Raw genomic sequence first — 128,773 nt, forward strand, 5'->3', positions numbered from 1 at the left:
TAGGGAATTTAATACCCATTTTCATATAGATATATTTCAGTACTTACAAAATTACTTGAAAAATTTATAGCTTGATCATAATGGAGGGGGTGGACAGGTGGAGGGGGGGGGGGGAAGGGGGGGAGGTGGGAGAGAAAAAAAGATTCTAAAAGTGGGAGGTGGGAGATAGGGGGGCTGGAGGTGGGAGAAGGGTACCCCCTGTCCACCCCCTCATAATCAAACGTTGAAAAAGTACTAGTTCCAGGTGAGCCTCACTAATTATCTCCCTATACATCCCAACCCCATGTTACCTAAGTGTTTTCAGAAACAGTTTGTAGTATACTACTTCAATTCCCACTCGCACATCCATAAGCATACATGACATATCTACGTTCAAAACTTTCAGGAAAATGACGGAGAAATGAGTAAATAAATATAAAAATCACACAAAATGTGTCAATGAAGGAGATATGTTGATCCCATTATGTAAAGAAATCCCCTCATTTAATTCATACTGAATTCTCATTTTATATTCGCTATTTACAGAAGTTAAAATACATGTATGTTCTTTCAATGTAATCACATCTCCGGAGAATAACGGCTTTCCCTTAGGTGTCTGACCACCAATTCAAAATCCCTATCTGTTCAACCAAATTTTGCAATTTTCACAGCTTTCTTAACATTTTACCTTAAGTTTAACTTCATAGAAACGAGGTATATCCTGAATTGTACATGTATCACCTTTCTACATGCCAATTTTCAACATACCTTTAAAGTCTTATAAGAAAGAACTGACCTTCGGAACAGAAGTACTATTAAAAATAACCCCTGGTTTTCTGGAAATCTTAAATTAGTATACTATGGAGCGCATTAATCCTCAATTTTTAATGCAAACTCATAGACAAGTAAATTTTGGCTCAAAATGATCTAAATGTATTTCTCTTTCACCAAAAGTTTCATTTCTGCAAATGTGATGGTTAGTTTAAGTAAACAATGACATCAAAAGCACTATTTTGTGTCAGAGTAAGGCTGCTTTTACATACGTTCTAAATTGGAGGGAGTGAATTGGTTGTCTGACACATTACTAGCAAAGATCTTATACTTTATATATGATGTCAGCAAGATGTTATAAAGAAAAATAAAAACAAAATAGTTTTCCTTCATAAGATTTAGTCTGAAAACGGAAATGGTTGAATAAGATTATATTCTATAAAATAACATAAAGATGTCCACAAGAAACAGCAGCAGACTTATCCATAAATATATTAAAGATTAAAAATGTAAAAACAACTGTCCGTATCCTTCTTTGCAGACAACTGTATACTGTCATAGTGTCTCTTGGAAGCCAGCTCAACTCAAGTGCAAAAGGTTGTGGGTTCAATACTTGATTGAAACAAGTCTTTAAAATCAGTATTTACTGCTTTAAGTCAAGCACACAGCATTTTAAAGAAAAAACAAATACAGCTTGGTAAGAAGTCAGAATAATGTCTCTGAATAGAGTTACAAGATCTCATAGACTTGCGACCTTGCGAGGTAGCAGGTTAAAAGTCTATTTCAGCGTGTGAGTTTCGTACAAGCAGGCTATACTAATATCTCAATAACATGTTATCATCCTGATTGTGCCTGTAATATCTGCCACTGAAAGTTAAGAAATTCTCAATTACATGTTATCATCCTGACTGTGCATGTTATATTTACCACTGGAAGATAAGAAAATCTCAATAACCTGTTATCATACTGAATGTAATGTAATATTTGCCACTGAAAGTTAAGAAAATCTCAATAACATGTTATCTTCCTGAATGTACATGTAATATTTGCCACTGAAAGTTAAAAAAAACTCTCTATAACAAGTTATTATCATGACTGTGTATGTTATATTACCACTGGAAGTAAAGAAACTTTCAATAACATGTTATCATCCTGATTGTGCCTGTAATATCTGCCACTGAAAGTTAGGAAAATCTCAATAACCTGTTATCAAGCTGAATGTAATGTAATATTTGCCACTGAAAGTTAAGAAAATCTCTATAACATGTTATCATCCTGACTGTGCATGTTATATTTACCACTGGGAGTTAAGAAACTTATAATTACATGTTGTCATGTTGAATGTTATGTAATATTTGCCACTGAAAGTTAAAAAACTCTCTATAACATGTTATCATCCTAACTGTGCATGTAATAATTGCCACTGAAAGTTAAGAAAATGTCAAAAACATGTAATCTTCCTTAATGTACATGTAATATTTGCCACTGAAAGTTAAACTCTCTATAATATGTTATCCTGACTGTGCATGTAATAGCTGCCACTGGAAGTTAAACTCTCTATAACATGTTATCATCCTGACTGTGCATGTAATAGCTGCCACTGGAAGTTAAACTCTATAATATGTTATCATCCTGACTGTGCATGTAATAGCTGCCACTGGAAGTTAAACTCTCTATAATATGTTATCATCCTGACTGTGCATGTAATAGCTGCCACTGGAAGTTAAACTCTCTATAACATGTTATCATCCTGACTGTGCATGTAATAGCTGCCACTGGAAGATAAACTCTCTATAATATGTTATCATCCTGACTGTGCATGTAATAGCTGCCACTGGAAGTTAAACTCTCTATAATATGTGATCATCCTGACTGTGCATGTAATAGCTGCCACTGAAAGTTAAACTCTCTATAACATGTTATAGTCCTGACTCTGCATGTAATAGCTGCCACTGAAAGTTAAGAAACTCTCAATCACATGTAATCACCTTCCCACTGGAAGTTGAGAAACTTTCAATCACATGTAATCACCTTCCCACTGGAAGTTAAGAAACTTTCAATCACATGTAATCACCTTCCCACTGGAAGTTGAGAAACTCTCAATCACATGTAATCACCTTCCCACTGGAAGTTGAGAAACTTTCAATCACATGTAATCACCTTCCCACTGGAAGTTAAGAAACTTTCAATCACATGTAATCACCTTCCCACTGGAAGTTGAGAAACTCTCAATCACATGTAATCACCTTCCCACTGGAAGTTAAGAAACTCTCAATCACATGTAATCACCTTCCCACTGGAAGTTGAGAAACTCTCAATCACATGTAATCACCTTCCCACTGGAAGTTGAGAAACTCTCAATCACATGTAATCACCTTCCCACTGGAAGTTAAGAAACTCTCAATCACATGTAATCACCTTCCCACTGGAAGTTAAGAAACTTTCAATCACATGTAATCACCTTCCCACTGGAAGTTAAGAAACTGTCAATCACATGTAATCACCTTCCCACTGGAAGTTGAGAAACTTTCAATCACATGTAATCACCTTCCCACTGGAAGTTGAGAAACTCTAAATAACCTGATTTATTACATTGGTAGCAATGAATTACATTGATTTCCCAGTCAAATAAAAACCGATAATTTCACATGTGAAATAAACGTGGTTATTTCACTCTCTGACGTCATACAACAATAGGCGTTGTCAAGACGTCGATAACGTCGGATCAAAACAAATTGTGAATGCGTAGAAAAAAAATATAGTTCCTTACATTTTCTACATTAATTTCATTAAAAAAAGCCATTAGCCAATGTAATAAAAAGAATAACTAATCAAAGAATTCAAATATCGAAAAATATTCAACTCGTGACCGAACAACACTGATAATTAACTCATGCGCTACGCGCATTCGTGAATTAATGTGTTGTTCGGTTACTCGTTGAATATTTTTCTCTATTTGAATTCTTCTATTAGTTATTCTATAAATCTTCCAGATTGTGGATGTAATATTTGCCAGTGGAAGTTAAGAAACTATCAATAAATCGTTCAGTACAGATGATTTTAATATTTTATAAGAGAGGTTCAGAATCAAATCTTGCTACAGTCAATTCAAAAATTAGAAATGGCTGTAGATCAACCAATATATGATTAAGTTTGACATTAAGTTGTCACAATTTTTTTCAACTTGTTTACTCATAAAAATAAACTTGACTGCCACAAAATTGTGGAATGTTGCACTGAATTAAACAAACAAACAAACAAACAAACAAATGTAAATTTATTTCATATATTAATCAAACAATTTCCTCTGCATACCTGTAGCATTAATTTAAAACAATAAAGTGTACATACATATGTAGTAATCAAGGTTAAATTTTGAAGTTAACTTGCTTTAAACATATCTATGGTACAAAAATTTCTAAAGAATTTGGTACAAAATTTATAAGATTTCAAACCACATGACAAAATATATATTTATCAAAATAATAAGCTTTATCTCATATTCATATTACAGTTTAGATGAATGTATTACGAGTGGGATACCCTTATACCATAGTACATCAATTATGAAACAGCATATGGTAATTTGTGTTTTCAGACATTTTTTTTTTGGGGGGGGGGGGGGGTAGTGCTAACTGGAAACCTTTTAAAGCGCATTTCAGATTAATTCTATAAAAAGACCCCTTACCATGGATATGTTGTATAGAGGAGAAATTTCCAGAGGTAGTTCTCATAACAGTAAGAAAATCAATAAAAAAAAATCAATATACTAATGAATCCATGAAATTTGGAACAGTTGCATTTGCCCATTCATGCTGTTTATGGAGGCTGCCATGTTGTAAAGCATACAACTTCCTGCTAATTTGTATTTATCTGATTACAAAAAGTATCACAAAAATAATAAGGAACTTCATCCAGCACAGGTAGCACTTGCCTCATATTATAAAAATAAAATCTAAAATATCAATTTGGATATTATTTGATTATATTATAATATTATCCAAAATAAACAAAACCTTTTTTTTAATTGAAAACAGAATAATATTTAAATAATAATGCAACAAAAATATAGACATTTTAATTATTGACAAAATGTGCATATACATTCACATCGTACAAATGTATTTATTCCCCATTGTATAAAACTTGTGCATAGGTTACCTTATTCTAGTGACCATTCATGTGTATATTAGTTTTTTTATCGTTGGTCGGAAATGGACCTGTAACTAATGTTAAATTAACAAAATTCAAAAGTGGGAATACTAGTTTCTTTGTTTATCAAACTACACTTCATAATCATTGCTCAGTTGTCAGTGCAGCTAACCCAATCTCCCACCCATAAATATTTGTATGGTGAATATATATTTTTGTTTTCATTTATTTGTATACTGACTGTTTCTGTTTTGTATTTGTAGATTTTTCAACATGGCAGCGGCCAGTGCAGATGTCATGTGACAGACTTTTCTTGTTTAATAAATCTAATAAAGTTTGCTGCACACCTGGCGAGCTGATCCCATAATGGTATGGTGTTTTTGTTTTTTACTACTAGCTTAAGTGTTGTGGTTTAAGGATTTAATACTTTATGTTCTGTTGAGGAATGAATGAGAACATAAAAAATATTAATTTCTCTTCTCACAATCACACATGATTCCACTTCTCATCAAAACAATAATAAAATAAAAAACATATTATGGCTTATTAATTAAATTATTGATAAAAAACACAATTAACAGTATAAAAATATAGTCATTAAACACTTTCATCAATTCAATTATGTTAGAGTTGATGATGCAACCTCTTTAAAAAGGAGGTAGGAAGTTGTTCAATGACATTAATATTTGATTTGAATGGTAATTATCTTCTAAATGCCTTCATCTTTATACCAGTCTGTGACCTCATAACCAATGTTTCATATTTCTCCACCTTGTGAGTAGGGTCTAATTTCAATGAGTATCTGCAAGTATAAAACATACATTTCTTCTGAAAATACTAAAAATGAAATAATCAAGATATTCATCATATAAATGGCAATGTGATTGTTTAAAAAAGACTAGGATTTCTGTAAACTTCAGATTTTCTTGGCAATTTTTTAAAATTTGTGAGGGGGAACCCTGTGTCTCACCTGAGATTTCTGCTGTCTGAGTGTAAAAGTGTAATGTGGACATAAAATGTGAGTCAATTTATCAGTAAGATACAGAATTCAAACTTTTTCTTTCGATGCTATTTCTTGGTCTTGAAGATTAGCTTCTGTCCAAGTTTACATAACAATCCATGAAGGTTTACAAATTTATCATGTAAAAATTTAATCCCAGATTGTGTGTAAATTTTAATTGTAAAAAACAAAGTCCATCTATCAGAAAAATACTAAAAATAACAAAAATATATTTTCAAAGGTTTGCTTCAGACATTATCTCTAAATCATTAAAAAGCTTCTGCCAAAGTTTCATACTAAACTCTATGAAGGTTTGACAAAGTAATTGATGTGTAACAAATTTTAACCCCAAACTGTATCTACTTGTTAACTGTAAAAACAGTAAGTCCATTTATCAGTAAATAGCGGAAAAATGAAAATTAATATTTTTTAAAAATTGATCTGGCTACTGTATTTTGGTCATAAACAAGCTTCTGTCCCAATTTCATAAAATTCCATGAAGGTTTGACAAAGTCATTGATGACTGAAAAACTTTAACCTCAGACTAAATCTGAATGTTAACTGTACAAACACTCAGTCCATTTATCACTAAAATACGGAAAAATGAAAATAAATAATTTCAAAATTTTGCACTGGATACTGTATTATGGTCATAAACAGCTTCTGTCCAAATTTCATAAAATTCCATGAAGGTTTGACAAAGTTATTGATTACTGAAAAACTTTAACCTCAGACTAAATCTAAATGTTAACTGTAAAAAAACTATTAAAGTCCCTTTATCACTAAAATATGGAAAAAATGAAAATAAATTTTCTAAATTTTGCTCTGGATACTCTATTGTGGTCATAAACAAGCTTCTGTCCAGATTTCATAAAATTCCATGTAGGGTTGACAAAGTTATTGATGTCTAAAAAAAACTTTAACACCAGACTGAACCTAAGTGTTGATGATGTCGACGACGGAATCTAGGATCGCTTTGGCTCAGCCTATATCTCGCTTTCGTGAAATAAATTTCCCAGGCTCCACAAAAATAGATTCAAATGGCTAGGTTTCACAGAATGTTTCTTAAACAATGGAGAATGATCTATACTGAACATTTAAATATTTGAAAAATGACTAAGTTCCCAAAATTCCTCAAACAATCCCATATAGCAGGTGCACAACTTTGACATATGTGCAATCTTCCTGTGAAGTTTCAGAGATCTAGGTGAAAACTGTAGGAGTTGATTATACAAACCTTGTACCCTATTTTATGATTTTTTTCTGAAAAATTACTAAGTTCCCAAGTCTGCAAAATGAGAAAAAAGTCCTAAAATAATCTGGTAATAGCAGGTGTACAACTTCCTGTGAAGTTTCAGGGATCTGGGCTGGAAACTGTCGTAGGAGTTGAGTACACAAACTACGTACCCACTTTTCCCTGAACGCCCTGCCATCTGCCCAATATCATCATACTATAAACTTCGCCCAACCTGGACCAAAATCATATAGTACATTTTGGTAGGAGATCTTTTTTCAGACTTATCAGGTACTGGTTATAGTCTTATAATGGTCCAATTCAGAATCTGTGTCACATTTTGGGACATTTTAATTTGTCTAGGCATCATATGTATGCTGAGACCACAATGAAATTTATAATTGACAAGGACAAAAGTAGAATTTCTGAATACCGTTACGGTATGTCCATTGGTTTACATATTGAACTTTTCAACTAAACATAATTAGAACGGTGAAAATATTTCTACTAGTAAACAATTTTTTTATCTTGGTAGACCACGATAAATGACTGGAATTGGGAGAGCCAATGTTTAAACCTGATGAGTACATTAAAATGGATTTTTTTAATTAACCAGTATATTACAATAAAAACCGATTTTCTTAAAAAAGGTTGGTTATATTAACAATTGTTCAGAGATTTCTAACAGCAATTTTAACTGTTGAAAAAACTCTCTCTTCTATGTAAAATATGTTAATTGCACAAGTCAGAAAAATTATTCCTGTAAATAACATAAAAATTCTCCAATAAATTTCAATCTATTCTTATTCATAAGCAATTATAGAGAATATTTGGTATTTTTCATGATAAAACAATGTTAACAATGATTCCTGCAAAAAAACATAAAAATTCTTCAAATAAAATTCAATTTATTTTTATTCATAAGCAATTATGGTGTATATTTAGTATTTTTCATGATAAATCACTGAGATACTACAATGGTATAAGGTGGTCCAGTACAGTGTTAAGATGTCATCTTGTAACGAGTGTTATGGTATGGTAAAGCCATGAAGGCACATTAATATGAACATTACAATAAGTGGACACTTCTTGCAGGCCAGCAGATGAGAATAAATCTAAGTTGTTGGTACTTGTAATGTGAAAAGGGGAGATAATCAAACATTTATCACGTTCATTTCAAGATAACGTTGTTGTATGTCATTCTTTACGATATATTTATTCAAATTATCTATCATCAGTAGTTAAATATTTCTAAAATTAATAATCGGTTGAGTAATAGTGGTACTCTTTTTTAATTTGAAGCACATCGTTCTAGTTTTATCACTAACAAATCGTTGCTATCTCCAAAACAACTTAGTATTTTCCAATTAAAGGGGCAGGATTTTTCAAGTTTGAACATCTGTATATCATATATTTCTACTTTATGACCTTATAAATTATAAAAATGTGCATGATTTATGCTCAGATATCGTCAGATTTAACCATAAGAATTCAACGTAATGTTCTCAAAATTTGTAAACAATTTTTTTAACACGTTTTTTTCTCTCAGTTATTTGGCTAGGTTTATTAGTGCATTTAGTTGAACACCTGAAATGTTTCAATAAGAATTATTTTCCTCCTGTACATTTATGATAATTTTAACAAGATTGCATGTGTCTCTATCTATATCCTCATAGTTTTTTTATAAATTATTTTTTTTAAAAAGCATCTTAAATGTTAAGACCAAAACATATTGAGGACTAACCTTCTAAATATTTTGGCAAGCACTGTTTTCATCTCATGTAGAGCAAACTGTTGTCCAATACAGTTTCTGAAAAATATCAAGAAAAAAATCAAGCAATAATCATCTGTTAAAAAATGAAAACTTTTATGAACTCAGTGTTCCTCAATTTGTACAACAAGATTGAACGCATTGTCGTGTAAGCATTCCCACACTCCTAATTCATAGTATTTAAAAACAGGCAGTATGTGTCTGACAGATCTGAAAACACACACATGCTACTTTTAATTTTTATTGTATTGGCAAACAGGAAGTAGGTAACTGACAGATCCCAAAAGGGTTCACATGTTGCAATTTCTTCACTGTCAGGTTGCTGACTAATTATGAAGTTTCTAAGAAAAGTGTGACAAAAATATTTGTTGGACAGATGGACAGACAGACAGACAGATGATTGCAATAAAGCCCCAACTCCTAGAGAGGGGTATAATTTACTTTAAAGTGGTTTATTTTCTTGACCTCAAAGGTCAAATCTGTAAAAGAGGTTTCATTTTGTCATTATCCTGTCCCTGACTCTTAGCTTTCTTAACGATACAGTTTATGAAAGGGAATAGTAATCCCAAAATTAGCAAAATAAAGCCTCACAAAAATTTCACACTTTGTAGTAGCTCTCTCTCTGATATCTACATCTTATCTCTATAAGTTTTGTATTCTCTATAAGTTTTGTATTCTCTGTAAGTTTTGTATAAATAGCAGTCATTTATAAACACATATCAAGATCACTTTTAAATTTACAATGGGATGAAATGCTCTACAGTTTAGACCTCATAGCACAGATGATAAACCAACCATTTGATGATTTATTGATTGACTGATTATTGGTGTTTAATGCCACTTCCAAAACTCACAACCTCAGTGTTGACAGGCTAGTGATACTGTTACAGTGTAGATGAACCATTTAGACCACTGGGGCACCTAGGCCCAACCATTTGAAGAAAATAAAACAAGAGTGCACACGCTGAAATGTCTCGCTGCTTTACTGACCATTGATTTTCTGTTGATAGTCCTAAATATAAAATTTTACTACAAGTATCACATAAACTTAACATGATCCAAGAAAATGAGGTCAAAGTCAGATAAACCAAGTCAGATATACATGTACACCTTACAATCATTCCATGCACTGAATATAGTTGAACCATTGCTTATAGTATACAAGAAACAGACCAAACCATGAAAACTTTATATTGACCAATGAACCATGAAAATGAGGTTGAGGTCAGATGAACCCTGCCAGACAGACATATACACCTTACAATCATTCCATACACCAAATGCAGTTGACCTATTGCTTATAGTTTAAGAAAAACAGACCAAAACACAAAAACTTAACACTGAGCAATGAACCATGAAATTGAGGTGAAGGTCAAATAAAACCTGCAAGACTGACATGTACATCGTAAAATATATCCATACGCCAAATATAGTTGACCTATTGCATAAAGTATAAGAAAAACAGACCAAAACACAAAAACTTGTCAAGGTCAAGAACTGTCTGACAGGCATGAGGACCTTGCAATGTACACACATACCAAATATAGTTATCCTATTACTCATAATAAGAGAGAAATTAACATTACAAAAAATCTGCACTTTTTTCAAGTAGTCACTGAACCATGAAAATTAGGTCAAAGACAATGGACATATGACAGACAGAAACTTCATAACATAAGGTACCTATATACATAGTATGAAGCATCCAGGTCTTCTACCTTCTGAAATATTAAGCTTTTAAGTTGTCAGTTAATGCCACTGCCGCCGGATCACTATCCCTATGTCTCGCTTTCTGCAACTTCTGCTGGACAATAAAAGCACGAATCCACAAAACATGGATGCCAAAAACCACCAAGGCCTCTGTCAGGGCAAATAGGTAAATCTCAGAAAGTGCTTGACTATTTTCTATCAAGGGTTGCAACTTAATAACTTCAAGATTTAGCCATATAATTTTCAAGTGGTCAGAAGGATCATTTGAAGTGAATATTACTATCTAAGATGTATGCTTATATGATTTGCACAGCACAGATCATTGTAATGCAAAAATTCTGTGCTTTGAAAAAGTTTTCATTTTAGTTTTTGAAAGTGTTTCACAGCGCATTCTATTGAAAAAATTCTTTGCACCACAAAAAAAATCGTCTCTGATAGTCTTCAGATATAAATCCAAAACTCGGGCTTATTTTTTTGGTAACATAATTGTCCCATGTGGGACTTAAGATTTAAGAAGCAAAAGCTGTACAAGGAATACAATTTAAATCATTTGTAGTTCTATGGTTGGTTTCTAAAAATGAAAGATGTGCAGTTCAAATAAGTTCAAGCATTTGTAGGTTTTGAGTTTGTTTCACTAAATACAGACCTTTAACCTGAGACAAGTAGTCTTAAAACTATACAAAGACCGTATATTCTCTGACTTTTCATTTACACTGAAGGACTTACAATTTTTACAATATTCATACACCACCCAGAGTAAAATGTACATTTCCTGATAAACTTAAATATTTAAAGACCATTTTCATTTGAAGTCAATCTTAAAATGTTCTCCAAATGATGTTATTAATTACTTCAGCTGTAGGAGAGGGTAACCCAAAAATCCTTGAAGCCACCATAAAATGATTTATGGATTAATACATAATAAATTTGTGGGTTAATAAGTTGTAACTGGTGTTAAAAAGTTATATAAAACACATTTATATGCCATACTTCAAACTCATTTTTAACTTTTGATGAGCATAGGTGTAAAAAATAACAAATATTTCTTGTAGAAAACACACTTTGTTCAAGAATAGTAGAAAATAAAAGAATTAAATCCAAGCATGCCATATGTTTTAAAGTATTAAAATTGTTAAGATATGTTAGTTATAAAATTTAAGTAGTTTAAACAACTGGTAACTAATTTGTCTAATTTTATTACCTAAAAGCAATTCCAACTTAATTATCTGGTAAAAAGTTATAATCTGTCAGGTGTATGGTCTATTAAAAGGTTAAAAAAGTATAGATTTTGCTTAAGCTGAAAACAAATACAACATACTGTAAATTCAGAAATTATTGAGAGTTTTTTTTTATTGCAATTAATGCGACTGGGTCAGAACTCACATTTTAATATCTGATACATATATCTGAATACAGATTTTCCTGAAATTGCAATAATTATTGGCCAATTTTCGTCCATTCTTCTAAACTCGCACTAATAAATGCCCACAATTATTTCTGAATTTACAGTATTGTATAATAATATTGCTGCTTACAAATACACACATACATGTATATAATGAAAGTCATGTCAAATTTTCTGTTCAATATCTATTATCTGAGGGGGACCTCAATGGCCATACTTTGTCGTTCAATATCTATTATCTGAGGGGGACCTCAATGGCCATACTTTGTCGTTCAATATCTATTATCTGAGGGGGACCTCGATGGCCGTACTTTGTCATTCAATATCTATTATCTGAGGGGGACCTCGATGGCCGTACTTTGTCATTCAATATCTATTATCTGTGGGGACCTCAATGGCCATACTTTGTCGTTCAATATCTATTATCTGAGGGGACCTCAATGGCCGTACTTTGTCCTTCAATATCTATTATCTGTGGGGACCTCAATGGCCGTACTTTGTCGTTCAATATCTATTATCTGAGGGGGACCTCAATGGCTGTACTTTGTCATCAATATCTATTATCTGAGGGGGACCTGGATGGCCTTACTTTGTCGTTCAATATCTATTATCTGAGGGGGACCTGGATGGCTGTACTTTGTCATTCAATATCTATTATCTGAGGGGGACCTCGATGGCCATACTTTGTCATTCAATATCTATTATCTGAGGGGGACCTCGATGGCCGTACTTTGTCGTTCAATATCTATTATCTGAGGGGGACCTCAATGGCTGTACTTTTTCATCACAATCTATTATCTGAGGGGGACCTGGATGGCCGTACTTTGTCATTCAATATCTATTATCTGAGTGGGACCTCAATAGCCTACTTTGTCGTTCAATATCTATTATCTGAGGGGACCTCAATGGCCGTACTTTGTCATTCAATATCTATTATCTGAAGGGGACCTCGATGGCCGTACTTTGCCATTCAATATCTATTATCTGAGGGGACCTCAATGGTCGTTCTTTGTTGTTCAATATCTATTATCTGAGGGGGACCTCAATGGCCCAGTGGTATAAGAAGTTCATCTAAAGTGATCACTACCCTGTCAACTCTAAAGTTGTTAGTTCAAACCCGTTTGCAGCCAAGTGTATCCTACTAGAATTTTAATTGACAAGGATTGACAGTTTTTCTTTCAAAGTTTGGAGGAACGATGGCTTCTTCCACCAATAAAAACAGGCCACCATGATAAAACCAAGGTAACTGAAACTGGTATTAAACACTAACAAACAATCTATTACTGAAATCCAACTTATATTTGGTGATACTTTATTTCACATTTAGCCCTTTCTAGCCCACTATTTAATTACACCATTTTAAAATTTACTTGATATAGTTAAATAAGGAAAGATCTAAGTTTAACATAATCATGACAATTCATATTGGCATTATTTTTCTACTTGCAGAAATAAATAGCTCACGAAAATTATTTTTTTATAGTATCTGTACCTGTCTGTACCAGTAGATAAGTTCAATGAAACTCTTAAAAGAATCTTTGGTATGTACCTAACAGAAAAGTAAATCTCTTATCTTTAATTGCATTGCTAACCTCTCCTTTATATATTAATATCATTTTTATTACGATGTTGTTGACAAAAATGCTAAACATCATAGATATGTGGGAGTATATAAATTACAGCATCCTACATGTATACCTCAAACAAGTAACTTTACAAAACCTTTTATAGATATGAAGGAAAAGCTGATATAGAGTATGCATATAACAATGAGACAACAATATAATGACGATAAAAGATAAAAGAACATCGTTTGAATGTCCCTGGACTTTTACATATTTTATCTGTCCAAGGGCAATAACTAGAAAAAATTGTTTGGTTCTTTTAAACTTTTATTAAATATCTTACAAGATATGTAGACATGAGATCGCTAGCAAAGTTATTTTCCATATCATTTTTATATCCAAGGGACTTAACTATTGTAAAAATAGTTGGTTGACACTCTTCAAAGACCTTGCTGATATTAGCCTTTGATATAAATTTCATCAAAATTCAACAAGTAATGTACGCGAAAGAGTGCTTACAATGCAATGTTCAACAGAAGTAACATTAATGAGACCATAGACTCCAACTTATTTGGTAATCATTATTCAATTTTACAGTCACAAAACAATAACCATACAGCACCCACTCGTTAACCTTGCAATGGTAAATAACTTCTTTTAAACATGAAATAAAAAGGTATGATAATAGCCAATATCTGGTCCCTGAAATTGCAAATATATTAAAATTCTTCAAGCCTTTCAAACTTATTTAATTTCATTGATAAATGAGTAGCATTTCAGTGCAGAATGTCACTTGTGACATCATTATAATGTTGCGTGTGGAAATAAACACAGGAGCCTGCAAATCAGTGGCTGTTGTTGATTGCTGTCTGCCATATTTGTTTTTGAATTATTGTGTCTAGCAAAAACCAAGCCATTGGTTTTCCCTCTTTTAAATTGTTTCCCAATTTTACATACTGGCCCTTTTATTGCATGCTATATGAGGGGCGTAAAGAGGGGGTATCTGCACGGAAGAACGCGAAATAAAATTGTCATTTCACGATGAACGAACAATTAAAAATGTCTTGCACGTTGATCTTCTTACCGATTTCACGAAACACGGAGAATAACGAACCTTTTTCACGACTGCACGTGAAATAAAAATGGCAAGACACGTTGCACGAAAATAACCCTTTACGACCCTCCTATTAATATGGTTCTTGCTCATAGTTGTTTACATCCTCGTCCTTCGGCCTCTGGTGGATATATGTCTCATAGCCTATAATACCACATCTCCTTATTTTTATATATTTAACTCATAGTTTTAGACAATATTCAGTATGATCCAAGACCCTACCTAGATTTATAATAAGCATTTGGTTTTCAAATTAAAGGGGCCACAAATTTGGCCTTATCATCACCTTCTCATTTGTAAAAAAAAAATCTCAGTACACCAATGTCAATGTTTTAGCATGGCCATGACCTATTAACACTTGTACATGCAAGTGCAAACATCTGGTTGCATATATCTAATGCTGTTAAAAACAATAATAAAATAACTAAATTATTTTAATGTATCCTAAATACATGTACACTGGAAGGTGTTTGAATCTTAGATTTATTTCCATTTAAGATTAAATCACTGTAAATTCAGAAATATTTGCAAATATTTTAAAAATTACACCATGATAGGTCTCACGAAATTATAAACTCTCATTTTTTTCTTTTTGATAGTTTCATTTGAAAGGGGTCTTAATTTGGAAAGGGGTCTTACTTTGATAATTATATCTGTGGAGTTTTATAAATTTCTCAATTTCTTTGGCCAAACCTGTATGTGGGGTTATATTTTGGTGCCTGAGTGATTCAGGTCTTTTATATCTGAATTTCCTTAATTATAAAGATCATTTAAAGCTAGAGGATATGTTTTGTGATTTTCTATTAATCTCATAAATAAGCAAAAACAAACCCATCGTGAAAACTTCCAACATTACAGAAGATTGCACACCACTTCATTACTATCCATACCCCTTATAAATCCTTCTCCTATTTTATACCTTTAACACTGCATGCTTATGGATCAGCTTGACATATAGAATTAACAGAATATTGATCACTGTAGATGAATTACTGTGATTTCATTATTATTATTCGTGGGATACACATGTTCTTGGATTTTATTGGTTTGGTGAAGCATGAATTTAAAAGTTCAATGAAGAACAGATTTTTAATAAGCTTTATGCAGACTATGACAAACCACGAAATCAAATATCCCTCAATATACATTTTTTGTCAATCCTCAAAAATAAATGCATCTACATTACTTCTACCACTTGACCAACAAGGCCCCCTTTTTTGTAAATTTTGAAAATAAATTTACAAATTTTACCTTGGACCTGCTGAGAATGGTACAAAAGCATATGCATCTCTCTTCTCTACATTTTCTGGAGAAAATCTTTCTGGTATATAGTCCTGAAAAAAATTGTACAAATTTTTTGGTGAAATGGACAACCTTTAAATGGTGACAGATAAAAAAAATCATTTTACTTAGTATCATGTAAATATCTTGACAGTTTACATTAGATTTCCATTTTATCACCATCCAACTCAGTACAAAAGTGATTAACTACAAGAGCAAATGTGACTAAGAAAATATCATCTTTATTTTTACAAATAAAATATCTTTTTATTTTTACAAATAAAATATCTTTTTATTTTTACAAATAAAATATCTTTTTTACAAAGAAAATATCTTTTTATTTTTACAAAGAAAATATCTTTTTATTAATACATGTATTGGTTAACCATTTGGACTGTTTTCAATTTGAATTTGACTCACAACTGTTACAAATGAAGAGAACATATATCAGACTGCAACTCGGTCCAATGTAAAAACAGTGTGATAGCATGATCAATAAATGTAGGAACACAGATGTTCTAAGGGAGGTAACTTATTATTAATTTATTCTATTAATATTTAAATTCTAAATCCAATCTATGTTTTATGCATATTAAATTTTTCAAATAAATGAACAGAACCAATAAATATATATTACTATGTCAATTTAAAAAATTGAATATTCATATAATATTTTTAAACAACAAATATTAAAATATTGGCTCAGTTTTTTTTTTACCATTTTCCCTTCCTTATACATGTGTTATAACAATTATAATCTATATCTTGCTAGAAAAAAAACCAAAGCATTGTATGACAACTTGTTCAATTATAAACTATCAATGAAGATTATTTTTCCTACTTGTACAGAACATATTTAAAAAAGCCAAGATGAATATATTTTAGATGAATTACCAGCCAGTTAATACTATATGTTAAAAGCAAATTAAAATGTACAATTCATAAAAAAAAATAAAAAATATAGAACACCTTTTTAATGGTTGTCACAGTCTCTCTAAGTTTTTTGTCATTGTACAATTTGGTTTACAGTTGCCTCTGAAGCATTCACAGCTGGTCTAAACTGGCTGTGAGTTTGCCATGTGGTGTGTCAATCATTGAAGAGTGAAAGCCCTATGAATGTTTAATTCCATGAAAACATGTGTTATTAGATTGTTGTCTCATTAATGTTTATACCACATAATCTTTGTTTCATATACAATATGCTAATCAAACCTTAATTGATGACTATAAACTGAGACTACTGGTAATACATCATGTATTGGTCCTAGCAATAAATAAGGAGATGTGGTATGATTTCCAATGAGATAACTATCCACCACAGACCAAATGATGAAGATGTAAACAACTTTGGGCACTATACTGCCTTTAACAATGAGTATTGCCAATACCATAAAGTGAGATATAATAGGACATCACATGACAAAATCCTACTAATGTATGACTTATCTTCTGTATATGTACAAGTGCCAACCAAAACCTACCATTGAATTTGTCCAGACAAGTGGATTATGATGACACTTATATAACATGATACTGATTTTTGTCCCAGCACTAACCTTCCTAACCAAAACCTACCATTGAATTTGTCCAGACAAGTGGATTATGATGACAGTAATATAACATGATACTGATTTGTGTCCCAGCAGGAACCTTCCTAACCAAAACCTACCATTGAATTTGTCCAGACAAGTGGATTATGATGACAGTAATATAACATGATACTGATTTGTGTCCCAGCAGGAACCTTCCTAACCAAAACCTACCATTGAATTTGTCCAGACAAGTGGATTATGATAACAGTTATATAACATGATACTGATTTGTGTCCAAGCAGGAACCTTCCTAACCAGAACCTACCACAGAATTTGTCCAGATGAGTGGATTATGATGACAGTTATATAACATTCAACTAATTTGTGTCCCAGCAGGAACCTTCCTAACCAGAACCTACCATAGAATTTGGACACACGAGTGGATTATGATGATGATGGATGGCTGCTTAAAATCCAGCGGCAAATTAATATGCATATTCAGGATGACAACATGTTAATGTAATATGAATATTTACCCTGCTTTGTACTAGACCGACAAGCTGAGCCTGATTTTTAGTGTGCTAGTTCACAGGGTAACAGTCCACAGAAAGACATGTCACCTTACCTGGACACATTATTCTCACGTTGAGCCGACCAGTCTTTGCTCTTACTCCTTAATGCCTTGTGCTTAGCAGAGAAGCAGCAAATACCAATTTTAAAGACTTAGGTTTGACCTGGCTGGGGTTCGAAGCCATGACCTCCAACACTTGAGGTGAACACGCTACCACGAGACCATGAGGCAGTTGAGTGGATTATTATGACAGTTATATAACATAATACTGATTTTTGTTCCAGCAGGAACCTTCCTAACCAGAATTTACCATAGAATTTGGCCAGACGAGTGGATTATGATGACAGTTATATAACATTAAACTAATTTGTGTCCAAGCAGGAACCTTCCTAACCAGAACCTACCATAGAATTTGGCCAGACGAGTGGATTATGATGACAGTTATATAACATAATACTGATTTGTGTCCCTGCAGGAACCTTCTTAACCAGAACCTACCATAGAATTTGGCCAGACGAGTGGATTATGATGACAGTTATATAACATAATACTGATTTGTGTCCCTGCAGGTGCTTCATGTCCATCTAACTCCATTGGCTCTGTTAGTTCTCTCTGGATAAAGGGTACAGGGGTGTGCAACCTCATTGCCTCCTTTAAACACATAGTAGTGTACTGCAGCTTTGGTAAGTCATCCCTGAAATTAAATTGTGGTGAATTTGCTAACACTTGTCATTTTTGCCATTTATGAAACAATTTTCAAAATGACTAAAATTGTTCTTATAAATTTCTTCACTTATATTTTGAAATAGCAAAAAAAAAAAAAAAAAAAAAAATCTACAACTTACCTGGCAATATGTTTATGACAAGTTTTAGAACGTAAGCTTATTTATGTGCACAATGACGGGCATAAGTTGCCATTAACAAAATTCATAATTCATTCCAGCATTGGAGTTTTTGATACTTTTTATTCTTATAATCAAACTAATAATCCAGATGAAAATATCACAAATTAATTAATGTTATATATTGATTTTCAGTGATTAGCAGGAAATACACATTTTAACTAACCAGAGAATTTCATCTGTATCCCTTCCCTGTAGAACCTCATCTACTTCAGCCTGTAATTTCTTCTGAATCTCTGGATGTTCAGCCAGGGAATACAAGGCCCAGGACAGGGCACTAGCTGTTGTATCATGTCCTATTTCAAAGAATGATACATGATCATACATACTGTTTAGAGATATAAATAGATTCATATGGGTTAAGGTAATTTTCAAATAAAAAAAATGAGGCTTGCTGAGTGATCCTTAATATTTGATATTTGAAATTAAACTGTCTACTCAGCAGAAAATAGTATGTTGCAGACTTTGTGTTGGAACAATCTATTTCTCATGGCAATCAGTCTTTGACCTTCTCATTGTTGCACTTCTCTGTGGAGAAGCAGCAAATACAAATTTTACTGTCTTTGGTATGACAAAGCCAGGATTAAAAACATTTCCTCCAACATAGCATGTTTCCATGAGTTCAAAGAGATGGTTAATAGCAAAATATCTCTTCCTATTGAGCATACAAAGTAAATATCATTAAAAATATACTGTGGATAAGCTATTATTCGTTATGATTCATAATTTTCATGACTTAGTGGGTACAGGTGAACTACTAATTTGAATTTTCAAAAAATGACAAACTTTCTATAATTTTATATGCAGACTCTGCCAAAACCACAAAATCAAATATCCACGAAAATGCAAGTTTTCCTCAATCCAACAAAATTGGTATCTAAGAAAATAAATGAAACCACAGTAAGTGGTGAAAAAAATTATTATCAGTTTTGTCCATTGAAATGCTGGTTGAATAAAAAATATTACAAAAAGTCCTGATTATTCATGAAATATTTGCCACTGGAAGTATAGCACACATCAATCAAATCTATAAAGCAAAAGTTTTACTGATTACATTAAATAAAAGATGACATGAACAATACAGTTACTAGATACTTCTATGTTTTATGTTATATTTGAAATAATACCTTCAAACAGAAATGTATCAGCTTCATTTCTGATTTCTAAATCTGTTAATCCTTGATTATTTTCATCTCTAGCTGATAAAAGTATGTCCAAAAAATCTAAGCTCTTCTTCTGAGAATAACCTTTAGCTTCTTTTTTCTGTTAAAAAAAGATACTAATTTCATTACTATGTATTTTTGTTTGTTGGGTGTTTACTGCCACTTTCATAAATCTTGGCTATTTCATATCAGCCAGTTTTTATCGCCAAGGAAGTTCAGAGATACCAGACAAAACCACTGATGACCTTCAGCGGGAAAATGACTTTCCTTGTTAATTAAGATCGAAAAACAAATGGCAAAGAGCAGGGTTCAAGCTTACATCCTCATAGTTGACAGACTTATGATTATTGTAGATGAAATACTTAGATCACTGGACCATTGAGTCCGACAATCTCTAGAAATTGCTATTCATGAACAAGTATCAACAACAAGCAAATGGCAAATAAATTTTATTGCATTGTGAATATTTATCCACTTTGTTAACATATAACAATCTGTAATCCTTAGCAAACACAATTGTCACACCGGGTATCCGGATCGAAATCCACGGAGGAATCCGAATACCAAGGAGCAATTACACGAGACCACCACAAAACAGTGGGTAAGTAAAATCTGAATCTGATTCCCATGGAGCATAAATCCTTTGTTGGAATATGATTTAGATTTAACTTACAAATTGCACTATTAAAACATAGTGTAATTGTTCCTCAGTATTTGGATCTCTCAAGGGATTTTGGATCAGGATACCAGTAGTAATTGTAATTACTCAAAGTGTAGTTAGTTATTTTTCTGGCAAAAATGAGGTCAGTACCAGAGCGAACAAAATTTTTAGATTTGTTAAGTATTGTCTATGAATCTTTATTTAGTTCCAGATATTTAATATAATGAATAATTTCTAATCTTGAATGAAAATAGCAAAATAATATTTCTTTTTTAGTTAAAAAATTTCTTTCCACAGTAGATAATTAAGTCATACATAAGTCTTTCTTCGGCAGTACTCACAACAGATCAGAAGATCAGAAACAGTAAACTAACTTTCAAAAACAAAATTGTTTTTTAGTAAATTTTATTGTAGTTATAAACCATGTTTTTAAGACATACTTGCTGTTTATAGGAATAAAATACATACTATAGCTTTTCTCCTTTTTGATATTATATCCTCTGCCACTTTATGTACAAAGTCACAATGTTTCTTAAACTTTCTACCATCTGGGGTCAACAGATATATAAGGTCATTGTGAAGCCATGGTTTCCTGCAAAAAGGTTTATAGAATATAAATTATTCATCACCTATACCTAGCTTGTCATCCAGACTAGGCTGCCTATAAGGAAAAGGTTCACGTTAGATCAAATATGGCCTTGAATTCAAAATTTATTATAAAATATCAAAATGACTATAAATTCAGGTTACAAAATTTATTGAATTTATTTCAAAGTCTTACTACTAGATTAGACAAATCTCTTCATAAGAGTACATTCTAGATGTCAAAGTCAGCACATTTTGGATATATTGTCAAAATATGATGATTTTGAGCATTTTTCTGACCTAAAAGATTGAAGAAAACCTTCGCTGCAACCTAGGAGCCAAAATGTTCTGTAATCAAAAGATGTCAATGAAAATATTGAGACCCTAAAAACACAAAATATCTGGATCACACCTGACAGCCAGAGTAAATTATGCTGAAAACTGGTTAGAATTATTGAAAAATTGACCAAAACAGATGTTGCAAGACAAAAAAAATGCATACTTTAGGGGTCATTACTTCGTCATTTATAATGTGATGTGTAAAAGCATTATATTGTATTAATAGTAATATCACAACTATTTCTATTCTATGTGAAATTTGTAGAATTTTGGGATTATTAAGAAAACATCAAAATCTTAAGGCAAATTTGAACCATTCTTGAACTTACTCCTTTATCAGTTTGACTTCAACAAAAATCATAATGAGTTATTCATCAACAATCAATCTCCAATATTTTAAATTGTCATGGAAAACCTGAAAATTTTGGGAATATGAATATATAGTTCTAGCAATACTCCAGTAGTTCAGTATGGGTTCGCGTTCCTGTTGGTTGTTCACTGGATACAAAATAGAAATAAATCCACAAAGGATGATTGAGGTAAAGTATGGTCCATATTTAGATGTGAGAAACAAGAAATATTATAAAAGTACTCACAGAAATCTTTCTGTGACCAGTTCTACAAGTTCATGTACAGCTACAACGTAAGGATCGTGTTCCCTAAAATGTACCAAGTGTAAAAATAACAACATTGTAATTGATAATAAAAGTAAAAATAACAACAGTAAAATGATGGTGGATAAAATTTGTGAACTAATTCAACAGAAACAATCAAAGATCTGCCATTTAAAACCAATTCTCCAAATAACGAAAAAACAAATATGACATACGACAACTACTGATGAGGTTTCTAACTTGAGACAAAATGTGGCTGGATAAAAATATTTTTTGGAGATCTCAAAACTCGGATGACTTCTCTTCTATTTAATATCAATCAGTAGATTAATAAAACATACATAAAAGAACATCCAAAAAAGACAGTACAGGAATAACTCTTAACTAAGTTTGTTTTATATTTTAACACTGAAACATATTTCCAAATTTCATTGCTCATTAATACCTTGTTTGAATTTAGCTCAAGTCATGTTTTCAATATAAAAATCTCAAATAAACTGATTGCTGGCATAAATCATTTCTTAAAGAAAATTCAATATTCATTATTCATATACTCAGTAATCCTTAGATATGCAGCCAACACCGACCACAAATCTTGTTGGCATATTCTGTTGACTTCATAAATCTGATCGATAAAGGAACCTCTTAGGGGGCAACAGCTCTGAGACTTTTTATCTAACTAAGAGGTACATACAATAGCCTATGATAACTTACCCTGTGGTTTGACAATCAATTTCATAAGCAAAAGCTGACTGAAGCATGGTATCTAATGTAAACATACTAATGTTAGAAAACACCTCAAATATCTCACCAGTTTCGGCATACTTCTCAAGTTTAGTCTGAAATATAAAAATAATTAAAGAACCTTTAGTAAACATCCTCACATACCCCACACCCCCATATAAATGGGAAGAGCTCACAGGGACATGATTACATAACTTTATCTGATTGCTTTAAGTGTGATTCTTTCTATGTTGTGATTTTAGAAAGTAATATTGTCTAACCCAAATCCTTTTTTAAGACCAAATGACATCAAAATCAACAGGGATTTTCTTCTTATTATGTGTTACCATATATCCAAGTAAGGTTGCAATTTCATATGTATGTGATTTAGCATCCTGAAACAATTCTGCACAATTTCAGTCTATTTTTAGTAACTTTGACCTTGACCATTGAATTATGACCTCAACGTTAATAGTGATCAGTCGTTTATTGCTGTTTTTTAAATTTGTTTTTCGTTTAATGATTTTAAATAGCACCCTGAAACAATTCTGCACAATGTTCAGTCTAATTTTAGTAACTTTGACCTTGACCATTGAATGATCACCTCAACATTAATAGTAGTCTGTAGTTCATTGCTGTTTTTCAAATTTGTTTTTCGTTTATTGTTTTTGTAATTTGTTCTTGTGTTGTGCCGTTACATGAATATCCCAGGTTTGGGGAGGGTTGGAGCCTTCAAATATGTTTAACCCCGCCACATTCTATATGTGCCTGCCCCAAGTTAGGATCCTGTAGTTCAGTGGTTGTCGTTTGTTCATGTCTGTCATTTTTGTTTTTGGTAAATTGTTTTGTTATAAATTATGCAATCAGTTTTCTCAATTGAATTGTTTCATATTTTTCATTGTAAGGCCTTTTATAGCCGACTATCAGTATGGGTTTTTCTCAATGTTGAAGGCCGTATGATTACATACAGTTGTTTACATCATTTTCACTTGAACTTTGGTGGATAGTTGTCTCAATAGCAATCATACCACATTTCCCTTCTTTTTATATTTATTTATTGAATTTATGTTGACAACAAACTTTTCAATAATCCCGACCAAACCTAATAAAAATGCATGGCAAAATGTATGAATATAACAAATTCGCTTACAGCAAAGTTTCTGACATTATGAATCATTTCTCAATTCATATGCACTTTTTATAATGACAGAAAGTTATTGCAAAGTGTAATAGGCCACAGGTAAGATATTTTATTAACAATCTGACAAGTTCTAATCGACATAAAATCTAATTAGAGGAGGTCAGATGTTTTTATAGCAATTAAGTAATATAAACTTGTCCTTTTATTAACTATTTTATCTAAAATATTTGAAACGGCAATCAGGGCAGACTAGATCAAATCGGGGTCACAATGGAGGATTCAATTAAAGTTTACAGTGAAGTTATTGCGACTGCATCCAAGTCAGCTGATGCACTCGTTGAAAATATTTTAAACAAGGATTCTGACACCGATGATTCGGAAATAGACGAAAAAAACCAACCGAGGAAAAAAATGATGGACTATTCGGGTTAGAGTACTTGAAACACATGACGACATTGGTGAAAACCTATTTTCGGCACTCACTGAAATAGAAAAAATATTTTCAAGAAAGCAAAAGCAATCTGACATCATCACCTTTTTTCTGAGGTCGTAAATATAATATTATTTGTTTGTCTATCATGTCTATGTACAAATAAATTTATTGATTCATTGGCCAAACTGCCTTGTCTAATTCCCAATGTTCTCTTACAATGAAAATCAATATAAGGAATTACATTTATAGCAAAGTTATATTACTGGTCCCCAGAAATTCGTTATAACCAAGTTTTACTGTAGTAGGCATATTCTAAATGGACTTATGAGTTTTAAACTACTGTCGCCTTTTAGTAAAGTAGCAATTTCCGTTTGGTAACTTTTACCAATTACTTATGTATGGCATAGATCTCAAAGCAGAGCTGAGATAATTAAAGCATTTCATTTTTGCTATGTTGGTACAGGGACTGACATTAACTTTTATACCAACTTGTCCCATCGGACAAGTGACTATGAATTTTACTTGTCCCAATGGAAATATCACTTGTCAAAATTTTGGCAACTCATAACTGACAGTTTTTAGTACCTATTGATTTGCAGTGTCTTTTATGGTCACACAACATTGCAATAAAGTATACTTATTGTGTTGCTATTGTTGGAGCTCCATCTGTTAAATTCGCCTATTTTTTTAGTTTTGTACAGACTCAGTATATAAAGGGTACAATTTGTGAACTGAAAATTGAAGGTCAGAGAGGTGAAAATTTAAATAACACTGTACAGTAGCGTATCAAACTAAATAATATAGATGAGTTTTTCAGATAGAGCTCAGACAGAGTGAATCTGATATAATAACAAGTTCTATATTACTATATTGTTATCTTAACAGTCTGCTAATGTCTGTGAGTGAGTGTATTACCTTATGTTCAGTTAGTTGGGACATCGTCAGCGTCTGTGCCAAACTCAAAAATGATGCGGCGTTCGATAAAAATCATATTCATGTACTATCATACACTAAAATTGGTACATTGGTATGGTACTAGTAAATTTCTCTTTCAAATCAATCTTTTAACATATTTTTATCTTAATTTTTATAGAGTTTAATTTTGGACAAGTTTTTCATTCAATAAAATTGAATTTAATTGTTTGCCCCTTTAATTTCTATTAAGAACCACTTCCAAGAAACAGCGAGAATAGAGACTTCTGATTGGTCCGATAAAAATACTGCGCTCTTTGATTGGTTGATATTTAAAACTCTTAATTTAGATGATGGAAAATACACGAAATGCCGAATTTGCACCAGATGTATAAAGGTTGAATAAACGACATCAACAATTGTCCCTGTGGTATATTTCAAAATTTACCAGACTTGCAGTTATTAAATATAATTACTATCTAATTTGACATATAATTCCGTTAGAGCTAGATCATAATTAGAGATTTTTGGTTGATATTGTATTAGCATTTTATCTGCACATATTTTCACATATCTGATAAAAATATTCAAATCTAATATTACAAATACCAGCAAAATATCTGATGTCTTGTTCATTATTAATTGGTAAGATTTGAGAACATCAAAGTGGAAAGCTGGAGTTAGCAGACGACGATTCCTCTTCCATTTACCTCCATTAGCTACCAATAATCCTGTCCCAATCCATGGCTCTATCAGGCGGTAAGCATTACGGGACTTTGGCTCTGTAAACAGAAATGTAACCTATACTAAGTATTTTTCTTCTTAATAAGTCGGTAATTTGAAAGATCGAAAATATTAAAGTTGATTATTGTTATCCAGTGGCAAATATTACATGCATGTTCAAGCTGAGAACAAATAAACACAATAAATAAGTATTGCGATCCAACACTTTCTGGTGGATGTTGTTGTCTTCTTATAGTTTGTAATAAACACAATAGATAGGTTCTAAAAGGTGTGGGTAGACAGGAATAAAAGGCTAGAAAATTGGATAGCCACTGGGAATTTATTCACAATAAGGATTCAAACATACCTGATGATTTCAAGACAATTTTGGTTGTTTCTGGATGGTAAACAAAGAGCATTGGCAAAAAGGGTCCTAACCAACCACGAGACACTTTTGGAAATAATCCAGTCTGTTCTCTCTGGAACTTGAGTCCTTCATCATTTATACCTGGGAACTATAAATAAACAGTAAATTTAGTCATATTTACCTGAGGACTTTAAAACTAATTTTGTTGTATCAGGATGATATACACAAATGAGTGGAATAAAAGGTCCAAGCCAAAATCTAGATGCCCATGGAAATTCTGCCACCCATTCTCGAGCCCATTGCAAACCTGCCTCGTTTGGACCTGGATACTAAAATATTGAAATTATGCTCAATAGAATATATATATACTAAATATTTGTAAGGCATAGTTGCAATCAAATAATCATTCATGCATATATTCAGTTGAATATGGGACAATTAACTTTAAACTAAAAATTTGGACTAACATTGGAATAGAAAAAAAAAATAACTTGAGAATGATTTTAACATGTTCATCAGATTTTAGCAATTGTAATCATTTATATTGTAAGTTTGTTTTTCATTGACAAATGATTGATGGGTTTAAAGTCCAGTGAAAAATATTTCATGCTTATTTGGATGAGAACATGTTGATAAGATATGAGCCCTGCTTTGTGCTAGGCCGACGCGATGAGCTTGATTATTATCATGCTAGTTTACAAGGTAACAGATGGCAGGAAGACATGTCACCCTACCCGGTCATAATACTGAATCAGGTCTGACCGTGCCATGGATCGAACCATAATCTCACATAGGAACACAAATATAATGCATTTTGAAGGTTGGCGCCTGTTAATTATAGAATAACTAATCGAAGAATTCAAATAGAGAAAAATATTCAACGAGTGACCGAACAACACATTAATTCACGAATGCGCATAGCGCATGAGTTAATTGTCAGTGTTGTTCGGTCACGAGTTGAATATTTTTCGATATTTGAATTCTTTGATTAGTTATTCTTTTTATTACATTGGCAAAGGGCTTTTTTTAAAGAAATTAATGTAGAAAATGTAAGGAACTATATCTTTTTTCTACGCATTCACAATTTGTTTTGATCCGACGTTATCGACGTCTTGACAACGCCTATTGTTGTATGACGTCAGAGAGTGAAATAACCACGTTTATTTCACATGTGAAATTATCGGTTTTTATTTGACTGGGAAATCAATGTAATTCATTGCTACCAATGTAATAAAACGTTTTATTTTTATACACCTGTCCTAAATCAGGAGCCTGTTGTTCAGTGGTTGTCGTTTGTTGGTGTGGTTCATAAGTGTTTCTCTCTTCTCGTTTTTTTATATAGATTAGACCATTGGTTTTCCTGTTTGAATTGTTTTACACTAGTCATTTTGGGGCCCTTTATAGCTTGCTGTTCGGTGTGAGCCAAGGCTCTGTGTTGAAGGCCTTACTTTGACCTATAATTGTTTACTTTTTACACATTGTGACTTGGATGGATAGTTGTCTCATTGGCACTCATACCACATCTTCTTATTTATATCCTATAGGGTATACCAATATTTGGATTGAAGTATTTTCAGGGTATACATTTTAGTACATGTACCGTTAGCGTTGGTCTGTTCAACGATCAAATTTACCTGTAAATTGAAAAATGAAGATGTTGGAAAGTGGGTTTACATTTATGTAAATTGCTGTTTTAGAAAATCATCTGTCAGTTTAAGACAGATATTTGATTATCTCCTAACCTTTTGTCAATCTATTCTTATGAATAAGTCGGAAGCTAATAAAAACTTCATTTTGTAGGCAATCTACACTATAACTTCAGTTTCAATCCTCTCCTTTAGAATAAAGCTTTTTATTCAAAAAATTATTTTTATGGAAAACATGCTTTTGTTTACATGTTTCATTTTTATTACCTATTAAAGCAATAATTTCGTAAACTTGGAAGAGTGCTTTTGTTGTCATGTTTGTTGTTAATTCTTATTGATTGTTTCAGATCAATTTTCAAACATTGTTCTTTGTCCTCGTAAACATAGGGGGGCTGATATAAACTCAATGAAACGTCACTTTTGTTTCTTCACCAAATATTGTTTTAGCATGGGAGGTACATGTTTTAATTTTATCTCCATTCATATGTTTTTATGTGTTATGAATGAGAATGTATTATGTATTGACTATTGTTGTCATTATATCCCATCAGGGGCCCTTCATTGGAAAATAAAGAACTTTGAACTTTTGAATATTTTCATCATTTCTGAACACAGGAATACTTGTAGATTGCATAAAATATTAGTCAATTGGGCGGGTCAAATTACATAAGCAAATAGATGATATGCATGATACAACAAAATGTATAGCTAGGTTCCAAATTATCCTTCCTATTGTAAAAATGCTTGGGATTAGTACGATGCAGTCCGGTAAATCCGCCCACATAAGGCTTTGACCGTATGTATTTCTCCTTAATTATATACAAGTTGTATCAAATTTAACATAAATCGATTCACGGACAAATCAATTTTGAGTAGTTTATCTCATTTCCCAAAAAATATCTGAAATAAATTTTCAAATCAACAAAACAAGTGGGTCATCTGTTTTTATCGGAAATGTGTTTGTCTGGTAAATCCGCCCATGGGCAGTAAATATGTATGGAGGGCCAGTTGATCACATATTTATGAAAGGAAAAGATGATCTATTAATAGACCACTTATAAAGGGATTCCAGACAATCGAAAAAAAATAAATTTCAAGGCAGAAACGAGTTTTGTAAGCAATAATAGATTATCATTAGCTTTAGGAACTGAATTACGATGCAGTCCGGTAAATCCGCCCTCATAAGGCTTTGGTTGTATTTATTTCTCCTTAATTATATACAAATTGTATCAATTTTATTATAAATCGATTCACTGACAAATCAACTTTGAGAAGTTCATCTCATTTCCCAAAAAATATCTGAAATAAATTTTAAAATCAACAAAACAAGTGGGTCATCCATGTTTTTATCGGAAATGTGTTTGTCCGGTAAATCCACCCATGTGCAGTAAATATGTATGGAGGGCCAGTTTATCACATATTTATGAAAAGAAAAAATGATCTATTTATTAATAGACCACTTATAAAGAGATTCCAGATAATCAAAAAAAAAAAAAAAATTTCAAGTCAGGCCATGGAAAAATGAGTTGGTTTCCCCTATCAAATGAATATTATCAAGGACCGGCAGGCAGGAAAAACTTTTTAATTTATGTTATTTTTTTGTGAAAAAGCAGTTTTACAAAGCAGAGAATGTTGTTGCTAACCCGACAGTAAATTCTTGTTTTACATTCTATCTTGTGGTATAAGCTATATAAACAAAGGAATGATAATTGAGCATAATGTTGACACACTTTTAAATGATTATCAGACAATTTTAAATAAAAGTATCATTGAAAATTGTCAAAAGAAACCAGAGCAACACTTTTGTTTCCTCTGCCCCCAAAAAAAAAAAAAAATAAAAAAAAAAAAAAAAAAGGATTGACCCGGAGTGTAAAAACTGACCCGGCAGGGTTAGGGGAAACCAACAATCATTTTTGCATGGCCTCAAAAATAAGTTTTGTAAGCAATAATATGATTATTGTTAGCTTTAGGAACTGTATTATATATATATCACTAGATATTTTCATACTCAAGGATTTTTCTTTAACATTTGACATGCAGAAATGATAAGTACAGTTCCTATGAATAATATAGCAGACGAAATCTTCACGGAAGTGACAATTACGGAAGTAAATGGGAATGGGCAGATTTACCGGACGGACAGAATTACCGGACACTACTGTATAAATCAATGTAGATATAGGTAACTGATAAGAAAAATCATTGCTCATAATGGCAACTTTTATATGATATGTCAAGTTTTTCGCTCCATCATAAGGTACAAACTTCTTTGAGATTTCCCCAAATCAAATGAGCCGGTCTTCCTGGAAAACTTTCTATCATTTTGTTTCTTTTTGATGTCCACAAAAACCATTCTGAAAACTTAGTAGCCAAGAAGTATATAGAAAACAAAATGACAGATGACACTATCAACGTCAAAACTATAGCCATTTTGACTGTCAATGAGTTTTGGTCATCAATCCATTTCTAATCTGCTATCAACAGAGATCAAAAAGTAAACAAACAGCACATGAGTGCTCTCGGAAGAGCTCAGAAACGAGGGGTTCCGATCACCACTTCCGGTCATTTTGTAAACACATGAAAGAATGAAAATTAAGGCCTCGAAAATCAGAAAATGCTGTTAGAATGTAGATGAATTGATAAAAAAAGAGAAGAAAAAAATTGCATTTATGGTATAAGATCAGTAAATGAGAACAGAGGGTGCCATTGGTCTTTGTTCAAAAAAATTTCACACAGGAAAAAGAGCCCACACATAAATTCATAATTCATAAACATGTATAACCACCTGACCACAGGGGCTTGGGAATGTTTTTTCCCAAGTGTGAGCATATAACATTCCAAAATAAGATTCCTGAGCCCCTATGATTTGGTTTTGCTTTTCCTAGCGTTTTCATTTGCCATTATCATTTGGTATAGATTCATATAACGTTCTAAAAAAAGATTCTGAGCCCCTAGCTGTGGTATAAATTGTTATCCATACACTGTGTATATATTTATTTGATAGTACGAGGCTGCTTTTTTTTGTTTAAGAGGAAGATACCTTTTGGTAATTAGATACAAATTAGCAGTAAAAAGGTCTTCTTTACGAAATTTCAGACTCCGTCAACAACGTGAATGTGCAAGTGCCAGTGGCGTATCCAGAAATTTTCATAAGAAGGGGCCCACTGACTGCATGAGAGGGGCCCTGCTCCAGTCATGCTTCAGTGATTCCCTATATAATCAACCAAATTTTTCCCACAAAAGGGGGGGGGGGTCCGTTCGCGCCCAATACACGTTCGCACCCCACACGTTCGCACCCTACACGTTCGCACCCTTTTTTTTTCAAAAACCTGATAAATTTTTAGATGTTTTGTAGATGTTTATATCAAAATATTTTTGTTTTCATAAATAAAAATTTGGGAATTTTTAAATGAAATATTGTTTTAAATTGATTTAATGATTAATTATTAAATGTTAATTATGTATGAAAACTGCTAATTGGTATTTATACACAGCCTAATATGGTGTTATTGTTGAGTGTTTAAAAATCATGATTGTTGTCATGGTTGTTTTAACTTGCTTTAAATGTAAATACTGCATGTATTTAGCTTGGTATGAGTAAAACTTTGAAGATTTTAAATAAAAAACACGAAAGATAATTGTTTTTAACAGCTTGGCTCCTTTGATCTCATGTGTGTCAGAATCTCACTTTATTCATAAACAATGAAAAAAATATTTATAGCAATACACTATCCAAAACATGATTACGAATTATTCAACATATAAAAAAAAATGTTGTCAGAATCCCATTTCCTTTTGAAACAATAAAAAAGAAATATTTATAGCAATACACTAACCAAAACATGATTAAGATTTTATCAACACCTAAAAAAACGTTGTCAGAATCTCACTTTATTTAGAAACAATGAAATTCTTTTTTTTATATATATATATAGATATATATATAGAGCAATACACTTACCTAAACATGATTAAAAATTATTCAACACAAAGGATAATTTTATGGGTGTCAATGGTTTATCTAGAATTTGTCACGGATAGTCCATATTTTCATAATATTTATTTGAGTATTAATAAAATTTAAAGAGAAATATACATGGGTTTTAGGGAAAATGTTTTTTGCATTGCTTATATTAATTACAAAATTATCTCAAAATCTTTCTGAAACGAACAAAATGCAACCACCTACTGTGGGCACTACTTTTTGACTAATGATATATATCATATATTATCATTGATACCTGTGTCTTTCTTTCCAGAAAAATGTAGCCTTGAACAATTGAAGAAAATTAGCCAATGGCGGTGGCTAAACCACCTGGTTTAGAATTTGACCATACTTGTTGGCCAGAAAATACAGAAGGTCTAACATTAGATTTTGGACCATTTGAAACTGTACATAGATGGACACGTATGCCAGAATGTGATGAATTTGTTGGAGCCAGGTATACTGCATGAATCTGCTTGATAATAAAAACCTACATATCAGATGAAAGTTCATAAGATAACCTCCAATAATACTTATCTTTATTGAAAAATTACACCCATAAGGGTCAAGCAAAAACAAATAAATACATACATGTACAAGAATACAACAAATGAACAGTTTCCAATATGGCAAATTTAGGGGTGGGGCAAAGAATGTGTTCTTATTTATCAAATGAATTAAGATCTTGTAATAGTGACACATTGTCTCATAGATAATTAGTAACTGTTTTAAGCTTTTCCATTAAAAATTCTAATTTTAGATGAGGAATTAAATTTGAAAAATTTCTCATATTTACATATAATACATTTTATTTATTGTTTAAAGGGTATATCGGTTTGATGTTCAGGATTTATTTTTTTATATCTTTAGAAATTTTATCAACAAATTAGAATATAGTTGCAATATCAAAGCAAAAGAAAAGATCAGTTTTAGGAAAAAATTGCTTTCAAGCCATGTAATTACCTATAGTGTTGGCCAAATGTTTTTTCCTCTCCCCAAGACTCTCACAGGAACCATGGGAATTCAGAAAAATAAACGGTAAAAAATTATTTTCCCAAATTTCAAGAGTGTTGAATAAGTCAAAATTGCAGAGTTTATTATAATTTTCAGGAGAAGTAAACATACAGTAGTGGCTTATAAAGATGCCATCTATGTATTTGGGGGAGACAATGGGTAAGTTTGGTTTACAAAGATGCCATATATGTATTTGGGGGAGACAATGGGTAAGTCTGGTTTATAAAGATGCCATATATGTATTTGGGGGAGACAATGGGTAAGTCAAGTTTATAAAGGAATAATCCTAAACAAGGCGCAAGAGACAAAGGGGACATTCAAAATCTCAAGTTAAAATCTATTAATGCCATGACAAAAAAGGAAAAAACAATGAAAAGATGAAGAAATCCACAAAACATAGAAAAATAAATATTGAGCAATACTAACCCTGCCAAGGGTTGAACTCAGATGCTCCATAAGGGTAAGCAGTTCCATATGTGGCACCTGTTGTGTATCTGTGAATATGAATAAAAGGGGATATAGAAGTAAATTTCATTCCCAAAACATAAGTGAATCACCTTCTAAACTTTAATAATTATTTGTGATGTTTAGATGTTCTTGGACTTTTCATATGTAATTTCTTGTTTTGACATTTTACTTGACACCTTATTCATTTGTTGTTTCATGGATGTTTAACATAATAATGAATTTTTTGAATCTGGAAAAATTTTGAATTCTGGAAAATTGATAAGATATGTATGATGAGAACTATCCCATTTAGGAGGGTAAGTCATGCATGCATGTCTGTGGGGGCTTAGTAAGTTTAGCATGGCTAACTCTCTTTAGTTTGGTAAGTTTTCTTCATACATTTCTTATAAATTTTTCCAGAATTTAAAATTATTCCAGATTCAAATAATTCATGGCTAACTCTCTTTAGTTTGGTAAGTTTTCTTCATACATTTCTTATCAATTTTTCCAGAATTTAAAATTATTCCAGATTCAAATAATTCCTTGTTTAACATGTTTAATGATTTTACCTATTTCAGCTCACAAGTAAAACAAATATTTGATTTTCTTTACATTTTTTATTTCATGATTTGCCTGTCTTAGTCTTTACTACCACAATAGTTTTATTGGTTAAACCATAGTACCAGTGTATGAAAATATCAGGTTTAATACACTAACTGTACAATTTAATTTTATAATTACTACAGATTGAATACATTAACTGTACAATGTAATTTTATAATTACTACAGATTGAATACATTAACTGTACAATGTAATTTTATAATTACTACAGATTGAATACATTAACTGTACAATGTAATTTTATAATTACTACAGATTGAATACATTAACTGTACAATGTAATTTTATAATTACTACAGATTGAATACATTAACTGTACAATGTAATTTTATAATTACTACAGATTGAATACATTAACTGTACAATGTAATTTTATAATTACTACAGATTGAATACATTAACTGTACAATGTAATTTTATAATTACTACAGATTGAATACATTAACTGTACAATGTAATTTTATAATTACTACAGATTGAATACATTAACTGTACAATGTAATTTTATAATTACTACAGATTGAATACATTAACTTTACAATGTAATTTTATAATTACATCAGATTACATTAACTGTACAATGTAATTTTATAATTACATCAGATTTAATACATTAACTATATACCTATTTTTATAATTACATCAGATTACATTAACTGTATACTGTAATTTTATAATTACAGGCACACAATGCTCAATGATCTTCTGATCTTCAACATCAAAGACAAATCATGGGGAAGGTAAGACATTCCGTCATAGCATTAATAGTATTATTTTTTTGTCTCTCCTGGGACAGAGTCATGGAATTGAGACTAAGGCATGCTTCTTCCAGACTCAGTGACAATGTCAGCAGCATCAACAATTTGTTAAAGATCATGATTAGTTCAGCTTAAGAAAAACCATGAATGGTAATGCAATGATATTTGGTATGCAATCCTATTAGCTTAAACACATTTCATTTCCATGGAAATGATTTGACTCAGCCCCCTCAGTCATGGTCCATGTACTTTGAAACTTTTGCAGTGTACATGTTTAAGTTTTTGATTAGGTCAAATTAAGGGGACTCCATTTGGAAAGTAAATGATTTGGTATGCAGCTTTATTTCAATTTGCCTATCTCATTTCCATGGTAATTATACCCCCCCCCCCTCAGTCATGGTTCATTCATAGGTTAGAATTCAATCTTTTTTTACAAACAGGCAAGACATATCTGTGTGTCAACAATTTATTTTTATGACCCAGGCGTCACCGGAGGGGGCATTAAGTGTTAGTCTTGTCTGTCCGTCAGTACATGCTTACGTCCCAAGATTGGTTTCCGTTCTCTAACCTTAGTTTGCTTCTACCAAATGTTATGAAACTTATACACAATGCTTAAAACCACATAACTCAGATCAAGTTCGAATTTGGGTGGTGTCACTTGTACAGTTCTCGAGTTTTGTCTCTTTATAATGTTACATGCAAAAGGGGGGGGGGGGGGGGGGGGATCATCTGTATCCCATGGACACATTCATCTCTTTATAAATGTATGGATTTAGATGATGGGAAAAAAACAGAGACAGACCTCTCATAATAATGATATGAATTAGGGGCTCAGCTACCAGGTGAAGTTATTTACAATGTAATATTTCAATAAGGCAATTGAAATCAACCGCCTTTGCAGATTTAGGAACATTGGAATTGTTACATTTCAAAGTTTTGAATGGAACTGATCAATTCATACATTTAACTGGTAAAGTGGTGTAGATTGAGTAAGGTTGTTTGGAAGAGACTCTCTTTCTCACCACTGCAGAAGTTCTTATCAAATAAAGTTTATTTTCTGATAGAGATTACTTCTGTTGTGCTTTCTGACCTTTGACTTACATTTTATATGATGACCTCTTGTTTTTTATGTGCCTGCCATGGCGAAGGGGGCATTTAGTTTTACCCTTGTCCGTCAGTCCATACCTATGTCCCAAAATTGGTTTCCAAAACTTATACACAATGCTTATTACCACAAAACACAGATCAAGTTTGAATTTTGGTGGCGTCACTTTTACCGTTCTAGAGTTATGCCCCTTTACGAATGGAAAAATCGCTGAATTTTTTGTTTCCGTTCTCTTACTTTAGTTTGCCTCAACCATATGTTATAAAACTTATGCACAATGCTTAATACCACAAAACACAGATCAAGTTTGAATTTTGGTGGCGTCACTTTTACCATTTTTGAGTTATGCCCCTTTACAAATGGAAAAATTGCTGAATTTTTCATTTCTGTTCTCCAACTTAAATTTGTCTCAACCAAATATTATGAAACTTATACACAATGCTTATTACCACAAAACTCAGATCAAGTACAAATTTGGGTAACAACGCCTTTACCGTTCTTCAGTTATGTTCCTTTATGATGTTTTATGCAAGTGCAGGCATCATCTGTGTCTCATGGACACATTCCCCATTTATTTACTAGACAGGTTCTCTAGGGTAAAGTAGAGACCTGTTGACTTAGAAGGCATTTATGCCAGTAAAATATGAAAACCTTTGGATTTATAAGACAGGTACTCCAGAAGAAGTTCGAAACATCTGTGCTTACAAAATCTTGTACATATATAGATTTAAAACATATATTGAGGAAAGTTGGAGATCACATGAATGTAATTTAACCCATTGATTATTTTGCTTGTAGGGCTTTTACAACAGGATCCCCACCAGCACAAAGATATCACCATTCTGCTGTAGTTCATGAAGGGAGCATGTTTGTATTTGGTTAGTACATATGTAACAGTTTTATCTTAATAAAGAGATTTTATATACCGTAGATTCATTTATTTTCCTGAGTACCAATTTTCGTGGATTTAGGAAAACTACCGGTATTTGTTAATATTTTATTTCCTTGTTTTGCAAAAGTCTGTATACAAGCTTATAGAAAATTTGAACTTAATTGAATATTTAAATTAATGGTTCTTCTATACCCATGAAATAGACGAAAATTGGTATCCCACGAATAATAATAAATCTACAGTACACACAATTTACTGTTTCAGAATCTAATGCATTATGGGTAATATTTTCGAAAGTGTTCACCAAAGTGTTGTGATTGGTTAAAAACGTCCTTAACAATTGAAATTCAACCAATGACTTATTTTCATTTTGAGGTATGAGCAATAAAATTACCCATAGTCCTTTAGATTCTGAACACCTTTAGACACTGGCCTATTCTTCAAAACTTTCATTGAAACACTTAAATTATTTGAAAACATGATTAAAGGGAATTCAGCGTGGACAGCGTAGCGGTGGGGGCATTAAGTTTTACCCTTGTCCGTCCGTACGTCCGTCCATACGTTCCAAAATTGGTTTCTGTTCTCTTAGTTGAGTTTGCCTCAACCAAATGTTATGAAACTTATACACAATGCTTATTACCACAAAACACAGATCAAGTTTGAATTTTGGTGGCGTCACTTTTACCGTTCTAGAGTTATGCCCCTTTATAAATGGAAAAATTGCAAAATTTTTAGTTTCCGTTCTCTCACTTAAGTTTGCCTCAACCAAATGTTATGAAACTTATACACAATGCTTATTACCACAAAACACAGATCAAGTTTGAATATTGGTGGCAACACTTTAACCGTTCTAGAGTTATGCCCCTTTATAAATGGAAAAATTGCAAATTTTTATTTTCTTCTAAATATCAAGTAAATTTAAAATTTGGAGTTTTCTTCCTTTGTCCATGATTATAGTTGAATCAACTACAATCAATGCTTTATACAATGCAATGTTTAATTTTGACTTCCACTGATAAAACACAGATCAAGTTGAATTTGGGTAGTGTCACTTTAACCATTATTTAGTTATGCCCCTTTATAAATCGAATGATTGCAAAATTTTTAGTTTCCATTCTGTAACTTAAGTTTGCCCCAACCAAACATTATGAAACCTATACACAATATTCATTACCACAAAACTAAGATCAAGTACAAATTTTTTGTTTCCATTTTCTAACTTTAGTTTGCCTCAACCAAATGTTATGAAACTTATACACAATGCTTATTACTACATAATACAGATTAAGTACAAAATTTGGTGGCGACACTTTTACCATTCTTGTTAAACTTTATTTGCCCTGTGCGGTTAAAATGGGTTTCCAGGTATTTGTGTTGACCAATATCTTCTCAACTATGATAGTGTACAATTATTCATTATTATAGTTCAAAGGAGATGTGGGGTATACATCAATAAGACAGCAACCCAAAGACAAAAATAGCCAAACGACATGTAGAGGGTTACATACAGTCTAGAACAAAAGACAGGTGTCCATACAGTTTGTCAGACTCATATCATCCAAGATCCATAAAACTTGTGAATAAATTTAACAGACACTTTCAACAATCTGCCATCAACAACAAAATCTCTGAATAACCAAAAAGTATGAAGATAAGACATAAGACAACCACTGACCAGATTCCTGACTTGGGACAGGCATATTAATTCTTTATATGAGTGTCTAATATTCATAAAAAATTGTAAATCCATCATGAGCAATGAATCAGTATATTACACAGAAAATTCATATATATATATTTTTTTTTGTCAATATGAATAAAATGAGATGTTGGGTATACATGAAAGGGACAACAATCCAATTACACAGCAAATAAAATACATCTTTAGTTTTTTTTACTGTATATTAAAAACAGATTTTATGTATGGGAAGGTGTCTAATTTTTCAATATGTTTTTCACCTAATTACATCATGTATAGAAGAATTTTTCTCTTTAGGTGGTTACACAGGAGATATACATTCAAATTCTAACCTGACCAATAAAAATGATCTGTTTGAATACAATTTTGATAAATGTCAGTGGTCAGAATGGAGGTTTGAAGGAAGGTATGTTGATTTATTTCATATGTTTATACTATGATCCTTGTTTAAAAAAAATGTTAAAGATATTTATGTGGGAATCAAAACTCATAATTCAAAGGATATACTACACCATGGCCAAAAGAAAAAAACCCTAAACACGACACAAAATACTAAAGTCTGAGCAACAATAGTCTCATAAAAAAGCAAGGATGAACTTGAGTGTTCTGGAAGAGTAAGAAGATCCTGTTTAACTAGTTGTAAGTGTTCTGTTAAAAGTAAAAGTCTTTTGATATGTGGTATTTGGTAAAGAGTCATGGAAAAAGACCTGAGAACAGGATTGTGGCTCGACTAATGAAGTATATCTGTGGTCTCCAAGTACAAAACATTAAAGAGAATATTAAAAACATCAATAAAACCCGCATATTGAAATGCATGAATATTAGAGCTTAGAAGATATTGAAACAGATTTAGTTTCATTGCATATAAAAGGTAAATGCTTTTTGGAGGACCTGTCATAATTGTCTTCAAATTCAAAATGTTAACAAAAGCTTTTTAAAAAATTTTGTATTCATGAATTTTCATTTAACTAACAAATCCAAATGTGGAACCAGAAATCTAAGGGTGGGAAGAACATATTCATTGATAGAGATAAGAGATAAGAATTAAAATGTGTATAACCTCCTTTCATGAATAGCCTGAGATGGTACTAGCTACAAAACTGTAACTCTAATAGTGTTTAGTCCTTGTTATATTTTCTGATTTGTGCAGACTGTCTGCAAATTGACCAAACATTTCAGAAGGACCTAAGAGCTACAGTTCTGCAGTTAAGATGACCCATGACCAAAAAGAAACTAAAAAATCAATAGGATCATTATGGATAATAGTCACATTGAAAATCAGTATATAGAAATGGGAAATACTAAAAGTAAATCTGCATCAATACAAATCCAACTTGAAAATTCTGGTGTAAAACTAGAACCAGTTTGTTCAAATTGTCACCAGAAATAATGTTTAAACTTTGAAAGACATAATCTTTTAACAGGAAACCAGTAGCTAGAGCTGCCCATGGAGCTGCAGTATATGGATGTAAGCTATGGATATTTGCAGGGTATGATGGGAATGCTAGATTGAATGATATGTGGACTGTATCCCTGTCTGAAACTCCTTTTTGGGAAAAAGTAAGCAGATAACTGATATAATATATTTTTTATTTTACAAAGTATCTGTTACTTTAAATTTTATCACATTAATCATAGTTCATATAGAGAGGTATAAGGTACCAGTAATTAAAATAGGATAAAACCAACTAAACAGAACTTCGGTGTGAGCCAAGGCTCCGTGTTGAAGACCGTACTGTGACCTATAATGGTTTACTTTTATAAATTTTGACTTGGATGGAGAGTTGTCTCATTGGCACTCATACCACATCTTCTTATATCTACTTATAACCAAGTTAGCTAGACCATTTTGTAAAATTATCTTGGGTACATCTGATAGTTTTTAACTCTTCTTTTATCAATAAAAACATCACATAAATAGATTGGGGGAGAGTGGATATTAGGTTTACACACCTTCAGACATTGATCACATGGAATAATAAATATATATATCAAAGTGTTTGATGCTGATCACCTAGACCATTGCTAGGAGGTCTACAGGAATGTTCAGCTGGTCTTTAGTAATGAGTAATGGTTACACTTTACGTCATGATTAAGATTGCCTATAGCATTGACAAAAGATTTACTCTCTGATATGTCATCAGTTAGAGCTACATTTAAAGAAACATATGCTTTTTTGGCAATGATATCATTTGACAGACTTTGGACAGGACAGTTCCAAAAAAGAAAAAAATTAATTCTCATTCCCCAAAGTATGTGTCTGATTTATATAACTTATTCCTTTAATTTTGAACCACTTTCTTGATAACTGGGCTCCTGTCCATGTGCAAGGCGGTAGAGTCAGGTAGATGACAATACAATATAAAAACAATATAAGCTGTGAATTATACAAATACTTTCAGTTTTTGAAACACTCTGGAAATGTATATGAAATATCATTGAATTCATTTGTAAACCAATTTCTGCATCCTTTATGTTGTATAAAGCTTGCCTCAAATCCAAGTAAGAAATTCTCATTTAGTATTACTTACTGTATTTTGTAGGTAAACCAGAAAGGACATATACCACCAACCTGTTGTAATTTTGTTTGACTGTATTTTGTAGGTAAACCAGAAAGGACATATACCACCAACCTGTTGTAATTTTGTTTGACTGTATTTTGTAGGTAAACCAGAAAGGACATATACCACCAACCTGTTGTAATTTTATTTGACTGTATTTTGTAGGTAAACCAGAAAGGACATATACCACCAACCTGTTGTAATTTTGTTTGACTGTATTTTGTAGGTAAACCAGAAAGGACATATACCACCAACCTGTTGTAATTTTGTTTGACTGTATTTTGTAGGTAAACCAGAAAGGACACATACCACCAATGTGTTGTAACTTTTTTTGACTGTATTTTGTAGGTAAACCAGAAAGGACACATACCACCAATGTGTTGTAATTTTGTTTGACTGTATTTTGTAGGTAAACCAGAAAGGACATATACCACCAACCTGTTGTAATTTTGCTTTAGCTGTAGCTAGGGATTCCATGTTTGTGTTTTCTGGACAGAGTGGTGCTAAAATTACTAATAATCTATTCCAGTTCAGATTTAATCAAAATGAGTGAGTGATATATATTGGTAAAGTATATAGGATGTCATTTGAAGACTACAAATGAATAACAGTGTTCTCCCCAGGCATTTATAGGACGTGACATATTTGAGATTTATAGAGTTTGGATGATACATGTATGGATTTTTCAGGACTTTTACCTATATTCTCTTTTTCTATATTGACTTAATAGTTCATATTCATAAGTAATTGCTCTATTTTGATAGATACTTTTAAATGTGTATAAAATATGAAGGGTAGCTCCTTTGTAGCCTTCTTAAAAGACATAAATAAGTGCATTGCAAATAGAAAAAAAATATATTCAAGGAAGGCCGAGGCTATTCATTAACTTATTTAGGATTTATGATAAAGATGACTAACACTGATGAGATGTTTAGTGTTTAAAAAATGTTCTATTTCTTTTAATTATACAAAGTTTAGTTGCATAATTATTTTGTTTTGTAGATGGACAAGAATCTCAACAGAGCACATATTACATGGTGCCCCACCCCCACCAGAGAAGAGATATGGCCACACAGTGGTGGCCTTTGACAGAAATCTGTATGTTTTTGGTGGTGCTACAGGACAGACACTTCCTAATGATTTACATTGGTATGTACAAACTGTTTCAAATAAAAAAAAATAAACTTGGAATGAAAGTATACAGGGTCAGTGCTTCACATTAGAAAATGATATGTCAGTTTGGTATAGTTGTAGTATTTAAATTTTTAAAGGTGTTTGTATTTGTTGTATGTATTATCATTTTTCTAATTATAGGCCAATTATACTTTCCCCAGCCGGTTGATTATTTTTTATAATCAATGTGAGGTTTCGTTTAATCTCAGTTCTTCATTGGTCTAAATCTATTTATGACGTAAAATTTTCTCTCTTCTCTTAACTTGCTATTGTTACATTACAAAAAAGGCAACTATGCCTGATGCCTTCACACTGAATGAACACATACTTTAAAATTTCCGTGAAAAAAAAGATAAAGCTTGCTCATATATTGACTAAAAATTTTTAAAAAAACGATTCCAACACCGAATATCATGCAGTACGATATTTCTCCACTGATGACAGTTAAATTTTAAATATAAATTTGTTTTACTTAAAATCAACATGCATATAATGTAGTTAAGTTTTTCTTGATTCAATGGTCATAGTTTTATATATATGCATGGCAGACAATCAAGGAGCACATCAAGAACATGAAAATATGGTTAGTAAAACACCAGAACTCTGACAACAAAGGAAAAAACAAATACTGAAAATTCAGAAGTCTAGCGATGTTTTTATTATTGCAAAAGTTGCAACAAGAATGATTGCAAAAAAATAAAAACTTGCATTTAAATTTTGACAGCATTATTTCAATGCAGCGTTCCTAAAATAGCAAAACTTAATCTCTCATTTGTTTCCAACAATGAGTGCACACAAAAATTTCTGAATTTACAGTATTAACAAAGATAGTTATAGGCCAGAAATATATTTCCTCTGATTTTATACAATTATTGATTGTACATTAATCTAAATATTTTTAATAATTTCAGTTTTGATTTAGATTCTCAGACCTGGTCAGTTATTTACCCGTCCTCTAATAGTCAGGTATGGTATATTATATATCAAGAATTTTTTTTTACTGTTTATTCATTGGATGTCTACCAGCTAATACCATCATAAATATATTTTGATATTCTTTTTTTTTATTAAAATATACAGCTGTAAATTCTTTAGCAAAATAAAAAAAAATGTCAAAGCAATTCTAGACATCTTGAAAAGAAATGGTATGATCTGAATATCTAGGAAACTAGTGTATTGAACTGGATAATATGAACAATAAATGGGTAGACTGAACTTCTTCAAATCAAGACATATAAAGCAAAGTAAGGTATATTCATAAACCTTTATGCATAAATAGAAACTGTGTATTCATTACTCTTCATTGGGTACCAATTTTCATAATTGATTGGTGGTTGGTTGCTTAATTATGGTTATAGGTGTACAGCATATTTAAGTGTTCAATGAAATATAGTTTTATAAAGGCTTGTGTGCTGAACTTGTTAAAACCTTGAAATTAAGACTCTATGAAAATTCAACTTTGCCGCAATCCATGAAAATTGGTACCCTTGAAGATAACTGAATCCACAGTATGCTAATTGCTTTATATTTTATTTTTCTAGGTTCCAACTGGTCGACTCTTCCATGCTGCTTCAGTAGTGGGTGATGCCATGTATATATTTGGTGGTACAGTAGACAACATTGTCAGAAGTGGAGAGATGTATAGATTCCAAGTAAGATATTGTATTCATTGTTGTTTAAATTACAGATATAGAGAATATTTCTGTGAAAAAAAAACAAGTGGGAACACTGTTGAGAGTAATAAGAGATAAAAATGCATGTCACCATCTTATGGTGTTTATATATCTCAACTTGTACAATTCCCTCGTGTATGTAACAATGTATTAGATTTTAGCGAGAGAAATTTATATATTACTGAAAAATTATTACACCAGGGTTTTCGATATCATAAACTAGTCAAAACATTTACTAAATTTTATCATCGGTTTAAGGACATCATTCGTAAATATAACTCAACATGCAGACATCTTATACGTTCGGGTATTTCACATCCAATCTTTTATGGTTATATTCTTTACACAGCACAAAAATGTCAGTATTCACCTCCAAAGCTAACAAAACCTTTAAACAGACTTATTAAGAAGGGATATAGTTACGATACTGTTGTCAGGTCATTAAAGATTGCATATTTTGGCTTTAATATTGATTCACTTATAGGGTCTTTGCATCGGAATTAAACATATTTATTCTAAAACCAGTTGTTGGCATGACACGGGTTATGTTCTTCTCATATATTTTATGAAGGTATAATACTAAACCCCTAACAGGAGGGATTGTGCCTGATATTCATATGATGAAGACATAATCTTTCAATCAGTTTAATTGAGGTCTGGAGCTGGCATGTCAGTAACTGCTAGTAGTCTGTTGTTATTTATGTATTATTGTCATTTTGTTTATTTTCTTTTGTTTCCTATTCTGACATCGGACTCGGAGTTCTCTTAAACTGAGTTTTACTGTGCGTACTGTTGTACGTTTGTTTTTTTCTACATTTGCTAGAGGTATAGGGGAGGGTTGAGATCTCAAAAAACATTTTTAACCCCGCCGCATTTTTGCGCCTCTCCCAAGTCAGGAGCCTCTTGCCGTTGTTAGTCTTGTATCATTTTTAATTTTAGTTTCTTGTGAATAATTTGGAGTTTAGTATGACGTCCATTATCACTGAACTAGTATACATATTTGTTTAGGCCAGCTGAAGGACGCCTCCGGGTGCGGGAGTTTCTCGCTGCATTGAAGACCCATTGGTGGCCTTCGGCTGTTGTCTGCTCTATGGTCGGGTTGTTGTCTCTTTGACACATTCCCCATTTCCATTCTCAATTTTATGAGCAAAATTTACTTCACTTGACATTTTAAACATTTCTTTGTTATTTAATATTCCACACACACTGTTTTTTCACTATTGCTTTATACATAGTTTTATTGTTTGATAACAAGAAATGATAAATATACATTTTCCATTACTTAAATTCACAAAAGGGAGCCAACTCATGCAAAATTACAGAAATGGAAACTTATACAATTTTTGGTATTCACAATAAGAGGGAATTTCCTCAAAAATGGTTTTCCATGTGATTCTCATTTTCATGTAATCTTTTGCAGAGGTTTTTTATATGAAATTTTGCAATTATTAGTCACTAACTTCTGTAACACTTTTCAGCAAATCATTTCAAGAATCTTGAATTGGCTAACAAAGTATATTTGATCAAAAGTTATTCCCCTTATTAGAGACAAATACTTATATGCTGCAATGCTGAGCTACAGTGACAAATAACTTATTTATGATTCATTACTGTTATAAGCAATCCCTTTAAGTTTAATATATCTTATTAGATTACAAATTTGTTTGAGTGAAATAACCATATTTACACAAACATTAGTATTACTACGCACAAATTGACAAGGAATAAGACAAAGGTTTTATTAAATTCTGCTAATGAGCTTGATATTGCAGTAAACAAGTGCTACATTCCAGTAAGGAATGTTGTATCCAACTATAGCTATAGATTCAGACATTCGTAAAAAAAGAGACAGAAGATAAAATAAAAGATAAAAAAACTTTACATGGCAAAAACGAAAAATACGAAGAAATCCACAAAACACTACATTGAAAACTAAAGACTGAGTAACACTAACCCCACCAAAACGGGGGAGGGGGAAGTCAGGTGATCAGGGAGGGTAAGCAGTTTCTGCTCCACAAGTGGCACCAGCAAGTACAAATCTGGCAATAAGATGTCACAATTGAGGAAAAGAGGTCAAGATAGTGGTTACGACAATTTGAACATATCAATAGTAATCTGAGTCACAGAGATGATTGTAACACAGAGAGACACACAACAGATCTTCATTTTGTATATTAAATGATTACACTATACTTAGGACTAATATTAAAGAAATTATTAGTCCCCTACCGACAAAGTCGAAGGGGACTTTAGGTTTGCACTCCGTCAGTCTGTCTGTCTGTCTGTCAGTCCAGCAAATCAGTTTTCCAGACTTTTTTCTTCGTGCTTGAAGATATTGATTTGATATTTGGTTTATTGTTTTATCATGACAAGCTACAGGTCAAGTTCAATTTTCATGATTTTAGATTTTCTCTTTGTTCAGTTAGAGCCCTTTCCCTAGAATTTATTCTACTTGAGATTTCCATATAAATGTTTGGAGATGACAACTTAGTCCACAAATTGCCATATTGACCTCAGTGCCATGGATTATTTCTTGAATAGTTCTCAGTTACATAAACTTTTACCAAGAAAACTTTTTAGACAAACTGTGAGGTAATTCCACTTCACACAAAGTAAGTTTTGTAATTTAAATTGTATGCTAAATTGATATTAACCAATATTCCTTTTTATGTTTCTTTTATTCAGTTCTCCAGATATCCTAAATGCACATTGCACGAAGATTATGGAAAGTTGTTGAAGAATCAACAGTTTTGTGACCTAAATTTTATGGTCGGCAAGGTAATCATTTTCATTTGAATATTTACTGTAAAATTAAGTGTTACATTTCAGAAGGTAGCATGAAAGATTGTATTTTTAATGGTTTGTGGAAACATTATTAATTTATAGTTTGAAACTTTGAACAAACAAATCAATGAAAGATTTGTGTTTTGTTCTGTATTTAAATTCATTTTGTATTACCACAAAATCTATGATAATTGTTTCTCATTTTAGAAAGTACTGTTTATCCTATTTGTTTTTCATTTATTGTTATGCCCCTGATGCGGGGCATTAAGTGTTACCCTTGTCCGTCCGTCCTGATTGTCCCGAAATTGGTTTCCGTTCTCTAACTTTAGTTTTCCTCTACCAAATGTTATAAAACTTATACACAATGCTTATTACCACAAAACACAGATCAAGTTTGAAATTAGGTGGCGTCACTTTTACCGTTTTTGAGTTATGCCCCTTTATAAATGGAAAAATTGCTAAATCTGTTGTTTCCGTTCTCTAACTTTAGTTTGCCTCAACCAAATGTTATGAAACTTATTCACAATGCTTATAATCACAAAAAATGGTCTTAAATTAATAACGTGAATCCTGCATCTGTATGTGGAAGTTAACTCATGCATATTTACAAGCGAGGCATCTGTGGCCCATAGTCACATTCTCCATTTATTTTGTACTTAAATCCAGCTGTTAAGTTTTTCTCTTTTAAAATGATTTACATTTGTCATGTTAGTGCCTTTTATAGCTCACTATGCTGTAAAGGTTTTGCTCATTGTTGTAGGCTGTACAGTGACCTATAGTTGTTAACTTCTATGTCATTTAGTCTCCAGTGGATAGTTGACTCATGGGCAATCATACCACATCTCCTTATTTTTATACTTATACAATTTACGGTTCCTTTTATTATCCTTTACACATTATATACTGAGACTCAAATAGTTTCAGAGGTAAATATTTTTCATAGATTGGGAATGTTTTTCACAGAAACTTAATATCTTTGTTTTGATAAATTCTGCATATAAGCCTATCTGAAATTTGTGTATTGTTGAACACAAGAATTTTGGTACATCTGTACCCATGAAATCCATGATTATTGATACCTGACTTAATATATTGAATCCACTGTACATAAAAAGTCACTGCATCTTATAGGATAGTAGTGGAGAAATTAAATCCCATGTTTTTGGTGTTGAATATTTTAGGAAAATATGAAAAATCAAAGCATGAATGGCTTCGTTAGCATAATTCAGAATAGTTTATATATTCAAAGCTTACATATTTTCTGGTTGAATATTTCTGGTTGATAACAGTGTAACTTAAAACATTAAAGTTTTACATTTTATTAACTGATTATTTCTGGATTATATAAAATTAAATCTGAAGTTGCCTTGGTTCTATATTTTTAGGACAATGTGGAGATAAAAGCCCACATTTCTGTGGTTGCAGCCAGGTCATCATGGCTTGAAGAAAAAATCAGGAATGCCAAAGAACAGGTAATTAATGAAAGTTACAAAATTGTACTGATTAGTTAAAATATTTATATTACTAACAGATGGTCAATATTTTATTGTCATGTACGTAGTTGAAATGACATTCAAATTTCTTTCTTTTGTAAAATTAAGAAATTTAGTTACACAGTAAGTTCCTCGTTAAAATTAAACTGCACACATATAGTTATCTTTCAAATTTAGGTGTTATATGCACTCTGCAGTTTTATCCCTTACATTTGTACATATTTTTTCTCATTTTCTGGAGAAAAAAACATTTTTGTTTAAAATAAAGATATTATTCGTCCTGCATTTAAAACAGCTTGTTTGTGTTAATGTCCTGTGACATTTTTCTGCTATAGATACATTGATTGATGTTTAACACCACTTTCAGCACTATTGGCTTTTTCCTGGCAGTGAGTTTTTATTGGTGGAAGAAGCCTGAGTGCCTGAAGAGAACCACCTACTTTTGACTGGAAAACTGACAATCCTAGTCAATTAAGATTGGTTTCGAATATGCTGGGTTCGAACTCACGACCTCAGTGTTCACTATAGATACATGTAGTTTATTATTCAATGAAGAGTAATCTTTTGTTATCACGATCATGTTTTCAGCTTTGTGTTCCCTTATAATAGATGAACTTTTGCATTTCACAAGTACAGTAAACCAAGAAATTTTTAAGCCCCGTTAATTAAATTTTTAGCTATTTTTTATATCGATCATTATGTATACAGTTTAAATTTTAGTGTTTTTCAATACTGTAAATTCAGATATTATTTTTGAGATTTTTATTTATAGGAATAATGGGACTGGATGAGGTTTGCAATGCATTCTGAATTTGAAACATATATTTATACAAGGATTTCCGTTAAATCACAATAATCTTGCATTTTAGTCCATTCTTCAAAAATCGCAATAATAAATGCACGCAATAATTTCTGAATTTACAGTATTTTTTTTTAATAATGTGTTATACATGGTAGAAACATTTTTGCCTCATTGAATACTACTACTTTATAAGGAAACATTTTGAAATAATATGAAAAGCAACATACATTTTATACATATTTTTCAAGAATTCCTTTTTTTCTTTTTTTTTTAACTGATTTGTCAATGAAATTTACAGTTTACCAAGTCTTTTTATGAATTATGAACCTACATCCTGGTCCTTTTAGTGGTCACATGGTTAGGTATGCTGTAGATTCCTTAATTCCACAGTAAGATCAAACAGCTGCAAGTACATGTATTACATTTTTGTACCAAATTTATAGAATGACTTTGGCATTGTAATTTCAATTTTAATATTTCAGAGAAGTCAAGAAGATATTCAGTCTACCGAGCCAATTACAATCTACCTCCCTGATGCTGATCACATAGCTTTACAGATGGTCCTGTCTTATATATATACTGATCGAATACTCCCTACTCAAGATGGTGAATATTAAATCTGTGATATAATTAAGAAATAATTCATAGGGGCTTGAATTTATTGTGATTTTATCACGGGTTGGCCCTTTATGCTAGATATTTTACCACGAGTGACAACGAGGGGTAAAATATCAGCATAAAGGGCCAACCTGTGGTAAAATCTATATAAATTCAAGCCTATATGAATTAGTTCTATTCTAATTGACAAAGACAGCAATTCTTTTGATCGAAGCGCTTTATGTGAAGGGAAAATATTGATGTAAACGACGAAGAAAATTGAATAAGTGACATTCTAAAACGATACACAATAACATACTAAGACAGATTTGGATGAATTTAATTGACTATCTTACTTTCATTTAAGAAGATATGGACATTATACAAATTCTTACCATCGTTTGTTTATGTTTTCATGTTTTGACGACTTTCAGATTCCCATTCGTTCATTTTCCCGTAAAATCCTTACATTCTTACATCATCGTTCAATGATGTCATTTACACCATCTGACATGAGGTAAGTCATTCATAAAAAGCATATGATGTGGGAGTAGGATTGGAACAGCCCAAACAAATCAAGACATTGCCTATCAGCTGACATATGAATATATTCAAATTTTACCATGGGTGTGTACTCAAAGCATTTGAAGAACGTCATATTAGAATACACAATTACTTGATGAAGTAAATAAGTGACATTTGAAAAGTTGATAATCCCTGAGGTCAATGGCCGAAGTTAATGTTAGTTTTTTTTTAAGTCAATTAAATTTTATTCTAAATTCTTAGAAAAAAATCTATTTAAGACAACTATATACCAAAACCAACTGTACATCTAACATTTTACCCCAATTATTCATGTAAAAGCATATGGTGTTTAGCGTGTTGAATATCAATGTTTAACCTTTTCTACAGGTTGCATGTGACATTTAGGGGGTGAATTACTATAGAAACTATACAAATTAAATTGTATTTTTATGGATCAAAAAAGTGCCCCAGAATATAAGATACAACATTAGGGGAAAAAATGACACCTTACATTCTGGAAAATATGGTATAATATTGAACACTGTGTGGATTTCACTTTGATATATTCATGCACTATACACATGATGGAATCCTGGGGTTCCAAGAAAGTTCAAATGAAAAAATAAAGAAAAGTAAATGTTTGGGTTGAGAATTATAAGGATTAAACATATTTTTCTAGCTGTTATCAATGTGTAAACTTGGCCTTTGACTCACAAACTTTGACCTTTTTTAGTTTGTGTGTTAATTGTATTACCAATAGTTTGAATTATGATTGAGGGTATGCTTAGCACAACAAGGCATGCATTCTTGTTAAAATCTACCATTATATGTCATTACTGAAAAAGCATATTGTATATGCTTCTCTTATCAATCTCATTCCTGCTGTAGTTGAACAATTGTCTACTGGATTTTTGACTAAAACCCAAAATAGTGTAAAGAACCAATATTTTTTTTTATTACAGGCCAAGAACATAATAGTAATGAAGTGATATTAATGATGATGGATGTGTATAGATTATCTATTAAGGTAAGTGGCATTAAATGTCAGAGCTCTAGAGAACTTTACAGATATTGGATGAAAAGCAGAATTATTGGTCTAGATATCACTGTGGATTCATTAATTTTTATGGGTACTAATTTTTGTGGTTACTAAAAAAATGCATTTTAGTGGATATTAGATTTTGTGGTTTTGAAAAGACTGCATAAAACCTTATAGAAAATTTGTAATTTGTTGAACATGTATATGTGGTTCACCAGTACCCATAAATTCCACAAAACTTTGTATCCAACAAATAATTTGAATCTGCAGTATGTCACAATTAACACTACCAAAATGACTCTTTTTTTCTGTTTAAATCTAGGATACATTGATGTTTGCTTTGATTAATAATTTTCCGCAAAAATCTTGTACTTTGATTAATACCTGTATTGAGAATCAGCAGGAGAAAAATTGTCAATCTTACACAGTTCACAGAAGTCAAGTGTATCTGTCATACGTGAAATTTAATATTCTATTGACGTTGAAGAATTTCATGAAAGGAAATCAGTTTCTCTGTTAATTATAAAGGATGAAATACTTCCCATGGATTTTTGTGTTAAACTTTAATACAGTATTTGGCAATATGTTTACTAGTTATTCTTGGAAACAATTCCTTGAACATCTAAAATTTTAGAAATTATAAAAATATTGCTCACTAATTATTAAATATTTGCATGAATTTTGCCCTCAATGTCTGTAACATTCTAAATATTTTCATAAACATGATATCTATGTCACAATGCTTTGATATGATGTCATAGTTAGAATTGATTGTTCAATGACATTATTAATACCAATTGATCTCAGGTCAACCGGTGTAACTCATTCATAAAAAAACAACTGAAGATTGGTCTATTGCAAGCATGTTAAAGAATGTTGTAATACATCTTATCACAATCTTAGGCTCTTGCAATATAACATGCTGCTCAAAGTTTATTCCTTATATTAAAACAATAATAAGATAACATGTAAGTACATATGTTCTTTTTTTTAAAGGAGTGTATTTTCTGAAACATGTTTGTGTGTCAAAACTTTAAAATAAAATTTATGTGTCATTTCTTTTCAGTTCCAAATGGGCAGACTAGAACAACTTTGTATACAGTATTTAGAATCTTGTATTAACCATAAAAATGTCTTGGTTGCTCTTCATAATGCTGCTAAACTAAGTCTTGATTCAATAAAGGTTTGTACATTTAAAATCCTTGCTACCAAGTTTTATTTGAGATCTACAAGTGTATTGCAGAGTAATTCAAATCTTTTGTGATCTTTACTTTGCCTAAGAGCTATAACATCCTTTTAACAACATATCGGCCGTTTTTCACATTTTATATTCAGAGAATGTGTTTCAATATACCATGTAGTTTAAAGAGATAACAAAGAAATTGAAAAAGGCCAGATGGTTGTTATGAACAAGTTTATTACTTTTTATTTGAAATTTAATAAACAGTATTAAAAAAACATTCAGTATAATAAATTAAATAGACTATGTTTTCTTGGGATAACAATCTGTTCTATCACCCTCTCAGCTATGTGTTATTTATATAATATTTTACTTACCAGGACATATAATAAGATATATTGTCTCCTGAACATTTGTTTTCTCTTTGTTGACCTACTGTGGATTCATTATTAGTCATTGGATACCAATTTTCGTGGATTTCATGGGTAAAGGTGAACCACAACTTTATATGTTTAATGAAGTAACAAACTTTCTATAGATTTGTATGCAGACTTTGGCAAAACACCAAATCAAATATCCACGAAAATGCAGGTTTTCCTCAATCCACGAAAATTGGTACCCACGAAAATAAATGAATCCACAGTATGACATGTATTTGGAGAATAGGATTGTACTAATTTAAATTGTTTTGTGGAAGATTTTTTAAAACAAATTTATTGACTTTAACAAAATATTGATTACTTTATTCAACATATGTTCCCCTTTTGCCGAAATTTCAAGATCCAGTAATGTGAATGTGTGATGTCATATTTTGTGGAATATTCAACACCCATTCAGTGAGTAGGTGGTATACAGCTATTACCTGTGCAGTCTGCCTGTCCATCCTTTTTCAACTTTTGCTTTATATTACTCAACCAGTCAACTTCTGTATTAAGGAAAATTTTGGGTTTTTAGTTTTTTATGTTGATTTGAACTGTAAGCAATGGTGAAACCTGACAGGCAGTCAATTCTAGTTAAAAAATATTTGAAATTTTCATTATAACTGTTAAGGGCAAAGTTTTTTGTAAGTATGTAATTACTAGTGGGAGATACATCACAGAACAACACATGCATCTTCTTGTTTTATTTTATAGGAATACTGTTTGAAGTTTATAGTAAAGGAGAGTAACTGCAACCAGATTGTAAATAGTATGGAGTTTGAATCTCTAGATAAACCACTGATGGTAGAAATTATCAGGAGAAAGTTATCTCCCCCTCATTCTGTCAGAATATTACCAGAACCACTACAGGATCAGGTGATGGGTAAGTTTCATAGAATTATCAGGAGAAAGTTATCGCCCCCTCATTCTGTCAGAATATTACCAGAACCACTACAGGATCAGGTGATGGGTAAGTTTTATAGAATTATCAGGAGAGAGTTATCTCCCCCTCATTCTGTCAGAATATTACCAGAACCACTACAGGATCAAGTGATGGGTAAGTTTTATAGAATCATCAGGAGAGAGTTATCTCCCCCTCATTCTGTCAGAATATTACCAGAACCACTACAGGATCAAGTGATGGGTAAGTTTTATAGAATTATCAGGAGAGAGTTATCTCCCCCTCATTCTGTCAGAATATTACCAGAACCACTACAGGATCAAGTGATGGGTAAGTTTTATAGAATTATCAGGAGAGAGTTATCTCCCCCTCATTCTGTCAGAATATTACCAGAACCACTACAGGACCAAGTGATGGGTAAGTTTCATAGAATTATCAGGAGAGAGTTATTTCCCCCTCATTCTGTCAGAATATTACCAGAACCACTACAGGATCAAGTGATGGGTAAGTTTTATAGAATCATCAGGAGAGAGTTATCTCCCCCTCATTCTGTCAGAATATTACCAGAACCACTACAGGATCAAGTGATGGGTAAGTTTTATAGAATTATCAGGAGAGAGTTATCTCCCCCTCATTCTGTCAGAATATTACCAGAACCACTACAGGATCAAGTGATGGGTAAGTTTTATAGAATTATGGGGAGAGAGTTATCTCCCCCTCATTCTGTCAGAATATTACCAGAACCACTACAGGATCAAGTGATGGGTAAGTTTTATAGAATCATCAGGAGAGAGTTATCTCCCCCTCATTCTGTCAGAATATTACCAGAACCACTACAGGATCAAGTGATGGGTAAGTTTTATAGAATTATCAGGAGAGAGTTATCTCCCCCTCATTCTGTCAGAATATTACCAGAACCACTACAGGATCAAGTGATGGGTAAGTTTTATAGAATTATCAGGAGAGAGTTATCTCCCCCTCATTCTGTCAGAATATTACCAGAACCACTACAGGACCAAGTGATGGGTAAGTTTCATAGAATTATCAGGAGAGAGTTATTTCCCCCTCATTCTGTCAGAATATTACCAGAACCACTACAGGATCAAGTGATGGGTAAGTTTTATAGAATCATCAGGAGAGAGTTATCTCCCCCTCATTCTGTCAGAATATTACCAGAACCACTACAGGATCAAGTGATGGGTAAGTTTTATAGAATTATCAGGAGAGAGTTGTCTCCCCCTCATTCTGTCAGAATATTACCAGAACCACTACAGGATCAAGTGATGGGTCAGTTTTATAGAATTATGGGGAGAGAGTTATCTCCCCCTCATTCTGTCAGAATATTACCAGAACCACTACAGGACCAAGTGATGGGTAAGTTTTATAGAATTATCAGGAGAGAGTTATCTCCCCCTCATTCTGTCAGAATATTACCAGAACCACTACAGGATCAAGTGATGGGTAAGTTTTATAGAATTATCGGGAGAGAGTTATCTCCCCCTCATTCTGTCAGAATATTACCTACAGGACCAAGTGATGGGTAAGTTTTATAGAATTATCAGGAGAGAGTTATTTCCCCCTCATTCTGTCAGAATAATACCAGAACCACTACAGGACCAAGTGATGGGTAAGTTTTATAGAATTATTAGGAGAGAGTTATTTCCTCCTCATTCTGTCAGAATAATACCAGAACCACTACAGGACCAAGTGATGGGTAAGTTTTATAGAATTATCAGGAGAGAGTTATTTCCCCCTCATTCTGTCAGAATATTACCAGAACCACTACAGGATCAAGTGATGGGTAAGTTTTATAGAATTATCAGGAGAGAGTTATTTCCCCCTCATTCTGTCAGAATAATACCAGAACCACTACAGGATCAGGTCATGGGTAAGTGTACTTTCTGTTTTAAACTCTGATGGCAGAAACATCAATTAAGATTATCTTCCCTATCCTTGGTTAAAGTATTATCAAAGCACTACAGGTCACTCGGTCATGGATAAGTGTTATAGCAGTTTATACTTCTTATGGTAGAATTATCAATCTAGGTTATCTCCCTTTCCTTCAGACAATGTGTAACCAGAACCACTACAGGAACAGGTCATTGGTTTATATATTTAGTGTTGATTGTTTGACTTGTGTAATCTTAGCTGTGATTTATCTTCAAACTCAATGCTGGATAAAACATTTTGCCCATAATTTTATCATTTTATGACAACCAAAAAGAATAACAACTATTCAATCATGATTTTACTCTGTTTGTTCCCAGAGTAAGTAACATGGCTCATATTTCATAAAAACCACATTCCACTAAAAATCATGATTCTGCCAAAATGAATTTTTTTTTAGAAAAATACATTGATTTTGGTTAATTTTTTTAATAGTCAAATCATTTGTAATTATCATTTGCTTGATGTTTTTGTATTCAAAATGTGTTTCAAAAGTTAGAAATTTTACCATTTTATATAGAAATGTTTGACTTGTCTCTTTTCCAGCCTTTAAAACCTCTATAAAATATTTCAAATGAAATTCATATAATCTTGTAAAACTTAAATTTACATAATAAATAAGGTGCATAATGTATCCTCCTTGGAAACTTATATCCATTCTCTGAGGAAGCTATCCATGACAGTTGGTATTTTTTTATTTTTATTTCATTTCAGCAAGATCACTTGAGAAAGACCTGGAGACATTTCTACACTCTGCAGGAAAAGATTTGTGTGATGTAACATTAGTATTAGATGGTGTAGAGATACCAGCACACAAAGCTATTCTATCTGCCAGATGTAGTTACTTTGAAGCATTGTTTAGATGGTCCATGCCAGAAAATAATAAAGTGACTGTAAGTTTATCTTTCATTTTATTTATGTACCAATTATGTTGACCTGAATAACTCAGTCCCTTCCTGTGATTGACTCTTCCACTCGCTAGGGCCTGAACACTTTTCTTTGCTCACATTACCTCTAGTTTAGATTGAGTATAGGGTGATGACCATTCATTTATTCTCAATTGCATATAGCTATTTGGAAACATAATGAGTTGAGTAGTAAACATTGTGCTGTTTCAAAGTATGAAAACTTTTGAAAGTTTTTTTCTGATCATAATTTGAAATGAATAGTGACATCCTATCACATTATACTGACAATTCTAAATATCTTTTAATATTCAGTATTGTGTGCAAAGGAGTCTTCTTTATATAAAATGTATTAATATCACAACATTGATTTACAGATTGCTATTGGAGAGATGATTCCCTCCAGACAGGCGTTTGACAGTTTGTTACGGTACATTTATTACAGTGATACAACAATGCCACCAGAAGATTCCCTGTATCTGTTCCCTGCACCTCATTTCTATGGGTTCACCAATAACAGACTACAGGTAAAGTTTACATCAAAATCAAGACAATTTGTCAGAATACAATAAAACATTTGAAGAAGATATCCTGGCTCTCTAATATTAATTTTCTCACAATTAAAGCTTAGTTTGGTCAGATACTATAATTACACTTACAGTAAGACAAGTATCGATTCAGGTTTTCTTGTCTGTAAAAAACCCTTTATTAATCAATTTCAACAATTTGCCATTACTCCTACTTCTGTAAGAGATAAATCAGTCTTAGTAAAAATGTGTCGGGGTGGACACAAATTGCTAGTATAAAAAGTCCATGGTTACAGAATTTACTAGTATTTTTAGTCCCATGTCAGTAATTAATGTGTACAGATAAATTTTCCAAGGTATTAATGTCCATTTCATTAATATTTCTAGGTAAAAATGTCAATGTCCTTTATGCTACTAAGAAAATTCCTTGAACTAAAAATGTAACCGATGAAATATTAAATTGTTTAGTTTTTTCTAACAGTTAATTTGTACATCAATCTTTCAGCATTATAGTAAAATATGACATTGGGTGCTTTTCAAAACAATTACACAGAACTTTTTTTCCTAGGAAAATTGATATCACAGACTTTTATGATTTGTATTGCTTAAAAATCTTTGTTTCTTTATTTTACTATTGAAGGAATAATTATGCAAATTTGAATTAAAATTTAGGAATGTCTTAAGAATTGAAATTTTAAAGGTCCCTTTTTTCCTAGAAAAAAATTATAACAAGGACTTTTATAACTAAAAAATTAAATTTTTATTTATGCCCCTGCCGTCCCCGGAATGGGCATTAAGTGTTACCCTTGTCTGTCTGTAAGTACGTCCCAAAATTGGTTTCCATTCTCTAACTTTAGTTTGCCTCAACCAAATGTTATGAAACTTATACACAATGCTTTATATTACCACAAAACACAGATCAAGTTCTAATTTGGGTGGTGTCACTTTTACAGTTCTCTAGTTATGCCCCTTTATAATGGTATATGCAAGTTGGGGCATCATCTGTATCCCATGGACACATTCTTCATTTATTTCATTATTCAAATAGCTTATATTTTTATGATTGTATCATTTTCAGAAGAGTTCGATACAAATTTGAAAATTTACCTAAATATGCATGAAAAATTCTCCATGACCATAATTTACCAGAAAAGTAAGTCCCTGGAAAATATTTACTAGAAAAATAAGTGCCAGACATATTTTACTAGCTATGGACTTACTTTCCTAGGAAAATTTATCCTGGGACTTATTTTGCTAGTAAAATTATGGTCATGGACTTGATTACCTAGGAAACAAAGTCCTGGGGATAAATGTTACTACCGAACTGGATTTACTGTTACACTTTCTGTTTTTTATACTTTGAATAAAAATTGGGAGTTTTACTGAGCTTAGCATTTTTATTTCAACTACATTTGTCCAATGTAAATTGTAAATAATATTTTTGTTGTAGGCTTACTGTAAACATAATTTGGAAAAGAATGTATCTGTACAGAATGTTGTTCAGGTATGTAGAACCTTAATTTACTATGTTGATTTTTTAATCTTCACCCTGGCAAAATCCCATTGATGGCAAGCTGGTAAATGACTGTATAAAATGAAATCTGTATCTGAAGTAAAGCAACAGCAAAACAAATGTATTCTTTTAACAATGGTTACAAGTTATTTTGGAAAAATATATAACATTGTCATGAAAATAATTAAGAAGTTATTTTTATTGTTATTGCATTTCTTGATCTTTATTTGCAATTAGATAGTTTGCACATTTCGAAAATGGGGAACATGATACAAATGGAACAAGCAAACCCAGAAGTCAAATCAAACCAGACAACACCATGGCTAATAGACAATAAAACAGACAACACCATGGGTATAAGACAATTAAACAGCCAACACCATGGGTAAAAAACAATAAAACAAACAACACCATGGTAAAGGACAAATAAACAGACAACACCATGGGTAAACAGCAATAAAAAGACAACACCATGGGTAAAACACAATAAAGCAGACAACACCATGGGTAAAAGACAATAAAACAGACAACACCATGGGTAAAAGACAATAAAACAGACAACATCATGGCTAAAACACAATAAATCAGACAACACTATGGCTAAAACACAATAAAACAGACACCACCATGGGTAAAAGAAAATAAAGCAGACAACAACATGGGTAAACGACAATTAAACAGACAGCGCCATGGATAAAAGACAATAAAACAGACAACATCATGGATAAAACACAATAAAACAGACAACACTATGGCTAAAACACAATAAAACAGACACCACCATGGGTAAAAGACAATCAAACCAGACAACACCATGGTTTAAAACAAACAGACAAAACCTGGGTAAATGAAAATTAAATAGACAACACCATGGGTAAACAACAATTAAACAGACAACACCATGGGTAAAAGACAATATAACAGACAACATCATGGCTAAAACACGATAAACAGACAACACCATGGCTTAAACACAATAAAACATACAACACCATTGCTAAAACACAATTTAACAGACAACACCATGGCTAAAAAAAACCAGACAACACAATGGCTAAAAGACAAAATAAACAACAAGACTTCACCATGGCCAAAGACAATAAAACATACAACACCATGGCTAAAAGACAATAAAACTAGACAACACCATGGCTAAAAGACAATAATTCTAGACAGCACCATGGCTAAAAGACAATATAACTGGACTAAAAGACAATATAACCAGACAACACCATGACTAAAAGAAAAAAAAACAAACAGGCAACTCCATGGGTAAAAGACAATTAAACTCGACAACACCATGGACAATAAAACCAGACAACGCCATGGCTAAAAGACAAAAAAAAACAGACAACACCATGGCTAGAACACCAAAAAACAGAGAACACCATGGCCAAAAACAATAAAATACACTACATCATGGCGAAAAGACAATAAAACTAGACAACACCACGGCTAAAAGACAATAGAATCAGACAACGCCATGGCTAAAAGACAATATAACTAGACAACATCATGGCTAAAAGAAAAAAAACCCCAGACAACGCCTTGGCTAAAAGACAATAAAACCAGACAACACCACAGCTAAAAGACAATAGAATCAGACAACGCCATGGCTAAAAGACAATATAACTAGACAGCATCATGGCTAAAAGAAAAAAAACCCCAGACAACGCCTTGGCTAAAAGACAATAAAACCAGACAACACCATGGCTAAAAGACAATAGAATCAGACAACGCCATGGCTAAAAGACAATCTAACTAGACAACACCATGCCTAAAAGACCAAAACACAGACAACACCATGGCCAAAAGACAATAAAACTACACAACACCATGGCTAAAACACAATTAAACAGACAACACCATGGTTAAAAGACAAAATAACTGGACAACACCATGGCTAATAGACATAAAAACCAGACAACACCATGGCTCAAAGACAAAATAACAGACAACACCATGGCTAATAGACATAAAAACCAGACAACACCATGGCTCAAAGACAAAAAAACACACAACACCATGGCTAAAAGACAATTAAACCAGACAATACCATAGCTAAAAAAAACAGATAATGCCCTGGCCCAAAGACAATAAAACAGACAACACCATGGCTAAAAGACAATAAAATCAGACAACACCATGGCTAAAATACCAAAACACAGACAACATCATGGCCAAAAGACAATAATACCGCACAACACCATGGCTAAAAGACAAAATAACAGACAACACCATGGCTAATAGACACAAAAACCAGACAACACCATGGCTCAAAGACAATAAAAAACACAACACCATGGCTAAAAAAAATAAAACCAGATAACGCCATAGACCAAAGACAATAAAAACAGACAACAACACCATGACTAAAAGACAATAAAACCAGACAACACCATGGCTAAAAGACAATAAAACCAGACAACACCATGGATAAAAACCAATATAAACAGACAACGCCATGGCTAAAAGACAATAAAACCAGGCGGCACCTTGGCTAAAAGACAAAAAAACAATCAATGCCATGGCTAAAAGATAAAAAAAAAAACAGACCACACCATGACTAAAATACAATAAAACCAGATAACACCATGGCAAAAAGACAATAAAACCAGACAACACCATGGCTAAAAGATAAAATAAACAGACAATGCTGTGGCTAAAAGACAATAAAAAACAGACAACACCATGTCTAAAAAAAACCACACAACACGATGGCTAAAAGACAAAAATCAATCAATGCCATGACTTAAAGAAAAAATCAGACAACACCATGGCTAAAATACAAAACAAAACAGACAACACCATGGTCCACAAAACACTATACAGAAAACTTAAGACTGAGCAACATAAATCCCATCATATCAAGAACTGTGGCTTTATTCTGTTTCTGATTTTAGTTTATAAATGTTTTATATTAGCAACCTATTGTAAGGGATATGATTATAAATTAAAATAATACATTTTTGTATTTGCTTTTATCTTCTGTGTGACAGTCATTATAGTATTTGTTCCATGTTCATATTCTCTTTTTAACTATTAAGGGAAATGTAAAAATATATTCATTACCATGCATTACCCACCATCATAGGAGCCTCAGAGAGAATTAGGCCAATATAAATAAAACTTGGCCTGAATCAAAACACAGGTAATTTTTGAAAACTGAATGGACTGATGCTTATTTTACATTTCTGGTATATTTAAAACAGTAATTTTATAGACACGAGATGAGGAACACAGACTTCTCGGTGCCAATAGTATAATAAATTATTTTTGAAAATACATGTATAACTTTGCTTGTTTATTCAGATTTTAGAAGCAGCTGATAAGATCCAGGCTTTAGATATGAAGAAGCATGCACTAAGATTGATGGTTCATAATTTCCAGAATGTGAGTATGATATTCTGATTTGATTTATAATTTTTTTTTTTTTGTGATAGCAAAGCTTAATACATACAACCAGTGTTCCAACTTATGCAGAATTTTTAATTATTCATTATAAAGAGATAGATTATCCAGTCAAAGTTGATATTACCACACTCAAGATGGTAGAATTTTCCAATTTAAGGCTAAGTTTAGGTGTAATACCACCATTGATTTTCCCCTATTAGTCTTTGTTAAATTTGCACTTTTCAAAAAATTGTGCAGAATTTATCTTTGTTTCAAATAAAGAAATACTTGGCATGAGTAAAGTTTTATCCTGTCCAGTACTATAGAAAAAATTTCACATAACATTTCATTGCATATAAGAAAATAACCATCACTGGAAGTTAACCAATCAAATTTTCCCCCTTTTTTAACCTGTGTACAAGCTTTAGTAACCATGTAACCTCAAGTTTCCAAAATATTCTATAGAACCCCAAATAAAGAAATAATGGTGCTTTGAAATACCCAAGATATATGTTTATGACTCAGAAATGTTTTACTGCAATGAAATGTAGGATCAATTACCTACAACTGTCAAATTCAAGGGAATATTTTTTTTCGACCTATTTTCGTATGCAACCGGATGTGACGTACTATGATTTGGTGGTATTACACCTAAAGAAGACTTTTTTGTTGAATAAACTGAATGTGACTTTTTTCCTTTGTAATACTGGTTATTTCAAGCATTCCTGTCAAGTTTTGTCATAATCAGTTCAATAGTTTGAGAAAAATCTAGTATAATGTAAGACGACATCTACAGCGATTCGAGCAAAATTTCTTCGAAAAATTCAAACCAAGCCGCATCATGATAGAATATAGTGTGGACCAATAAATGATCAAATATTTATCTCATCTGCCTACAAACAGTTGAATATGATACAAAAGATGACTTTAGGATGATAAATACTACTAATGGACCTCTTATTCTTCCTTATAAAGTCTCTTTTGGTCCATTTATACCTCTCATTTCCTCAAAATTTCTACTTTTTAGGCCAATAAATAAAAATTTTGGGGTAACTCTCACTCATTTATGATAGAAATGTTATTATAAATGATTAATTGAAGTATTCAAGCTGCTTGAACTATCCGTATAAAATTTTACTGTCTCCAAGGAGGTTTCAATAAGTCCTTGCGTAAAACTTAAATTTACGCCGCGTTCCAGAGAGGGACATAAAAAACTTCTCTTTTGGTGAATAATTTGTTGTTACTGCTTTATAAATAATTTCATTTACTTAAAACTATATATTTATTAAAGTATTTCTTAGGAAAAATTTTCTAGTATAGCAGAATATAAGAAATAAGGAGAAAAAGCTCCCCAAGACTCTAAGTATGGCTTGTTCTGTCAACTAATATTCATGGTAAAGTCCTATTTCAAGGAAATTTTCTCATAAAATGTATTTTGGAGACTCAATCCACTCAGAATATTTCATTATTTGTAATATTTCACTTAAATAGCAAGAAATTTTAACACATGAGAGTACTCACAAGATCAAAGGTGCATGTACAGCTTCCCATATTAGGTGTAATACCACCATTGATTTTCCCCTATTAGTCTTTGTTAAATTTGCACTTTTCAAAAAATTGTGCAGAATTTATCTTTGTTTCAAATAAAGAAATACTTGGCATGAGTAAAGTTTTATCCTGTCCAGTACTATAGAAAAAATTTCACATAACATTTCATTGCATATAAGAAAATAACCATCACTGGAAGTTAACCAATCAAATTTTCCCCCTTTTTTAACCTGTGTACAAGCTTTAGTAACCATGTAACCTCAAGTTTCCAAAATATTCTATAGAACCCCAAATAAAGAAATAATGGTGCTTTGAAATACCCAAGATATATGTTTATGACTCAGAAATGTTTTACTGCAATGAAATGTAGGATCAATTACCTACAACTGTCAAATTCAAGGGAATATTTTTTTTCGACCTATTTTCGTATGCAACCGGATGTGACGTACTATGATTTGGTGGTATTACACCTAAAGAAGACTTTTTTGTTGAATAAACTGAATGTGACTTTTTTCCTTTGTAATACTGGTTATTTCAAGCATTCCTGTCAAGTTTTGTCATAATCAGTTCAATAGTTTGAGAAAAATCTAGTATAATGTAAGACGACATCTACAGCGATTCGAGCAAAATTTCTTCGAAAAATTCAAACCAAGCCGCATCATGATAGAATATAGTGTGGACCAATAAATGATCAAATATTTATCTCATCTGCCTACAAACAGTTGAATATGATACAAAAGATGACTTTAGGATGATAAATACTACTAATGGACCTCTTATTCTTCCTTATAAAGTCTCTTTTGGTCCATTTATACCTCTCATTTCCTCAAAATTTCTACTTTTTAGGCCAATAAATAAAAATTTTGGGGTAACTCTCACTCATTTATGATAGAAATGTTATTATAAATGATTAATTGAAGTATTCAAGCTGCTTGAACTATCCGTATAAAATTTTACTGTCTCCAAGGAGGTTTCAATAAGTCCTTGCGTAAAACTTAAATTTACGCCGCGTTCCAGAGAGGGACATAAAAAACTTCTCTTTTGGTGAATAATTTGTTGTTACTGCTTTATAAATAATTTCATTTACTTAAAACTATATATTTATTAAAGTATTTCTTAGGAAAAATTTTCTAGTATAGCAGAATATAAGAAATAAGGAGAAAAAGCTCCCCAAGACTCTAAGTATGGCTTGTTCTGTCAACTAATATTCATGGTAAAGTCCTATTTCAAGGAAATTTTCTCATAAAATGTATTTTGGAGACTCAATCCACTCAGAATATTTCATTATTTGTAATATTTCACTTAAATAGCAAGAAATTTTAACACATGAGAGTACTCACAAGATCAAAGGTGCATGTACAGCTTCCCATATTAGGTGTAATACCACCATTGATTTTCCCCTATTAGTCTTTGTTAAATTTGCACTTTTCAAAAAATTGTGCAGAATTTATCTTTGTTTCAAATAAAGAAATACTTGGCATGAGTAAAGTTTTATCCTGTCCAGTACTATAGAAAAAATTTCACATAACATTTCATTGCATATAAGAAAATAACCATCACTGGAAGTTAACCAATCAAATTTTCCCCCTTTTTTAACCTGTGTACAAGCTTTAGTAACCATGTAACCTCAAGTTTCCAAAATATTCTATAGAACCCCAAATAAAGAAATAATGGTGCTTTGAAATACCCAAGATATATGTTTATGACTCAGAAATGTTTTACTGCAATGAAATGTAGGATCAATTACCTACAACTGTCAAATTCAAGGGAATATTTTTTTTCGACCTATTTTCGTATGCAACCGGATGTGACGTACTATGATTTGGTGGTATTACACCTTTACAGAGCATTTTAAAAATCAAAACATTTTACTATCAAGAGTGGATAGATATTTTTGTCAGTAGGTTAAAGTGGTAAATATTGATTTGAAATATGCTGACTGCAATGCTCAGTGTGTTTTATCAAAATTAAAACTGGTCAGAAATGGTACAGAATTAGAGAAAACAAGTTATCCTTAAGCTTATCATCCTTTTTGAATTGCCTGCTTAAGAATATAACGTTAAGGAGATGTGGTATGATTGCCAATGAGATGTGCAGTTAATTCATATCTCGGTTTAAATATCTTTTAAAATGTTTTTCAGTTGAAATATCAAATTTTCTTCAAACTATTGAAAACCCCCAAAAGGAGTATAAACAAATAATAGTCTTAATGATTTTACCTATATTTATTCAATAGGTTGCACATTTACCAGAGTTAACCAGACTGAACAAAGATCTTTTACTGGAAATAATAAAGGCAAAGGCAGATGATGAAGGGGAGACAAATCTTTCAAAAGATTGGTCACTATCAAATATTAGTGATATTTGAAATTTTCTCTGTGAAAAAGTAACTTTTTGTTATTACAGAATCTTAAAATAGATCATGTAGAAAAGTATTTTCATTGTGTGTATAACAAATATCAATGCCTTTATATCATTGGCTTATATTTCATTGTTTAAGCATAATGAACCATTCACAATGTGCGATGTACGCTTTTGACAGTGAAGTCTTTCAAATTTGAAGTACATGTATAATAGTTTCATTGATTTATCAAGTTTCAATTTGTTAATACCTCAAAGTTAAAATTTGGTGGACATTTTTTTACAGAGTTAAGTTTACTTGTCCCATTTAAGTTTTGTCGAGCAAGTGCTTTAAAGGCATCTTTGTGAGCCATAAAAATTAAAATGAGAAGTCTGATTATAACATTATTCTTTATCCTTTATATCTTAGCACTCCATTTATTCTCTATTTTAAATATTTTTGGCCTGTTTTTTCTTTATTCTGTGAACTCCATCCAGACCCTCATTTATATTAATATAAAGACAAATATAAATTTTTATGCATAGAGTGAAGCTTTTTAGAAATCATACAGTAATTATAGTGCTATAAGACATTTTCCTTCCATAAATTATGTGTGAGCTAATTTTAATATGTTCATGTTTTTGTAAAGTTAGTAAATAGTTATTATAAGGAATCTTCATAATGCAATAAGAAATAAGTACTCATGTATTGTAATTAAAAAGATCCAGAAAGTGCATGTTGAGGTGTATTTACAATTTGTAGTCTTTTGAATTATGAAATTTAAGAATATGAAACTCTAATCATTAATACTTATAATTTAGATTACAATTTAAGATGAATACAGGATGTCCTTTCCTTAGCTAAATGCTTTTCTCAGGTTCTACTGAACAGAATGACTTTGTATTTGGTCAGCAGCTTCAACGTGATGAGTTGTATATTTCATTATGTGAAATGAGCTTAAAATGTTTGGTCACACTTTTTTTCAGTACTCCCTAGTCCCTACAGAATTACTTCATATTTGGTCAGCAGCTAGATAGCAATGAGTTGAAAGTTGAGTGGGCTCTTTAAGTTTTATCAAAACAATTACTTCCTTTTGCGGATATCAGATACATGTATAAAAGTTAGGGTAGGCTTAACACGATAAAGCATGCATTCTTGTTGACCAGAATCAGTGTAATAGAGTAAATACCCATTAGTCCAAATACAGAATATCTAGCTTGCGATGAAACATTAGCAAAAACTCATCATGTATTTTTATTGATTTACATGTTATTTTGTCCCTGATTGTGCATTCTTTCCATCTTCATAATCTGCAAATTCATATGTAGTTATTCTATAATCATTTTACAATTTTAAAATAAATGTTTTATATTGTCATGTGACAGAAAAGTCATGTTATTGCCAAAAACATTGTAGAAATATTGTTATACAGCTTTGTTAATGTTAGCATTAAATATTTACATGTAAAAAAAGTGTAGAATTTCATTGTTATTTCGACATGCAATAAAAAGTAAAATTTCGTGTTATAATTATTGTTAATCTTGAGTATTAACTTAACTGTTTTGTTGACAAGTGTGTTGTTTTCAACATGAATACACACAGTACTGCTGTCAGCTTTCATGAGTTTGCTTGGGACAATTATTGAAGGCTTCAAATTGGCTCGGTGAATTTTATTGAAATTTGCTTTCAGCAGTTGAGAAGGTTGACTAGAAAAATTTATTTCAAACCATTTTGTGACCAGAGTTAATTTTCTGCATTAAACTCAGATATTCTGGAAGCCAAAATATCTGCAAAACAATTGGTGTATGTATGTGGTTCTTTGGAGTTTGTATCAATGAACAGGCTGCTGGATACACAATGACTTTAATCATCATTAGACACTCTGCAGAGATGTATTACTTTTCAAGTTTTCATGAACTAGTGTTGGTACAGTAATTGTACAGTACAACAATGACCAGTTACATTTTTGTCACTATGACCTACATTTCATGCTTATATGACTGATTAGGTTATATGCACATTTGGGTCACTTAATGACTTTCATTTCAAACTTGAGGTTTTTTTACAGAAAATGATTGCAATTCATAAACACCTGTATTTTTCACATTAGAATAACATATCCTGATGTGTAATTTTGCTTGAGACTGCATACAAGAAGTAGCAAATACAGATATATTTTAAGGTGTCGTTTTATTTTTGCTCATTTTTGAAGGCCATAAGGTTTCATCCTCATTCTTTATTCTCTGGTGGATAGTTGTCTCATTTACAACCATACCACATCTCTTTTTACTTTACATTGTACCAATTGATGGAAACAACTAAAACTAGTATCATAAAATCTCAACAGATAAAGATAACAGGCTTATAAATGTAGGACACCAGACACACTTTAGTGGTTTCATCTACATAAGTCTCAACAGTGGTGCTTGAATCGAAATAGTTGGAAGGAAAAATCAAACAAATAGGAAGAGGAATGAAAACCAAAATTTCCAAAAAGTTGTGTCAAATCTGGCTAAGGCAATCTGTGCATGGGGTAGAAGAACCTTAGTGATTTCATGAACAGTATATACACCAAGCTCAAGTTGTATTGTATGAATGAGCTAAACAGATTGACCTCGTAAATGACATCATTGAACAATGGGTTCTTACTGTGACATAACATAATCACTGTGACATAGGAAATATACAGGAAAGTGCACGAACTCCAAAGTCGTATATTTACACAAAATGACCATATCAATATAACTGTCAACACTGGAATGATGACCGCTTGGCTGGTGATACCCTTGGGAACAAAAGGTCCAAAAGCAGTGGCATTAACCCAATGATTGTAAAACTCATCAATAATACCTGTCTTATAAATTGGTACACCAGATGATGTATTTCATCTACATAATAATTATCATTATGCCCTTAGGTTGTCAGAGGTTTTTGGTTGAAAGATAAAATTGTTTTATTTTATTAGCAGTTATGGCACATTTTTTTTTTTTTCAGATAATTAGTTTTATGTATACTATTTCACTGTTCTCCTTTGGTTTGTATACCTATTGGTATTGCTGTGCAGACCATCAGAATTATTTGCTTTATTTATGCTGCTATTCAACAAATGTTTGAATGTATCCCATGGTTGTTCACATATTTGTATTGTTTCTGAACTTGACAACAGATTGTCAGGAAAATTATAGCAGTATTTGTTAGATATCTTTGCATGTTGAAGTCTATAATTTGTTGATATTACCCTGCATATGTCTTCTCCAATGCACAGATGTAGCTTTAATGACATCTTGCCAAGGAATATTAGCTCTTCCTAGGCAAAGGGGTGGTCTTGAACTTGAAGTGAGGTGCAAGGTATTGATCTGTGTTTAAGGGCTCACTGATATTTTGAGATGAAAACAGCAATAAAAGTTATGTTCCTTTGCCTTGGGTTTGTCACAGGAGTGATGTGAATTTATGTCATAAATAAATGCACCTTATCCCTTCTTTTACCTTATATTAATGTACATTTGTAATGGACATTTTTCATTTTTATGCCCCCCCCCCCCCCCCTCTGCAGCGGAAGGGGCATTAAGTGTTACCCTTATCTGTCTGTATGTATGTCCCGAAATTGGTTTCTGTTCTCTAACTTTAGTTTGCTTCAACCAAATGTTATGAAACTTATACACAATGCTTATTACCATAAAACACAGATCAAGTTTGAATTTTGGTGGCATCACTTTTACGGTTCTAGATTATGCCCTTTACAAATTGAAAAATTGCTGAATTTTTCATTTCCATTCTCTAACTTAAGTTTGCCTCAACCAAATGTTATGAAACTTATACACAATGCTTATTACCACAAAATTCAAAACGAGTTCAAATTTGGGTGGTGTCACTTTTACAATTCTTGAGTTATGTTATGCGGGGGCATCATCTGTGTCTCATGGACACATTCTCCATTTATTTTTACTTCTTCCCCATGTATCATGTTACCTAAGTTGTATCAAGAATTAAGAACATGGAGAATAAGGTTTAAATTTTTTATTCAAAAGTAGCACGTTAAAATGGTTTGTTCAATCTCTAACAACTGATGATAATATCGACTGTGGATTCACTTTATAGTCGTTGGGATCAATTTTCCTAGCTTGAGAAAGAATTGTTATTTTCATGGTACCTAGTTCATGGTTTCCTCTTGCTCCTATTGATATTACTACAAACTTGTATTTCACTAAGGAATTAAATTCACTATTCCTCTTTCCAACAAAATCCAGAAAATTGGTATCCAACAAATAATAATGAAACCACAGTATAATACAACATGTTTACAAATGAAACAGACAGACATACTCATAATAACAATTCAGGCAAACTTTAACTTTCACATAATGATAAAAATAAATAAGTTTAATGAAAAGCTATATACATGTAAATGTGAAAATGGGACAAGCTCAACAGATTAAAAGGGTTATACAATTTTGAGACATTTAACTTTTAAAACTCCCTCTTATTACTGCAAATGTGGTTTAAAAAAAATAAATTTGTTGAATTTAAGCAAAGAAGAAATTAATTAATTAATTCCAAAAATTCCTGTATTTTTGGTGGCAAGGTCCACTGCATGCATTTAATGCAAAATTAAAGAACCAAAAAGAAAAAAATTGTACAAAATTTCATGACATATTTTCTATCAATAAATAATTAATTAAAAAATCTGAGCACACCTGTTTATCAAATAATATTTTTTTGCATGTACAGTCATTGGCATGAGCAGACAGCTTTGAGCATTTCAAGTTTTGAGCCGAAAGAGCAAGAAGTTTTTCTATCATGTAAATCTATTTGAATATCTTGAACAATTAAACACTAACAAAAAACAAACAATAACATGATCAGAAATTGCATGAAGAAACATTTTAATAGTTTAACTATTGCCCTATTTATATTGCTATGAAAATTTATTAACCAAATAATACAGTTTGGAAAAAGGGAGATGCATTCAAAATTGTTTCCAAACGATTCTTTTACAGCAGTCCTGAATAATGCATACATATGGAGGTTACATCCTTGTTATAAATTCAATTATGAAAAACATTTTATAAACAGAAAAATGACAAAAATTTAAAGTCAGAACAGGCCTATAGCAGATATCAGACTTCTAATTTCTCTTCCTTTTAGGTTAACTAGTATTTTAAAGTAGTATAACAAAGATGATACAAAAAAATCAACCAATCATTTTAAATTATGAACTCCTTTCTTCTGGAGTCTATTTTCCAGACCAGCCAACTTCCCCAATTGATATGGGGTTTTCTCCATGATGAATGGTGTTGACCTGACTCTGGATATCTTTTCATTTTACACTCTGAATACCTCAAAACAGGTATTCAAAAGAGTTAACATGGTATTTAAGCAGAAGTTGGCAGGCATGATTTTAACCCTTAACTTTATATCTATTATCAATTTATTTTTACCCAACTGTTTTCATGCAAAATTCTTCAATTAGCCAACTAAACAGAACAAAACCCAGATTTTACAAGAAATGCAGTTTTTTTCACCATATTCAGGACTACATTTAATGATATACTTTTCAACCAGTTAACAGCACTGTTAAAACATTGAGAGAAAAAAAAATTAACCAAATAAAAGTTAAAACAAAATCACAATCAAGAAACAAGAAAAATCTTTATATGATTTCACTTTTGGTCACACAGACAAAAATCAAATAATTGCATTGAACACTAGTTTAGCACTGTATCTGTTTCCTGGATAAAATTTTTCATTGCCAGTTTATAAGTTTTCAACCAGAATAAACTTTAGATAGCATTTAGTTCACTGTTTCCTTAAGTCCAAATACAAATTTCACTTAAATGTTTAGACTGTGCATACAGAAAACTGTATCTGTTAAACCGATTACTTGATAATTCTTGCACTGTCTGCTGAGGATTTAAAATATACCTGGCAATCTGTTGAGATTTGAGTATAAAATGTTGATATACCTAAAAACAGGTACTTATAATCATAAATCAATCATTATTAGTTGAGTCTTTGTATTTAGGCTCACATTTTTCCAATCGTCTCTAGGCGAATGCTCGAATAATGCTGCACGATTTTGATTGTCTCCTCTCTTTACCCAATGTCCGTACATTTTAAATGCACATGCATCAATATGTTTTCGGATCATTTTGACACTATAAGGATTAGATTTAATAACTTCTCTCGAAATCGGAGGTGGATTGTTGAAATAAAATCTTAGTCTATAGAAAAAGTTCACACATATAACAGCAGCCTGAAATGATAAAAGAACAGTTATTCAAGAATGATTGGTATATAATATATACAACTTCAAGATTCAATCAACTTTAGACAAGTAGTTTATTTTGCCTATACATTTTAGATAGAGAACATCAAACGGCTTTTTTCAATATCACACATTATATGAACCCAGAGGTACCAATAAAATCCCAAAAGCTCTGCACAAAGGATTATAAAGTGTGATATTGAAAAAGGAAACACAATATTTGCTTTGTTATATACCTAAAATAGATGTTTCTCATGTGAAATGACATTATTCAGGGATTTGATAAAGCTTTTGCACCCATCACTGCCATTGACTATATTACCATACAATTTACTTGTATTTAGAATAAATGTAATTGACTTCTTTTGTGTCTTGAGAAAAATCACCTTCTGTCATTATGGATTGTTTTATGAAATCTTGTGTTTTAAGAGAGTTATTAAGTATTACTGAAAGTATATAGATACAATGCAGTGTCTGTTGTTGAAACTGGAATTAAATGTATTCCAATTAAGCAATCTTACATTATATAGAAAAAATAACAATCTTTTCTGCCCTGCAAATATTCATCAGGAAACTTTAAAATAAATTTGATGATGGCAAATGCAGTACTATTATACCTCAATTAGTGGTCATCTGTACTATTATACCTCAATTAGTGGTCATCTGGATTATTATACCCCTATTTGCGGTCATCTTGCCTTTTGAATAGCTCAATGTAAACATCATTTACACATATTTTTTTATAATGTGTGAATATGATGTGTGACAGATGTCGTTCCAACAAGTTGTTCTCTTAACTTGATTTTTTTTTGTATTGTTTCACAATAACTACTAAAAATAAATCTCACCTTGAACACTTTCCTGGGGTAAAATTTCTTCTCTGGTTTCAACTGAAAATACAAATATTTAAATTAAAAGAGTGACAAAAATTTCATAACCTGTTAATTACCATACTTAAAAAAATCGTAATGCAAATTAACATGGTTTTATATTCATGTATATTTCTATTCTTATAATTTTTCCTCTTAACTAAAAAAAATTGTACCTCCTTGACCTCTCCCATTTCATCTTCACAAGCCTTTTTATGGCTAAATTCCTCTATAGAACCTGTCATATCTGTTTACTACCTGGACACACACAACTACTGGTCATTTATTGCCTTTTATTATCTAATTATACTTTTTGATCACTTTCTCAGGTGTAATAAATACTCAAGTGAGATGTTATGTCATATAATTATTACTTTATTACAAACTCTTACTCAATTAACAAGATAAACATGTTAAAAATAGAGATATGAGGAAAGCTGATACTATAACAAAGAAATCAAATTTAATTTTTTTATAATCAAGATTTAAATATCCCAAACATTATCATAGTTAAATAGAGCCAATGAGCAATGATTAGTTATGTCATTAATTTTTTAAGGTCTAGTCAAAATTCAAACCACTTCAAATATGTTTATATAAAAATAAATGTACTGTGTGGAGGTAAAGGTTTTCCCTGAACAAATTGACTTTTCTATGAAAAGTTCCTTTTTTCTCAACAAAGAAATTAGTCTACATTCATAAACACAAGCATACTTAAAATATTAAATATCTTAGAAAAGGTTTTTTCATTTAATAATGAAATTCTGTTAAATATTCATCTACATCTGTATTTTAAAAAAATTAACTTTTCAATTGTTAAAGACCCTGTAGAAATTTTATTTTTTTATATCACATTTGAAATCAACTATTTTAAGTATGCAATAAAAAACTAAATTGAATTCTTTAAATTTAACACCCTCACATCAAATTACATATGCATAACATAAATTTAAAATCCTGTTCCATATACTTTATTTAGATAAGTTTTCAGAATTTGAAATTTAAAGATGCTTTTATCTTGAAATATTTTTTTTCATCAAAATCAAATTAATCATTCTTTAATTATAATTGCACATGATGTACACAAACATTGTGCATTTTGATTATTGTTGTGTGTATTATGTGTATTGTGTGCATTCTTTATTAGTATTAGTATTACATCTGTTGTGTGCCGGAAATTTATATGAATTATTTTTTAAATAGTATTCTATTAGCATATCACTTTTTTCACTCATCACCCTTTTATAAGTCTCAAAAATCATATACTCATAAAAACTCAGGTCTAGTTATCTTTATTTCAGTTTGTTTATCAATACAAATATTGTAGTGTTTTGACTTTGGTGTAGTATAACAGAGACAATACACAATTTATCAATCAACCACAAACTCCTCTACATTATGCTCTAAATGTTTCTCTGCTAAAAAATCAGAGTTCTAGGACTGCTAGTATGAACTTCTGATCAGAACTGAAACAATTAAAATATCATAGTCTAGATAGTATGATGGTACTAACCTCCCGTTTAAAGAATGGATGTTGAAGAGCTTGGGTGGCAGTTAATCTATCTTTGGCATCTTTGACTAGTAATTTAGATATCTGAAAAACAACACATGTTACATTGTAGTACAGTCAAAATACTTCCATTGACCATGGTTAAAACAGAAATCGTTTATTTATTGTAAAGCTAATATTGATCCAGGATAGATTTGTTAAATTTTTCATTCAGTTTTTAGACTAACATTTGCTTTTTTTCCACATTCAGATATTTTCCTAAAATGAAACACTTAAGGTATGAAACCCTTTAAAACACAAATAATCCATGAAATTACTGGAATTTGTTATTTTTATCAGCTTTGTGTCAATTATTTTTTCCTTAAATCATAACCTGAATAATTCTGGCCCTCCCTGTGATCGACTGTTAGAGCTAATTCTAAATGATTATTTGAAGATCTTTTATTGACTATGACTTCAGGCAGTAACGTAGCAATCATAGAGCAGCAGAATAACGACTGAATTATTTGTGTTAATAAAAGTATATATAATTTGCATACCAGATCTTTTGGAGGCTGTGATATATCATCCCATTCAGGAGTACCAAAGGAATAAGTAGCCTGCATAATCATCCTTAACATTTGCATCTGTTTACGATGCCAGAAAGGTGGTGCTCCACATAGGAGTGTGTACATTATCACACCTATAGCCCACATGTCTACTTCAAGCCTGTACCCTGCTACGTTCTCATACATAGACACAGCTAAGACTTCTGGGGCTAGGTAACCTGGTGTACCACATAATTCTGAAAGTATAAATTTCATTTTTGTACACCATCACCAATTTTTCTAATGACTTCATTTTTAGATAAATTTTTTTACCACTGCAGATTAGATGTTGAAGTTAAACATTTAATATCACCATAAACACCTTATTTTCACATATAGTATATATTGTATTTTGATTGTTTTTATTTTTTATTAAGAGTTGTCTTCCTTATTTAACCAAAACTACATGAAACAAAGAAGTCAGCAGTTTTATCCTTGTGGCAAAAAAGTACAATTCAAAATTTAATGAAAAGAATTTGCATTGTTGTAAATTTACGATAGACTTCAACGACTACCTCATGTCCTATCCCCATCGCTCACTCAGTCTACAGATATGTTCAATATCTCAGTAGACATTTATTTTAGCTACTATAGATTTACCATGGAAACTACCAAGAAATCTGTTTAACCATGAATTCTGAGTATTACCTGAGAACCAACAACAGATATTCTTTGTTTAAACTGACCACCTGTCTAATTGCAACAAAAACTTCTATAAGGTTTCTATGTACTCATTTACCTGTTAATTCTTCCTCTGGGCCTAATACTGTAGCAAATCCAAAGTCTGATAGCTTTATATTTAAATTGTCGTCTAATAAAATGTTTTCTGGCTGAAATCAGAAACAAAAATTTGGTACATCATTGTGAACTTAACTAGGAAAATGTAATTAATAAGCTTTCCACAAAGGTTTACACGTACTCTTTTCATATTCTTTTTTTTTTTTTTTTTTTTTTAATTGATGATGTAACATAAAAATACAAACTTGTGCAGATATCCTGGAAAAAATATTTAACATCATCTGAAACCTACCACTGATGCCAAGGGATAAAGCATGTTTACATATGTTTTGATCTAAATATTCTTGTTTTCAAATTTGTAAAAATGCTTGTTATGCTTCCTGTTTCAAAATTGCAAATGAATATTAAAACAAGAGTGCACATGCTAAAATGTCTCGCCTGCTTTACTTATCGTGATTGAATTTATATTGAAAGTCTTTGAGAAAAAGGATATACAACAATTATCCACAGCTGCAGGATTGTAATCCCTATGTCCCGCAGGCGAGACAAAACTGTATCAAATGAGGAGACACTGATAGAAAATATAGTTTCAAACATTATGTGCAAATTTGAATTAGTTATCTTATTATAATTCAGAAAATTGGTGTGTTTAAGAGTTATCAAAATCACACACCAAATGTTGTATATCTGATTCTTTTTATGGTTAATAATGTTAAGTATTGTAGTTTTCAGTTCATATTTTTTTCATTTGAATATATGTTAGGAATTTTTTATCTCTTTGCCTTTTTTTCATTTTCTTTTCTTTTGATTTATAAGTTTGAATTAAAATTCTTACCTTTAAATCTCGATGTACAATATTTTTCTTGTGTATAAACTCTACTGCTTCTAATAACTGTTTCATTATTATTCTGTAAAAGAAAATTAATGTATTTCATGTAATATAGAGGACATACTATAAACATGTGCACACCTGAAAAGACCAATAATGATTCTACAACTATATCAAGTAAGCCTGGATACTTTTTAATGTGAGACAGTTAAATTTCAAATTTTAAAACACAAGGATTACGGCCAGAGGGTTTTAAATTTATATGATTGATTGATTGATTGATGTTTATTTAAGTGCCAATCTCCAACCAGTGTAAGAATCAAGCAATTTATAAGAATTTCAAAACATGACCCCAAAAAAAATCCTGCTGACCTAACCATCCTATTTTGGAGTTACCCTCGTCCTGAGTTAGAAATGGTAGGTCTATTGTTTCTGCGTGTCTGGTAATTTGAGAAATCTCTAAATAACTTTCAGTTAGAATGATAGCAAATTACTGAGGTAGCTCCCCTTATTTGGTAATTTCAACAAATTATATCTTGAAATACCAGAACAGGAAAAGGAAACAACTGTTATATTTGAGCATCATTATACATTTTGAACATAAATTAATGTCAACTTGAGCGGGTTTTTGTTTGTCATGTATTCACCACTGCCTGATTCTTAGGCAGATTGGCACTTAATACCCAGTGGCAAATATTTCATGCAATTTAGGGACAATAAATTTATCTGAAATATAACTTTTGGAGGATGGTGAAGTATCATTTAGAATGAGAAGAATTGGTTGAATCTGAATTTGCTTCTGCTAATATGGAAGGAAATGAGCTCTTTCTGCATGAAGTCAGAAAGTCTGTTATGTTATAACAGAGTAAAGTAGACAGCAATATTTGTATTGAGAAACAATCTGAAATAAAGATCACTAGTTCAGAGTTTTTTTTATGGATATTTAAATTTAAAAGTTATGAATATGTAAATTTTATGAATATGTAAATGTTAAGTTTGATCTTGCCATTTGATAAGGGACTTTCGATTTTGAATTTTCCTTGGAGTTCTGTATTTTTGTTATTTTACTTTTTTCCGAAGGCAGGGTCTACTTATAGAAAAATAGAAGTAAGATCAAGCAGTTATCTAAATAGCCCTAGATACTCAGAATTAGTATTGAAAACTGAAAGTTAAAGATAATCTATTTATGTAAGTGATGTAACACAATAAATATTTATCCAGTACTGATGCAATTTTTCCCATAAATAAGTAATAAGAATTACAAGCCTCGTCTATTTTTGTTGTGATGTAACTTTATTACAATTTGTTGAGTACTGTTGCTTTTTTTCCCAGGAAAAGTTTGAAGTACAAACATTTATTTTTGTTGTGATGTAACTCAATAAATATTGTTGAGTTCTGTATCATGTGTATAGCAACAAACTTGACAAATTGTATTCCCATTGTATATACGGTAAACTAAGGTGACTCAAGGCAAACACTACATACCATGTTTATTGTATAATTGCACATTTAAAGTTTAACCACAAATAGAAACATAAAAGGAAATGTATTTTGACCTTTGAAGGATTTCCTGAAGGGCGTAATGTGATGTTATGTGGTTACCTTTATTACATATCAGATGTCATTAAATTTAAATGGAAAAAACCTGTGAATTTAATTTGTAGATATCAATAGTAATAAATGGGATTACGTGTAAAATTGCAGGCATTGAACTTTATGTCAAAATGAATATTAGCTAATATATCATTTGATGTTACAACATAAATGTATAGTTTAAATGAAGCCATACAAATTGGATATCCTTTTTTATAATAAGTATCTCCTGAATTTGTTTTATTTCAATTTGATATCTATCATCTAAAATCAACTTGTGGCAGCAAAATTCTAAATTAAAAAAGGAATGAAGCTTTTTCTATTTTTTTTTAATTGTCATGAGAAAATTTTAGAGAACGAAAGTTTTTCTTAACTCTTTAGATGTATAGCAGAAAATGAAAACAACATTGGAAGCTGCTAAGCAGTATTTATAGTATAAAATGAAAACAATCAACAGAGATGTTGTGGGGGCAACAGAAGTCAAGTCTAAAAAGTAGTCAGGTGTGATCTAAAATGAAAGTAGAATATTGTATAAAGGTAGTGAGAAATCTTTTCCACTGTTAAATTAAATATTACCTAGTTCTTTTTTCTGACAATGTTACAACCTGTGTCAGGTAATCAAACAATTCACCCTGCTTACATCTGTAACGAAAAATAAAACATTTTTATAAGTAACTGGTTTCTCACAAGAGAAATGTTCTATTCCATTCATTTCTGTTGAACATGTGTAACACAGCTGCCACCACTGAGTAACAGATACCATTTAAATTTTATAGCTTAATTAAGTCATGTAGACTTGATCGTAAAAAACCAAAACAATATTGTAAGACTTATAAAGGGTTCCGTGACTTAACATCATTTAAGCTTGCATTGCAATCTCACCGTAACACTGGCAGTAAACTTTTGACCTCAATCATGGAAATATTGATTCTGCACCAACACTGACAAAAAAAAATCAAATCTTGCTCTTAATTTTTCCATGTTTATTGACAAATTATTGTAAACAAAACAGATATGACCATATAACCTTGACTGACTAACATTGTTTACATTAACTGACCACAGTCATCTGGTCAGTACAATTATAATCATTATCACATGATAGTGTTGTTTACATTTACAGAGCAAAACATGTTTACACCTTTGTGCTGACCTTAGGTCACCACCTGTTGTGAAGGAGGTTATTAAATCCAGAAATCCATATTTTTGTTGGTTAATTTTATTAAAACTGGTTTACAAATACCGTAAACTAAAAGAGGAATACAGGAATAAAGAAAAACACAGATGTCTTAAAATTTTTTTCTTTCAATTAACAGAAAAGTTCCTCATGTGATCCGAGTTGGAATAAGTAGTGATTGAAGACTTGGTACAGGTATCAAAACTTTGGCAAAATACAGATTATCAAATATTTTACTCTAAGATATAATAAATAATTTCAAATCTGCAATAATCAAGAAAATTACTGATACAACTGCAATTGTATCTTTTATCAGTCTAACAAATATGAAGACAATAATTGCATACACTTTGGGAACTTGATACAGAATACTACAAACTTAAATACACCCATAAGGGGTAGACCCAATTTGGTGTATCTAACTTACAATACCTTATTCAATGGTAAAGTACGATAAAAGCAAGATATCCAATAATATTTAATGAGGTGTAAATGTTAAAATCAGTAAATCACAGAAAAATCTCGAGACTCTGGACATTTGTCTTGTGAAAGATTAATAAAACTAGCTTAGAAAAAACCCCAATGGAAAACAATATGAACAGAAATAAAAACAAAGATGACTGGACATGTTGTTGAATTCACATGTCTACTTGAAAACAAAGGTGTATACTTATTAACTGTATACTTATTCACGTGTCTACTTCTTCACATGACTACGTAACAAAAGTTATTATTCAGAATCGCCTGATGCCTTTGGTTCATGGCCAAACTCTTATACACCCAGGTTCAATGCCAAATTGTTTTCACTTCAAAATAACTGTGTCTGTCAGAGTAACTGATAAGCAGAAGTGTTATTTTACTTCTGATTCTACTGTAAAAAGTGGTCACATGTAAACAGGAATGATTAACTGTTTTGGCAACAGACAAGACCCCCCTCCCCACTAAAAAATAAAGTTGAAAAGCACAAATTCCACCAACATCTAAATAAGTTCCTTAAAGCTGTGGTTGATTGAATGACTGTTAGCTTAACATCCAGTGGCAAATATTTCATGTATATTAAGGATGAGAACAAATTAAATGATGTAGTTGATTATGAAATCTAAGGATGAAGGTTTCACCATTTTTAATAAACCTTAAGATAGAAGACATATGTTATTATGATGAATTTTTTACAGATGAAGCTGTAAAACCAATCTTGTACTGTTTATTCTAAATTTTCAATTTTTTCAGCAAGTTGTATTTTTACAAATTCTTATCATCTGCATTCAAAATAGAAATAAGAAGATGTGGTATGAGTGCCAATGAGACTACTCTCCATCCAAGTCACAATTTGTACAAGTAAACCATTATAGGTCAAAGTACGGCCTTCAACATAGAGCCTTGGCTCACACCGAACAGCAAGCTATAAACGGCCCCAAAAAGAATACAACCATTATTGCCTGATTGTCTGCTTAATGTAAAGGGGAAAATATTTCATATATATTCATGATGAAAGTGAATTTAAACAATCTATCAAATAACTAGGTTCTTTACAGTGAGTCGCCTGGGGTTAAGGGCAAAGATTAGATTGCTCTTAGAAATAGTATAAGTATATGGGAAACAGAAAAAAAAATGTTGCTTGAAAACAGAGTATTGTTGAAGGGTACAGTGACCTATAGTTGTTTAATTCTATGTCATTTGGTCTCTGGTGAAGAGCTGTCTCATTGGCAATTATACCATATCTTCTTATTTTTATATCTACTGTAACAGATAAAAATGGTGACAACAACAATACCCAACTTTACACAACTGCAGAATTTTGTTATATAAAAAAATCATGTATTGTCAATAACCTATCATTGTTTACAAGATAATTTACAAGATAAACAACGAACCAATGCTGAAACTGGGAGAATACTGTAAAATATTCACATAAAAGGGGGTGTTAACAACCAATCCACCCTCACTGAGCTGCTCAAACCAAAATATAGCAAGTTGGCATCTATGTATTCCCCTACACTTCAATTAATATTTTTTGCAGAAAATTTAAATAGCAATAGAACAGTATTAGCTTCATTTATTCAATCCACAAGACCCACTTTTCCCAAACAAAAAAATCGTAAGATGCGATATCTGAAAATTATTTTTTGTACTATAAGCTGGTAAAATAAACTGTCTGTTTTTAAAGTTACATTAATCTTTAGGAACATGTCCTTTCCGAAAGGATTGATGAAGGAAACTCATCATAAATCCAATAGAACAAATACTGACTAACTTAACCTAATCCCAATCAGTCCACAAGAACTAACATTCATCACTTGACATACTCGGGACTATTCCAAAATGTAAGTTGGTTATGAATTCTACAATGGATTTTACTAATCAGGAAATCTAGGTGACCTGTTTTACTTCTTATCCAATGGGATGTATGGTGTAGCGTGACGTAATCTTTGTCAATAATACGGCATTGGCATTAAGAAGCTCAGGTCAATGAACTTTTGTACTAGACTACGTACTTTCTCATGTTTTGCATAATCTCAAATATTGTCATTCAAAACAAGTTTTTTGTTATTTAGAGAATTTGAGTGTTGATGGTAGAATGTTGATCATCTCTGTCTGATTTATCCATAACTTTATTCGACTCAGGACTATTTAGAGGTAGACATATTGTAAAGCCACCTGTCTATTGGTGAAGAATGTACCTAAATATCTGGTTGTCTTTTAGTTTTTTGTGTTGTGTGGTTGCTGTCTCATTGACATATACCCAATATCTCTTTTTAATCAAAACATGTACATGTATCATGTCATAACCCATTACAAACATTAGCTTTCACTGAACCTTGTTTAGCATAATTTACACCAAGATGTCATTAAATGTTATTGGATATCCTCAGCAGCATTTATCATGCTTTACAATAAAACAAGCTCAAATTGCCGAAAGAATCCAACCTAAATTATTCAAATTGATCCTTTGTGTAAATAAGATACACCCAATGGGGCTAACACTCATATCTAATACATAGCTAAGATACATTCAAAGCCAATTTCATATTTTGACAGAATCTTTTGTATTTTTTCTGATTTATGATTAATGAACACTGGTAGTATGTAAAAAACCTTAAACAATTTCCAAATCTATACAAATATAAAATACTTACAGTTCAAATACTAGGAAAATGAATGTAGGAGTTTGGAATGAGTCATGGAGATTGACTGAAAATAGAAATTATACAATGTGAAAGTTTGGAATGACCCAAGAAGCTGATATATAATATTGATCAAATAAATATTTTATAACATACAGAAAAGTTTTGGAAACAGGATATTTAGGCCAAAGGAGGACTTTTGAGAAAACTAATTTGTAATTTACTGTTTCAAAATGTAATGCATTCTTGGTAATATTTTCAAAAACTTTCAAAAATACAATAAACAATGGATTTCTTTACCAATGACCTATCGTTTATTTCATTTTATGTACAAACAATAAATTATCTATAATCCGCTTTACATTCGGAAATAAACAATGAAATTATCCATAATTCTATAGATTCGGAAACAGTGAAATTATCTTATGATGTTGGACGAACTGATACATATTTAGGAGCATTATTGTATGCATAATTTAATATTTCCTGATTATAGAAGTTCAAGAGCAGGTCAATACATGTCCTGTGGACAAAATAAGCCGATGGCTATTGGATACCTTGAATAGATCACCTTCACTTAATGTAGTCCACATTACATAATTCACAATGACAAGTTCCCAAATAAGGAATACATACATCAGACCTGTCTACAATTGTGGAAGTCATTGAGAAATAATTTTCCTATAAGACATGTTTTATGGTGTTGTAAACAATCTCTTCAAAGGAGTAGAAATAAGTGGTCTACCACTCAGACCAGTGACAACCACATTTTTTATAAGGACAAGCTTACCTGAACTGCGAGCTAAATCAGCACTTCATTTATTAAAACATTTTAATGGCAAGTGAATTTTATCTACCCATGCCACCACCTTCCCCTTAAAAACATATATTTTTTCCTTGTTTTTTTTTTTTTATTGCCAAAGGATAAATGTAGGTAGGTATATTAAGTCAGCCATTTTTCGTGCATCGCTTCCTCTTTCAGGAAAACCTATAAAGAGCTAGATCATAAGGTTTAAAAATCATATTTACTGATATTCGGATGGCCATCACACATCTTGAGGATATTAATTTCCCTGATGGTTTCTCGTTTGGTCTGATCAGCTTGGAAGTCTTCCGCCTTTTCACCGCTGATGTCGATGATCTTGACGGCATATTCCTGCCCTGTATCTTTACTAACACATCTTCTTACAATACTACTGATACCTCTGAAAATACATTAGTCTGGAATTATATCAACTGTTTCATATATAATAACTTGCAGACATTTTAATAAGTAAAAGAATCTTGTTTTTTTGAGGTACTGTAAAACAATTAACTATTTCCGTTCTATGTTACTAATATAACGAATGGCATAGATATTTTTGTGAAAATCATACCAAAACATTTACAAAGATGGGTAAAGAATATCTCTCTTGCCAGTTGTAAGAAGGTTTTATGCATGCCAGGCTCAAGAAAATAACATGACTGCATGACCAGTTATTCCTATATAGGCTATGTGGCTATTATATGAAGGGTAAATTTTTATCCAACAAAAAAAATATACTGAGGGTTTGGAATGCCTCTTTTGGATATCCACATCAGAGTAAACGATGTCTTAACTAAAACAAATAGGATGTATGTACAAAAAACGACATTATGAATTGGTTAACTTCATCTAAATTTGGCAAAACTAGGGAACCATATCTTATATTGCATAATTTATCATCTTAGGCTGACATCCAAAATTCAGGATACCCATGATAATAGTTAAAATATCTTAAAATAAACTCTCAAATGAAATCTCATCAGGTAAATTTAGTGTCACAATCACTAATGGGCAAATTAAAACATTTTCGATAAGTTAAATGTTCAGATTATAGAAGCAAATAAATATTATGTAATTTAAAGTCACATCATACTATACATGTATAGATTGCATAGATTGCATAGCAAGATGACAAGTAAATCCTTTAAATTGCAGATAAATTTATTAATAAAATGAAATTGTAATTTACGTAACTTCTTGAAAACCTGGGCAAACAAATTGCAGTAGATTTAAGAATATATGAATACTGCATGAATAACAACCCATATGAGTGGGCTTATGTTTTGAATGTATAGTGAATTTCATATATATTATATATAGGTATAAGATCACAAAAGTGACAAATGTACCTCCCTGGTTGGAGGCGCTGACATCAAAGTCAAAATGTCAATAAAATTTAAATCTTTGTATTTATTTTCACATTAAAAGTACTTTGGAATGTAATGGAAATGTCACATAACCTTGAAAAAATATCTAAAGAATATATCAAGGTTACAACATAAAGACTAAAGTCCCTTTCTCTTCTTTCTCCTATCAAGCCAGAGAGGAATGTAATCTTCAGATTTTTTGGTGAAGGTGTGCCACTTAATGGTAAAAAATTTGATCAAATTTAAAGGTATACTTAAAACACCCTAGTCAGAGGTGGTTTAGACGAACCCTTACCCCCTGAAAACAAAAAATTCTATCAAAGGCTATACTTAAGTCGAGTTTCTGATTGTCTGAAGTTTGACAATTGAAGTTTGAGCGTCATGAACTCCAATACCCCCTTCAAAGACACCCTGGCAATGGCCTATTAAAACTATTTTACTAAAATTAATAACTACAAATATGTCACTATTTTTCAATCTATTCAGAAGTTTCCTGTAGTAAGCAACAATTTGAGGAGCAAGTAAAAAATACAATCACAGGATGTGTACTTGGAATGAAGATATAGATTTACATATCCTGTACAGTTTTAAATTCTTTGTCAAGTAAAATCTGAAGTGTTAACAATTATATTTTCACATTGATACAATTAAAAGACATACACATTAAATAGACATATAAGAAAATAATGTTGCATATGGTAAAATTTCTTAAAGAATGAAGGCCCGGGAGATGTGGGGTTAATGTTAACAATAAGTCAACAACCATCACCTAGGGAAGTGCCTTATTTTATGGTATTGCAAAGTCTAATGTCTCTGAGTCTTACAGCTAGATAAAAATATGACTATATATATATGACACCAACTACAAATTTTCGATCGATCAAACTCAGAGAAAAAATCTAAACTTTGGACAGATACATAAACATCTTATTGAAGGGTACACAATAACAATTTGACAAAACTTTACATGTGCATCTTGTGATATATTTATACAGATGAATCGCATTCACATTAATCATGTTAATTACTGGAATTTTACTGAATTTTTATCCTTGCTTAGCCCTGTCCGATTTCTAAAAGAGTTATATTTAGTATTGTTTAAAGTAATTAAAAGTGTCTCTCTGCTTCCACTACAGAACACTAACTTAAGATATAAATCAGTTTTCCTAAGGCAATCCTATCATCACCATAATAACAGGTAAATGACCTTCATTGGTCATTCATGTTTTTTTTAGCAGGAAAGTGATCATTGTTTTAACAACCATTGCTATTTTATACCCTGACTATAATATTTTTTTTCAGTTTTCAAACTTTTATAATGAATAGAATTTACACTCATTGTATTTCAGTCACTTAAATTTAAATCTTCTGCAAACAAAATATGGGGAGGATTGCCAATGAGACAACTCTTTACCAGAAACCAAATGACGTAGAAGGATATCAACTATACGTCACAACAATAAGCAAAACCCATACCACGTAGCAAGGTATAAACAGCACTTATTGACAAATGTTAAACAATTCAAACGAGAAAATCACGGCTTGATTTATGTACAAAACATAATTTATAAGGAGAAAACTAATGGCCTGATTTATTTTGCTATCAATCATCATTACAAAATTAACAGATTGACCTTCCAATTTCCTTTGTTTATTTACAACACAGATGTGTGTTTCCCCATGTTTATTTTGAATAGATGTACTGGTTTAAAAATTATTTATTTAGTGTACAATATCATACAAAGAATTATTAGGTAATCAATAAGCCTCAACAGTGTAAATAATAACAACAACAGTGGCAACTAATCCTACAGAATCTGGAGGTGTGGTGAAATTGACCAATCAGAATGAAGGAAAATGCCACATGTTGGTATGTAAACAAGAATGACTTGATTGACCCATAACTAACCTTTATGAACTAAACAAAGTTGTGTTGTTTTATTTATTTCATATCCACTGATTGTTTTTTATGAAATTGTTTATTTGAACGAAAAATATGTTTATTATGGACTTCAGTAACAATTCTGGAGTATTGGCCAACAACATATTTTATTTGATCAGTATAAAACTAAAATACGATGTAAACCAAAACTTTTCAGCTGAAATTCTGGTCACAAGTTAAACTTCAGGAATAGTTTACTTTCTTCTATGGTCCATATTGAGAAATTGAGATAATCTCCATCTGAGAAACTAATATACAATGTACCGGTATCTAATTCTGGCCTCAAAAGTCTGTCACTGTGTCACATGTACCAATGGTGAATAGAAATATTGTGAACCCACTACTGTTTGTGGGGTAACTTAAAATTTTTATAGATTTTGTGGGACAATGTTATCCACAATTTTAAGTATTCAACAAAATAAATATTATCTGAAGGATCGAATGTGTAAAATAGATTCAAACCACAATATTAAGTACCCGCGAAAATATATTTTTCACTCAATCCCCGGAAATGTTCACCAAAATAAATAAATCCACAGTATATGAGACCCATTATTTCCTAATGTAATGTGGGCCACTGGACAAAAGAAGAATAAATGGACATTTACACCAAAGGCACACTGCATCCACATTAAAACATGACCTTTTCAGACCATGGTAACTAAAAATCTCATACATATTCTCCTCAAAATATTTTCAAAGTGACACTTTTTCACAAATCTAATTAAAAGAGAATTTCATGAAAAAGTAAATTGATCAAAAAAACTTTACTTACACGCCACATATTTCTTCAAGCCTAAACCGACTGGTCCCTTCAGAAGTTGTAAATTCCTTTGAATATTGGTCATATACTTTATCCTTGGTCTCCAATAATTGTCTTAATTCCTTTGGCACACTAATGTGGCCATTAGAGAGTTTGTGTGTTTGTATAGTATCCGTTGCTTTCACACTCTGTTTACCCATTGAATGTAAGATAATAACTGCCCAGAACAGATAAAGATTGATCCTACCTGTACTACCACATGGCTTAGTCAATAATCACTCATTACTATGTTTACATGATATGGTCTGTTGGGTTTGATACACTTCAAGGAATGTCTTCAATGACAAAGGTCAAATCAGCATCTAAATTCAAAGTCAGAAAAGATGACCACTACAAATTGGTGCTTTACAAAGTGACCAATTGCAGAGATGAATTTAATTAAAAAGTAATCAATGAATTATCACTTTCCTTTGAAATTACATTCTGTTTACAGATGTAGTCAAATATATTTCAAAATTAATTAATTTAATTTTCACTTTCCTTTATAACTTATTTTGTTATTTCACAGAGTCAATTATATCCATATGACTAAGATCCTTTAGGTATAAACAAAACTAAACTGAAAGTAGACGTGAAAATCTTACTTATAAGTAGACACTATGTATCATCATCGATTAAGTATTATATAATGAATCAGTACATGTACTAAGTATTAATAAGTCCAATAATTATGTAAGACTGCACAACTTTAAAAGCTTTCAACCTGTAAAAAACCACATGGTTACACTGCTGTTTGTGTAAACTAGGTCAAACTGGGTCACTATGTCAAAATCCTCACATGTACTCTCATGTGCTTCATATATTACAGGATGAAATACCTTGATTAATGTTATCAAAATTTTGTAGCTAGTACAGTGTAGATACAAGATATAAATATCATATTATCTAATTTTCATATCTGACTGTTTACTTTGTTGTTGTTTTTTTCTGACTTCACTAACAAAAAGTTTCCAAGTAAATACATATGCACTGTTGTCAATCTATATTTAGAACACCATGTCAATGTTCTGAAACACCCACACTAACAACTGCATGATTAGGTCATAGTGCAATTGTATGTCCAAAATTGAGGTGCCTCTTAAAAGGAGTTGACAATCTCTCTGTATTGACAATTTTTTTCACACTTTTAATATACAACAATTGCTTAGGGACTTCTACACTGACATTAATAGCCAAAGTGTAATATCTTGACTGAACCGGACAGGACTAGACTGGACTAGACTGTGGACAGGACTAGACTGCACTGGATGGACTCTTAAGACTTGACTAGAAAGCTTTAATTTATTCAAATATATCTTTGTTATTCTTTTAACTGTATCAATATTACATGAGTATTTAGGTTGGGCACATGTTAAATATATTAGTCCTAGACAGTGCACTTAAGTCAAGAGTATAGATGTATAAATACATCTATGATATAAATAGTAAACAATTAATTGGTTATTTGTTTCTTCTTTTTTCTCTTGATATAACAGCATTATCATTTTCTCATATAATAAGTATAGAATAGTCAATTTAAAATATCGTCAATCATAACTGTAACCAACTGACCTATATATATGTAGTTAATTTTGTCCTAAATTAAAGACAGGTCAAGTACATATGGTTAATAAAATTGACCAATTTCTATGCACACAACAACACTTGACCTCAAACATGTTTGTTATTAGCCAGTACAGAAAGGTGAAATTCCAAAAAAAAAAAAAAAAACAGGTTTACATACATTGGAATTGTTTGAAGAAAGAAATATACATACATAATGAATACTGAGGGGCCACTACTGTATCACTAGCCAGTCAACACTGAGGGTTGTGAGTTCGAATCCCGCACATGGCAGGTGCACTCGACTCCAATCTTAATTGACTTAAGATTGTCAGTTTTCCGAAGGATGGTGGTTCTCTGCGTGCACTCCGGCGTCCTCCACCAATAAAAACTGACAGCCACAAATAGCACATTTTAAGTTCTGATTTTGGACTCCTTAAGGGCATGTGATATAGATTTTTTTTTTTTTGAGAAAGTAAGTTTTAATATGCACTATCCAAATATTTAAAAAAAAATATACCCTCATGTCTTACTTTTCGAGATATATCAGTTTGAAATTTTCATTTTTCATGTAAAAATACAAAATTTCATTTTTCAATACCCTTCCTAAAAATGAACACAACTTTCAAACAGAAGAGATATTTTCACTTGTTTTTTTGCAAACTTAAATTAGAGGCCTTCAAGGAAGACTGAATTATATACAAATGTAATTGTTTGTGAAATCATATTATTATTGGTAGTCAAAAGACAACTTTCTTGCCAATACAAATGCATATAAAAAATATCTACCATTGATTTTTTAATTGCAATTTCAATAACATTCTTGAAGGCCGACTACTTTGACCTATAATGGTTTACTTTTACAAATTGTGACTTGGAAGGAGAGTTGTCTCATTTGCACTCATACCACATCTTCTTATATCTATTTAAGAAGTACATAGTAGATTGTAAAAGAAATAAATTGGGTCCAATTTTTAGCTAGAAATAGAAAACCTAGTTTTTTAAATGCTGGAGATCCCATTCCCCTTGGTGCTAAATTACGTCGTAGTGTTTTCTTTATGCAACATCGTCTTGCAACTATTTGCACCATACATCAAACAAATTACTGTCATATACCAATTTATTGACACAGTCTTTATTAATTAGCATAACATTTTATGCCTTTACAGTAGATTTTGGGTGCTTAAATATCCAACATACATGTATTTATTTTCCTTTGCAGAAAAGCTTAACCTATTTAAATAGTGTAACATACTTGATGATGTTTGCGATTTTTCTGCTAATTTTGGATGCAATTAAATCAATAGCAAAGTTGTGAAAACACATGCATTAAATTTGGATGCATTATTAGCTGCCCTTGCTACTGTATCTTATGCCCTTAAATGAAATAAAACTTTTAAAAAATCCTGCATTTCCACATTACATAGATCAATTTTTCAAATGAATTACCGTAAAGTAAAAAACACAATGAATTTCAGTAGAAGACTGAATACTCAATATCTTATTATAAATATGCTTCTACATAAAACCAGGTCTAGTGTCCAATCTTCATGTCACATAATCAAATTAATCTGTTTTCTTCAGATTCATTTCTTTGAAATTCTGAGGCAAGCAAGCAAATTTTTTTCATTTGATTTACAAATAACTGATGAGCTTCCAAGACATATTATGGAACTTGTATGATGTATACACTATATTTCCATGTTTGTTGTTTTTTTATTTTTGGAGGTATTAACTAGTTACCTCAGATTTGATAGAAATTGAGTAAGAAAAAAAAATTAAAGAAAAGCATCCAAGGTCCCATGGTGACAGTTGTTTTCCATTCGTTTAATGTGTTTGAGCTTTTGATTTTGCCATTTGAATAAGGACTTTATGTTTTGAATTTTCCTTGTGGAGTTTGGTATTTTTGGTATTTTACTTTTTATGTACATATTTTAGTGTTGAAAGTTGTGTTTAACACCAACAATCAATAATTCATATCAACACTGTCTTACGTTAATTTCTGTTAATAAAATTGAGAATGGAAATGGGGAATGTGTCAAAGAGACAACAACCCTGCCAAAGAGCAGAAAACAGATGAAGGCCACCAATGGGTCTTCAATACAGCTAGAAAATCCCGCACCCTAAGGCGGGCTTCAGCTGGCCCCTAAACAAAAATGTGTACTAGTTCACACTAAAACTCCAAAATATATAAATGAACTAAAATTAAAAAACATACAAATCAAATCAAATCAAATATTTTATTACCGGTATTCCAATCAGGGTCCCACAGGGGGCATTTACAAGACTAACAAAGGCCAGAGGCTCCTGACTATTCTATGATTACTCAACTGATGTATTGACTATTATGTTTTTCTATAATGGGTTGTTTGTTTCAAATATTTTTTGTTGATATCAAACTGAAGTCAATGACCGCTATTTGAAGTAATTTGCATACCTAATTGTAGAGAAGTTTAACCTTGTGGACGAATTAAACATTCTTCAGAATGAGATTACTATGTCAAATTTAAATGGGTGCTATCTTGGGTCACCAATATTCCATATAATAGTGGGTAATTCTGTTGCTGAATCTAAATTACAAAATATTTCATGAATTGTTTGTTGTTGATAATAATATCTGATGAAATAATAGTTTTAATTTGACAGAAATAATAAGAACAGATACAAAAGACTAATATTTTATTTTCAATATGATTATAAGGTTTTGAACTTTTAATGTCTTTCTGAAATGCTATATTTGTCCTTAATAAAAATGAACAAAAAGTAACATGCAAAGTCCTGCAAAGTATATCCCCATATTGATAAAAAAATATATATATATATATACTCAGTGGGTATAATGAAAAATTAAAATATCATCCACCAGGCCTTGCGGTCATAAAACTTTGGAGCATGATTATCGTACTCAGACTCAGAAACCAACCAATCAAAACACTGGATTGAGTGTTTCGAGCACAAGTTTTGTACCCGAATATTGAGTCAAGTTTTATGACCGAGAGCCCCGGAAGTGACTGCTCATTTATAAAACAAAAAGTTGTAATGATACCCTGCTGTAAGTATTTGGTGAACAGAAAGTTCAGTGATGAGTGATGAATGTGAAAAACTTCACACTGTATTACAGTATGCTCACATGCAGCTTGATACCAAATTTCAGGAAGCTCTGATTTGTGGTTCCTGAGAAAAAATATTTCATGGGGCAGACAGATGGACATATTGACCAAATTTCAGGAAGCTCTGATTTGTAGTTCCTGAGAAAAAAAAGTATTTCATGGGGCAGACAGATGGACACATTGACCAAATTTCAGGAAGCTGAGACTGATTTGTAGTTCCTGAGAAAAACAGTATTTCATGGGGCAGACAGATGATCACATTGACCAAATTTCAGGAAGCTCTGATTTGTAGTTCCTGAGAAAAAAAGTATTTCATGGGGCAGACAGATGGACACATTGACCAAATTTCAGGAAGCTCTGATTTGTAGTTCCTGAGAAAAAAGTATTTCATGGGGCAGACAGATGGACACATTGACCAAATTTCAGGAAGCTCTGATTTGTAGTTCCTGAGAAAAAAAGTATTTCATGGGGCAGACAGATGGACACATTGACCAAATTTCAGGAAGCTCTGATTTGTAGTTCCTGAGAAAAAAAGTATTTCATGGGGCAGACAGATGGACACATTGACCAAATTTCAGGATGCTCTGATTTGTAGTTCCTGAGAAAAAAAGTATTTCATGGGGCAGACAGATGGACACATTGACCAAATATCAATTTATTCCTTAATACAGAAACTCAGTAATGCATAACAAAGCTATGGGCAGACAAACAGACAGAAGGACAGAGAGAGTGATATTGCAGTAAATATTTCTGTGAGTAGGTCAGCATTCTAAAAACAGACCTATACCATATTATTTGGGTTAAGTTTGAAAATTCATGATTGCATCTCACTATGGAATATCTCATCTTAAACAACCATCTCTGCAGAGTTGAAAGGACATTGAAAGGACAAAATATTTTTCTGGATGAGGGATTTTTTTTGGAATGAGTAAATAGGGATGAAATTGTCTGTGGATTCAGGCAAGAACATTTTATTTCACATTTTAGTATTTCCACAGATTTCAATACCAGAATCCCCCATACTACTCCTAAGCTCTGGAATAGAGATTTCATGATCGAGCAACAAGGTGTACCTATAAAAACATAATACTTCATTCATACAACTGCCAAACAACTATACTTTATAATGTCAGTGCAACCTCATATAAATATGTTTTATTGTTCAACCTGTTCTTTATTTGGAATTCAATAAATACAAACTTCTCAGGTTAACAACCTCTCTTTAAACCATGCTGGAATGTTATCAACTATTAACACCACAGTTTAAAATCTGGAACAATGTAATATTAAGATCTTGCTGATTGCTTTCAACTGCTTGAGTGTATAACCTTTATATATTTTTAAACTCCACCAAGAAAAAAAATCCAAGTTTATGGTATCATGTAGCCAGTAAATAGGACATGTCTACACATTTTTGGTCAGTGTAGGGACCCATGCAGCCTTTTTTTTCTTGATCTAATTCTTATTTGATTATTTCTGTAATATTATAATGCATCTAAAATGTTGGGGGTTTTTTCTTTGAAAGTAGATGCATACCAGGAAGTGCAATTACCAGGTATAAATTTAAACATTTAATTGATTAAAAGTGTTTCCTCTCATTAACATAAATTCAGAAATAATTTATGACTTAAAATTCATGGCCTCATTGCTCAGTTCTTCTACACATGACCCTAGGCTGAGATCAAAATGAAGTGTAAGAAAGGTACACTTAGGTATTATTGTGTTGACAGTTTTACACTAATATGTGATTATGAAAATCTTGACATACCATCAAGAAAAATTTATGTAAAGACAAGAAATATTTTATATGGAAGGGTGGGCATGGAATTTTTTGCTGAAAAACAACTTTATTTCTTTAAGGTTTTCAAAGGAGTAGGGGCAATAAGGCCCTTATTTGGCCCAAATATTACTGCAAATTTAAAAGTTATCATACATATTCTTGAATTTGTCATAAAAAGACTAATGTACCAGGTATTCAGAAAATAAAAACAAATTTCAGGTTTAACGAGTTACCATGGCAACAAACCATGACGAAATTTGTATATTTTGTAAAATGTCTTGATTTTCCTTGTTTTTCATCAAATTTTAAGTATATTTTAGATTGGCAAAGTAATTATGTGCGCACACATGAAACAACTTTATATTTTGCGAGATTATGTCAATAGTTATAATAAAGCTTCTCTTAAATTATTTTGTTGTTTCTGAGATGTGCACGATGTTTCCATAATGGAAATAACGTTGAAAACTGCATATATTCTGTATTTTTCATCGTTTTCATGAAAACGGTACATATTATGATGTAGTTGTGTGACGTCATCAGATAAAAAATCTTATGTTTTTCATTTATATTTCCTGACTCTATGCATTTCAAAACAATATGTGCAAATTTGAAATAGTTGTCAAATATTTTATTTTCTTGGGCCAAAACAATGCCTTAATGCCCCTACTCTTTTCATCACTTTATTATTTCAATCCAAATTTTCACAAACAAACTTTCATTACCTAGGATTTCAAAATAATCTGGCTTCCAAGTGAAGACATGAGATGACTAAATAAAGAGCTTTACAAAGTTTTGTCTGATTGAAAGGTCCAAAATTTCTGTGTCAAAAATATACAATGATATCAACAAAAAGATAACTGTATCCCTAACAGGAGGGATTGTGCCTGATATTCATATGATGAAGACATAATCTTTCAATCAGTTTAATTGAGGTCGGGAGCTGGCATGTCAGTAACTGCTAGTAGTCTGTTGTTATTTATGTATTATTGTCATTTTGTTTATTTTCTTTTGTTTCCTATTCTGACATCGGACTCCGACTTCTCTTAAACTGAGTTTTACTGTGCGTACTGTTGAACGTTTGTTTTTTCTACATTGGCTAGAGGTATAGGGGGAGGGTTGAGATCTCAAAAAACATGTTTAACCCCGCCGCATTTTTGCGCCTGTCCCAAGTCAGGAGCCTCTGGCCTTTGTAAGTCTTGTATCATTTTTAATTTTAGTTTCTTGTGTATAATTTGGAGTTTAGTATGACGTCCATTATCACTGTACTAGTATACATGTTTGTTTAGGGGCCAGCTGAAGGACGCCTCCGGGTGCGGGAGTTTCTCGCTGCATTGAAGACCCATTGGTGGCCTTCAGCTGTTGTCTGCTCTATGGTCGGGTTGTTGTCTCTTTGACACATTCCCCATTTCCATTCTCAATTTTATCAACAGGATAGATAACAATCTAATAACCCTGATATAGTTAATAGTATGATAAAACTGTCCTACTGTAAGAAATGTGGGTTAATATATTTCAATAGTCATTTGGTGCAAAACCAAGTACTGACGAAAATGTATGGGTCATGTTAACTCATTTCTTTGTCGAAGGATTTTCTTTTTGTTTTATAATTTTAAATCTATAAACGTATTTTTTGTCCCCTTAGAAAATATCTACAAGTTATATTGACTCAACTGAAAATAAAATTCTCCGCAGGGCGCAGCTTAATACGACCGCAAAGGTCAAACCATGAACAGTTGGGGCAAGTATGGACACAAAGTTCAAGCTTGATACAGATCTGAATTTGGTTTGTGATTAAATATTTTACACATCATAGGTTTCTAACACAGAATGAATGCTATATGTGGTCCAAGAACTTTAAAATTTGAAATTGGGCATTTACCTTTTATGGTCCAATATCCAAAATCTAAATACATGGTTAGATTCAGCATATCAAAGAAACCCAACAATTGAATTTTTGATGAAATGAACCCTTTGGACCTCATTGTGGACCAATCTGATAACAGATCCCAAATTCCCAAATCTTCAGATGACATCATACCATTATACGACTACAAAAATTTTGAGGTAGTAAGAAAAGATTGGTTATAACATATTTCACTTGTTGTGAAAGGCTTGTATTAGTTGAAATTTTGAACCAATCGTCTGTCAATTAAGTTTATGATTGCTTGCATCTTTCACAAGTAAATTTTCTGTCATAACTGATAGCAATTTGACAATTAATAACACATCTTTAAAAGAGTATTTAATACATTATAATTCCCTTTATAAACTAAAAAGAACAATTAAGTCACACACTATTAGGCCAAATACCATCAATGGCCTTAGTGGTCTCATGCTCACTAGAGGCTGTTGGTGATGATCCCTGGCTGGGTCAAACAAAAAACTTCCTAGAACACTGTACATGTTTTATTCATGCTTAAATGTAGAACAAAGCTATTGTTTGGTTGACTGGCATCAAAATAACATCACTCTATATGCATCTCAAAAATATTGATATCTGGTGGAAATGACATGTTTGAATTTTAAAGATTTAAATCCATATAACTCTCATAAGATTTGCATATCTAGAAAAACTTGAATGCAATTAATCCATTAGATTCTTTCCTTGCATATCTACACCAAGACTGTACATGCTGAAATGTCTTGCCTGCTTTACTGATCAGGATTTATTTTATGTTCAATGTCTTTAAGATAATTTTACTAACATAATCAATGATACATGTAAATCAGGTCAAGGTCAGATGAGCCCTGCAAGAGGAACATGTGCAACTTACAATAATTTCATACAGCAAAAATAGTTAACCTATTGCTTATAGAAACAGGCCACCAAAACTTAACATTGACCAATGAACCATGAAAATGAGGTCAAGGTCAGAAGAACCTTGACAGACAAGCATTTACACCTTACAATCATTCCATACACCAAGAAATGTTCACCTACTGCTTATAGTACCCTATCCATGAAAACTTAACATTGACCAAAATGCAATGAACCATAAAAATGAGGTCAAGGTCAGGTGATCCATGCTAGTCAAAAATGTACACCTTACAATCATTCAATACACCAAATAAAAGTGACCTCTGCTTATAGTACTATGTTCCTGAAACTTCTTTCTTAACCTATGTAAACACTGTGTCTATTATCAAATTTCATGGCACTCGAGCTGATTTATAGTTCCTGAAACAAATGTGAAGAAAATTCCATACATGGCTATTATGTGTAAGAATATATATACGAATTGTGTGAACAAGAAGTAGTTGACTGATGAAAGTGAAAACAGCATGTCCACATGAAGCCTGACAACAAATTTCAGGAAGCTCTGATTGTTTGTTCCTGAGAAAAAAATGGGGAAACTTCATGGCATGGACAGATGGACAGAAAAACAGGGGCAAAACAGAACTCCCCTCCTTTGAATCGTGTGGTATAAAAAATTCAAATTGATTATTTAAGACATCCATGGATAAAGATCATATGGTCTTTGACAAGTTATCTGTCACCAAGGTCCAGAGCACTGTTAGATAAGGGAGAGCTAACTCGTATGTACTTGAACCAAGGGACAGGAGGGGTCAGTCTATCGCTAGACTAAATTTCTGATAGGCATAGCTAAAACGCAAGGAAGGTTTTCATAATTTAATTAACGATAACAATTTAGATGAATGATGATAACAAATCAATTAAAAATTTTACCAAATACAACATATAATTTTCTTTCTAAAGATAAAACATATTTTTTTATACAAATTCATACTATCAAAAATATAAGCCAAATAACACACCATGGCTGATCTTTAAAAAGCACACATTATTTCAAAATTTAGAGGCCCTTTTCAACAAAAACTTTAGAAAACAGCTACACTGGTAGAGGATGAAGTGTAATTACTGGGAAATGCAGTTTGTTTAAACATGATACATTCTTGGCATTATAAAGGTGTTAGATGATACGTTATCACCGGGTAGGTAATACAGTTGTATGTAATTAAACTCCAGGTGTATTTAGCAAACAAGCATGAACTCCTACCCAAACAACTGATTTTACAACTGGAATGTGATAACAATTTGTTACTTATCAAATACATACATGTACTTTAAGCATGTGTTTGAACAAACATGTACATGTCCTTAAAACATGTCTTTAGTACAAACATGGACACATACTTAAAGCATGATTTTCAAACAAACATGCACAAAGCATGTCTTTTGAGCAAACATACTCGTTTGTAAAGCATTTTTATGAAACTCATTTAAACTTCAGACTGACAATGTTAGGAATTACAGACAGGGTTAGGGTTAGGGTTAGGACATACTCTTTAAAAAGTTGGCTTAGCATTTATCCAACTTGAGTGGCTTGTTCACTGCAAAAATTTAAGCAACAAATGCAGAAGAAAAGTCTTGCCATGTGTATTCATAATACCTGGCAAGACTCTCACCTGACCTTTCTTGTCTTATTTGTCTCAGGAATTTTTAGAAAATTTTAAAACATATAATTTTTTCTTCATCCAATCTCTGCAGTATGAGATTAATGACTTCAAAACTTATGGAAGTATATACCAATTTTCTTGCAGCTAGTCAGTTCAATTTGAATTTTAGCTTGAGCTTTGCCTGATCAAACATCTTTAGGTACTGAAATCAATATAGCATGTGATTTTAATTTAAACTGCCAAGAGTTTTACATTAGCAATTATGCTTCAGCACTTGATATTTTTTTAAACAGATTTTTATTTAATTAAAATAGAATTAACCAGTTGAAGAAAAATATGTAAGCACCTGTAAAAGTTTCAATGATTGTAATTGTCTGCCATGCGGTCTACAGAAAGTGTTTACTTCTCAAACAAACCAATGAGAACAAGCATTTTGTGAGTATTGCATGGCAATACATAGTCCCCAACGGTTACAAATTCATTGTAATGGAACGAAATTCTAACTTGATCTATAACTTGTCATGGTGTAAACTACATAAAAATATCAAGTCAAAATCTTCAAGCATAACGAAAAAAAACTGTTGAAAACTGATTATTTAAGTGAATTTTCTATGTCCAAAGACCATAACTCTGCACAAAATTATCAGACTGGAACAAAATTCCAACTTGATCTGTAACTTGTCATGATAAAACTATATACTAATTATCAAATCTATATCTTCAAGAATGACAAACAAACCTACCACTAAATTCTTCAAACAATTTACCAAAGAAAAGGAAAAAAATCCAAAATGTCATTTTGTCTTTTAAAAAATTAGTTATTTTCACTTTGAACAGAAATCTACTAATTAATAAGTATTTCATCAAAAATTTAATTCTAGGGAAAGGGCTTTAACTGAACAAAGAGAAAAGCTAAAATCGTGAAAACTGAACTTGACCTGTAACTTGTCATGATAAATCAATAAACCAAATATCAAATCAATATCTTCAAACATGAAGAAAAAAAGTCTGGAAAACTGATTTGCCGGACTGACAGATAGACAGACAGACAGACAGACGGACGGACGGAGTGCAAACCTAAAGTCCCCTTCGACTTCGTCAGTAGGGGACTAATAAAGAGCTTCTCCATGAGCACATGATATGCCCTTCCCCCTTTTAGCTCATCTTGCAGCTTTAAATGAATTTATATGATCAACTAGAAATACAAATAAAATAGTTTTTGAGTTGTAGTCAGAAAACTGGAAAATCCCCCATTTTCTCAAGAATAAAATCCCATAACTCAGAAACGTAAAATCTAAAATTTATAGAAATCGAAATAAATATAAACAATAAATATAAGCAATTCACCAAAGTTTCATGAAAAATTGGTGAAAGCGCTTTTGAGTTATTGTCAGAAGTGTTGACAACGGACAGACAGACAGACGATATACCATAATACGTCCCATCTTTAATGATGGACATATAAAAACAGGAATAAAATCCTAATTTATTGTCCACATCTTTTATGAATTTCATTTTATTTTTTGTGACTTTTATTTTTGAATGTTACAAATGGTAAAGTTATCACTGAAATTGGCTCACAAACTTCTTACAAAATTTACCCTGACAAACTTGATAATATCTTGTTTCTATTTTTTTCCTTAGTTTGTTCAATTGAGCCTTACTGAATTTCACTTAAACTTAAGACTTACTTTCCTAAGGCTTCTTTAGGTTCATATTTGGCGTAGAATTCTTTGGCTTCGTCTCGATCAGGGAGAGCTGAATCCACCAAATCATCCCTGGCCATAGTCTATGAGATTCGTTGAGTGTTCCTCCAATCTACATAATACTGCCTGCCAACAATAACAACTTCTGAAGTAGGTATCAATTCTTTACATTGTCATTACTAACCTAAAATAAATAATGAATGAAATAATGTATTTAATTGTTAGAAGTAAATATCTAGTAGATGAACTTGTTCCCCCTGATGTTACTCCATAATACCCGTCATACTATAATTATCAATGATCTAATAATCATTATTTTTTTTTTCTTTCATCATTTTATAGTTCTGAGGCTAATATAATCAAAATAAAAGCAATCAATTTAATTACCAGGCATTTTCTTTATTTTTCTTGAAAATTGTATGAAATTATGTTTAACATTCAACACTCAATCACAGTACTTAACCAATTTAATTTTGTGCAGTCTTACAGTATACAAGCATATGAAACATTGTTTGCAGCCTTGACAATGTTCCGGTACAATTTATTGGTGACATATGAAGGAGTTTCTGTAATTCTGCCGATTTATACTGTCCCTGATCGGTTGTTTTTTTTATAATCAATTTGTGATTTGTTTGATCTCAGTTCTTCATTGGTCAAAATTCAATTCAGATGTCAAATTTTCTTACTCCTCTAATTTTGCTTTTGTGACTTCATGAAAAAGGCATGACTGAATATTTTATAGAAGGAACCAACATATTCCCTTGCATGCTTGTGGCATATTGATATAAGTGCTTACAGGCACATGTTAGATTTGTTAAAATACTCAAAAATATTGTTATCTTAAGTCTTTTTGGAGAGACAAATGTTCAAAAATACATGTATGACACTGTCCATTCGGTAGCTGTATACTGGAACAGTTTATCTTTGGTTTAAACAACAGCCATATATAAATTTCAATATAAACAGACATTTATTTCTAGCAGATCTGTTTATCAAATACAAAACTTACCAGAATTGAGATTGATTAGAATAACAGACAAAATCAACTGCATGCATAACTTGTATCAATAAACTCAAAATATATTAGTCACATTTACTTTAGATAAAATGCCAAAAACTAAAAAAACATGTATTTTTGAACATTTCTCCAAAAAGACTTAAGATTAGAAATGATTTTTCTAATACAATTATTTATCATCCATGCAAGCCTTCATTTTTCATTTTGAGTTTCCATAATCAAATAAGAAATCTGCTGATACATGTAAATATACAGTATGGTCATGAAGCAACACAGAGCATACATTCTATTCTGTTTCAAATTGCCTTTCTTAACTATAGTCATCTTCATGTAGAAACCATCAGTTGAGGTATTTTTCAAATTAAAAAGGAATATGCATTAAATAGTTGCCACTGGGCATTAAGCAACCAAAAAACAATCAATCAAAAAAACAAGGGACATAACTCTAGAATGACAAATATGAAATCTGTCCAATAACAAATAATCCTGTGTTCAGTAATTCCAAAAAATAATTACCCACATTTCAAATGAATTTTTGCCCCTGCTAACTCTGAACTTTTCAATCAAAAACCAAGAATTGAAATATTTTCCTACTCAATAAGTGGCACATTCTAAATGAATAACAAAAGTGAAATCCATCAAATTTAATCTTACTATCTGTGTTATTTGGTCCCTAGCAACATTTTCAAATTTGAAATGATTCAGTGAAGGCTTACTTGGGATATGCTTCAGAAACCAAATATTTGGCCTTTCCGACAATATCAAGGAGCATACCTCTGGGATATTGTTCAACTACTGTATCACTAGCCTGTCAACACTGAAGTTGTAAGTTCGATTTCCCAAGTGGCAGGTGCGCTGGACTCCAATCTTAATAGACAAGGATTGTCAGTTTTCCTACCGAAGGTTGGTGGTTCTCTCTGGGCACTCCGGCTTCCTCCACCAATAAAAACTGACTGCCACAAAATAGCCAATAGTGCTGAAAGTGGCATTAAACATCCAATCGAATGATTTGGTGGAACTTAGTGGAAGTTATGATGGCATGGAACTAAATAATCAATAAATTATGCCTTTTTTTAAAAAGGGCATGACTCAGAATCTTGTTTAGTGGTACCCAACAACAGTTGAACATTTCCAAATTTTGATGATGTTGTGCATTCAGAATCCAGTTTTGGGATATCAACCCATTTGACATGCATAACCCCATCATCACATAAAAATTCAGATAACAGTTCACCTCAAAATACATTTATATGTACCTCAATCATGTCAATAAAAAAAAAATTGGTTTAAAATGAACGAATCTAAGTCCATAACAAACGGAATAAAAGCAATTGAACTTGACAAAAATCTGATCACTAATACTTCTTTCAACAGGAGTATTATATAGATGTGTCAGTAGACAGTTGCAAATTTTGAAATAAACATAAAATTCACATATGTATAGGAGATTTTGTGAGTGTCTTCTATTTCATCTAAATATTTTTTCAAAAGAACTTTACTGTCAATGTGGTCTTATTCAAAATACCTTATATACAATGAGAGAAAAAACTAAAAGGTGTCAAATCAATAACATTTCAATTTCAATTTCAAGTGCTTTGCTCAGAAGTAATAAAGAAATTCTTCATTGATTTTTACTTAAAATAAAGTTCTTCTCTTATGATACAAATGCAGATTGAATTATTTCATGATGTAAAAGCATTAGCATCTTGAATAAAATAAGCATTCTGAGAGTATTGCATGGCAATACATAGTCCCCTAACGGTTAAAAAGCATTGTACTGGAACAACTAACTTGATTTATAACTTGTCATGGTGTTAAAACTATATAACGAATATCAAATCAATATCTTAAAGCATGACAAAAAAAAGTGTGGAAAACTGATTATTTGCGTCAATTTTCCAAGGACCATAACGCTGCAAAAAAAATCATCCAAACCAAACAAAATTCAAACATGTCAAAGATGATCTGTAACTAGTCATGGCTAAACTATTTACAAAATATCAAATCACTATCTTCAAGCATAATGAAAAAAAAAATGCAGAAAACTGATTACATGCCTGAATTTTCGAAGTCCAAGGACAATAACTCAGCACAAATTCATCAGACCGGAACAAAATTCAAACTTGGTCTGGACTGGCCATGATAAAACCATATACCAAATATCAAATCAATATCTTCAAGCACAAAGAAAAAAGTGTGGAAAACTGATTTGCCGAAAAGACATACAGATGGACGGAGTGCAAACCTAAAGTCCCCTTCGACTTCATCGGTAGGGGACTGATAAAGATTTTAATTTTCTCTAGGAGATACAATGAGTGATATTTTATTCAAAGAAAGATTAAGGTTAAAAACTTTCAGCTTATTCCAAAATTTACTTGCTGTGTAAAAATGTATAAACAAAACACTGACATTGGTTTCTGGTGAATCAAGGAACTTCTGCATAGATGTGAGGAAACAAATCTTTGAAAGTACAATTTGTCAAACATTAAATTAAACTCATCCACACCCTCTTCGAATCCACTTCACTACTGAAATTTCAATTACATTCAAAACTATCTATATATTTTATATACTTTTAAATTAAATACTTTTAATTCATTCAAACATGTCAAATGGCCACTTCATGACTTAATATTACTTTTAATTGCAGAACATCAAATGTTTTATACTTGCTATAAACATTTGAAAAAGAATTTATAACTTTAGTTCAAATTCTAATTGAAGTTCCAGTAATACAGAATTGTACCTCCATATTTCATATCTTATATATATATATAACAAGATTATGTAGTGACTATTTTATCAAAAATGTATAGAATTTGTGAATGATTTGGTCATAGTTGAAATTCTTCCCACATGCATATGACTTTTTAGATTTAAAATCAATAGTACATACCAGTACTAGTAATAAGGGCAAAGTATATATAAGCATCTTGAAGAAAATACAGATTGTACATTTTTTCCAATTCATTCCTGTCCACAATATTAATTTAGTCTGTACTTTCACAAGATCAATAATAGATGAATAATTCTTAGTTATTTATAGAAAAACGAGTTCATCTAGTGAAACAGAACTTAATGCAGTACTTTTGTACTTTCTATATAATTAGAAAGTAATCATTACCCTTTGCAAACAAAATTAAATATAGAACCATTTTTCAATAGTTTTCAAGCAATTAACTGCAACCAGAGATTTTAAGTTTGGATAATTAAGACACAGAATCAGTGCCCCAGATAGCATATATATAGGCATCTTTAGCTGCACAATTTACTTAGTATATCATCTCTTTTTCAATAATTCAAACACTGCACTGTAAATATTTATGCTCATATTCTGTTTGGTCCAGGAAGATTCATTTAATAGTGAAAATAAGATTCTATAAGGAAAATGACAGAGTATTACATTTGAAGATCTCCATAAAACATAAGCATTTCAATGTTATTGTGATTTATGAGTTTATCAGTTAATCACCATTTGGTCAGATAACTAAAGCATTGCAGGTTTCCCACTACAAATAAAACTGCCCTTAAACCCCCTCCCTGAACATACAACCATTATTTTGAATTGGTCTCAATGCATAATACTTTTTTTTAAACCCTCTAAAAATTATTACATAAATATATTTGGTATTGATAAGTCAATCAAAACTCAGATTGATCAATACATGTACATGTTCATGATATTTTTTACAATATTATACAAAGTATTGTTCCTAATACATTTGTACATCTATCATCAACTGTAAACAAGGAAATTGTTCCTACAATTTTAATGTCAAGAGTGCCTTTAGATATTACATACAAGCACGGCACGAAAAGTTTATGCATCGATATTGAAATCATGAAAATAGCAACCAAAAAAAATATTAATATTTACAGTAAACAAATCCTTTTCTCTAAAAACAAAAAATAGAAAACAATATTCTGATACAAACCATTCAGTTAATAGCATTAAGTTTATACCGTTCTCAATTTCAACCAAATAATCCTTGGAGAATTTTAGGATCATTCAAGTTCCTTGGAATGTGATTTATTGTATTTTTCCGATTATGTCATCCCAAACATTGGCATCGATTCCAGACACACGTCACTGATAAATTACATATGTCTATAAAAAGGTAATTCCCTGATGAGATTAACTTTTCATTTATATGGTTTGGAAACCTTTAATGTGAAATCAATCTAAATTTTTTCACATGAAGATTCCCTATATAACCATGTTAATTTCTGAGCCATTCGGTACATGTCTCATAAAATATCTATTAGTGTGATTATTCTGGTATCAATTACAGTCCAAGGAACTTATCTCCTTCAACAACAAGGAGTTATATCCATGAAAAATACAGATTAGCTATTTAAGATTCAAATATGTATAAAAGCATTGCATTTTGAAAATTACCCAGACCTGCGATACTTATCTTTATGTTTTTTTTTTAAGAAAACATATGCATTTATCGAGACTGGTGTTTTGAATTTGATAGATATATCAACAGTATCATGAGGATAGTTTTTAAAACTTTAAATTGATTGATTGATTAAATGATTGATATTCTGCAATGTTACTCAGGTGGACTTCAGGACTTGTGTAAATTAATTTTGAAATTGCACTAGGAACATATATATATATGATAAAAGATTGTACATCCAGTTTAACAAAGTTGATTATAATGTTAATTAAACTCTTTAACATTTCAATCAAACTGAAGATCTTTAAATAAATATATTTGCCACAGGACGTTAAGTAACCAACAATCAATCAAATTACATAAATTATCAAATTCTTCAAAACTTCAAAACTTCTTAATAACATAACATTCTTCTAAGAAAACATGTGAGATGCCTGAATATATTGTTACATACCTGTATTATTTTCTATAAGGTACATACATGTGACATACATCATTCAAATCAAGGTTTCTTTAAAGTTTTAGAAAAAAGAAGAATCCTATAGAAACTTACCTTTATAAGTTAAAAGATATATCTACATATGTATCTTACTGGGGGGAAAAAACACATTAAAAAATTTATTTAATATTGGAACTCCAAGTTTGAAATAATGAGTAACATACCTAGTTGAGATATATCCCTATATTCAGATTGCCTCAATATAAAAATAGTATTTTTAAAAAATCACCTAATTTACTTCCCGTTATAAAGCATGTTCTAGAAATAAGCAGTATTAAAATAAATGCAAAACGGAAGGAAATTATACAGCTACAAATTTCAAAATTATAATTACAAAGGATGGAAGGAATGGAAAAAAGCAGGGAAAGGGAAGTGGGATCAAACTGAGAGCAAAATCGTGGATGAAGGAATGACAAAATATACTTGGTCTTACAAACCATCTTCCTGCATCTCAATCTTTTATTTAGCAGAAGCACTGAACTTAATATTTTCAAAAGGTTTTTTCAAATTACAAAACAATAAAGTATATGGAACACAATTAGTAATTAATTAACTGTATTTCAAATACTTACAGATATTTGTAATAAATAATCACAGTTGGATAGAAATGAACATATGTTTTAGTGTTACTAAATATCTGTCCACTCACATTTATCTATATATAGTTACATTTATACCTTAAATCATACATTTACTTAAAATACATACATGTACATCTCTTTCTAGAATCTTTTTATATTGGGAAATGCTGTATTCAAAATTATTTTTTTGTAAAATTATAACAGTTTTCTGTGGATACAAAGTGCTTATTAAGACTAAGACGGATTGATTGATTGCTGTATGTTTATTTATCTTTCAGTGCCAAATACTAAACATAAATCTGGACAGAAAAATTCAGAGGTTAACAAGCATTCTGAGAGTATTGCATGGCAATACATAGTCCCCTACCGGGTAAAAATTCATTATACTGGAACAAAATGCTAACTTGTTCTATAACTTGCCATGGTGTAAACAAAAAGAAAATATCAAGTCAATATCTTCAAACATGACTAAAAACAGTGTGGAGAACTGATTATATGAGTGAATTTTTCAAGTCCAAGGACCATAACTCTGCACAAAATTATTAGACCGAAACAAAAATCTGAACTTGATCTGTAACTTGTCATGATAAAACTATATACCAATTATCAATCAATATCGTATAAGTATGATGAAAAAAACATTGGATATGATTAATAGTTCTCTAAAATTAAATATGTATATCTTTTTTCAAATTATAATCAAATATAATTAATAGTTCCAAATATTTTTTCTTTCATTTGTCACAAACTAATATAGATTTGTAACTTATCTATAAAATGTCAACAACTTTTATTTACACAATGTAATGTATTGAAATATATACATAATAAAAATAGATTATTATCTAATTAAAGGATTTCTCTTCATAATTTTTTTTTATATATATATAGCATTCAGAAAATTAGTTTATACTAAATAACTAACAAACCTGCCAAAAAATTCTTCAAACAATTGAAGAAAGAATGTCTTTTAAAAAATTAGTTATCTCCCTTTGTACAGAAATATGGTTTAACATAGTACTCTAACACTATTAGATATGGTCCAGAGTTACGGTCCATAACTCTGGATTAAATCATCAGACCAGAACAAAATTTGAACTTGATCTATAACTTGACATGATAAAACTATATACCAAATATCAAATCAATATCTTTAAGAATGAAGAAAAAAAGTGTGGAAAGCTGAATTGCCGGACTGACAGAAGGACAGACGGACAGACGGACGGAGTGCAAACCTAAAGTCCCCTTCGACGGTAGGGGACTAAAAAGAAATTGCTGCCCAATTTGAGATAATTTTTTGCAGAAAATTGATGCACTATAAAAAAAAGATCATAATGGCCAAGGATAGAGATTTTAAAACTTGAGGCCCAACAGCAGAAATTCAGATAACTTTACAGGTATCCCTTTTTCATAACTATACTTATCAATTACTACAAATTCTCCAGTCCCTACATAATGTTTTTTCCGCTCCCATTTGAGGTTTGACAATGTTAATATGGAAACACCATGACCATGCCTAACAAATAAAAATTCTTTCCAAAACCTTTGCGAGGACAGTCCTTTTCTAAATTTCCTATTACTTTATATAAGCCCCCATCCTTAAAAATTCAAGACATGACCATCCTTTCAGTCAATCCTCCATCCTTCAATAAAATTCCGGGGAAAACACTGGGACTACAAAACTTATTTTATATATAGAATAACTAATATTTACATACCTTAGAATTACATTACAAGGAGTGTGAAAACATTTCTCCCTAGACTTCATGTATTAGCCTACATACAATAGAATCATCCAGATAGATGTAGATCAATATGTCTGATATAATCTGGCTAATTACATGTACATGTATATTAATATCATTAATCAGGATATTTTAAGTAAAGATAGTGGTGCTGACATTGAGGCTTGACTTTTTAGATATCTAATGTTTTAATGCCACTTTCAGAACTATTAGCTGTTCATGGCAGTCAGTTTTTATTGGCGGAGGAAGCCAGAGTGCTCTGTGTCATGTGTGTCAACATGAGAGAAAAAATTCTTTAAAAAATATTCAAATATATGTCCTACCATTTTTTTTTTTAATTTTTGTTAGCCAAAATCAATTTTGTCTAGTCACATGCTGGTTTTTGGCCCAGACTGGAATCATAGAAAAAGACTCCATACTATTGATATAACATTTATAAATTTAAAATAATTGACCCATAAATATTCCAATCCATTCAATGATTCACTTTAAAAATCTAATTAGCATATATCATGTTATATTCCTAATTTCCTTGTAAGATTCCAGACACCAATGCAAGCATAACTAGTCTGTACATATTATGTAATAGTGATACCCTGAAAGGTCATGTCTAGAAAATATATATTGATCCTGTGATTACATCATGACCAACACAATGACCAAGTTATGTATTGATTGTGATGTACTGGATCTTTTAAAATTGGTATTGTATTCAATCCATTGTTGCATTAGAAATTGCTTTTGCAATTGAATGCTTAAATACATTGTTGCAGTAATTAATTATCATGATATGGATATATAATTCTTGTTTGAATTGTTTTACATTTGTCATTTCGAGGCCTTTTAGTTTTATAGCATAAAACATCCTTATAAATCCAAGTCAAGTTGTAAATAACATTAAAATTGCTTTTATAAAAGGAACTTTTGATTAGATATTTTCATCTAATGGACCCCACAAAAAGTTTTTGAACCTATTTCAGGAAGTAAAGAAAAGACTGAAAATGGTTTAATAGCAAAAACACTTATTTTTTTCTCCTTAAAGTCAGAGGTCAAGGTTATTTAAAATTCATATAGTTGCTGTATATCATATTTGTTTTTCATTCATAGTTTTGTACATAAATCACACCTTATTTTTTCTCGTTTGAATTGTTTTACATTTGTCATTTCAACTCAAATTAACTATAAAACATATGCCAAATTTCAGAAACAGTACTTATTAAAGTAATTACAAAATGATGGCACTACAATAACTTCATTACTTAAAACTAAAAAGTATGTGGTGGGCATTATAAATCTATGACTGACTGATTGATTGTTGGTGTTTAATGCCACTTTCAGCACTATTGGTTTTATATCATGGTGGTCTATTTTTGTTGAAGGAAGCCAGAGTGCCTGGAGAGAAATTAGTCTGAACCATCAACCATTGGCAGGAAAACTGACAATCCTAGTCGATAAAGATTTGAGTCAACGAACCTGCCACATGCAGGGTTGGAACTCACAACCTCAGCGTTGATAGTCTTGTGAAAGAGTAGATCAACTACTGTGGATTCATTTATTTTCGTGGGTACCAATTTTCGTGGATTGAGGAAAACTTTGTGGATATATAATTTCGTTGTTTTGACAAAGTATGCATACATTCCTTTAGAAAATTTGTAATTCGTTGAACATTTAAATTTGTGGTTCCTCTGTACCCATCAAATCCCCGAAAATTTGTATCCAACGAATATTAATGAATCCACAGTACTTCGACCACTTGGCCACAGAGGCCCTGAATAAACCTATGCATTTGTCATAGATCTATGTAGTTAAAATGCTGATCATGACTTAACCATGCAGAAATAAAATATCTTTTATGTTACACCTGACTAATACAATAATAACTTTACATACTCCTACAAGTATACTTTGTTATCACTACTTTATATCTAAGAATTCATGGTATTATAACTGTCCATTTATTGTCACATCAACTTATACATAACTAAAAATTTAATGTCTTCTTCCTACATGTAGTTTCTAGGGCTCAACTCAGGGGAAGCATTTCCGGATTAAAGCTGACTTTGCCCATTTGACTTTGACATGTATTAGTTTGTGATTAGGTCAGTTTAAGGGGAACCATTAGTGGTAGGCCAATGATAATTGGTATGCAGTTGTAAAAGTATTAGCACATCTCATTTCTATGAAGAATATTAGGTCCTTACCCCTCAGTCTATTGACTTTGAAACTTTTGCTTAGTTTACAAGTATTAGTTTGTTATTAGATCAGTTAAAGATGAACCACTAATGTTAACTCAATGATATTTGGTATGCAAATGTATTTGCAGTTGCAATTCTCGTTTCCATGGAGATTATATAGCCCCATCCCCTCATCATAGTTCATTAACTTTGAAACTTTTACATAGTTTACAAGTTAATGTTTGTGTTTAGGTTTGTTTAAAGGGAACAACTTCTGATAAGTCAATGGTATTTGATATGCAGTTGTATTAGCATTGGCACATCTCATTTCCATGGAGATTGTTTAGCCATGCACCTTCAGTCATGGTTCATTGACTTTGAATATCTGCATAACTTGCATGTTAAAGTACAATAAAATGCTCCGCAGGGCGCAGCTTGATACGACCGCAGAGGTCGAACCCTGAACAGTTGGGGCAAGTATGGACACAACATTCAAGCTTGATACAGCTCTGAATTTGGATTGTGATTAAATATTTGACACAGTATAGGTTTCTGACACAGAATGAATGTGGTCTAAGAACTTAAAAATTTTAAATTGGACATTCAACTATTACGGTCCAATATCCAAAATCTAAATACATGGTTAGATTCAGCATATCAAAGAACCCCAAGAATTCAATTTTTGATGAAATCAAACAAAGTTTAATTTTGGACCCTTTTGACCTCAATGTGGACAAAGTTGATAATGGGGCCCAAAAATCAAAAATCTAAATACATGGTTAGATTCAGCATATCAAAGAACCCCATATATTCAATTTTTGTTGAAATCAAACAAAGTTTAATTTTGGACCCCGATTTGGACCAACTTGAAAACTGGGCCCATAATCAAAAATCTAAATACATGTTTAGATTCAGCATATCAAAGAACCCTAAGAATTCAATTTTTGTTAAAATCAAACTAAGTTTAATTTTGGACCCCTTTGGACCTTAATGTAGACCAATTTGAAAACAGAACCAAAAATTAAGAATCTAAATACACGGTTAGATTCGGCATATCAAAGAACCCCAATAATTCAATTGTTGATGAAATCAAACAAAGTTTAATTTTGGACCCTTTGGACCTCAATGTGGACCAATTTAAAAACGGGGCCAAAAATCCAAAAACTTAATACACGGTTAGAATCAGCATATTAAAGAACCCCAAGAATTCAAGAATAAAACCCCATTGAAATTGGTCAAGAAATAAGCAATTTATACGAAGTATCTTCTTTTGCACAATACTGTGCAATTGAATATTTCTTGCTATTGCGCAATACTGTACAATTGACAATTTCTTGCTATTGCGCAATATTGTGCTATTGGATATTTCTTGCTATTGCACAATACTGTGCGATTGAAGATTTCTTGCTATTGCGCAATACTGTGCAATTGAAGATTTCTTGCTATTGTGCAATACTGTGCAATTGAAAATTTCTTGCTATTGCACAATACTTATTTTATAATAATTTACACATCCTGTTTGGTGTGTATCTCCTACCATATCATTATTATTTGCTTTTAAATATAAAACAGAAATAACCAACTTAAAATGGAAAATTTTAAAAGAAAAAAAAAAGGAAAAAAAGAAAAAAAAGGGAAAAAAAAAAAATCCCCCCCCCCCCCAAATTTTTACACCCTTATGATTCATCACCCCCAAACTCAATCCAAGCCTTCCCTTTGTGGTATGGTACCTTGCAGTACAATTTCAGAGAGATCCATACACTTGAACACAAGTTATTGTCTGGAAACTAGAAAAATGCTTATTTTTGGCCCCTTTTTGGCCCCTTATTCCTAAACGTTTTGGGCAATTACCCCCAAACTCAATTCCAGCTTTCCCTTTGTGATATGGAACCTTGTAGTACAATTTCAGAAAGATCCATACACTTACACACAAGTTATTATCTTGAAACTAGAAAAATGCTTGTTTTTTGCCCCTTTTTGGGCCCCTAATTCCTAATATTTTGAGACAATTACCCCCAAAATCAATCCCAGCATTCCCTGTGTGATATGGAACCTTGTGGTACAATTTCAGAGAGATCCATACACTTGAACACAAGTTATTGTCTGGAAACTAGAAAAATGCTTATTTTTGGCCCCTTTTTGGCCCCTTATTCCTAAACGTTTTGGGCAATTACCCCCAAACTCAATTCCAGCTTTCCCTTTGTGATATGGAACCTTGTAGTACAATTTCAGAAAGATCCATACACTTACACACAAGTTATTGTCATGAAACTAAAAAAATGCTTGTTTTTTGCCCCTTTTTTTGCCCCTAATTCCTAATATTTTGAGGCAATTACCCCCAAAATTAATCCCAGCATTCCCTGTGTGATATGGAACCTTGTGGTACAATGTCAGAGAGATCCATACACTAACACACAAGTTATGTCTGGAAGTTACAAAAATGCTTATTTTTGGCCCCTTTTTGGCCCCTAATTCCTTAACTGTTGGTACCATAACCCCCAAAATCAATCCCAACCTTCCTTTTGTGGTATTGAACCTTATGGTAAAATTTCATAGAGATCCATTCACTTAAACTAAAGTTAGAGTGCGAAAACCAATGTGTCTTCGGACGACGCTGGACGACGCCAGACGACGACGACGCCAACGTCATACCAATATACGACCGAAAAAATTTTTGCGGTCGTATAAAAATGTATTGCTATTTAAATTGCAACATTTGCATTATCAAAATAACAAAAAGGCAAGACATATTTCTGTGTTAACAGTTTATTATTGTATGTTCCTAAATGAACAGGGCGGATCCAGCCAAATTTTAAAAGGGGGGTTCCAACCCAGGATAAAGGGGGGTTGCAACCATATGTCCCCATTTAAAAGCATTGATCGTCCAAAAAAGGGGGGCTCTAACCCCGGGAATCATGAGTCTTAAAAGAGATGAGTAATAAAATTCATAAACTTGCTCATAGATATATTTTTTTCCCTCTATGTACAAAATGTATTAGATGTAGTTTTCTCATTTACATGTATGGCAGATTCCATATAAGAAATTGAAATGTCTGTCAAAATGAATAAATAAATAAAAATAATAATCACTGTTATTTTAAAGATAATCTGTGGATGTTTTGAGGAATAATGATGTTAGAAGAAATTATTAAAAATAATTTTTGGATATGATTGTTTCCGTTTAAAGTAGAAATGATTAAAACAAGTTGAAAAAATGCAAAAATTTTGACAGAATTAACTCCCATTTTTTTACACAATGTTTATGTGTTGCAATGCTTTATGTTGACACTTGTATACTGGTATTTACTAGTGTAGTCTGGTTATTCAAACATCCCTGTTCCCAAATTTGTTACTTTTTTTAGTCAAAAACATCTGTGATATATTTTTTTTCAATTTCAAATATCTTGCTTTATAGCTCAGTGTCTGTCAATAAATCTTATGTCAGGAACATCGCTGTAAAAACTTTCAAAATCATTGTAGGTTCCAATATATGCCAGTTAAAACTGTAAGTCATGCTGTGCATAAGAAAAAACACATGTTGATTCTTTCATTTAACTTTATTCAAGCAATAGTTTTAACTTATATGTTTCCTACATAAGATCTGTCAAACTTTTTTTCTTATGTCTGAAACATTTGAATGTGCTAACAGTTAAAGTTCTTTGACCTGTAGTGAAATCTTGTTTGATGTTAGGCTGCAGTATTTTCCAGGAGTTTTAAAAATGACTTTCAACTAGGATTTGATTTCCAATGTCAGTCAAAAAAAACAAATATATATTGTCTGTCAAAATATCTTATGTATGAAAAATCTTATGTCAGAATCAAGTCTGTCAAAATCTTATGTCAGAAACTCAATTTGTCTGTCAAATCTTATGTCAGAAATAATAAAGTCTGTCAAATCTTATGTCAGAAAAAATAAAGTCTGTCAAATCTTATGTCAGAAATAATAAAGTCTGTCAAATCTTATGTAAGAAAAAATAAAGTCTGTCAAATCTTATGTCAGAAACAATAAAGTCTGTCAAATCTTATGTAAGAAACAATAAAGTCTGTCAAATCTTATGTCAGAAACATAATATTTAAGGCTTCGTTTATTTAAAAAGGATGATGCTCATAATTTTTTTTTTGGTCAAATTGTCTTTATCTTTATTAGTAAAGCATGTATTCAAAAACAGAAGTTCATTGCTTATGATTTTTGCCTAACGTGCTTATGGGAGTTGTTATACTTTCTTATATGGAATCTGCCGTATACTATGTTCCCTCTTATAGAATCTTTATTTTTCAGAGGTTGACTTATGGAAACTTGGAAAGGATGACGCAAACTTATAAATGAGCAACAGTGCTTATTACAAAAAAAATTCGTAAGGGTTCCACGGAACCCTGTGTCTCGCCTACTTTTGCTGTTAATCGCAGGCTCAACAAAAATGTGGAAAAAAATTAATAAAAATATTCCTCTCTAAACTATCTTTTGATTGTAAGTAGCTTCTGTCCAAGTTTAGTAAAAATCCAGGATAGTTTATGAATCTAATAAATGTTTTAAAAACTTAAACTGCAGACTGTATGTAATGTTAACTGGAAGAAAAACTAAGTCCATTTATAAGTAAAATACGGAAAAAATGGAACAAAATTTTAACAAAATTTCCTTCTAAATACTAGCTTTTAATCATAAACAAGCTTCTGTCCAAGTTTGGTACAAATCCAAGATAGTTTAAGAAAGTTGTTAAAATTTTAAAAACTTTAACCACAGAGTGAATGTAATGTTAACTGGCAGAAAAACTAAGTCCATTTATAAGTAAAATACTGAAAAAATGATTTTTTTTTTTACAAAATTTACTTCTGGATACTATCTTATGATCATAAACAAGCTTCTTTCCAAGTTTGGTAGAAATCCAGGATAGTTTAAGAAAGTTGTTAAAATTTTAAAAACTTTAACCACAGAGTGAATGTAATGTTAACTGGCAGAAAAACTAAGTCCATTTATAAGTAAAATACGGAAAAAATGGAATTTTTTTTTTACAAAATTTACTTTTGGATACTATCTTATGATCATAAACAAGCTTCTGTCCAAGTTTGGTAGAAAACCAGGATAGTTTAAGAAAGTTATTAAAATTTCAAAAACTTTAACCACAGAGTGAATATTTGTGGACGCCGCCGACGACGACGACGACGACGACGCCGACGGAATGTAGGATCGCTATGTCTCGCTTTTTCGAGAAAAGTCGAAGGCTCGACAAAAAGCATAACTCAAAAATTTATTTATTATATTATAGTTCTAGCATCTTCAAAAGGTGAATTTTCATATTTGAGAAAAACAGACGTAGTCGTCAAAGACTCAAATTTGACATCAGACTCAGCTTATCTATAATTATGATTTGTGGATTATTAATAAAATTTTCGAATTGGTTAATGAGCTCAACAAATTGAATTCTTACAAGTATCAAAGGCTATCAATTCCATGAGAGTTATTAACAAACATAAATATACAAGAACAATTACACAAAATAATATAGATTAAATCATGACTAGTATATGCAGGACGATCCTTGGAAATATGATGTTTACATATAATTCAATTTTACTATTTTTGGTTTTAATTTACCTTCCTTATTTTACTAAATAACTTAAAACAGATTTTTAAATTTACCTACATGGTCAAATCAATATATAATGGTGACGGACCAATGAATTTTTTTTTCTTTCAAAATTTCTATGCCCATATAAAGGTAACATTTTGGGTGATCCTTATTCAAAGGTCACATAATTTAGTACCTAATTATAAATAAGCAAACAAACGTATATGTAGTGAACATTAATTATGCCCATGCACAATCAAAACTTATAAAAAAATTTACACCAAATTAGATGCCATTCAGTGTAATTGGATATCCTGCATTTATTATATTTTTCCTAAACATAAGGTCCTTTTGCATTAAACATTAGATATCTTGGTGTAAATTAGATACACATAATTGGGTATATATACTATATGTTGACCTCTACATTTTTGGTTATTTGTGTCGTTGGCTTGCTGTCTTAATTATTGATCCCAGTATCTATGGTATCTTTTTTTGTTCACACAATGGAAACAGTTTTGGTAGGTTAGAAACAAATGATTTCTGTTTTATTTTAACAACCACTAAAACAAAATGAGGAAGACTAAAGAGGTAAAAATGGGGTAAAAAAGGGTAAAATTGTAGGTTTGATGGGTAAATTAACAGGACATTTTCCTCATTACTGATATAGTTTTAAAAGTTAAACCTTGTTAACCATATGAAACACAAAATGTACATTTACAAAAAATATGTACAGTAAAATAAAACCAATGCATGTACATGCATTTTAAAATATTCATCAATACAATGTCTATCATTACAGGTTTATGTGTTTGTCAGACTTCACCATCCATCTATTATGCAGCGTTAATTAAAAACCATTAACTAATTACCAATATATCAGAGGAGAAAATAGATATGCTCTGTCTTACTGTCATACAAAACACATGTATGACATACATTTGACATACATTCCTATCTTATTATTATGATAAGTCAATTTTGTCATTAACAGTCATTCCCAAGGTCGCCAGACATTAGGCAAAGTCCAGTAAAAATTGGTTTGGTACAGTTTTGTGATATGCATTACTGGACCAAATGACCAGTATTTTTTTTTTAATTTTGTCCAAATCATATGAGTAAATGTCCTGTAAAATAGTCTTGTCCAGTTAAGAAGAATGGTTTACTGGACCCAATGTCCAGTTGATTTCTGTATTTACACAAAAATTTCTTTAAAATGTTTGGTATAAATGTACTTACAGAGAATATGATATGAGTTAAATGTGGGATATATTTCAATTAGACAACAACCCAACAAATCAGGATGATACTTATTAGATTTCTTTACCTGTTCTAGTTACTACTAACTCTAAGTTAGTAATTTGTTCTAATTACCCCCAAATCTGTGAGATTCAATGCACATATACAATTTGTATGTACAAATGTAGTACTGTTGTGGACATCTATAGCTAGCATTTCTTAAAACTGTTTGACATGTTTGACTTTAGGTGAAAACAGCAATAAAAATGCTTTCCTTTGCTTTGGGTTCAGTTTAGTGAATGTCGAGATTTTGTGCCACTTGAACTAAATGAGGTTATTTATTTTTACTTGATAGAAAGCAACAATGACACCCCTGGAAGGGCCTTCAGCATAGGGATTACTACAACACTAGAAAATTCCAGATTTCTTAATCACTGTCACAATTGTTGATTTTTACTTTAATGCTGGTTGTCAAATTTTAGTTTTTGGTTATTTAAATCCTGGGACTCATATAAATATATATACATGAAGCAATTATAAGAGTAGTCCGAGATTGCTCTCAAGGCGTTGTTTAAGACTTGTTTGGGTCGTAGGATCCACAACCCAAACAAGTCCTTAAAAAGGACACCAGAGCAATCTTGGACTATTGTCAGAGGAGTTCGAAACATATATAACCTATGTTTGAACAGAGAGTGCCCCTCAAACACAGCTATTTACAGACATGACAGGTAAATAAACAAAAATCTTAAGTTCATGTCCCTTTATCTTGAATTCATGTCGATCTGGCCCCAAGTCGATCCGGCCCAAGTCGTACAGACCGAGTCGATTCGGCCCTAATTCAAAGTGACCCTGCCCAAGTTTTAAAAATATTTACAAGGAATAAGAATTACATATTTGACTTGTAGCTAATAAATATTAATATAATGAATAAAAACAAATTGTGCTTTAAACATTTTCATCAGCATGATCAGAGGAGACATTTATTCAAATTTTTTTCTTAACATTTAATATTTAGTACTTTATTTATCGAAATATGTCATTTGTTTAATGTAAAATATGTATATTCAAATCAATTTATTTTAATGAGGATGATTATATGCAGTATAAAGCATTTATGTTGGCTAGGATTTTATAAGAGGTTACAAGACTACTGTGTATGCATCATTATACAAAAACATATATATATTACAAAAGTTAGTACCATCAACATTAATCAACATTAATCAGTAATTTATCAAATGACTTTGATCTTAACAAGTCTTTCAACTGGTGTAATATCAAATCTTTACATTCACAACTGTACATACCGATTCCCAAGGCCTAAAATAAAATATTGTTTGTTTCCCCAATCCCGACCGACCCTGCATAAATGGTCCAAATCATAAAATTTTATTGTCAAAACTTAGTCAAATATTATTTTATTCATTTCCGATTTTCAGGCTTGCCGGATCATCCGAAAATGTTCAAGCTTTTTGGAAAAATAAAATATTTCCCTACGGTACCTACCTACCTACCCACACCTGCTTGGCAGGGTCTAGGTTGGGGAAACAAACAATATATTAATTTAGGCCCAAGTTGATGCATTCAAACTTTGTTTTTGTTTCAAGTTTTACTAACTTCTCAAAAAAATTGTTGTTTGATTTGCCAAATGTCATTAATCATCAATACTGCTTCCTAAAAATATTCCTCCAATGTCAGACATGGCGGGAAGAGAACACAATTTTTTATATGTGCAAGTTCCACTTGCCATGAATCAGTATCACAAAACCCTCCCATTTTTACAATTCTTATTCATTATTGTACCATGGGGCCAGAATGGCTTGGGCCAGATCAACTTGGGGCAGGATTGACTTGGGGCGGAACGACATGATACCCTTTATCTTTTGGTACCAGTTAAATCTAATTGTCCAAAATTTTGTGAGTCTGCAAAGAAAATGAATAGCCCAAAACTCATACAGATAAACTGCTAGGATATCTTTAAATATCTTTTCACTGAATGACTGTTATCTATTTTTGAGGTGTCATTGTCGAGCCTTCTACTTTTGTCGAAAAAGCGAGACGTAGCGATCCTACATTTCGTTGGCATCGTCGTCATCGGTGGCGGGTGGCGGCGTCGTCCACAAATAATCACTCTGTGGTTAAAGTTTTTGAAATTTTAATAACTTTCAACTATCCTCGATTTCTACCAAACTTGGACTGAAGCTTGTTTATGATCATAAGATAATATTCAAAAGTAAATTTTGTAAAAAAAAAATTCCATTTTTTCCGTATTTTACTTATAAATGGACTTAGTTTTTCTGCCAGGAAACATTACATTCACTCTGTGATTAAAGTTTTTGAAATTCGAATAACTTTCTTAAACTATCCTGGATTTCTACCAAACTTGGACTGAAGCTTGTTTATGATCATAAGATAGTATCAAGAAGTAAATTTTGTAAAAAAAAAATTACATTTTTTTCGTATTTAACTTATAAATGGACTTAGTTTTTCTGCCAGGAAACATTACATTCACTCTGTGGTTAAAGTTTTTGAAATTTTAATAACTTTCTTAAACTATCCTGGATTTCTACCAAACTTGGAAAGAAGCTTGTTTATGATCATAAGATAGTATCGAGAAGTAAATTTTGTAAAATAAAAAAATCCATTTTTTCCGCATTTTACTTATAAATGGACTTAGTTTTTCTGCCAGTTAACATTACATTCACTCTGTGGTTAAAGTTTTTAAAAATTTTAACAGCTTTCTTAAAATATCCTGGATTTCTACCAAACTAGGACAGAAGCTTGTGTCAATAATGACCAAAGGCTTGTATCTAGAAGGAAATTTTGTTAAAATTTTGTTCCATTTTTTCCGTATTTTACTTATAAATGGACTTAGTTTTTCTTCCAGTTAACATTACATACAGTCTGCAGTTTAAGTTTTTAAAACATTTATTAGATTCATAATTAAACTATCCTGGATTTTTACCAAACTTGGACAGAAGCTACTTACAATCAAAAGATAGTATAGAGAGGAATATTTTTATTAGTTTTTTTCCTCATTTTTGTTGAGCCTGTGATTAACAGCAAAAGTAGGCGAGACACTGGGTTCCGCGGAACTTTTACGAATTTTTTTTCAAAATGACCCAAGTTTCCAAATTATCATTATGTAACAATAACAGATAAACATGTGCACATTGTTCTTTCAAAACTCAAAAAAATAGCATATACTGTCAGAAGAATGAGCACACTGAAACCACGTGCCATTGGATCAGACAGGCCCAAAAATAAATGTATCCTTGACAAGGCAGGTTGGACCATCTTTTTCCTCTTAGTCTCAATCCTCATTCACCAACACAGGCAACAGACAAATTATACATTTTCTGGAGATAAACATTATTCTTGAAAATAATCTTGAACTTAATAAACATGGGCTATTTGATTTAGTATGTTAAAGAACCAAATGACTTACATATACACATACTACAATCTATGCAGAAATACGTCTGGAAAGTTGTCAACATAAATTGTAAGGTAGACAACTCCTAATAGAACAAGGGGGATAAATCCGTACAGCCAAACATTACAATACCGTCTTTTATCTAGTGTATGTAACTCCATCGGTTGTTCAGTTGTGTAAACAAAACCAGAGACATATGATACAATACCATGTATAATATGTCTCTGACAAAACTTACTATAAAACCAAACATGATGTGATCAGCATTTTCCCACACAATAATGAATTTAATATGCAAGTACATAAATATGGAAACTATTGCATTCTACGTACAGTCAGAGACATATATACACATGTGTATATATGTCTCTGGTACAGTACAGTAGCCAGAACTATAGTTTTGGGGATTTTTTGTTTTCTTTTTTATTAAATATTATATTAATATATATATCAATGATTTGTTTAGTTACTATACAAATCCTTGTTTATATCATGGCTTTTTTCAAATATATAATAAAAAGAAAAAGAATTTTAAGACTAGAATATGAGGAGCTCTTATAATGGGGATTTCGGGGATGGGGATATGTCGGGGTCAATGCACTCGTTTTCTTGCTACAAAACAAAATAGGTAAATTCATAAGGGGACGACCATTTGATATTCTGGGGGGGGGGGGGGGGGCAGGAGGATTTGTTTTGGATGGGTTATTTATTTTTGTGGACCAAAAGGACAGTTTATTCATTTTCTGCACTGTTGAAGCATGATTTTTCATTTTCATTTATAAAACAAGGGACTGAAAAAAAAAATCAGCGAAGAGTCTGAGGTTCGCTGAAGGCCCCAAGAAGCTATAGAAAAAATGGCGCAAAATCATGCATTATGCGCGTTTCCCAGACCCTTTCTTAATCTGAAACGCAAGTTCTGTTTTAATTTTTTGACAATATTCTGGTCTCAAAGCAAAATATATAGATTCAGTGTAAGACTTTTAGTTTATAGGGACAACATCAAAAGACCAATATGTAGGACAAAGCAAAAAATGTTTCAGTTTGCAGAAAAACCTTTAATACCTGTCAAATATGTTTTTTTTTTCAAATTAAGTTAAGAGGGGGCTGATTATCATGATTATATTGATATAACTATGTCAAGTCAGTTTTCATAACACATTTCAATTACAACTTGATGTAGTTCCTAACTGGGATACAATTTAAAGTAGTTTGTAATAGACAAAAGGTCCTTAAATATGATAAAACTCAAGTTTAAAACATAATTACTAAATTACAAATAGAATGCAACACTAAGAGAATAGTCATAAAGAAGGGCAATCAATGAACAAAAGACAAACCCGGGAACAGATAAATCACAAAACGACAAACATTATAGACAATCAACACTGAAAAATAAAAATAAATGAGAAACATGGATCTCAAAAAACAGGGGCTACGTCAGAGGGTGAACAGAACTTGCTTCTTGCAAGACACTTGTCGTGAAAACAATTTGATATGAAGACGAGCTTTTGTTTTGAAATTTCCAACAGTGAGGCATGTGCCTCAATGTAGTTACGGGCCTGTAATAAAAGTGAGGTAAATGTTCACGAGACAATATACCTCAAGTGAAAATCGGAAACCCATTTTCAAACATTTCAAATACATTAATATTTATATTATTAAAAGAATTGGGAAGTTTTTCCCGAAAAAAATATGAAAAAAGACGAATTTTGGAAGAATCTGGTGCAATCTCATACTTCAAAATAGCATTTATAAAATGGCTTAAATGACCTGCCAAGTTATTTTCAATACATTGTAAGTCAGGTTATTTATTTTCAAACTACCACAGAACAAACCATTCATTTTTGTTATTACCAAGGCTGTATTATTTATTTTCAAAATCATCCTGCCCCCCCCCCCCCTCCCTCTAGAATATCAAATGGTCGTCCCCTAACATGTTCCAGGTTAAAGTTACATTATCGGAATTATCTCCCCTTATATGTCAAAGATGAAAAATTGAGCCAAACAAAAAAATATTATGAATGTTTTAAAAATAGTCGAAAAATATGACAAAACGAAAATTCTAACAAATGAATTACATTCTTCTCTCAAAATTTGCACATTTCATTAAAGATCTAGACCAATTGTTTTCTGTTATTTTACTATCATAAGATGGCGGAAGACACCCTTGCCATAAACCGACCGTGCGAGGTCTCTATAGCCAGTCAAGGTCGTTAAAAACGCCCATCATCATGCCATCTACATAAATTATTTTTGTGTTTAATATTTTGGACTTTCTTTTTTTAATATTTATTCTACCATTCATTTATTAAAGCCGCAAGTCAAATCAAAGACTTAAAAAATGGTACTTTGCAAGATCTGGTTTGCGCTAACCCAGTTTTAATTAGCGTAGGGCGTTTGTCTTCCTGCGGACAGCGTTCCAGTGTACTAGCACTATAAAGTCCTCAAAGCAGTAGGCTAGCACAAAGCAGTCAAAATTATACATACACCCTTTGGTTTTTTATTTATTCTATTTTCCTTTATTTACTAAATTCACATACACAATTTGGCGTATCAAATGTATCCGCTCTTTACATGGCTGCTGGAGTACCAGGATAACGTTGCTGCCGCTTACTGCCGTTTGCTGTGCCTAGCTTTCCTCCTGTTCCTAGTGTTGGTGGCTCCAATTCTTTTTTTTATTTATTTACTTTTTATTTTTATTTTCTTTGGTTTTCTATAAAAAAAAATCATTTTTATATTCTTTTATTCTATTTAAGTTCTATTTTATTTTCATCCCTTTTTTTTTCATCATTTTATTTATTTATTAGTTATTTTATCCTTCAAATTTTTGCTTATTTTTACTTTTTATTCATATAAGGTTTTTTATATTTGTCACTCAAATTATATCAATCACCTTATGGTAAAAATGAATTATTTAAATGTCCAAAAAGGCGCAAGCCAGGGCCGACCGTGCGAGGGCTTTATGGCTAGTCAAGGTGGTTAAAAAAACCCATAAGTAATGGCCCATCTAAATTCGTTAAAAACCACCCTCATCGTGCCATCTAAATTCAATTACCTTAGGGTAAAAATAAAATATTTAAATGCACAAAAAGGCGCAAGCCAGGGCCGACCGTGCAAGACCCTTATGGTAGTCAAGGTCGTTTAAAACCACCCTCGCGCGTGCCATCTTAAGGGAATCCAATTCAGCACAAGCCTCCATTAGAACAGTTGCCACAAATTAACATTTGTATCATTTTATTGAGAAAGAGTTGCATAGCAAGTGTTACATGCTTAAATGGACTTGGGGCGCTGTTCCTGTCGACGAACCTGGTCTCGCTCCTTATTATATTTTGTGTGATTTCCTAAGTTTTGTATTGGGTAACTTGATTTGCATCTTCTTGATTGATTTAGTGAGATTTGAACATCGTTTAACTTTTGTTGCCAAAAATTAGAAACCTAGATTAAGGGGGGAAAAGGAAACCAAAATCTAAAACAAATTATTGCTTCTGTTAGTGTAAAGTGTATCGTTGATGCCAAATTCTAAGTCCATTTACCACTAAAAATGTAAAATACAGGAACCTTTTTAAAAGTTGAACTTTTCCGGCTTCTGGTGCTATTTCTTGATCTTGAAGAAGCTTTTTTCCAAGTTTCAAAACATTAATTCCAGAAACTTCTTAGGAAGAAAGAAAAGAAGTAAGCAGTATCCTTTAACCTTACCTTCCACTATATAGATGATATAAAAATAAGAAGATGTGGTATAATTCCCACTGAGACAACTCTCCACATGAGACCAAATGACACAGAAATTAACAACTATAGGTCACCGTACGGCCTTCAACCATGAGCAAAATCCACTTCTATATAGCAACATTCCAGCAGCGCCTGCATACGGGCTTGTATTTCCTTTCATGATTTCCTTGATAGATGATTGCTGCTGACAAGGAAGCTATTAAACCAAGAGTTCCAAGCGGACGCCATCACGAGTTGGTTGACCGTTATGGAATATCCGTTTCACAAATGATAGCGGATATGTTCCAATTATCGTAACTACAATCCCGTCCCCCTTTCCCAAAATGTGACCAACCGAATTAGACTCGCTTATTACGGGTTTGTACTAACATGAGCAACACGACTTATGAGTTTGAAAGTCCCTTTGGTATCTTTCGCCTCTCTTTTCCTAAAAGGTTTAGCAAATTAATTGATGTCTAACAAATGAAATCCGAAACTGTATGGTGGTAATTTGTTAATTGCAATGAAAAACGAATTCCACTTCTCAGTATAATACAGAAAAATATATTTTCGAAATTTGGGTTCAGACTCAATCTCTTAACCAAAAAAAAAAAGCTTCGGTCAAAGTTTCATAAAATTCTATGACGTTTTAAAGGGAAATCACACTATTGTTTATACGCATCGCTCTCGGAGCCGCTATAGTGTCGTGACCGTATTATGACGTCGCCGTTTCGAGTCCGTCGTAAAGTTTGCTAATTTCTAAAATGGCGACCCGCTCAAAGGGCCGTTCACTAAAGCAAGAGAAAGCAAATGACGTTTTGATTTAAGTGCAAAAAATGAAAATGCTACTCGAAACGGACAAAATGTATGGCAAAAAAATAGCCGAAAGTGGTCTTGATATGGTCTTGAATTACCTTACGATTGGGTTTAATTCAAATGAGTTACTCTCTTTAAATAAAGATATTATTATTATTATTATTATTATTATTGAGTTAGTATTTACATACAATACCATTTATACAATTATTTTTCTTAAAGGTTTATTAATTTCACCGACAAATATTGTTAGATATGAGAAATATCAACATTTTTTGTTGATCTGGTCTTTATTATTTGTAGCGAAATCCGTCAGCTCAACTTTTTTTTGTAGAAAAACTTTTTTTATTTACTGTAAAGTTTATATTTTCATATATTAACATATTTATTGATCTCGCAGATTTCTTAGTTTCACGAAGAAAAAAATATATTTAAAAACAAAAGAGATATTTATAACACTTTTTGTCGATCATTTCAGTATAATCAAAGCGTACATCGGCGAATGTGAAATCCGTCCGGTCAACTTTTTTTTTTAGAAAAACATTTTGTTTTACTATGAAGTTTAAATTTTCATATAAGATAACTATTAATCTCGCAGATTTCTTAGTTGTACGAAAAAAATATTGTAAAACAAAAGAGATATTACTAGTAACACTTTTTGTCGATCAGTTCAATATTGTAAAGCGTACATCAGTGAGTGTGAAATCCGTCCGGTCAACTTTTTTTTGTTAGATTTTCATAAAATATAGTCTAATATTTCTAAGGTCTTCAAATATTAAAATAATCTATCAAATAACAAAAAAGTTCTGACTATTTATATCTCATCCGGTCAATACGGGCAATTGTCCTGTCATTAGAGTAACCCAACTGTTGGCAGCGTATCGTCGCGATGCGGTATGTGGGAATATACTGGAAAAAATAACAATATACCAAGAGTAACAGCATGTAAGTGTACAGCTTCCGGAATTTGTAGTATTTCTTCAAACTGTCAATTATAGCGAACTGTACGACCAGCAAGTTAAAAATAAGGCCGCTAGACGTCAGAGCAATCTGGGAATATCAAACACTATGCCTAGTTATTTTTGTACTATTGATGACCGTACTGCCTACAACAACAACAAAAAATTCACACTGTATATTTGGCTTGACAAGACTCCAACAAGAGAAATATTTAACACGCACACATGTATTTATGTAGAGTAACATGTCTTTCAGAGTGCTAATCTGTAACCATCACATTAAGGTCCGTCTTGTGAAAGAGTATTCATCTCATATAGAAAAAAATTTTGTGCTGATATTCATGTAATATTTGCCACTGAAAGTTTTGCAAAAATCAAGAAAAAAACGAAAACAAAAACAAAACAAAAACTAGTAATTCAGATGTAGGTTCGTGTTCAGATCACTCAATGTGATCACTTGCCTGTCAATAAACAGTGATATAGGGAGATTGTCAGATTCCGATCATGACTGTATAATAAAGGACAACCATTTGTTTAAGGTAGCTGATTTACTCTTGATACCTTGGTTCTTTAAAAAAAAAAACGGCCAACATGATATAGCAGAGTGCTGAAAGTGGCACACACAATCAATCAGTTATTTTCAAATTACCTATCATTAATCAGTTTTGGCAAAAAAGTATATAGGCTATACCATACTGAAACATAAATGTGATAAAAGAATATACAATTCAAGAAAGAGAGGTGCACTTACAGAAAATAGAAACTGCAATCTTTCTTTTAATTCATCCTATCTCAGATCTCAAAATTTTAACTCTTACCAGAATTTATTCTATCTTACAGTATAACTCGGAAGTTTCTAAGTGAAACTCGAGCTTTAACTAGAACTCTTACTCGAATAAACATTCGAACTAAAAATAAAACTGGAATTTTAACTCTAAATTTAGCTGGAACTCGAACTCTTATTCTACATCAAAGGTTATCCACACTCTCATTTGTCATCTGATAAAAAAATTCGTAAGGGTTCCACGGAACCCAGTGTCGCGCCTACTTTTGCTGTTAATCGCAGGCTCAACAAAAATGAGGAAAAAAATCAATAAAAATATTCCTCTCGATACTATCTTTTGATTATAAGAAGCTTCTGTCCAAGTTTGGTATAAATCTAGGGTAGTTTATGGATCTAATAAATGTTTTAAAAACTTTATCTGCATACTGTATGTAATGTTAACTGGAAGAAAAACTAAGTCCATTTATAAGTAAATACGGATAAACAGGTACAAAATTTTGACAAAATTTCCTTCGAGATACAAGCTTTTGATCATAAAAAAGCTTCTGTCCAAGTTTGGTACATATCCAGGATAGTTTAAGAAAGTTATTGAAATCTTAAAAACTTTAACCACAGAGTGAATGTATTGTTTCCTGGCAGAAAAACTAAGTCAATTTATAAGTAAAATACGGAAAAAATAGATTTTTTTTTACAAAATTTACTTCTGGATACTATCTTATGATCACAAACAAGCTTCTGACAAAGTTTGGTACAAATCCAGGATAGTTTAAGAAAGTTCTTAAAAATTTAAAACTCTAACCACAGAGTAAATGTATTGTTTCCTGGCAGAAAAACTAAGTCCATTTATAAGTCAAATATGGAAAAACAGGAATTTTATTTTTTACAAAATTTACTTCTAGGCTACTTGGCTAGAGGTATAGGTGGAGGGTTGAGATCTCATAAACATGTTTAACCCCGCCGCATTTTTGCGCCTGTCCCAAGTCAGGAGCCTCTAGCCTTTGTTAGTCTTGTATTATTTTTGATTTTAGTTTCTTGTGTACAATTTGGAGTTTAGTATGGCGTTCATTATCACTGAACTAGTATATATATTTGTTTAGGGGTCAGCTGAAGGACGCCTCCGGGTGCGGGAATTTCTCGCTACATTGAAGACCTGTTGGTGACCTTCTGCTGTTGTCTGTTCTGTGGTCGGGTTGTTGTCTCTTTGACACATTCCCCATTTCCATTCTCAATTTTATTCTGGATACTATCTTATGATCATAAACAAGCTTCTGTCCAAGTTTGGTAGAAATCCAGGATAGATTAAGAAAGTTATTAAAACTTCAAAAACTTTAACCACAGAGTGAATATTTGTGGACGCCGCCGCCGCCGCCGCCGACGACGACGACGACGGAATGTAGGATCGCTATGTCTCGCTTTTTCGACTAAAGTCGAAGGCTCGACAAAAAACTAGAGTTAGATAAAATATATCAACATGTCCACAGAAACACGGATAGATGTAGCAGAACAAGAAAAAAAA

The 128,773-nt window shown here is 31.7% G+C and overlaps 3 protein-coding genes across 9 annotated transcripts; 1 reads left to right on the forward strand and 2 right to left on the reverse strand.

Moving 5' to 3' along the window:
* Positions 1-4,010: 4,010 nt before the first annotated feature.
* Positions 4,011-30,825, reverse strand: LOC127712250 (ultra-long-chain fatty acid omega-hydroxylase-like). 2 transcript variants are annotated; one of them, XM_052218576.1, is made up of 12 exons: positions 30,560-30,825; positions 26,830-26,977; positions 26,168-26,340; positions 23,064-23,188; positions 22,332-22,394; positions 21,280-21,403; positions 20,115-20,250; positions 19,154-19,283; positions 18,584-18,779; positions 15,953-16,035; positions 8,881-8,946; positions 4,011-5,704 (listed from the first exon to the last, which is right to left on the reverse strand). In XM_052218576.1, exons 1-12 carry the CDS (start codon positions 30,722-30,724, stop codon positions 5,605-5,607), a joined length of 1,509 nt encoding a protein of 502 aa, XP_052074536.1. In that variant the 5' UTR covers positions 30,725-30,825; the 3' UTR covers positions 4,011-5,604. The 2 variants fall into 2 exon arrangements, with proteins under 2 accessions (XP_052074536.1, XP_052074535.1); XM_052218575.1 differs by lacking the exon at positions 26,830-26,977 and adding an exon at positions 26,649-26,796 and having other exon boundaries at positions 30,560-30,816.
* On the forward strand, positions 30,425-67,667 carry LOC127712249 (leucine-zipper-like transcriptional regulator 1). Of its 4 annotated transcripts, none has more exons than XM_052218571.1 (22): positions 30,425-30,476; positions 32,554-32,736; positions 33,390-33,452; positions 35,047-35,103; positions 37,025-37,104; positions 39,115-39,223; positions 40,242-40,377; positions 41,788-41,927; positions 42,381-42,527; positions 43,463-43,517; positions 44,093-44,203; positions 46,910-47,002; positions 48,394-48,480; positions 49,786-49,909; positions 51,388-51,452; positions 52,531-52,647; positions 53,778-53,946; positions 56,626-56,804; positions 57,194-57,343; positions 58,794-58,847; positions 62,169-62,249; positions 66,034-67,667. In XM_052218571.1, the coding sequence occupies exons 2-22, from the start codon at positions 32,591-32,593 to the stop codon at positions 66,163-66,165; spliced, it is 2,295 nt and encodes a 764-aa protein (XP_052074531.1). In that variant the 5' UTR covers positions 30,425-30,476; positions 32,554-32,590; the 3' UTR covers positions 66,166-67,667. The 4 variants fall into 4 exon arrangements, with proteins under 4 accessions (XP_052074531.1, XP_052074530.1, XP_052074532.1 ...); XM_052218570.1 differs by lacking the exon at positions 30,425-30,476 and adding an exon at positions 30,849-30,966; XM_052218572.1 differs by lacking the exons at positions 30,425-30,476; positions 32,554-32,736; positions 33,390-33,452 and adding an exon at positions 33,480-33,502.
* Positions 67,668-70,140: 2,473 nt separating this feature from the next.
* Positions 70,141-121,077, reverse strand: LOC127712251 (phosphorylase b kinase gamma catalytic chain, skeletal muscle/heart isoform-like). 3 transcript variants are annotated; one of them, XM_052218580.1, is made up of 11 exons: positions 121,003-121,077; positions 100,311-100,509; positions 83,861-84,036; positions 82,844-82,898; positions 79,106-79,171; positions 76,943-77,015; positions 76,109-76,199; positions 75,322-75,566; positions 74,786-74,866; positions 73,252-73,293; positions 70,141-72,391 (listed from the first exon to the last, which is right to left on the reverse strand). In XM_052218580.1, the coding sequence occupies exons 2-11, from the start codon at positions 100,403-100,405 to the stop codon at positions 72,122-72,124; spliced, it is 1,194 nt and encodes a 397-aa protein (XP_052074540.1). In that variant the 5' UTR covers positions 100,406-100,509; positions 121,003-121,077; the 3' UTR covers positions 70,141-72,121. The 3 variants fall into 3 exon arrangements, with proteins under 3 accessions (XP_052074540.1, XP_052074539.1, XP_052074537.1); XM_052218579.1 differs by lacking the exon at positions 121,003-121,077 and adding an exon at positions 106,413-106,494; XM_052218577.1 differs by lacking the exons at positions 100,311-100,509; positions 121,003-121,077 and adding an exon at positions 87,721-88,576.
* Positions 121,078-128,773: the final 7,696 nt, after the last annotated feature.

This window comes from Mytilus californianus, unplaced genomic scaffold (genome assembly GCF_021869535.1).
Source record: "Mytilus californianus isolate M0D057914Y unplaced genomic scaffold, xbMytCali1.0.p SCAF_8, whole genome shotgun sequence".
Taxonomy (NCBI): domain Eukaryota; kingdom Metazoa; phylum Mollusca; class Bivalvia; order Mytilida; family Mytilidae; genus Mytilus; species Mytilus californianus.

Bases quoted from the DNA above. Each gene is read 5' to 3' on its own strand.
- LOC127712250 (XM_052218576.1), bottom strand. From the start codon at position 30,724: ATGGCTATAGTTTTGACGTTGATAGTGTCATCTGTCATTTTGTTTTCT. The intron at 26,978-30,559 runs GTTTGTACCTTA...TCAATATTTTAG, and splicing joins TTTGGGGAAATCTCAAAGAA to TATCCAGGTCCAAACGAGGC. The intron at 19,284-20,114 runs GTATTATTTCAA...TCTTTGAAATAG, and splicing joins TGATACATTTCTGTTTGAAG to GACATGATACAACAGCTAGT.
- LOC127712249 (XM_052218571.1), top strand. From the start codon at position 32,591: ATGGCGGTGGCTAAACCACCTGGTTTAGAATTTGACCATACTTGTTGG. The intron at 32,737-33,389 runs GTATACTGCATG...TATAATTTTCAG, and splicing joins GATGAATTTGTTGGAGCCAG to GAGAAGTAAACATACAGTAG. The intron at 57,344-58,793 runs GTAAAGTTTACA...TTTTTGTTGTAG, and splicing joins TCACCAATAACAGACTACAG to GCTTACTGTAAACATAATTT.
- LOC127712251 (XM_052218577.1), bottom strand. From the start codon at position 87,908: ATGGGTAAACAGAGTGTGAAAGCAACGGATACTATACAAACACACAAA. The intron at 75,567-76,108 runs GTAAATGAGTAC...TTATACTTTCAG, and splicing joins CCCAGAGGAAGAATTAACAG to AATTATGTGGTACACCAGGT. The intron at 73,294-74,785 runs GTTAGTACCATC...TTGTATTTTCAG, and splicing joins ATCCATTCTTTAAACGGGAG to TTGAAACCAGAGAAGAAATT.